General features: G+C 51.2%; 5 protein-coding genes, 1 long non-coding RNA gene and 2 other non-coding genes across 15 annotated transcripts in view; 3 read left to right on the forward strand and 5 right to left on the reverse strand.

Moving 5' to 3' along the window:
- LOC133366376 (2-acylglycerol O-acyltransferase 3-like) overlaps window positions 1-17,973 on the forward strand; it is a 20,345-nt gene extending 2,372 nt beyond the window's left edge. Inside the window, exons 2-7 of one of the 2 annotated variants that reach the window (XM_061589406.1) lie at window positions 89-196; window positions 13,277-13,347; window positions 14,675-14,879; window positions 15,998-16,169; window positions 16,747-16,949; window positions 17,587-17,973. In XM_061589406.1, the coding sequence (XP_061445390.1) occupies window positions 89-196; window positions 13,277-13,347; window positions 14,675-14,879; window positions 15,998-16,169; window positions 16,747-16,949; window positions 17,587-17,741 (914 nt within the window). In that variant the 3' untranslated portion in view covers window positions 17,742-17,973. The remainder of the gene's footprint in view (window positions 1-88; window positions 197-13,276; window positions 13,348-14,674; window positions 14,880-15,997; window positions 16,170-16,746; window positions 16,950-17,586) is intronic. The other variant, XM_061589407.1, reaches the window with a different exon arrangement.
- Window positions 17,974-21,654: 3,681 nt separating this feature from the next.
- On the reverse strand, window positions 21,655-21,728 carry TRNAT-AGU (transfer RNA threonine (anticodon AGU)). The gene has a single exon. It is a non-coding gene; the product is annotated as a tRNA-Thr (tRNA).
- Window positions 21,729-33,652: 11,924 nt separating this feature from the next.
- TRNAW-CCA (transfer RNA tryptophan (anticodon CCA)) lies at window positions 33,653-33,724 on the reverse strand. Its single transcript has one exon. It is a non-coding gene; the product is annotated as a tRNA-Trp (tRNA).
- A 1,233-nt stretch (window positions 33,725-34,957) lies between these two features.
- NAT16 (N-acetyltransferase 16 (putative)) lies at window positions 34,958-56,271 on the forward strand. 4 transcript variants are annotated; one of them, XM_061590197.1, is made up of 5 exons: window positions 34,958-35,092; window positions 43,709-43,839; window positions 47,158-47,368; window positions 50,611-50,835; window positions 54,391-56,271. In XM_061590197.1, exons 3-5 carry the CDS (start codon window positions 47,180-47,182, stop codon window positions 54,946-54,948), a joined length of 972 nt encoding a protein of 323 aa, XP_061446181.1. In that variant the 5' UTR covers window positions 34,958-35,092; window positions 43,709-43,839; window positions 47,158-47,179; the 3' UTR covers window positions 54,949-56,271. The 4 variants fall into 4 exon arrangements, with proteins under 4 accessions (XP_061446181.1, XP_061446180.1, XP_061446179.1 ...); XM_061590196.1 differs by having other exon boundaries at window positions 43,709-43,828; XM_061590195.1 differs by lacking the exon at window positions 43,709-43,839.
- Window positions 56,272-84,256: 27,985 nt separating this feature from the next.
- On the forward strand, window positions 84,257-89,924 carry VGF (VGF nerve growth factor inducible). Its single transcript, XM_061588836.1, has 2 exons — window positions 84,257-84,316; window positions 87,510-89,924. The coding sequence occupies exons 1-2, from the start codon at window positions 84,281-84,283 to the stop codon at window positions 89,115-89,117; spliced, it is 1,644 nt and encodes a 547-aa protein (XP_061444820.1). The 5' UTR covers window positions 84,257-84,280; the 3' UTR covers window positions 89,118-89,924.
- A 425-nt stretch (window positions 89,925-90,349) lies between these two features.
- On the reverse strand, window positions 90,350-92,614 carry LOC133366106 (uncharacterized). The gene is made up of 2 exons (XR_009758353.1): window positions 92,058-92,614; window positions 90,350-91,113 (listed from the first exon to the last, which is right to left on the reverse strand). It is a non-coding gene; the product is annotated as an uncharacterized LOC133366106 (long non-coding RNA).
- A 2,251-nt stretch (window positions 92,615-94,865) lies between these two features.
- Window positions 94,866-105,920, reverse strand: AP1S1 (adaptor related protein complex 1 subunit sigma 1). 4 transcript variants are annotated; one of them, XM_061589488.1, is made up of 5 exons: window positions 105,806-105,920; window positions 100,390-100,568; window positions 97,481-97,589; window positions 96,487-96,630; window positions 94,866-95,677 (listed from the first exon to the last, which is right to left on the reverse strand). In XM_061589488.1, the coding sequence occupies exons 2-5, from the start codon at window positions 100,566-100,568 to the stop codon at window positions 95,630-95,632; spliced, it is 480 nt and encodes a 159-aa protein (XP_061445472.1). In that variant the 5' UTR covers window positions 105,806-105,920; the 3' UTR covers window positions 94,866-95,629. The 4 variants fall into 4 exon arrangements, with proteins under 4 accessions (XP_061445472.1, XP_061445470.1, XP_061445471.1 ...); XM_061589486.1 differs by lacking the exon at window positions 105,806-105,920 and adding an exon at window positions 102,519-102,724; XM_061589487.1 differs by lacking the exon at window positions 105,806-105,920 and adding an exon at window positions 102,519-102,719 and having other exon boundaries at window positions 96,493-96,630.
- Window positions 105,921-113,670: 7,750 nt separating this feature from the next.
- Window positions 113,671-123,749, reverse strand: SERPINE1 (serpin family E member 1). Its single transcript, XM_061589225.1, has 9 exons — window positions 123,394-123,749; window positions 122,716-123,008; window positions 120,784-121,017; window positions 119,420-119,614; window positions 118,977-119,175; window positions 118,651-118,751; window positions 117,981-118,067; window positions 116,440-116,523; window positions 113,671-115,912 (listed from the first exon to the last, which is right to left on the reverse strand). The coding sequence occupies exons 1-9, from the start codon at window positions 123,621-123,623 to the stop codon at window positions 115,875-115,877; spliced, it is 1,461 nt and encodes a 486-aa protein (XP_061445209.1). The 5' UTR covers window positions 123,624-123,749; the 3' UTR covers window positions 113,671-115,874.
- Between the last annotated feature and the right edge of the window lie 16,006 nt (window positions 123,750-139,755).

Below are 139,755 nucleotides of genomic sequence, written 5' to 3' on the forward strand. Positions count from 1 at the left end.
TTGCCTCAACTGCCAAGGGATGGTTCGCGTGGGTATGCTCTTACAAGGAGATCTGCCCCTCACCCTGCCTCTGGTCTATCCTTCCCAGGTATCTTCTTCACAACTCTCCTAATCTATCTGCTCTTCACCTCCTATTGGTCTATCACAGTCCTTTATTTTGCCTGGTGGATCTCCGACTGGGATACCCCACAGAGAGGTGAGTTGGATCCCCCCCAACCCTATCCAGAGGCCAATAGGAAGCTTCTTTATGTGAAGAAGGTGCTAAGTCCCACCTAGACCCACATTTTTGTGGCTGCTGGCTGACTATCTCCCTGCCTTATCTGGAGGCAGGGTACAATCATCCAAAACCTGTTGTTGTAACTAATGAGAGGAGGTGCCCAAGCAATACTCATTATTTTTGCTACTATTAATTTGTCTTCATACCCCACCTTCCAGTCAGATCAGCTCACAAAGCAGCTTGCAGTAAAATGCAGAAAAAGACACAGTTACAGAAGGGGAGGGGGAAAGGTAAATGGGGCAGATTAATCAACAAATGCAAACCCTGAGCCTGTTAGGTACAAATTCATACATTATACTGTATAGAGAAACGTCACCTGTGGTGGGCAAACAACCAGCCAAGGCCGCTGCCCAAACGGAGATGCCCGCCCCTGGCAACCACGCAACCAAATCTGTCAACTAGAGGAAGCCTTAAAGAGCTGACACTCTCGAGCCGGTTCCCTTTCCTTTCTTGTGATGCTGCAGTGCAGCTTGTTCAGGGGTCTCCTCTACAAAATGCAAAGAAAAGGAGTTGGCATACAATTATTTCACTCCTACTCCAAAAAAGTCAGAGAACGTTATTTTTTTTATGTATTATTTGATTTATATCCTGCCCTTCCAGCAGGAGCCCAGGACGGCAAACAAAAGCACTAAAAACACTTTAAAACATCACAAAACAGACTTTAAAATGCATTAAAACAAAATACCTTTAAAAACATTTTTAAAAAATCTTGAACACGTCTTAAAAAAAAGTTAAAAAAATACGGTTTTTTAAAAAAGGTTTAAAAACATATTAAAAAGCAGTTCCAACACAGACACAGACTGGGATAGGTCTTAACTTAAAAGGCTTGTTGAAAGAAGAAGGTCTTCAATAGGCACCCAAAAGATAACAGAGATGGCCCCTGTCTAATATTTAAGGGGAGGGAATTCCACAGGGTAGGTGCCGCCACACTAAAGGTCCGTTTCCTATGTTGTACAGAACAGACCTCCTGATAAGATGGTATCTGCAGGAGGCCCTCACCTGCAGAGCGCAGTGATTGACTGGGGATATAAGGGATAAGACAGTCTTTCAGGTGTCCTGGTCCCAAGCTGTATAGGGCTTTGTACACCAAAACTAGAACCTTGAACTTGGCCAGGTAGCTAGTGGGCAGCCAGTGCAATTCTTTCAGCAGTGGAGTGGCGTGTTGGCGATACCCTGCCCCAGTGAGCAGTCTCACTGCCGCATTTTGCACCAGCTGCACCTTCCAGACCAACCTCAAGGGCAGCCCCACATAGAGTGCATTACAGTAATCGAGCCTAGAGGTTACCAGTGTGTGGACAACCATGGTCAGGCTATCCCGGTCCAGAAATGACCGCAGCTGTCTTACCAGACGAAACTAGTCAAAGGCACTCCTAGCCACTGAAGCCACCTGGGCCTCTAGCGACAAAGATGGATCCAGGAGCACCCCCAGACTACGGACCTGCTCTTTCAGAGGGAGTATGACAACATCCAAAGCAGGCAACTGACCAATCATCCGAACTCGGGAACCACCAACCCACAGTGTCTCCATCTTACTAGGATTCAGAGTCATTTATTGGCCCTCATCCAGCCCACCACAGAATCCAGGCAGCGGTCCAGGGCTTGCACAGCCTCTCCCAATTCAGATGTTACAAAGAAATAGAGCTGGGTATCGTCAGCATACTGCTCACACCTCACCCCAAATCTCCTGATGACTGCTTCCAAGGGCTTCATAGATGTTAAACAAAGGGACAAGATGGTACCCTGTGGCACACCACAGCACAAATGCCAGGGGGTTAGGGTTATTCTCTGAAAACGACCTTGGAGATAGGATTGGAACCATTGTAAAACAGTGCCTCCAATACCCATCTCATCAAGTTGGCCCACAATGATACCATGGTCAATGGTTTCAAAAGCCGCTGAGAGATCAAGTAAGGATAACAGGGTCACACTCCCCCTGTCCTTCTCCCGATAAAGGTCATCCATCTGGGTGACCAAGGCCGACTCAGTCCCATAATCAGGCCTGAACCCAGATTGGAACAGGTCAAGATAAACTGTTTCATCCAAGAGTACCTGCAATTGCTGCGGCACAACCCTCTCAATCACCTTCCCTAAGAAGGGGGTATTTGTGACTGGTCGGTAATTGTCGCAGGCCAATGGGGCCAGGGTGGGCTTTTTCAGGAGCGGTTGGATCACCGCTTCTTTCAGGATGGCTGGAACCATTCCCTCCCGCAATGATGTGTTGACCACACCCTGGATCCACTTGATCAAATCCACCTGGCAAGCTGTAATAAGCCAAGAAGGGCAAGGGTCGAGAGGACATGTTGCTGGCCGCATCATCACAAGCACTTTGTTTATGTCATCAGGCTGCATCAACTGAAACCACTCCCAACAAGTTGCAGCAGTTAGCCTGGACACCTCATTGGGGACTGCAGTAGATGTGGATGGGGCATCAAGACTGCTATGGAGGCGAGCAACTTTACCCTCAAAGTGCCTTGCAAACAATTCACAGTGGGCCTCCGAAGGGTCTAAAACTCAATTTCCTAGAGTTGATGTCAACAGACCTGACAATACGGAAAAGCTCCACTGGATGGCTACTTGAGGATGTGATGGAGGCAGAGAAGTGGCCAAGTTTGCTGACGATACCAAATTGTTCAGGGTTGTTAAAACAAGATGGGATTGCAAAGAGCTCCAAAAAGACCTCTCCAAACTGAGTGAATGGGCGGGAAAATGGCAAATGCAATTCAATATAAACAAGTGTAAAATTATGCATATTGGAGCAAAAACTCTTAATTTCACATATACTTTCATGCGGTCTGAACTGGCGGTGACCGACCAGGAGAGAGACCTCAGGGTTGTAGTGGACAGCATGATGAAAATGTCGACCCAGTGTGCGGCAGCTGTGAAAAAGGCAAATTCCATGCTAGGGATAATTAGGAAAGGTATTGAAGATAAAACAGCCGATATCATAATGCCGTTGTATAAATCTATGGTGCGGCCGCATTTGGAATACTGTGTACAGTTCTGGTCGCCTCATCTCAAAAAGGATATAGTGTTGGAAAAGGTTCAGAAGAGGGCAACCAGAATGATCAAGGGGATGGAGCAACTCACTTACAAGGAAAGGTTGCAGCATTTGGGGCTTTTTCGTTTAGAGAAAAGGCGGGTCAGAGGAGACATGATAGAAGTGTATAAAATTATGCATGGCATTGAGAAAGTGGATAGAGAAAAGTTCTTCTTCCTCTCTCATAATACTAGAACTCGTGGACATTCAAAGAAGCTGAATGTTGGAAGATTCAGGACAGACAAAAGGAAGTACTTCTTTACTCAGCGCATAGTTAAACTGTGGAATTTGCTCCCACAAGACGCAGTAATGGCCACCAGCTTGAATGGCTTTAAAAGAAGATTAGACAAATTCATGGAGGACAGGGCTATCAATGGCTACTAGCCGTGATGGCTGTGCTGTGCCACCCTAGTCAGAGGCAGCATGCTTCTGAAAACCAGTTGCCGGAAGCCTCAGGAGGGGAGAGTGTTCTTGCACTCGGGTCCTGCTTGCGGGCTTCCCCCAGGCACCTGGTTGGCCACTGTGAGAACAGGATGCTGGACTAGATGGGCCACTGGCGTGATCCAGCAGGCTGTTCTTACGTTCTTTGCTGCCCTCACCGCCACACAGTAGGCACAGTTATGATGTTTTACTTGTGCTCGATCAACTTCACAGCACGTCTTTTGCCACTTGCGCTCTAGCCATCGTCCAGGCTGTTTCATCGTCCTTAGCTCACTGGTGTACCAAGGTGCAAACCGGGCTCCACAATGCCGGAGAGGGCGCTCGGGCAACCGTATCAAGAGCCCAGCGTGCCTCACTGTTCCACAGCAGTGACAAGGGCTTCAACAGGGTCACCTGCTCTATCTACTGGAAACTCCCCCAGGGCATTAAGGAATCCGGTGGATTCCATTAGTCTCCGGGGGCAGACCATCTTAATCTCTCCACCACCCCTGCAGGGAAGGATTGGAGACATAAGTCTAAACTTCACCAGGAAATGGTCTGACCATGACAGTGGGGTGACATCTGTCGGAATTTCTCTATTGAGATGCGTAGAAGAGTTGTGTAGTGCTGCCGAACGGAGAGTATTGAGCGAGCTTAGCGTGTGTGTGTTTGAATCTTTGCTAAGATTCTACTTTCCCTGCAAATTAGTCAGACAGAGACTTTAAGCTTTAAAATAAGAAACAACTACTTTATTCTGGAAGTACATGCTTGATAGGAAAGAGTTCTATATCTAGCTAACTAGCTATGCTGGAACAATGAGCACTGGTCCCAGTACTCGCCCTTATCCTGGTTGAGAGGAGAGACAAAGAGAAGATGTCTGCTCGCATCTCCAGAGAAAGAAAGAACACAGAGAGAGGCAGGAAGGAATTTGGGATCAAACATCCTGTTGCTTATCAGTCTAGCAGGAAGGGAAGAGTTGGCAGGATCAAAGGGATAGGTATAGCCTCAACCAGCAAGAGGTCTAGCTCCCTAGCTACCCTTATTAACCCCACGCAGCCTCAACCCACCAAGTTGGAGTTGAACCTCATACATTCCAACACCCCTTCTCAACGAGAACTTGGTTCATTCTACAAGGTGCATCTTGCCTTGTAGTTTCTGGTGTTGGACTTTGCCCAATGGTTTGGTCAAAGCATCAGCTGTCATCTCTTCTGTTGGACAGTAGGTCATCTCTAGAAGTCCTTTCTCCCTTATGTCCTTCAGGTGGTGGAACTTCACATCAATGTGCTTCATCCGAGAACTTTGCCCTTCTGATTCCGCGAGTCTTATGCAGGCTTGATTGTCCTCAAGTATTCTGATAGGCTCTGGTTCAGATACGCCCAAGTCTCCCAGAAGCTTGCGTAGCCACAGCATTTCCTTGCATGCCTCATCAGCTGATACGTACTCAGCCTCAGTAGATGAGTGTGCTACAGTCTTGCTTTCGACTTGTCCAACAGATAAGTGACTGCCCACTGGTTGACTTACGATCTTTGGTGTCTCCAGCCCAGTCAGCATCAGCATATCCTAGAAGTTTAGGATCTCGAGTAGCTGATAGATTTAGTTTCAAGTTTGCAGTGCCTTTCAGATATCTTGCCACTCTCTTGACTGCTTCCCAGTCTTGTTTGGCAAGCTGGTTTTTCTGCAGAGGTATCCCACTGCTACCGCCGCGTCTGGTCTGGTTATTGTGCTGATGTACAGGAGTTTCCCTATAGCTTGTCTGTACCTTTCGTTGTCTTCCCGGGGTTGATTCTTCTGGTCTGGTTTCAAGTATCCTACTTCCATTGGTGTAAGTGCTAGATGTGCATCCTTCAGTCCTAGACTCTTTCTGTTTTGGGATTTAGGATTCTGTATCCCTTTTGCTTTGAAGAATATCCAACAAAGATTCCTTCCTTTGTAGCGTTGTCCAATTTGGTTCTCTTCTGGTGTGGAATGTGACCATACACTTTTGATCCAAACACCTTTATATGAGCCAAACTGGGTATGCGCCCATACCATAATTCGAATGGAGTCTTGTTGCCATTCACTTTTGTTGGCAAACGATTTTGTAGATAGGTGGCAGTATACACTGCCTCTCCCCAATGCTTCTGTGGGAGATTGGCATCTTCCAGCATGGATCTCACCATCTCAATTAGGGTTCTGAATTTTCTCTCCGAGACTCCGTTCTGCTCTGGGTTGTGGGGTACAGTGGTTTGATGCTCAATCCCATTTTCAAGCAGAAACTGCTGGGCAGCATGTCACATGTACTCCCCTCCATTATCAGAAGGTAGAATCTGTGGTTTTCTCTGAAAATTAGTGGTCACCATTGCCACATATTCTTTGAGTTTCTGAAGCATTTGCCCCTTCTCCTTCAACATATATATCACAGTGAATCTTGAATAATCATCAATAAAACTCAAAATATATTTGTTTCCACCAGTTGAAGTGATTGGCATTTCACAAATGTCGCTATGAATCAACTGTAGGGGGCGGTTAGTCTTCAGTTCACTCTGCTTAGTAGAAAAACTGGGTCTCGTCCCTTTAGCTTTAACACAGCAAGTACATCTCCCCTTTTCTTGGCAGGGTTCAACTTTCATGCCTCTTACTAAATTATTCTTTTGAAGGGTATTTGCAATGTCTCTATGCCCTAATCTCCGATGCCATAAATGTAAACAAGGCTTGTTACAGCATTCTTTCACAACATGAGCTTGTGGACCTTCCTGATCCACTTCATACATGCCTTTTCTCTTGGTAGCTGTGCATAAAATTTCACCATCTCAAGAAATTATGCAGGAATCTTGTTCAAATAGCACTTTACATCCATTTTTGTAGCTTCACTAACAGAAATTAAGTTGTTTGAGATTCCTGGGGTCCAGAGCGTATTCCTGAGATAAATTTCCTCAGTGCTGCTTGGAGTCTGGCAAAACAGCTAAGCATCTCCTGCCCCTTTTATGGGCACCTCCCTCGAATCCGCCACTGTGACGGATCCTCCACGTGGGGTTAATTCCTCAAACAAATGTTTTTCATTTATTAAATGAGCACTTGCTCCACTGTCAGTATAGAATTTATTTTCATTGTAACATTTTTCAACATGAGTTACTTGAAAGCCCTTTGCACTTTTCTGTCCCTTTACATTCTTTATTACTTCCAAGCTTCCCTTTCTTGTCACATTGGTCTTTGAGGTGTTTTTCTGAATTGCATAGATAGCATCACTTGGCTTTCACACCTTGGGATTCCCTTTGTTCCCAAAATCTGCATCTGACTGGCTTTCCAGCAGCTTCCTTGGTAGCTTCTTTCGCTTAGGAAAGAGGAGAGCTGTCCCTTTTCCATAGCTGCTTTCTGAGAGGACTGCTCTCTCACTTCTGAAATAATCTCGTTTAGAGTTTTGTTTTGTTGTTGCATTATAAGTACAAAAGTCTCCATATATTTTGGAAGAGAGTCCAGAAATAAAGCTATCTGAACTGGTTCATGTAACTCTGTTCCTCCTTCTTCTATCCCTTGGACTAACACCATGAATTTAGTAAGATGTTCCTCAAAATAATCATCCCTCATTTGCAAATTAATAAGGGTACGTAGCATTGCAATTAAATGTCCCTGCCTTTGGGGATTATGATGGGATTCAAGAGTTTTCCACATCTCTCTGGCATTTTTAGAATTCATAATCAGAGGAATCTGATTATTACTCACAGATTTAGTGATGAGGTCTTGTACCGTTTCGTCCTTCTCAGTCCAAATTCTTTGTTCCTCCCGAGAAGCACCTTCTCCTGGTTCCGATCCTGTAATTACTTCTAACAGCTTCTGTTGCTTTAGATGTTTCTTCATGCGAAATTCCCAGAGTTCCACTCTCCGGCCTTGAGTTTCTCCAGACCTAGCCGCTCCGTCACGCTGGCCATCCTGAAGTAAAAGCCTCAACTCTTCACTGACTAAAAACTCTGAAGGTTTCTAATTTAGCTTCCTTGATTCAAACACAATAGCTCCTTTAACTGCTCAAATCTCCATTTGCACGGCTGGGCCCCGCAACCTGTTGGAATTTCTCTCTATTGAGATGCGTAGCAAAGTTGTGTAGCGCTGCTGAACGGAGAGTATTGAGCGAGCTTAGTGTGTGTGTATGAATCTTTGCTAAGATTCTACCTTCCCTGCTTTAAAATAAGAAACAACTACTTTATTCTGGAAGCACATGCTTGATAGGAAAGAGTCCTATATCTAGCTAACTGGCTATGCTGGAGCAGCGAGCACTGGTCCCAGTACTCGCCCTCATCCTGGTTGAGAGGAGAGACAAAGAGAAGATGTCTGCTCCCCTCTCCAGAGAAAGAGAACACAGAGAGAGAGGCGGGAAGGAACTGGGATCAACATGCCTTTGCTTATCAGCCTAGCAGGAAGGGGACAGATGGCAGAGGATCAAAGGGATAGGTACAGCCTCAACCAGCAAGAGGTCTAGCTCTCTAGCTACCCTTATTGACCCCATGCAGCCTCAACCCACAAAGTTGGAGTTGAACCTCATACATTCCAACAACATCTACCCCCCCATCTCCAGACCACCCCTTCCTCCATCTGAAGCAAAAATCAAGTCGAGGTGTACCCTGCCCTATGTGTCGGGCCGGTGACAGCTTGAGACAGCCCCATGGTCATCATGGAGGCAATGAAGTCCCAAGCCGGAACACTAGAGACAGCCTCAGCATGGACATTGAAGTCACCCAGCACTATTGTTCTGGGCTCCTCCAACACCACAGCCAAGATGGCCTCCACCAGCTCAGTCAGAGAAGCTGTTGGGCAGCAGGGTGGACGGTACACCAGCAGCAACCCTAGTTTCCTGTCTCCTTGACCCGACACCAGGTGCAGGCCCTCACAGCCAGCTCCAAGACAAAGTGGTTTCCTGGTGGCAGATATGGAAGTTCTGTAGACCACAGCAACTCCTCCTCCCCCCTCCCAATCCCTGCAGCCTGTGCTGGTGTTGCACTGAGTATCCAGGTGGGCAAAGCTGGGTCAGATCAACTCCTTGGGGGAAAGTGACCATGTAATGCTGGAATTCATGATTCTGGGGAAAGCCAAAGAAGAATATAGTCAAACATGTTCCTTGGATTTCAGGAAAGCCGATTTTAGCAAGCTCAGGGAAATGATGGGTAGGATCCCGTGGCTAGATAGACTAAAGAAAAAAGCAGCCCAAGAAGCGTGGGAGTTCATGAAGAAGGTATTACAAAAAGCGCAATCGCAAACAATTCCAAAGAGGAAGAAAAACAGAAGACATCGGAAAAAGCCAATGTGGCTACATGGAAGACTGGTGGAGGAGGTAAAAGTAAAAAAGAGCATGTATAAAGAATGGAAGGAAGGACGCATCACCAAGGAAGAGTACCGACGAGCAGCTCGGGCTTGCAGGAATAGCGTAAGGAAAGCTAAAACCCAGAATGAGCTGAGGCTGGCGAGGGAAGCGAGGAACAACAAAAAGGGGTTTTTCAGATATGTTCGAAGCAAGAGAAAGACCAAGGAAATGGTGGGACTGCTGCTCAATGAGAAGGGCAAAATGTTGACAGATAACAAGAAAAAGGCAGAACTGCTCACCGCCTATGTGGCCTCCGTTTTCTCCCAAAAAGGGAACAGTGTGCAACCTTGCATCGGTAGCAATCTCAGGAAGGGGTCGGGATTGCAGTTCGAGATTGATAAGGCAATAGTCAGGAAATACCTAGTTAACCTAAATGAGTTCAAATCTCCAGGGCCTGATGAACTGCATCCCAGAGTATTGAAGGAACTTGCGGATGTACTCTCGGAACCTCTTGCCATCATCTTTGAGAAATCCTGGAGAACGGGAGAGGTGCCGGAGGATTGGAGATGGGCAAACGTCGTCCCGCTCTTTAAAAAGGGTAAAAAAGAAGATCTGGGGAATTACAGGCCGGTCAGTCTGACTTCAGTACCGGGAAAGATATTAGAACGGATAATAAAAGAGTCCATTGGCAACTATCTAGATGACAATGCTGTGATTAGTAGGAGCCATCATGGGTTTGTCAAGAAAAAATCCTGTCAAACTAATCTCATCTCTTTTTTTGATCGGGTCACTAGCTTAGTAGATGGTGGAAATGCTGTAGATGTCATCTATCTAGATTTCAGCAAAGCGTTTGACAAAGTCCCCCACGACCTTTTGATTAGCAAACTGGTCAAATGTGGACTACATGGAAATACTGTCAGGTATACTGTCAGGACACTAAATTGTTCAGGGTTGTTAAAACAAAAAGGGATTGCGAAGAGCTCCAAAAAGACCTCTCCAAACTGAGTGAATGGGCAGAAAAATGGCAAATGCAATTCAATATAAACAAGTGTAAAATTATGCATATTGGAGCAAAAAATCTTAATTTCACATAAACACTCATGGGGTCTGAACTGGCGGCGACCGACCAGGAGAGAGACCTCGGGGTTGTAGTGGACAGCACGATGAAAATGTCGACCCAGTGTGCGGCAGCTGTGAAAAAGGCAAATTCCATGCTAGGGATAATTAGGAAAGGTATTGAAAATAAAACAGCCGATATCATAATGCCGTTGTATAAATCTATGGTGCGGCCGCATTTGGAATACTGTGTACAGTTCTGGTCGCCTCATCTCAAAAAGGATATGATAGAGTTGGAAAAGGTTCAGAAGAGGGCAACCAGAATGATCAAGGGGATGGAGCGACTCCCTTACGAGGAAAGGTTGCAGCATTTGGGGCTTTTTCGTTTAGAGAAAAGGCGGGTCAGAGGAGACATGATAGAAGTGTATAAAATTATGCATGGCATTGAGAAAGTGGATAGAGAAAAGTTCTTCTCCCTCTCTCATAATACTAGAACTCGTGGACATTCAAAGAAGCTGAATGTTGGAAGATTCAGGACAGACAAAAGGAAGTACTTCTTTACTCAGCGCATAGTTAAACTATGGCATTTGCTCCCACAAGATGCAGTAATGGCCACCAGCTTGGATGGCTTTAAAAGAAGATTAGACAAATTCATGGAGGACAGGGCTATCAATGGCTACTAGCCATGATGGCTGTGCTCTGCCACCCTAGTCAGAGGCAGCATGCTTCTGAAAACCAGTTGCCGGAAGCCTCAGGAGGGGAGAGTGTTCTTGCACTCGGGTCCTGCTTGCGGGCTTCCCCCAGGCACCTGGTTGGCCACTGTGAGAACAGGATGCTGGACTAGATGGGCCACTGGCCTGATCCAGCAGGCTCTTCTTATGTTCTTATGTGGATTCACAACTGGTTGGGAAACCGTACTCAAAGAGTGGTCGTCGGTGGCTCTGCTTCGGACTGGAAGGAGGTTTCAAGTGGAGTGCCACAAGGTTCTGTCCTGGGGCCGATACTCTTCAACATTTTTATCAATGACTTAGATGATGGGGTGGAGGGAAGCCTTATGAAGTCTGCGGATGATACGAAACTGGGAGGAATAGCTAACACAATGGAAGACAGGAATAAAATCCAAAGGGACCTGGATAGACTAGAAAATTGGGCTGAAATTAATAAAATGAAATTCAATAAAGACAAATGCAGGATTCTGCATTTAGGCCACAAAAACAAAATGCACAGGTACAGGATGGGAAATACCCGGCTTAGCAGTAGTGCGTGTGAGAAGGACCTTGGAATTGTAGTGGATCGCAGTTGAACATGACCCAGCAGTGTGATGCTGCGGCAAAAAAGGCAAACGTGGTTTTGGGCTGCATAAACAGAGCTATAGTTTCCAAGTCGAGGGAAGTAATAGTCCCACTATATTCTGCATTAGTCAGGCCTCATCTGGAATACTGCGTTCAGTTCTGGGCACCTCATTTTAAGAAAGATATAGACAACTTAGAGCGGGTTCAGAAGAGGGTGACAAGGATGATAGCCGGTATGGAGAACAAGTCTTATGAGGAAAGGTTGAAGGAACTTGGCATGTTCAGTCTGGTGAAGAGAAGGCTGAGGGGCGACATGATTACACTCTTTAAGTACCTGAAGGGCTGTCACATAGAGGAGGGTACAGATTTGTTCACTGCTGCCCCAGAGGGTAGGACTAGGTCTAATGGTTTTAAGTTGCAGGAGCGTAGATTCAGATTGGACATTAGAAGGAACTTCTTGACAGTAAGGGCAGTTTGGCAATGGAACCGACTACCTAGGGAGGTGGTGGGATCCCCTTCGCTGGATGTCTTCAAGCAGAGGCTGGACAGCTATCTGCGGGAGATGCTCTAGCTGTGAATTTCCTGCTGTGAGCAGGGGGTTGGACTCGATGGCCTACAAGGCCCCTTCCAACTCTAAGATTCTGTGATTCTCCAAGCTCACCCACCCAGGTCTCGGTAATGCACACCAAATCAGCACCTTCACCCACGATCAAATCATGGATGAGTGTGGTCTTAATGTGTACCGATCTGGTGTTAAACAACAACACACACAGGGCAGTGGGGACAGCAGATGAGCAACGAGGAACCCATCCATGAGAGGAGTGGGAGGGAGGAAGAAGGCATAGACAACCTCGTCCTCCTGTCCTGTGGTAGTTCACCACCTCCCCATGGCTATACCTCCCATATATCCATGATCACTGAAATTGGGGTGGCATCACCCATGTCCCTCCTTACTAAGACTCCTCCTAAACACCTGATAAGGACCCAACAAGAGCCCACCAACAAAACCTACCTGAACCAGTTATCCCAGTAGGCCTCTGCAAGAATTAGGAACAGACAGACCCACTCAATATCTTTCAGACAGGTCCCATCTACTCCCCCTCCTGTCTCACACCCAGGGAGTGCCAGCCTTCTGCCAGTTACACTCTCACTCTGAAGGCATCTGGTGACCTTCTCCTATCATTCAGTTCACTGCACAGGCTCTCACCCTGCGCAGGAGCTACACGTGAGCCATACGCCCTCCCCACTGCCAATCTCTAGATTGGATAGAAAAGAAAAGAAAAAAAGAAATAGAGGAGGTTAGCACCCTCACCCTCAGGACTCCCTAAGGGACTTCCCAAGAGGAAACTCCCTTTGGTGTTGCCCCTTCGGTGGCGACCCCGCTGGCACGAGTCCCGCTGCCCAATGGCAGCAGGGCTTTTATGCCTCCTGACCCAGCCAGGAGCTGATGCAAGAGGCTGTAAAATTAACTGCAGCCCCCCTCTGGAGCAAGGGTCAGGCAGGGGGTCCCAGTCCTTGTAGCACTTACCAGGGACTTCAGCAGTCTCAAGAGTCAGCAGCCCAGAGGAGCAAGCAGCAAGCACCCAGATGCTCAGTTACTCACTCCCAGGGCAGGTCTTCTTCAGTCCCCCTAGTGCTGCAGCTGTTCATTAAAATACAAAAGTATGCTTGTAATTTACATCTGAATTGGTGTCCACTAGAAAGTGTGCATAAACGTAGCTGAGGTAAACTCCTCAAATCCCAGACGTTAAAAATTACTCTATATAACTGCTCCTAAAAACATTTTTAAAAACAGTGCAAGGGGTCTGTGTAGAAAGGAAAGGTTTTGCAGTGCGCCCCCAGCCTATGGCAGGCCCAGACTTCCCTAGGAGAGACAAGGATATCCCGCCCTCCCCTGACCATCTCCCCTGTTCTTTGCTTTGCAGGTGGGCGCCGTAGCGACTGGATGAGGCGCTGGAAGGTCTGGGAGCTCCACAGGGATTATTTCCCCATCAAGGTAAGAAGAGGGACTTGCAGGGGTAAGGGAGGGTCTGGGTCTGCCTGCCTGCTCTAGACGAATGGAAACGTTCACCTGCAGAGACTGATTCATGGAAGAGGATAAGGCCGTCCGTGGCTGCTAGCCATGACAGCTGTGTGCTGCCTGCAAGATCAGAGGGAGTATTATTATTATTATTATTATTATTATTATTATTATTATTATTAGATATATATCCCGCCCTTCCTCCCAGCAGGAGCCCAGGGCGGCAAACAAAAGCACTAAAAATATTAAAACATCATAAAAACAAACTTTAAAACACATTAAAACAAAACATCTTCAAAACCATTACTTGAAAAAAGCTATCAAAACATCTAAGATTAAAAAGTTTTTTAAAAAGGTTTTAAGAACATATTAAAAAGCAATTCCAACTCAGATGCAGCCTGGGATAGGTCTCAACTTAAAAGGCTTGTTGAAAGAGGGAGTCTGCCTCTGAACCTCAGTTGCAGGGAATCACAAGTGGGGAGGGCGCTGCTGCTCTTGCACTGAGGACTGGCTGCTTGCGGGGTTCCCTTTGGGGCAGCTGGGTGGCCACTGGGAGAACAGGATATGCTGGACCGGATGGGCCCCCTCGGGCCTGATCCAGCAAGGTTTTTCTTCTCAGGCACTTACAGGGCTGCAACACTGGAGAGGCCAGCAGGGCAGAGAATGGAAGGGAACATGAGACCTTTGGTGGAAGGCCTGAGGAGGCCTTGGCGGGCCTCTCTGTGGCCACTTCCCCCAGGCAGCCCAGACTGGGGGAGGGGGGCTCCAGAGACAGGGAAAAGGCTGAGGGGGGATGCTGTCCTGCAGGCGGGCCCAATGCAGCACCTCCCCTGGCAGGAGGAAGAACAGCTGAAGGGTTTGCGCCCATCCTTTTAGCGTAGAAGGAAGGGTGCACGACAACGAGGGGGCCATCGTGCATGTCCAGAATGTCAGAAAGAGCCCAGCAGCAGCAGCAGCAGTCCAGCCTCCTGTTCCCATGTTGGCCAACTGGGCCATGCCCCAATGGGAAGCCCACAAGCAGCTGCCTCCTGTCATCATTGGGGTCCTCCAAGGCAACTGAGCTGCAGGAGGCGCAAGGCAGGCTGCTGTTGCTCTGTGCATAATGAGATTAACTGCTGGGGGGGGGCAGAGGCGGGCCTTGGCCTCCACATCCAGCTTGTGAATGTCCTGACTAGAGGACCTGTTGTCTGCTATGGGAAGGATGCAGGTTGCCGGCCTGGATGGGCCTCCTTCATCTGGGCCAGCCAGCCAGGCGCTTCTGAGGCTGTCCCGGATGAGGCCCTTCCTATTCTCTGGTTTGCAGCTGGTGAAGACGGCCGAGCTGCCCCCGACGCGGAACTATGTCCTGGGCTCCCACCCCCATGGCATCATCTGTGCAGGGGCCTTCTCCGCCTTCTGCACGGAGGCCACGGGCTTCTCCCACACCTTCCCTGGCCTCAAGTCCAGCCTCACTCTCCTCGCTGGACTCTTCCACCTCCCTGTGTACCGGGAGTACATGATGAGCTCAGGTAAGGCATGCACCTGTGCAGGTGGGGGGGGAGCCATCCCGACCCCCACCCCACGATGAAAGAGGCATCAGGGGCAGCTGAAGGGCCCTTGGTCATCTTCTCAGATCCAGGGCCATTAACAACTGGGGGAAGGGGCTCTGAGCATGCGCAGGGTGCCTTTGGCCTGATCCAGCAGGCTCTTCTTATGGTCAGAGTGTGTTCCCCTGTTGCGCTGTGTGTGTGTTTGTGTTGCTTAATTTCATTTAAAGCAGCACCACAGCAGCAGAGTAACAGCAGATGTTGAAATGCGAGTGTGCCAGCGTGTGCTTGCGTTTGCCTAAGAAAGCAGGCCTTTACCCTGCATCAGCATCACTGAGACTTAGTAAAATGAGAAAAGCTACTTTATTTATAGAAATACATAGTAGATAGAAAAGGCAAACCTAGTTCTAACTAACTAGCTAAGTTGGAGGCGTAACGCCCAGGTGTGGGAGTCAGCCCCATGGCTAGGAGAGACAGCAGAGACAAAGGGATGTCTCCTCTCTCCCGGACAGCCAGAGGACAAAGGAGTGGAAAGGGCAGAAGGAGGAGGGGCAGGTAAGCTTCCCTAAAGGCGTCACAGTCTAGCGACAGAGCACCACAGGTAAAGGTAATCAAGCCTATCCATCTGCAGGATCCTAGCCCTATCTTCCCTCTGGAGCACAAACAAAAGAACGAAACAGGAGTTGCTCTGGCCCCACTTCCAACACCCCTCACCATTGAGTAGCCACCTTCCAGGCCTCTGGGGGAGTTTAACCTTTTTTTAGAAGTTAGTTGAAGGGACCAATTGTGATTGTGTGGGGGGGTCTGTCCATAGAACAAAGGGAGTCTCCTGCAGTGGGTGATGAGAGCGTGCAAGAGGAGGTGTCAGAAAGGGAGCGTGCTTTTTACCTTCCAACAAAGGATAAACTACATTAGGGCACGTGGGCAGCTGGGGAGATCTGACCAGTTCAGAAGTGTGTGTTTGTGTGTGTGTGTGTGTGTGTGCGCGCGCGCATGCGTGCCCTAGAACAAGAGCCTGGGAGGGCAACAGGCAGCCTCCATCCAGGCAGCAGAAGTGACTGGAGGGGCCCACCGTCTGACTTTGCTTTATCCTATGGCAGGGATGGTTCCAGTGAACAAAAGATCCCTGAATTTCCTTCTCCGTGGGGGTCCTGGCCACGCAGTGGTCATTGTGGTGGGCGGTGCAACTGAGTCGCTGGACGGTGCCCCCGGGGAGCAGCGGGTCCGTCTGCATGGGAGACGGGGCTTCGTGCGCCTGGCATTGCAACATGGGTGGGTAGGAGGGCACTGCTGGGCAGGGACACTGCAGCAGGAGGAGGGGGTGGGGTGGAGGAGTTCCTGAGGCCTGATCTGGGCATGCAGAAGAATCAGGCAGTAATTAAAGGATAGAGTTTTGAGGGGTGTTGGGAGGGGTGGAAATCACAATTTTGAATGCTCCTTTGCACAATAAGAAATAACACTGCCAGGCCTCATGCCGTGTGCTTGTGAATGCCATTGCTGGGCATCACAAGGAGGGAGAGAGCCCCGTTGGGGTACCTGGCTGGCCATATGAGAACAGGCTGCTGGACTAGATGTGCCCCGTGGCCTGATCCAGCAGCCTCTTCTTGTGTTCTTAGGGCCAGTTGTTCCCCTGTGATGCTAGTTGTCTAGCTGTAGGGAGATGCCCCCCCCTGGCACTTTTTTTACATTTAAAAGTTCTGCTCCTCGCCTGTAGTGCAGGATTCTACCACCTCACTCACTCTTTAGGTAGACCCCCTGCCCGCCAGAGCAGTGGTGGTGGTGGGTGGAAGCTGGTGCCAGTTGGGTGTCTGGAGTTCCCCAATCCGACCTTCCCTCTTTCTCCCTCCAGGGCTGACCTGGTGCCTGTTTACTCCTTTGGTGAGAACGACATTTACCAGCAGGTGCAGTTCCCGGAGGGCAGCTGTGGACGGCGCCTCCAGCTCCATTTCAAGCAGCTGATGGGGTTTGCTCCCTGCCTCTTTGGGGGGCGAGACCTCTTCTGCAGCTGCTTCTGGGGGATCCTGCCCCTGGCAGCCCCTATCACTGTGGTGGGTAAGGACCAGTCCCCCCCTTCAAAGCAACATCCAGGCCGGCTGTGGTGTTTCTGGGGTAAAGCAGGAGATGCCCAAGTGGGTTACTGGTTCCCAGTTCCTTATTTTCAAAACGTTCGAAGCACAGCGCAGTTAGAAAAGTGGGCTTTTTTCCAGAACTGAAGGTTTGTACTCTCCTGCAAACAAGGGAACAAATAGCCCACCTTCAGCATCAGCAGAGCAACAAGTTGAGCCTGAGGGCAGATAGGCTGGCCCTTCACAAAAATCAAGAGGCCCTTGCCTGCTCAGCCTCTGGGCTTCCTTTCTGCCACCCGCCTGGCCCAGAGGCCTGCTCCCTGCATCAGCTAAGCCACCCCTCCTTGACCATTGCCTGCACCATTGCCTCCCTTGGTGCATCTCACCCCGGAGGGAGGCACGTGGGCCTTCATCCCCCCCTGCTTTTAGATGGAAGGGGAGCACAGGGTGGGGGTGATGGAGAGTTCCCCTAGCCCCTCCTGCCTTTCCTGTGGCCCACTGCAAGCGGGGATCTTGGGGAACGCAAAAGGAGGTGTGCAGAGAAGCCCCCTCCCTTCTTTTCCCCATTTCCCCCACCCCATTGTGCCGTCTCCCCTTTCTTTCTTTTCCTGTCCCTCCTGCAGTGGGGAAGCCAATCCCGGTCCCGCAGCGCCCCTGCCCCACGGAGGAGGAGGTGGACCACTTCCATGCGCTCTACGTCAAGGCTCTCCGGCAGCTGTTTGACACCCACAAAGGCAGCTGCGGACTCCCCCCCTCGCAGCAGCTCATCATCAGCTAGAGATGCCCACACGCACATACCCCGCCTGGAAAACCGGGCCCTGTGGGACGGCAGCCCCTCCCTCCCCCTCTCTCCTGCCCACCACGGATGAGGGGGGGTGCCTGTGGTGCTTTCCAGCTTTGGACCCCACGGCAGTGGATGTGTGGAGGGAGGGGGACCTGTTGGGGCTGTTCACCTTCCACACCTTTTCCAATAAAAGAAATGACGTCTCCTTGTCTGAAGCATGGAAAAAGCTGGCCGGGTCTGATTTTGGGTCCTTGGCGGGCCACCCCCACAGTGCTCACCTGCAGCCAAGCCGGGAGAACCAAATCCTGAGAGGGTGGGTGGGAGACCACATATGGACAAAAGAAGAGGCTGCCGGATCAGGCCGAAGAGGGCCCTCTAGTCCAGCATCCTGTTCTCAGAGCAGCCGGCCAGACTCCGCTCAGGGCTACAGGTGCGTCAGACCTCAGGGGCAAAGAAGAGACAGGGCTGTTGGGGGCAGGATGGCAGTGGCAGGGAGCACAAGTGGGAAGAGCGCTGCTGTTGTGCTCAGGGCCTGCTTGGGGGCCTCCCCGTTGGGGCATTTTATAGGTCCCAACTCTACTACTGTATTTTATGAGTCTATGAACAGGTTGGCTAGAAGGTCCCCCCTGCCCTTTGGCCACCCCCCTCCTGCTGCCGCCACTGGCAAATATCAAGGGGCACTCAGGCGTGGCACACCCATTCTGCAGCCTGTTGCAATGGGCCCAGCTCTGCTCAGGCCTCCAGCTCTGCCTCCTGCCCAGCCCTGAAAGAGCCTGCCTTGTTAGGTGGGGCAGCCACATTTCTAGGTGGGGCATTTGCAGGGAGAGAATATGAGGGCTGGGGCAGGGTAAGGGAAATGCAATGACCTCCTCCCCCTCCTCCATGCAAAGAGTGCTCACTTACATGAATGAAGTTTTATCTGTCGAACTGTCTCACCCTTTTTTGAGAGATCCCCAGGAATACTAGACTCAAAAGCTTGACTTTGCCCTTCCACCTGTGGCCTGTCCCCATGTTCTGATTCTTCATGAACTGAACTACTTTGGTAAAGACAGTGAGCTCCTGAACTTGTCTTTGATGTTGCATTATGTATCTCATTTTAAGATTCCGCCTGAAAAATAAACTTGTCCATACTACAAGTTTAAGGAAGGGCGGAGAGAGAGAGAAAATAAATACTTTAGGATGTGTTTGTTAACTCCTTGAGAATCCCTCCTTCTAGTCTTGTTCCTGACTTTGAGATTTTTCTTCCTGTTGGACAATCAAGGGAATACTTTTAACTGGCTGCTATATAAATGACTATCAGATCCTCCATGGTGCAGAGTGGTAAGCAGCGGTAATGCAGCCGAAGCTTTGCTCACGGCCGGAGTTCAATTCCAACGGAAGGAGGAAGTAGAATCTCTGGTAAAAGGGGTCGAGGTCCACTCAGCCTTCCATCCATCCGTGGTCATGAGTACCTGGCATATGCTGGGGGGTAAAGAAAGACCGGGGAAGGAACTAGCAATCCCACCCCATATATACGGTCTGCCTAGTAAACGTCGCAAGATGTCACCCTAACAGTCAGAAACGACTCACACTATAAGTGCAAGGACACCTTCACCTTCATATAAATGATTAACTTAAGCAATTGGAAACTAATTGTGGAAAGCAATTGGTGTTTTTTATACTGTTTGCTGGATTGATTTTTCTGCCAAGTAAACCTGGAAAAGCTTCGTACTGAGCTGCACATATTGGGAAAACCAGAAATTAGGCCTGAGTTACAGCCTAGGTGGCCAGCCAGCTGTAATGTACACGGCAATATTTCTATTCCTGTAGGGCTGTTTTCATACTTTGCCATCAAGTACTGAAAAAAAACTAGCCACTATGATTGTGAGCAGTGTGTGCTTGAAAAGAGTAAAGGGTTAATTAGGGTAGCAATTTTTCAGATACCTTTAGCAATAAGCACCCAATCCTCCTCTACTCATTATAACAGCAGAATAAACGAACTCTTACTGCAGGCAGGCAAACATTTATTTATTGCATAACAAAAAATGTAAATTACTGCCTTCAAATCAATTCCAACTTATTGCAACCCTATGAATAGGGTTTTCATGTGGCTGAGAGGCAGTGACTGGCCCAAGGTCACCCAGTGAGCTTCATGGCTATGTGGAGATGCAAACTCTGGTCTCTCAGTTCATAGTCCAGCACCTTAACCACTACACCATAATGGCTCTCATATACTTTAAACAAACATACATTTATTACTGGCTGGGTAGAGAACACAACTGAAAATGAAAAGCAGCAAAGGGAAGTCCAGGGTGTGGACTCTTACTCTAGCCCATAATACAAAGCTCTAATATTTAACTCTTCAAGGGTCATGTTATACTGTTTTGTTCAGGATAACTTAAGTAATCATAGGGTGATTGAGATCATGAAAAATCCACCCTCAGGGAAAGATTTGAGTGAGCAGACTTTTGGGGGCTCTTCTGAATGAGATGTGTGTTGTGCACTTGCCTTGCCTTATTCAGTGAATTTGCCAGAGGGTCCTGTTCTTAAATTCCTCCAGTTCCTAAAACAAGCTGTCATTCATTAAATGGAGGTTGTCATCGGCTGTCATGTCACACACACAGAAAAAATATATAATTGGGGTGAAGGACATATCCCGTGGAACATGCTTTTTGTGGAGGTTTTGTGGCTTATTGCATCAATCCTGTCATGGGTGGCTGGTTAGTTTGGTAGGCCTGGCCTGCCCAGACGTTGCTGTTCTGATTGGTGTTAAAGTGTTAATAAAATATATCAGAAGGGTTTTGGTTCTTAAATATTGTTCTCAAGTGTCGCCAAGACATTCCAGTGTTTTGGCATCCATTTCTTTGGAAAAGCGCCCCTTCCCTTCCGGCTTTTACACCATCTGGGCAGGGCCAGGTAGTTTGAAGGTTTGTGGAGGGGTTGCCTTAGGCTGAGGACAGGCCCTGGGCATGAGTGTGCTGGGGGGGCAAGGCAAGGGATGCCAGACTGCCAGGGGCTTCAGGCTAAGATGTGCGGCTGCAGTTCTGGATTCTCCTTGCTCTGTGAGCTATTCAACAGTAGTTATGCCCACTCTGTACGTGACCCGAGGCCAGTAATGCAGTGGCAAATGCAGGTGTGCAGGGCCCCTTCATGACAGCTACGGCCACACCCCTCCCCCCTTTCTTTTGCTGCTTGGCTGAGAATGGCATCCTTGTTCATGCCTTCTCTCACAAAAAACAGATTTCCCTAGGAGCCAATCAGCACGGCTGACTCACCTCCTTTCACTCTGATTGGCTCCAGTCAGCAGGAAAGAACAAGGAAGCATGTCAGAAGACTCTTCTCAGCAGCTAATAGACTCCCCTTTCATGCTGATTGACTCATAGGATGCTGGAGACATAGGGACCCTGCTCCCAAAAAGGAAGGGGTCTAAGACACCACCACCACCCCGCGACGCTGGACGATCCCCCTGCCCAAGGCCATTCTGCTCCCATGTTGAAACCTGGCAATCGGTTCAGTTCTGTGCCTGAACCCAGGCCCAGATTACGCCCCCCCCCGCCTGTAACACACACACACACGAGTGGGAAGTACGGTGCGCATGAACGGGGACAAGTGCGCTGGGAGATCGTGGGGGTGCGAGGGGAGGCAGCTGCATCGTGTCTGTTTAAACAGAGCTCGCCACACGCGCACGCAGAATCCTCAAGCCCACCGCCGCGTTCTCTGTTCTGGGAGAGGCGCACAGCTCCTTGGCCGTGCCCAGCGCCCTCGCGGGAGCCCGGTCCCCTGCTGCGGTCGCGGCACTCTTGCTCCCCGGAGCCCTGCGCGGCCGCCCTTTCGCCACTCAAAACGAGACCAGGGACAGGCAAGGGGCGGCGATCAAAACAGAGGCCCTGGCTGCTTCGGGTGGAAAAGTGGGGCCTTGCCCCGCCCGAGGCACCGCTGGGATTCGAACCCAGGATCTCCTGTTTACTAGACAGGCGCTTTAACCAACTAAGCCACGGCGCCGCGCGTTGCCTTTGTGTTCGGCGGCCAGAGCTGTTCCTTGCAAGGCTGCGGGAGCGCCAGGCAAAACCTGGCATGGATCAGGGCTGAAGGAAGGGAGGGCGGGAGCCCAACCCCGGACTGCAATTTTGCACAAATACCAGTTCTGGTGGGGTGGGAGGAGAGAGAAAGAGAGAAGGGTCCATTCCAGGGTACCAAGAACAAAAGAAAAGCGGAAGGGTGAGAGGGAAGATGAGCGCCATCAATACGCCCCCCCTTCCAAAGCACGTAATCAAGGCATTTTTAAAGTAATAGTCCCAGCTTTTGGACATCTGGAGGACGCAGTCAGACTGGATTCTAAACACAGATGTTGGGCGGAAGGGAGAAAACCTTTGCAGAAAGGAAAGGCGTTGCTGTTTTTCTACAAAATATAAAAATTAAATAACATATTTTTTCTTTTCAGTCCTGTCTAATCCAGAACAATTCTTCTGTGATTTTACAGTTCTGGCAGTTGCTGATTCAACGTTTTCCGTTTTTGTTGTGTGCAATGCAATTTTTAAAAATACCTTCAATCCCCATACCAAATCAGCTGTGTTTTTACCAAATTTTTCTAAATTCTGAGATTAGAGCACATTTAATATTGTATTTTAGATCTTGTAACCTGCCCTAGGACGTCTTGGTGAAAGGCAAGTAATAAATATAAAGAAGAAGGTAAGTAGAGCTGCTGGATCAGGCCAAGGCGGCCCATCTAGCCCAGCCGCTTGTTCTCACAGCGGCCAACCGGATGCCCCAAAGGGAAGCCCACAAGCAGGACCGGAGCGCAAGAGCAATTCTGCCCTCCTGCCGTTTCCGGCCACTGGTATTCAGAAGCATCCCGTCTCCGACAGTGAAAGGGCAGCATGATCATCCTGGCTAGTTACCGTTGATGGCCTTTTCCTCCATGAATTTGTCTAATTCTCTTTGGTCACTGTGATGTTCCTATATTAATGTATATATGGTAAGTGTTGTTGTTTTAGAAGATACATGGTAAGTGGAGTGAAAGAGGGGGAGTGACTGGGCAGTAGAATGCGAGATGATTGGCTGAGTGTTTAAAATGGCTGAATGTATAAAAGGAAGAGTGAGAGTGGAATCTGGGGGAGAAGAGAAAGAGTGGATTGCTTGGTGGGGTTTGAGAGAGTTGTTTGCCAGGAGAGAGTGAAGAAGGAGGGAGGTGGAGTTCGGATTAGTATTGAGTAAAACCATATGCTTATGTGCCTTAAGAAGAAATCTTGTTAGCTTTGTTATCTGTAATAAATACTTAATTTGGTTTACCAAAGGCCTGATCCTTGGCTGGGGTTTCACAGACCAGAAGGGAGGGTAAGGTAATGACCAAGGCTGAAGGGGAACTGTAACAAATGGTGGCAGCGGTGAAGAGAATAACAATACCAGTATTCAGAGTCTCTGGGAATACTAGTATTGGGACGTTACTGGTGGTTGCCTAGCAGGGGGATCTGTTGAGATCTGTGCTAGAGCGGGGAGGTAAACCAGAAGAGAGTGCGGTCCGGACTGGTGGAGTCCCTGGTGGTGCCTAGAGACAGGCAGTAACCACGCGCAGGTAGGAACCTGACAGGGAGAGCCAGGGAAGGACGCCTCACATGTGGTGTCAGTAGCGGTGGGATACGAACAACAGAGAATCCAGATACAGTGGTGTGGCAAACAGAAATAACAAAACAAGATTACTTGTGAGAGTGACTGGCAAAGAGTGTGTGGCAAAGAGTGAGTGAACTCAAACACCATGGCTGAATACATAAAAATGAAAAGAGAGGAGCTGGTGGAGAAGTGCATAACATTCAATTTACCTCACGAGGGTAAAGGGGTAGATGAATTGAGGGTAGCACTTATAGGATTTGCAACTGCCCAGCAAAAACAACCTGTCAGAGAAGAGACCCCAGAAGGATATTTAAGCAATCCCGCTTATATAGAGTACTTGAGAGAGAAGTTAAGATGGGAGGCTGATGAGAAAGAAAAGCAGCGGGTCTTTGAGGCTGAGGAAAAAGATAAACAGCGGGAGTTGGAAGCTGAGAGATTGAGGATGGAAGGTGCAGAGAAGGAAAAACAGAGGGAGTTGGAAATTGAGAGAATGAGATTGGGGTTTGAGGAGAGGGAGAAGCAACGAGCATTGGATGCTGAATTAGAAGTAGAAAAGTTAAAATTTGATAGAGAGAAATTTCACTCTGAGAAGACAAGGAAAGAGAGAGATGGAGCAAAAATAAAAATTACTCCAAAGGACTTTGCTGTCTATGAGCCTGGTCAAGATCCTCAAATTTACCTCAGTACCTTTGAAAAAGCAGCTCAGTTGTGGGGGCTACCTGAAGATAAATACATGCAGTATTTATCAAACCTGATTAAAGGGGAATTGGCTGAGGTATACCAATATTTCCCCTCAGACAAGCCCGTCACTTATGCTGAATTCAAAGAAGCAGTGTTTAAAAGATTCAGACTGGGGCCTGATTATTTTAGAAAGCTTTTCAGAAATTGCCAGATACAGACAGGGAGGTCTTTTGTGGAACTGGGAGCAAAGTTGATGGATATATTTGGAAAGTGGATGAGTAGTGCCAAAGCTCAGTCAGTGGAAGAGGTGAAAAGCCTCATGATACTGGATCAATTATACCATCAGTTACCACCAGAAATAAGGCTCCTGGTCAAAGACCGTTCCCCTACATCGGTGCAGGAGGCCGCAGAGATGGCGGATCACTTCGCCTCCAATAGAACTGGCTGGGTGGGGAAAACATCAAGAGAGTTTAAACCCAGATCATATAGTGCTGGCAGAAGGGATGTGGTACCACAGCGAGTGAGTCCTCCATTAAAATCTGAAGGGCACAGGACACCCCAGAGTGGATCTGTGTACCCTAAAAGTGAGGAGAAATTATGCTACAAATGTGGTAGACCAGGGCACCTACGTTTTCAATGTGAGGTTGCCAACCCCATTAGTAATCCTGCTCAGACAAGGGCAGTGAAAACAGAGCCCAAGGCTTTAGAAACAGCAAAAAAGGTTCAGTTTTGCCAGATAAACTGGACAGAAGTAACAGACCTTGATTCAGGTCTGAGAGAGGAAGTGAGAGTACAAGGGGCAAATTATTGGGCATTGCTTGATACTGGTGCCGCTCAGACATTACTGAGGCCAGATTTAGGGGTCAACCAGAAAGTTTGCCTGTGGCCCTGGTGGAAATGACTTGGAGAGGCCGAGAGGGCCGATATAAAGTAGGCATTAATGCCCAGCAACAAGAACCAGTAATACTGGGAAGGGATGTAATGGGCGCCCAAGGAAAGATCTATGTAGTGACCAGACAGCAAATTGGCAGAGAAAAAGAAGCCATATTAAGGGGGGCTGAAACAAACAGGGTGGAATCTGTTAACCAGCCTCAGGTCACCATAGCAACCACTAGCAGGCCTGCTGAAGGAGACAAAATGTATCAAGTGGTCTCTGGGGAAGAAGCAGAGCAATTCAGGGAAGAGCTGCATCAAGATATAAGTCTGAAGCAGATAAAGGAACAAGCTCTGACCCAACAGATTCCTTTCACTGACAAACTGAGGGATCAAGTTGTGTGTGAGAATGGGATTTTATATAGACTGTGGATGCCTGCTGAGAGAAAGGATGAATGTGAACCAGTGAAGCAATTGATAGTACCTAGCAAATGTTGCGTGTGCGTGTATAGATCATACAAGGATGGAATCCAAGAGTCGCATAGAACAGGAATAAGCCAGGCCAGGCAAGTTTCTTGTAAGAGTCTTTACTAGGCAAAGACATTAGACACAGTTCTCTTCACAGACGACTTTTCCCCCACACTGAGTTTTTCCAAGCATCCCACCTTATCAGGCTTCCCAGCCAGCCACTGACCTTGGCAAACTGGCGCTCTGTTCTCACAGCTTAACCCTTCTGCTTCAGGTTTCACTCTCTTTGCTAAAAACCCTGTCTGTGAGTCTCACAGCATGCTTCACTGACCAACAGCCCCCACCTGAGACTCACAGATTACAAAACTTCATTGTTCATCATTACATTTCTACAATATTAACTTTTCACTACAATACATATCAGTACATGGTTTGTTTTCTTACAGTTTCTATTTACATTTTTCAGTTCAATTCTTGTTTCTTTATTTCTTTATTCACACAAGTTTTACAGAGTCATGTTTGTTCACTTTTATTTGATAATACATTTATATTTCATTCCTCAACACAAAACTTCCACATGAGATCCATTGTTTCTTTATCTATTGGTCCTTCTTTTTCCCATTCTACTGGATGTTCATCTGTCTCATTATTCTGTTGTGTAACATTAAATGTGAATCTCTGAGGTGGTTGACCTTTCGTTTTTCTTTCTGATCTCCTAACATTATCTATTTCCATTTCTTCCTCACTTTCAATTTTACTTGGACCTGCACCTGTGTCTGCACTTGTACTTGGCATTTCTGTATCTTGCATTGCCATGTCTTCACCTCTCAGTCTTTTTACAGTACGTTTGCCACCGTGTATTAGATCAGTCAATGCAGTTCTTAATGGAATTTGCTGCCCAAAAGGAACATCTGCTGCTTCCTGCTTGCTTGCACTATCTAGGATAACTGTTTGACTGTCTCTCCAAGGTTTATCTATCACCTTTATGCTTCTGCTTAACACTAATTGTTGTTTCTCAGGCAACCAAACTCTATAGTATGAATTCTGAAATCCCAAAATGCGTCCTGCCTGAGCTCTTGAGCCTAATTTACCATGCCTTTTCTGTTTTGCAATATGTACCCAGCATTTTGCCCCAAAACGTTCTATGTGTTTCACCCTGGGCTTTCTTCCAGTCAGTTTCTCATAGGGAGACATGCCTATTGTTCTGTGCATAAGGCGGTTCTGAATAGAAACAGTGTACAGAATACATTTACCCCAATAAGTGTTATTCATATCTGCATCTGCTACCATGGCTCTCATTGAATCCTGCAATGACCGGTTCCTCCTCTCTGCAGTTCCGTTGGAGGATGGGCTGAAGGGAGCAGTGAGACTCTGTATTATTCCCTTCTTTTCCAAATATGTTTTAAATGAATTACTGGTAAATTCCCCACCTTGATCTGATTTGATATTTTTGATAACAACCCCATATTGTGTCTCTGTCCTCAGTATAAATGCCTTTAATTTCTCTTCTGCTTCACTTTTCTTTTTCAATAAGAATACATGTGTAAATCTGGAGAAGTCATCCACAATCACTAAATAAAACCTTGCTCCACCTTTTGAGCACTGGAAAGGTCCAGCCAAATCCACATGTATGAGCTGATAGGGTTCAGTGGTCGTGCTTTCACAGCTCTTATTTACCGGAGTCACAGTCATTTTTGTTTTATAGCATACCTCATACTCATCCACATGCTCACAATGTGTTAATTTCAAATCTTGACTATGCTTTGGGGTGTTTTGTACCTTTTCGAAATGTGCGTGTGCTAATTTTCTGTGCCATTCATGGAAACAATTATCATGTTTATTTTTATTAACTCCTATCCAGGCACACGTGGGTTTATCAAGATTGCACTCAACCATAAACATTTGGTTCTGTAATTTCCCTTGCATGCATATTTCACCATTCTTTCTCACAAAACATCTATCCCCTTCAAATGTAATTTTACAACCTATTTGAGCCAATTTTCTTACTGATAGAATGTTATATTTTAAACCAGAAACTGATAACACATCTGTTAATATAGTTCCCAAATTACTCAACCTGAGCGTGCCTTTTGCAATCGCGTCCTGAGACGATCCGTCAGCCAGATAAAGCTTCTCCTGCGCCGGCATTGAAGTGTAAAATAAACTAGAGTCTGTGATTAGGCAATTAGACGCTCCGCTGAGAAGCCACTTAGAGTTAATGAGTTTATTGTCCTCCTTAGTAACAAAGTTCACACTTGTTCTCTGACTTCCAAAGTCCCTGTCATTCCTCTTCTTTAAACAATGTCTCTGTATATGTCCACGGGACCCACAAAAGTAACATATTTTATTCTCTTGCCTGCTTCTTTGATTTTGTTGTTGTTGTACAGCCACAGTCTCTTTTAACTCTGTTTTCTTATTCTCTTGTCTTCTATTCCACTCTTGTTGAAGTTTCTGTTCTACAAAGTCCAAATTCAGGTTTCCGTCTGGTAAGCTTTCCAGGCTAGAGACCATGACGTCCCATTTTTGATCAAATGAAGATAACAGTATATAGACCATCTGAATGTCACTATGATGCACTCCTAAGAACATAAGAACATAAGAAGAGCCTGCTGGATCAGGCCAGTGGCCCATCTAGTCCAGCATCCTGTTCTCACAGTGGCCAACCAGGTGCCTGGGGGAAGCCCGCAAGCAGGACCCGAGTGCAAGAACACTCTCCCCTCCCCTCCTCTATCTTGCAGCTCAGCATTTAATCTACAAAATTCAGCCAGATGCTCTGTCATAGTCACTTCATCTGTAAAACGCATCTGATAAAGTTTCCGTGCTAAACACAGCCTGCTCCCCGCAGTTTGCTGCACATGAGCGGCTCTTAGCTTCTCCCACATCTGATTAGCTGTCGGCTCATTACTCACCAGCAACAGTTGTGAATCAGACAGCCCCAGAGTAATAAAAGCCTTCGCTTTCTCGTCTTTCTTCAACCACGCTGCTGAAGGAGCTGCCGGAGGGGGGTTTTCTACGACATCATTCATATCTTCTTTAATCAGAACTGCTCTCATTCTCCATTTCCAGCTGGAGTAGTTCACAGCATTCAGCCTCTCCATCGGCATCCCGGATAACAGGTTTCCAGCCATGTTGCCCACTCTTACTTGCCTCTTTCTTGCACTTTGGTTCTCTCTGCACCAACGTCACGTCAACACCTCTCGAACCCGTTAACTTGTATGATAAGCTGGGCCCATAACCCCTGTTGCGTGTGCGTGTATAGATCATACAAGGATGGAATCCAAGAGTCGCATAGAACAGGAATAAGCCAGGCCAGGCAAGTTTCTTGTAAGAGTCTTTACTAGGCAAAGACATTAGACACAGTTCTCTTCACAGACGACTTTTCCCCCACACTGAGTTTTTCCAGGCATCCCACCTTATCAGGCTTCCCAGCCAGCCACTGACCTTGGCAAACTGGCGCTCTGTTCTCACAGCTTAACCCTTCTGCTTCAGGTTTCACTCTCTTTGCTAAAAACCCTGTCTGTGAGTCTCACAGCATGCTTCACTGACCAACAGCAAATACAGAACCAGATTGCTAGAGGTAGCCCACGATGTCCCATGTGCAGGACATCTGGGAATAAAAAAGACCAAGAGGAGATTGGCTGCACATTATTATTGGCCAAGTATCTCCAAGGATGTAAAACAACATTGTCTATCTTGTGGAATATGCCAAAAGGTGGGAAAGAGTGGAGTAAAGACCAAGGCACCCTTAAAGCCCCTTCCTATAATTGGACAACCCTTTTATAGAGTGGGAATAGATTTGGTGGGCCCTTTTTCCAAACCCACAAGGCATGGCAAGAAATATCTAGTGGTGGTGGTGGATTTTGCCACCAGGTACCCAGACGCAGAAACACTGAGATCTGGAGAAGCCCCTGTAGTGGCAGAGGCTTTATTAAAAATCTTTATGAGGCTGGGTTTCCCTCATGAAGTGCTGACAGATCAAGGCAATGTATTCATGGGAGAAGTGATGCAATGTATGTGGAAATGTTGTGGTCTAAAACATCTAAAGACCACTACTTACCATCCCGCCACTAATGGGCTAACTGAGAGATTCAATGGAGTTTTGATGGGCATGATCAGAAGCTATGTTCAAGATCACCCACAAGACTGGGATGAACGTTTGGGATGCTTCTTATTTGCATACCGAGAAGTCCCTCAGGAGTCAACAGGCTTCTCACCCTTTGAACTAATGTTTACTAGAAAAGTGAGGGGACCTTTGGAACTGCTAAAAAATTCATGGGAAGGAACTCTGGGAGAGTACAAAACTTCTGTAGTAGATTTTGTATTGGAATTCCGCAATAAATTAACATCAATGATGGAAGTAGTGAAAGAGAATTTGAGTCATGCACAGGAGAAGCAAAGTTACTGGTATGACAGAACAGCCAGAGAACGTGTGTATGATGTGGGAGATATGGTTATGGCGTTCATACCCAGGAAACATGACAAATTACAGGCTAACTGGGAAGGACCATATACCATCAGAGAAAGGCTTGACACAGTGACATATGTAATCACCACAGACCAATTAAACAAAAGCAAAGTGGTTCATGTAAATATGTTGAAGCCTTACCATACCAGGGATGCACAGGTGTTGCAAGTTACCTTATTCCCTGAGGGAAGTGGGCCTGAACTTCCAGATTTGGTACAGGAAAGCAAAGACAAAGGAGGGGTAGATCAAGTGGAATGGTCAGATGAGGTGAAGGAGGAAGTAAAAGAGGAGATTCTGAGAGTTTTGAAAACCTATAGGAATCTCTTTAGCAACAAACCTGGCCGAACCAGTATATTTATGCATTCCATTGATACTGGAGATCATGCCCCAATCAGATCTGTTCCGTACTGTGTGAATGGGAAAGTTTTGAATGAGATCAAAAAGGAGGTGGAAGATATGCTGGAATTAGGAGCGATCAGGGAATCCATCAGTCCCTGGGCCTCAAGTATTGTCCTGGTTCCGAAAAAAGATGGAATGACAAGGTTTTGCATTGATTATCGGCTAATCAATAAAATTACTGTCCCAGATGCGTATCCTATGCCTAGGGTAGACGCAATGTTAGAGTTATTGGGGGCAGCAACCATTATCTCTACACTAGATCTCTGTAAAGGATTTTGGCAAATGGAACTAGACGAGCAATCCAGAGCCAAAACTGCCTTCAGTACACCAGATGGGTTATATGAGTTTGTGACCTTACCCATGGGACTAAGGAACTCACCAAGTTCATTTCAGAGGCTAATCAATACTGTGTTGCGAGGCATGTCAGATTTTGCAGTGGCCTATATCGATGACGTGGCCATTTTTAGCAAGTCGGTGCCTGAGCATGTCCAACACCTGACAACAGTATTGGAGGCCTTAAGAAAAGCAGGCCTCACAATAAAAGCTAAGAAATGCCAGTTTGGACTAAAGGAAGTAATCTATTTAGGACATAAGGTGGGGAGTGGGAAAATCACCCCCTTATGGAGCAAGGTGGAGGCAATACAAGCGTCGCCGATCCCCTTAACCAAAAAACAAGTAAGGGCATTTCTGGGTGTGGCTGGATTTTATAGGAAGTTTGTGAGAAATTTTGGGGAAATAGCAACCCCCTTGCATGAATTAACAAAGAGGAAGTGTTCTGAGCGTGTGGTATGGACGGATGAATGTCAGAAGGCTTTTGATCTACTGAAGCAAGCCTTGTGCCAAGGACCCATATTAATAGCACCAGACTATGAGAAACCATTCATCATGGCTACAGATGCGTCGGACCTGGCGCTGGGAGTCGTCTTGCTACAGGAGAGAGAAGGCACCAGACATCCAGTGGCGTACCTGAGTCGCAAGCTGACGCCGAGGGAGAAAAACTATTCGTCGGTCCAGAAGGAGTGCCTAGCGGTCGTGTGGGGACTGAACAAGTTGCGCCCATACGTGTGGGGACGAAGATTCACAGTGACTACGGATCATCGGGCCTTGTTATGGTTGCAGACTATGAAAAACCATAACACTATGCTGCAGAGGTGGTCCTGGGCCCTACAGCACTATCAAGTGGACTTCCAGTTCATAAAAGGCAAGAACAATGTACTGGCCGATGGACTTTCCAGGCAAGTGGCTGGGACTGCAGTGACGTGACCAGACAGAGGAACAAAGAAAGACATTTTCCCCATAGAAACTTTTATTTGTTAACGCGACGTATAAATCCTGGAACAGGAATAATACTCTGCTGTTGTTTAAGGGGGGGGAAATGTGATGTTCCTATATTAATGTATATATAGTAAGTGTTGTTGTTTTAGAAGATACATGGTAAGTGGAGTGAAAGAGGGGGAGTGACTGGGCAGTAGAATGCGAGATGATTGGCTGAGTGTTTAAAATGGCTGAATGTATAAAAGGAAGAGTGAGAGTGGAATCTGGGGGGAGAAGAGAAAGAGTGGATTGCTTGGTGGGGTTTGAGAGAGTTGTTTGCCAGGAGAGAGTGAAGAAGGAGGGAGGTGGAGTTCGGATTAGTATTGAGTAAAACCATATGCTTATGTGCCTTAAGAAGAAATCTTGTTAATCTTGTTAGCTTTGTTATCTGTAATAAATACTTAATTTGGTTTACCAAAGGCCTGATCCTTGGCTGGGGTTTCACAGACCAGAAGGGAGGGTAAGGTAATGACCAAGGCTGAAGGGGAACTGTAACAAATGGTGGCAGCGGTGAAGAGAATAACAATACCAGTATTCAGAGTCTCTGGGAATACTAGTATTGGGACGTTACTGGTGGTTGCCTAGCAGGGGGATCTGTTGAGATCTGTGCTAGAGCGGGGAGAGAAATCATAAGAGAGAGCGGTCCGGACTGGTGGAGTCCCTGGTGGTGCCTAGAGACAGGCAGTAACCACAAGCAGGTAGGAACCTGACAGGGAGAGCCAGGGAAGGACGCATCACAGTCACCATCACTGACTCTTGTGGGAGCGAATTCCACAGCTTAACCATGCGCTGCATGAAGGACTTCCTTTTGCCTTTCCTGAATCTGCCAGCTTTGAGCTTCATTGAATGTGCTCCTGCTATTGAGAGGCAGAAAAACGTTTTTCTATCCACTTTCTTCATGCTGTGCATAATTTTATACACCTCTATCATGTCACCTCTTATTTGTGACCTTTTCTCTAAATCAAAAATGCCCAAATGCTGCAACCTTTCCTCATACGGGAGAGTTATAAATTTGTAATATGTTTACTGGAGAATGGGCAAGCTAGTAAGAATTTTGCCAGTAAGAATTTAACTGTGCAAATGCATATGCGAGGCTGTATTAACTGTCTCTCTTTTTTTAGATTGAACCACTTTTGCCTGACCCCACATGTCAGGGCTTGAACATAGCAGAGAAGCTTCTACGCAGGCCATATGGATGAAAAAATGGACACCCAATAGCAATTCCTTTAAAAATGCCCTGCACATAGTTTTAGATCAAGAAGCTTAGTGCGGTCGATTATTAATATGCCGTCTTGTTTCTAGGGGGTCTCTGCCCAGAGGAGCATACAGTCGAAATAGGAAAGGGGGAGGAGAGCAAAGGGAAAGACAGGGCCCACAGGAAGCGACCCCCCCCCCGCGCCCTTTCTTTTGTCAGGGAGGGAGGGAGGGAGACCAGTCACGGGACCTGAGGGAGGAACTGCCCAAAGGGTTAATTGACATGCCCCCCCTGCCCAATCACGCGCGCACACACACACACACACGCTTCTTCCACTCCGTTGGTTTATTTTAATGACCTGCGAAGCAGTTCTGGGCGATCCTGCGGGGGGGGGGCAGCAGCAGCAGCCCCTCGTCCCTTAGTCGGGCCCCACGTGATGACTTAATAGGGCGTTTGTTGTCATGGTTGGATGGAGGGGTGGACGGGGGAGGAATGTGCTTCCTGCTACCCCCCCCCCCGCCTGCCAAGAAGTCCCAGCGCGGCGCTTCCCCGGGACCGTTAAGGGGGCACTCACAGCGGGGGGGGGGTCCGCCGCCAGCACCCAACGAGCGGGGCCCCCAGCCAGTGGCGGGGAGGGAGGCACATCACCCCGCCCCCTTGGCCGGCCAGGACGTCCAGCCCCAAAGGAAGGAGGAAAGGGGCCGCTTCTGGCCACGGGCGGCGCGCGCTTCTTCTGTTGCGCCTGCCGAGTCGCATTGCAAATTGCCAAAGGCGAGAGTGCCTCTGGTCAGGTGCAGAGTGCTTCTTTCTCAGATTTCCCAGCACAAATCTTTCGACGCTTTAGGAGCAGTTGCGCGCTCGCTGAAAATTATAGCCCATCTCTGCCCCCCCCTGCAAAAGTCACCTTCGGATGAATGGTTATTTTGACCTCGACGTGATTCGAACACGCAGCCTTCTGATCTGGAGTCAGACGCGCTACCGTTGCGCCACGAGGCCAGGCGTACGATAGCAACCGGCCGACCCACCAAATCCCTCCTCCGCAGACTCCTGGGGCTGGGGCGGGCTCCTCGCTTCGCCGCCCGCGCCCTGTAAGAAAGGGAGGGGGGAGACGGCAGCCCTCCCACCCCTGTCCTGCCTCAGCTCCGCATCGGGCTTGCCCCGGGGCCTTTCATGATTTCCGGGACGGGGAGACCCGGAGTGGCGCTGCGGGCTTCACTTTGTCACGGGGTGGGCAGCTGGGAAGGGTCGTCGCCCACAAAGAAAGTCCCAGGAAGAGGCAGGAGATGAAGGGGGGACGGCCAGGGTCTCTGCAAGCGGCGCTCTCGGGGGGACCAAAAGGCCATGGTGCTGTGAGCGGCCCCGGAGGCCCTCGCAGGGCTGGGGAGGGCCACGTCGTGGTCGTCCCCGCTGCCCCACCGGGGTTGCCGGGACAGCCGCAGAGGTCGCCACCTCTGGCTCTGTGGACCACCAGCCCCCCGTGGGCGTACGTCCCCCTCCACGTCAAGCGAAAGGACGGCCCGAAAAGCGGCCGGCCCGAGAGGAGCCCCGAGAGGGTCCAGCGGTTGGCGCTGCGACGCCGCCGGGGCGGAGGCCGGCCTCTCTCCTGAGGCAGGGAGTTCCCCGGTCCAGGCGCCCTCCACGCCAGAGGCGCTTCCTCGCTACTCTCCTTCATACGCCGTACCCCTGTTCAGCCGAAGGCTGCGGCCCACCCGCGTATTGCAAGACAGAAAAGGGGGCGGGGAGCTTTTCTCGAGGGGGAGGCAGCTACCGGGGGTCGCGAGCCACCGCCGAACGTCGCCAGAAGCTAGCTCGGCAGTGACGGGGGGGGGGGGTCAGGCGGAGGGAGCCGTGAAAGGCAGCCCCCAGGTCCTTCACGAGGGCCTCCTGGCAAAGGGCTCCGGCCCCGGCCACCTTCCGCGGGGTGCGCGCTTGCAAGCCCTGCGCCGTGACCGGGCCAGGCAGGAGCGGCGTACGTCTTTTGCCCCGGGGCCACCTCCCCTAACCCCACGTCGGGGGGGCTCGGGGCTTCCAGCGCAGCGTGCGCTCCGCGGGGGTCGCATCTCCCGCCCTTGTCCCCAAGTGGCCTCTCCTCCCTCCACATCGCGAACGTGGGAAGCGGCGGAGGCAGCGACCCCCCCCCCGGGACGGCCCCCCTTGCGGCGAGGTGAGGGTGTGGCTTGCCCAGAAGTGGGCGGGGCTTATCCCCATCTTTATAGGGGGAGGCGGAGGAGGTCTCGGCGCGCAGCCGGGGGAGAAAAGGGGACTAGAAGGGAGAGACGGACCCAGCCACCCTGCCGAGGCTGCTTCCCAGCGTCCGCTCGGCTGCCCTCGGCTCTTCCTCCCTTTCTTCTTGGCGTGCTGCAGGTACTGGGGGGCCTCTCGCCTCCATCGGCCCAGAATGCTCCCCCCATGCATCCCACGCGGCGGCGGGGGCTTTTTTGTGGGGCACTCATTGTATTTAGCTTGAATGTAAAGGAGGGGGCTCTGGGGGGATTTGCGGGGGGGTTGGAGAGCGTCCCTTGGACGGAACGGGGGGGACGTCTGGGGATAATAGATGGGAGGGGGCAGGGGAGCCGCCGGCTCTTGGGGGCACTTTCGTGAGAGGGTTTCCCTTCATTACCACCCCCTCAGCCTTGCAGGACCCTCCCAGTCTTGTCTTGCTCCCGACCGCGGGAAGGGGGGATCACCCGTCGGTGGAAATGAGCTGGGAGGGCGCTCAGCCGCCCCCACCATCACCCCTAAAAGGGGGAGGGCGATGCCACTAAAACTAGTCTCTCTTTCCCCCCCGTTCCTTGCTTAGCTGGGAAGACCCCCTTCCACCCCCTCTCCCTCCTCGTGCCATTATTCCCACCCCCATTTTGCGGGGAGGAGGCATTTCGAGCCCCTCACTCCTCCCTTATATTCTGACTGAAGCCCTCCCGAGAGGTGTCTATGGTTTTGCCTGCGGAGGGGGCAGGATTTTCCTGTAAGGAGGAATAGTGGTCGCTCTGCCCATGGATGCTGAGCTGGGGGGGTGTCACAGTTGCATCCCAGCTGCGGGCCGGCTTCTTATGCCATCATTATCTCTCTTTCTCTCTCCCCCCGCATCTCCACGGGAGGGGTTGGTGTTGCGTTTCCTTCTCTTCAACCTTCTATTTATAGGGCTGGGCACGTGACTTGGGGAAGGGGGGGCTCATCGGCACAGATGGAGCCCTCGGGAGGGGGCGGAGAGGGAGGGGAGATGGAGGCGGAGGCGGGTCTCATTGCCACCCCCACCCTGATTTTCCCAGTTGGAACTGGGGGGGGCAGAATCTCTCCCAATTGCTTCAAAGCCCCATGTTTCTCCCCGCTCCCCCCCCCCGCACCATCTGCTTTATATGGAACTGGTTCAGTGTAGGGGAGGGGGGAGGAGGAGGCTGGGCTGGTGAGGTGATGGATTTAATCCGCCGTCGTGTCCCCCCCACCCCCGTTAATTTCCATTCTCTTCAGTTGCAGCAGTTCCTGATTAATTCCCAGGGGGAATAGATAGGGATTGATTGTGAGACATCAGTGGTGGGTGGGAGGTGAGGGATATTGGGGGGGGTTGGAGGCAGAGGTCATGCCAAGGGTATCAAGGGAGAGCTCCCCCCAAGTCAAGCACAGATGCCTCTCTCCTGTAGCAGGTGAATCTACCTTAGGAAGCCGGCCTGGTGGGAGTTTCGGGCAGTGGAGGGTACCAGAAGGCCAAGAACCCAGTGGGGTGGGTGGGAGTGTCATCCAATGAAGCTGCAAGTTGTGGAGATTCAGGAAAGACAAAAACAGTAGCGTAGTGGCAATTCAGAAGTGCAGGGCCCCCTTCATGATAGTCACAGGCATGCCCCTTTTTTGCTGTGGGGCTGAGAATGAGATCCTTGTTGATGTCTTCTCGCAGAACAACAGATGTCCCTAGGAGCCAATAACCATGAATGGGGAGAGTGTTAGCTACTGAAAAGAGTCTTCTCTGTGGCTCACTCACCTCCTTTCTCTCTGATTGGTTCCAATCAGCAGGAAAGGACAAGGAGATATCTTAGAATACTCTTCTCCATGGCTCACACACTTCCCTTTCATGCTGATTAGGTCATAGGATGCTGGAGACACAGGGACCCTGCTCCCAAAAAAGTAAGGAGTCTAACCCCCCCAAGTCCCTGGACAAAAGAAAAGATTTCTTCACTTGGCACAAAGTTAAACTACGAGGTTTGCTGTCACAAGAAGCAGTGCTGGCCACCAGCTTGGATGCATTTAAAAGAGCAGCCCACAGAGGAGGTGGAGGAGGAGTGACTATTAGCCACTATGGCTATGTTCTATATCCGCTGTTGGAGGCAGTGAATGTCCCTGAATGCCCCTTATGGGGAATCGCAAGTGTGGAGAGCGCTGCTGCTGTTGTGCTCAGGTCCTGCTTGTGGGCTTCCCAAATGAGGAGCCTGGCCAGCCGCTACAATAGCCCCCTTTGGCCTGAGCCAGTTGCTGCTGAAGGGCTCTTCTGATTATTAATGATTAAAAGTGGATTTATTACCCGCATTTTGAGAACAATGTTCCACAAAGTGGCTCCCAACATACAAGAAGAATCAACGTCCGAGTGTTGTGATCCACAAGGATGCCCATCCCTGAGGGGGTGCTGGCTAAGGCCAGGCCAGGAGTGGGCCCAGGACCACAGCTAGTGCTTCTGCAGCTGAGGCCAAACGTCCCTGTCTGATGCCTCCACAAGATCCTGGCACAGCTGGCTGCATCTGCAGCAGCAGGGCTTGGGCACCGTGGACTGGCGGCACCACCAGGGAGTGTCTCCCTCCTCGGGGTCTCTGGATTTCCACAGGCAAGGTGGCTGCGGACTGAGCATCAGAGTCTGTCTCCTCAGGGGAGGGGAGGGAGGCAGCAGGTTCTGCCCCCCCAGCCCCCCCCGACAGCCTAAGGAGGGGATCTACCTAGTTTGTGGCACACCACTTGCCTAAAGACTTGCCTCTGGGGAGTCCAGGCCCAGGTCCCCTGGACAGCACGATATAAAACTGAATCACAGCACTAAAGGCCTAACAACCAGCACGGAAGTACACTACGACATGTAACATTAAAACTCCATAACAGCTGCTCCTAGTTTGTAGCCCTTGTTATATCAAGCAGCAAAGGCCTTCGGGAAGAAGTAGGTCTTCAGGACCTGTTTCAAGGCCACAAGGAATAGGACCTGCTTCATCTCCACTAAAACCATTATTTATTTGTATGTGGCTTGATTTATCAATTTATATAATTGTCAGGCTATCATTAAGAAGGCCCTGTTATGAGATTTGCCTGCCAGCCAAATATCCATCAGTGGTGGTAATGTGCATTAAACAGGCTTGTGCTGCACATCTCCTGGGGTGGGCAGGCTGGCATGGGTGCAAGTGGTCCTTTAGGTAACCCAGTCCTAAACTATTCAGGATTTTACAGGTCACCACCGGCATCTTGAATTGAGCTCAGAAATGCACTGGGAACCAGCGCAACTGGTACAATATCGGTGTAATATGTGTTGACTGCCTGGCACCAACCAATAATGCGGTGGCTGGAGTTTGCACCGTTTGGAATGTCTAGACCACCCCCAAAGGGAGTCCTTTGCATGGGTGAGGTGAGATCCGACCCACACACAGCCCTGAAGCTCACTGGGTGACCTTGGGCCAGTCACTGCCTCTCAGCCTCAGAGGGAGGCAATGGTGAACCCCCTCTGAATACTGCTTACCATTAAAACCCTATTCATAAGGTCGCCATAAGTTGGGATCGACTTGAAGGCAGTCCATTTCCATTTTTGCATGCACTTTGCCCAGTCATGCTGTGTGGGGGGGGGGGAAGAGAGAGCTCTTGTGACTTGAAGGGGGGGCGAACATGTGCCAAGTGCTGCTTAGTCATAGAGAGGGGTGGGTATATAAGGCAGAAAGATGAGTCCATTTTTGGGGGGGGTGGAATGGCCATTATCACAGTGATTGGGAATAAGATATTCTCTGTGGCGGGCCCTAAGTTGTGGAACTCCCTCCCCACACAGGTGTGTCTGGCAACCTCACCATACAGTTTTAGGTGAATGGTGAAGATGCACCTCTTTACCCTGGCCTTCAACACCTGAGAGTATGTTTTTAGGACTCACCCTATTTTGGGATTTTAGGGTTTTTAAAAATGTTTTAATGCTGTATTTTAAAAGTGTTGTATCCCACCCTGGGACCTTTGGGTGCAGGGTGGGTAATTAATGATGATGATGATGCAATTAGAGGGAGAGAGAGGACAGGCAGGAACATGTCTGGTCTCCTTGGTGTTCCCGACCCTCAGAATCCTGTCAGTTGTTCATGGTCTTGTTCCGTTTTTGCTATTTAGGCCTCTCCCCTCCAGGACTCAAACCCACATGATTTTTTGGGGGGGGGACATTTCCCCAGGGCAGAAGGAGGGGACTTTGTCTGGGTGGGGGCTGGAGGAGCCCTTTCAGCGCTGGCTGACCAGTTCCCCCCCCCCGCCTCCCCCAAAGTTTATGTGCAGATAAAGGACAGAGAAGGGCACCTTATGGGGACCCCAACTGTGGGTCCATCCACCCCAGGGTTGGCTACTCAAAGTGCAAGCAGCTCTCCTGGGTCTTCTCTAGCAGATTCCCCTGCAACCCACAATCCTTTTTTCTTTTTGAGATTGAAGCCAGGGCCTTTCTCCTTCGGGCAGAGCAGGCGCACCACCCCAGAGCTGTCGTGGTGCCTCCCTCTGCAGCACAGTGAGTCCCTCTCCACTCTGGATGCCGTGCCCAAGCGAACAGAGGAAGCTGCCTTAGGCTGAGTCAGAACCTTGGTGCATCTGGCTCAAGAGGATCTACACTGGCTGGCAGCAACAGCTGGCTGGGGATTCAGGCAGGCGTCCTTCCCAGCTCTTCCTGGAGATGCTGCCATTGGGGATTGAACCCGGGGCCTTCTGCAGGCCTAGCGATGCTCCACTGCTGAGCTGCAGCCGTTCCCCAAGCAGCAGCATCAATGGCCGCGGCTGGCAAAAGGGGCAGAGTTAAGGTGATGGGGCTGGTTTCCCATCAGGCCACTTCTGTTCCCAGGGGATGGGTGAATGTGTGGGTGCAGTTGCCCAATGACTAAGGAGAAATGTGCCACTGTGTGCATCTAAGGACCTGTCAAGATGGCCCTCATGACTCTTGCCCGCCTGGGATTTCTGCTTATTTGCAGAAGGAAGATTAACCTCACCGCTTGGCAGGGCGACGACACCAGGGCAAGTTACACACTCCTCTGTGGGCCTCTGCACTGTCTCAGGGGCAGTGTGTGTGATAGAGACTCTCAGGGAGGGGATCTCCCATGGTGGGTCCCTGACCCAGTCTCTCTCTCCCGCCCCCTTGCAGGCTGTACATTGAGGACAGCAGCCAAGGGAATGGGAACGCCAGAAAAGTAAGGAACTCAGCAAAGACAGGATTGGGTCAGGCCCCTTTCAAAACGGGATGTGTGTGAACAGATTGGGTTGGGCTGAACCACTTGAAAGACAGTTTTCCAGTGGGCACACTCAAAGATGGTTCTCTGAGACATTCAGTGGCCACAATTGAGCTGAAGGGCTGCCCGTCCCACTGCATTCTTGGCTCACAAGGACAGTGGAGCATTTGGGGGGGTGCGTGTATATGTGCATGTGTGTATAGGGCTTCTCTGCTCTGCCCCTCTTCTCCAGAGCCACCCTGACAGAGCTGCTGCTGTTTTGCTGCTCTGGTCAAATGAAACTGTTGCTTTCTCCGACTCTGCCACTCACAGCCACCTGGGAGCATCGCAATAGCACATCAAGCTATGATGAGAAGTTGACTGGAATATTTCTTGCTCATTTCCCTTTCTATTGCCAGTCGTGTCTTGCTCTGCTCTTTATAATGTCGCCTCTGGGCAGCTGGTGCAGATCAGGAGACTCAGTCACTCCTCCCGTCATGCCCCTCGGGACATGTGGGGAGAGAGCCATCAATCCCCCTATGAGCTCAGCTGCCTCTGTGCGTCTCCCTCAAAAGCTCTGGTGGCAGCGGCGGCAACAGCTCTTCTTTCCTCTGAGACACCTGCAGGACTGAGGCAGGCATCCTTGCGATTTTGGCACCTGAAAGGTCCCGAGTGCACCTCAATGATTGTGCCAGCCCTTCCCTCGTTGTAACAGCTATCTTAGTGAAAGCATGACAGGAGAGGGTTAAAAACCTCCAAGTTATATTTATATCCCACTTTTTCAACCAGGTTTAAAGCATCTTCCAGAGAAACAAATACAGTGACAGAGTGCATTATGAAGCTAGGAAGAAAGGAGGCAAAAAGTGCTTCCAAATGTCAGTTGCTGTGCATCACAAGTGGGGACAGCTCTGCTGTTGCGCAAAGGTCCTGCTTGAGGGCTTCTCCTGATGGGCATCTGACTGGCTGCTGGGAGAAACAGGACGTGCTGGACCAGATGATGCCCCCCTTGGCCTGAGCCAGCTGCCCCCGGGGTCTTCTTTTGTGTGTAAGGGTCTTGGGGCAGGGGAGCTGTTGGAGCCCCTTTGGACAGTATGTAAAACTAGCACCCTCGCCCCCATAGCCTCAGAAGGGACCCCGGCACCCCTTTCCTTTGGGTTTGCCATTCCACCACAGAGAGATTACTTTGCAAAGAGAAAGGGGCTTGTGGCTATGGAGAAGCCACTTCCCTTTGACCTGCAGGGTTCAGCTCCTAAGCTCAGAACTGTGGAGAAGGCCCTCTGCAAGGAGCAGAAATCTTTCTGCCTTGGCTAGTGTTTCATCGTGTGTCCCAAGGCTGGACACTGAAAGTAAGAGGGGGGCGGGGAGAGGTATTGAGACCTGCCTCACATGAAACCCCTCCTTCAACAGTGGTAGATGCCTACTGTACCCGGCCCCCTTCCACCTGTGCACAGGTGGTCTTCAGTGTTCCCGGCTGGTGTTAGGTTCCACACCTCTTTTGCCTCGAAGAGGCCTCGAGTTCCATGTCATGGAATATTCATGACCAGTTGCCAAGGGAGCCGTGGGCCAACATCTCAGATGCAGGCCCCTACCTAGGTCAAGGGTGTTTGGAGATGAAATGCAAACAAGGACTGGACTTATGTTTCCAAAGTCCCTTGTAGTCATCATTGTCTCTCCCAACAATGGCCCCAAGGAACTGGCCACTGTTTTATTTGCTGATATCACAGTTCCTTCTTTCGCTACATAAGGACACATACACACACCCTGCCAGCCCCAGTCCTTAAGACTTGTAGTGGTTAAGGTGTGGGACTACAACCTGGGAGACCAGGGTTTGAATCCCCACACAGCCGTGAAGCTCACTGGGTGACCTTGGGCCAGTCTCTGCCTCTTAGCGTCAGAGTAAGGCAATGGTAAACCACCTCTGAATACCGCTTACCATGAAAACACCATTCATAGGGTCGCTATAAGTCGGGATCAACTTGAAGGAATTCGTACATAAGTCAACCTCCCTGGTAGACTGGGGATGCTGTGGACATAATATATCTCAACTTCAGCAAAGCTTTTGACAAAGTGCCCCATGATATTCTGATTAACAAGCTAGCTAGATGAGGGTTGGATAGAACAACTATCAGGTGGATCCACAGTTGGCTACAGAATCATACTTAAAGAGTACTTATCAGTGTTTCCTTCTCAAACTGGGGGGAAGTAAAGAGTGGGGTACCGCAGGGCTCAATCCTGGGCCCAGTGCTCTCCAACATTTCGATTAATGACTTGGATGAGGAGGTGCAGGGAATGCTTATCAAACCTCCAGATGATACAAAATTGGGAGGGATAGCTAATACCTTGGAATACAGAAACAAACTTCAAAGTTATCTTGATAGGCTGGAGCACTGGGCTGAAAACAACAGAATGAAATTTAACAGGGATGAGTGCAAAGTTCTACACCTAGGAAAAAGAAGCCAAATGCAGAGTTATAAGATGGGGGATACTTGGCTCAGCAATACTACATGCAAGAAGGACCTTGGATTGCTGTTGATCACAAGCTGAATATGAGCCAACAGTAGCAGATGTGGCTGCAAAAAAGGCAAATGCTGTTTTAGACTGCAATAACAGAAGTATAGTTTCCAAATTGCAGGAAGTATTGGTTCCCCTCTATTCAGCACTGGTTAGGCCTCATCTTGAATACTGCATCCAGTTTTGGTCTCCGCACTTCAAGAAGGATGCAGACAAACTGGAACAGGTTCAGAGGAGGGCAACAAGGATGATCAGGGGACTGGAAACCAAGCCCTATGAGGAGAGACTGAAAGAACTGGGCGTGTTTAGCCTGGAGAAGAGAAGACTGAGGGGAGATAGGATAGCACTCTTCAAGCACATGAAAGGTTGTCACATAGAGGAGGGCTGGGATCTCTTCTTGATCGTCCCAGAGTGCAGGACACAGAATAATGGGCTCAAGTTGCAGGAAACCAGATTTCGAATGAACATCAGGAAAAACTTCCTAACTGTTAGAGCCATATGACAATGGAACCAATTAGCTAGAGAGTTAGTGGGCTCTCCGACACTGGAGGCCTTCAAGAGGCAGCTGGACAGCCATCTGTTGGGAATACTTTGATTTGGATTCCTGCATTGAGCAGGGGGTTAGACTTGATGGCCTTATAGGCCCCTTCCAACTCTATGATTCTAAGACTCCAAGTGGGTTACAATTTGCAATAACACAAATGAGCGTTGGAAAAGCAATAATTAATTGATCACTTTGGTCTACTAAAGTGCCCTCCCCAGCTTGGGTGATGCTCTGAGTGCCTCTCTGCAGGTTGCTAAAGGAACACAGATAATGGTGTCACCCCTGAGGGTGTGAGGTGAGTCCCATAGCAGAGTAGGAAAGGGCTTTGTGTGTCAGTGAGAGAGAGATGGGTTGGTCTTTGCAGAAGGGCTTGCAGGGGAAAGTAAATCTCTGAACCTTTTGTAAAATGCATTTCCTTTTTGTTTTAAAGTAATCTGAAAAAGAATCTGTTTGCTTTCCTCGCCTCCTCCCCTTCCCTCTCCCTAGGTGGACTAAATTAAAATCCCCCTAATTGTCCTGATTTTGTCTCCAAAGTGTTTGTGGCTGGACCCCCTGGGTGAGGCAAGAGGCTGCCAGAGCCCCACAGGCGCACCAGGACCACCACACCACCAGCGACTGCTATCCTGGGAGCGGCTCAGTCCAGTCACACAACCCGTAAAGCAGAGGTTTTTCTTAAAAAAGAAATCTGATGTTGAATTTCTCATAAATGGCTGTAACTGCAGGAATTGTAGATTTCAGGCACAATAGCTGGCTCTGGAGGAGTGAGGGTGGGATGGGGCAGAGGCTTTGGAAGAGCAGTCGGAGCACGTGCAGGATGGAGGGGGCAGGCAGGTGTGGGTTTGGATTTGGGGGAGGGCCAGGTAACAACACTAGGAGAACATCAATGGTTTGGGGGGCACCATCTGTGAGAGTCAGGATTGTAACTTGCTGTGCCTTGCAATATACTCTTATTTGGGGGTTACTCCCTGGTTGTATATTTTACCTCCCAAGAACATTAAAATATTTGGGGTGCGAGCTGCACCACTTTGCTTCTTTTCCCATACTCATCAGTCCCTACTGGAAAAGTGGAAGCCTGTGGACACCCTGCTTCTAAATGCATGACATGAAATGGACCCTCTACATTTCACAGGGATTCAGACCCGCTCAGTTCCTTCACCTTTGGGGTGCCATAGTAAAATGGGTGCTTGGGAGAGACTTTGTGTGGGTATGCAGGAGAGACGATGGTTTGCAAGCTCAAATACTGGGATGCAGCCCCTGGCCTGGAATACATGCAGGCAGGTGGGGGGGGGAGCTCATTTAGGTGCTTCTCTGGATCTCTAAACATGTTCTGGAGCAGCAGGGATGTCGCTGGAGGGCTTAGTCTGTTGGCATTCAGTTTCTTACAAGTTCTTGACAAATGCAAATGGGGCAACTGTTAAGTGGGAAGGAAGTACCTGTGCTGCCATGGGCAACTCCAGAATAAGAGCGCTGTGGATTGTGGCCAATGTGTAGTGGACAGGAAGCTTGCAAGAGGCACCTCAGCCACAGGGACCCTGAAGTGTCATTTTCAAACAATAACATCGTTGCCCACTGAGCCACTTTCTCCCTCTTTCTATACCAGGAGAGTTGCAGAAAAATAAGTCCTGCAAAAAAGAAAAATTAGACTTAATACTGCCTCCCCCAAATTGTCTGGGAGTCCAGGCAAGCTAGTGCTTGCTCTTTCCTGGGGGGAAAAAGGCTCCCCACGAGATTTCTGGCACTGTCGCTGCTGCTTTTGGCTGTTAAATTTTCAGCTTGTTGCGAATGTGAGGAGTCCATCAGGAAGCACCTATCACAGCTACCCCCAAAGCAACCTCCTGCAAGCTTCAGAAGCCAACAGACTTGGAGAAGGCTGCTTCTCCTTCCAGCATCCCCTCTAGACAGTTTAAAAACTCACTTTTCCTTCTGCAGAATAATATAGAACCATTGACAATGTGATGTTCCTTCCCTGTCATCAGGGTTAGGGTTAGGGTTCTTGCTTCAGCCGGAGCTGCCCACTTAATCAACTTGAAGAGCTCTGACATCCGCTCACACACACCCAGGCTCCCCTCCCCTTATGCTCTTGCAGGGCAAGCAAGAGCAAAGGCTACATTCACACTGGCTGGGTCAGGGAAGCAGGAAACACAAGCTGTTACAGGCAGGGAGCCTTTCACAGCTGTATCTGGAGATGCCATTGGGGACTGAACCTGTTACCTTCTCCATGCGAGGCAAATGCTCAGGCACTGAGCCACAGCCCCATCCACAATGGGACTCCCAGAGGGGCCCAGATTCAGTGCACCCAGGGAGAGAGAGGGGGCTCCTTTGCCATTCTTGTTTAATGGAATGAACACTGAACTGGCAATCTAGTCTTTCCCATGGGAATCCCAGTATTATGCCAGTACAATGTGGGTGCCATTGCAGAGTTAATATTTGCATTTTTACCCCAACAGATTATGGAGCTTATGGGGAAAATGAGAGTAATATCAAGGGGCATATTTGCATGGCCAGGTTTAATTCTGGTTATCATTGTTGTTGTTGTTGTAGTTTAATTGTTCAGCACAGAGTTGGAAAACAGGTAACTCCCAACCCCCTCGAGCTTCGTATTCCTCACTGAAGTTCAGGCCTATGCAGTTTGACATTTTCTTGAGCAGCCAGTCATCCTAATGTTTGTTCTGTACTGTAAAGCAACTTATCCTGGTTAGTTCACCTTTTAAAATGCATTTTTGCTTTTGCTTTTTAATGCACCCAGAAACATTTGTTTTCCAGCAAACATGATTTTGATCAAGTAGCAACAGCGATGGTTTTGTATTGACACACAATTCTGCCTTTACAGGCAATAATGAACAAAGTCTGCCCATAATAAGTTTTCTGCTTGTTTGTATATTTATGTATCCTCAAACTCTTGGCGTTCTGCCCAAAATAACATCTAAGGCAGATATGGGGGAGAAAAGGCATATTTAAAAACAAAGATATACAGCAGAGAGAGAAACAAGAACCTGGTTGGGGGGGAGGTCATAGCAGACCAAGCAACCCTCCTCCTCACCCCAGAAAGCCCCCTGCATGAAAATGTTTTCACGGGGAGGGGTGAGTGGGAGTCACATGCCCTTGGGGGGAGCCTGGGAGAAGATTGCCAAGCAAGGCCCACCTGCCTGATCTCCGTGAGGGGCTGAAGACCAAAGAGGGCAGAGAGGCTTATATATGCAGCCCCATCCACCCAAGTAGCAACAGCCCATAAAGGCTGTGGAGTGGCTGGCAACCAGACAGGAAGCCTCTTTGCCTCACCCCAGAGCCAGTTGCCCCACTCCTCACTCAGACCTAGGAACACAGCATACTAGCACAGTGCTGTCTCCACTGGCAGGCAGCAATGGCTCTCCATGGTTGCAGGCAGGAGTCTCTCCTCCCAGCCGTCCTGGAGATGCCGTGGGGGAATTGCACCTGGGACCATCCCGCATGCAAAGCAGGTGTTCTCCCCACTGAGCTACGGCCCACCCCACCCCATCAGACTGAGAGAGCTGCATTGCGACAGGTGGGTGCCTGTTGGTTCTGCCTCTTCATTAGGCAGAGTGAGTGGGTGCTGGGAGGGGTGAGGGGGGAAGGCCCCCCAGCCATGCCTCCTCAGCTCTCCTGGGCGTTTCCCTCCGTTTGAGGGCAGAGCTAAGTGTGCCGCACGCAGCCTGCCCTGCGCCCCGTGAGTGGGCCTGGCTGCCTTCTGGTGTGGCGGTGGATTGCACCCCATGGCCAGTCATTCAGCTGCCAGGCTCTTGGCTTCTGTATTTGGAATTGGGGGTCGGGGGGGTTGGCCGCCATCGGGTCCTTCACCTCAGCCACCAGCATGCCTTTGGCCATTCCTGTCCCGCCCCGTTGGCCCTTTGTGTCTGTCTAACTGGCTTGTTTGCAGAGGCCTCAGGAACTTGGGGACCCCCCACAGCGGCTCCAATCCTGTCGCCCCCCCCGGGTGGTTTTCATGGAAGTTTATCTCCCTGCAGCCACTCTGTACCCCGTGTAGCCATGAAGTTGGAAAGTCCCAGCGCCGACTCACAGCTGGAGTTCACAGTCGCCACGGAGAAGGAGTTTGAGGAAATCCTGGCCATGTCCAAGGGCATCTATGGGGGTCTCGACTATCTCCCCAGCCGCTACCATTCCTGGATCCGTGAGCCCAACCGCACCGTCGTGCTGGCCAAGAAGAATGGAGCTGTGGTGAGCATGGCGTGGGGATCCTTGCTCTGCCGAGGGCTCGGCTAAGAATTGGGCGCAGGGCACTGGGAGAAGCTCTGCCACTCCGGGGGTGAAGGGCGCGTCTCAGTGGATACTGCTATGGAGCTGGAGAGGAGAGTTGCCGCTCTGTGCGCCTTTACTTGGGGGCTAGGGTCAGTGAGGAAAGTGGGGCCCGGCTTCAGAGCGGAGATGCACAGGGCAAGGCTGCGTGGTGGAATGGACAGGAAGCCGTTTCATCTTCAGGAAACCCACCAAATGGGGGGGCGTCCAGGCCAGGTTGGACCAGGTGTGTGTGTGTGGTCAGACTCTCAAGCTAAGAGCTGCCCAGGCTGAGCCACAACAGGGACGACGCCTTTTGTTTCAAAGAGTCCAGCATGAAACAGATGTAGCTGGCTCTTCTCCATTCAGAATCCAGCAGATCCCAGGGATCCTGCCCCTGCTGCATCTCCCACCTCACAGCCACACTTGGAGGTGCACAGAAACCGCTGTGTTCAGCACCTGGATCTTGGTCCAAACAGAAATTAATTAGGGTGGGGGAAGGCAGTCCTCAGGCTTGCATCAATGTACCCCTCCTCCCAGTTTATGTTTAATCATCATCTCCAATTACTTCTGTCAGTTTTTATGGGGAGGAAACAGGTGTACAAGAGCTCCGCAGTCGGCAAGCTTAATATTTATTGCCTTAAGATGCCCTTGGCTGGGTGTCAAATTTACTCTGTTGTTCCTTCAAAAATGAATTTTCAAATAAACCCCTTGCAATTCTGCTGAATTTTGAATGTGTACTTTTGAGTGTTTTGGCTGCTGCTGCAGCTGCTGTGATGGCCACCAGCAGCCCTTTGGAAGGATTGGCTCATGCCAGGGAGGGGTGGTCCCTTGGTGGCTGTTAGGAGCACCAGCCAGGAGAGGCACCCACCTGCATGGAGGGAAGGGCAGGATGCCTGTCCTGCTGTGCTTGTGAACTGCACAACCAGGGATGTTGAGAGGTGGCCGGTGTTCATTTGGCTCTCCATCGACCCTGGGGTTTGAAAGGAGCTCCAGCGTTCTTGTCCGAGCACAGGGTGAGTCCCGCCGGCTCCACCCAGGCTCCCTTACACAGCCCGAGCTGTGGGGAGTCCCAAGCAGGCAGTGAGGGAGGAGTGCGACAGGGCGGGGGCTGCGGTAGAGCCAAAAGCAGGCCCGGTGACGCGTGCGATCAGGAGGGCCCTGGCGGCTCCATGGCAGAGCATCTGGCTGGCGTGCAGAAGGCCCCCGGTGGAGCCCCCAGCAGCATCTCCAGATGAAGCTGAGAGGCTTGGACAGCCCCCGCCAGTCGTTCCAGGCAGTGCTGAGCTAGATGGACCCCAGCAGTGTGACTGGTAGGAGGCAGCTTTGCTTGCTCTAAGTGGGCAGAGATTCCTGTCTCTGGGGGAGGCAAACTGCTTGCCGTGGCCACAATCCAAGTGGATCTTCTGAGGGAAGGAAAGCACTTGCTGCTCCCACTGCTAGATGGTGCTGCGATGAGGCAGGCTTTGCCTCTTGCTCCATAGTAGTATCCTGTGCGGCTTGAGACCTCCTTGCACCCCCTTCTGTGCCTCTGGGGGCAGAGAAGAGGGGGTCTTTTGGTGCCCCCCTTGAGTCCTCTCTTTATATTTCATTCTTCACCTACATCTGATAAAGGGTGTGGGGTGGGGGAACTGGGGGGGCCAGGAGCTTCTGGGTCAGTCTGTCTCACCCTCGGGTGCAACGCCTGGCACTGGAACTGGATGTGTGTGTTTTTCGCCTCAAGGCTGCCTCGCCCCTCCTTGTCCCAGGGGGTTCCAGGAGATCTGTGTGTAAGGAAAGAAAAGCAAAAGGCTAAAGCTCCACAACTGAGGCCTGACAGGCGCCTTCTAACGCTGTGGTTCTGTGTCATTTTCAATCAGCTGCCAGGCGATTGCTCCAAATTAATGGAATGGCTTAAGCAGGACCCCCAAATCCTCCTGGACCCACACATGTCAAAATCCACCAGTGGGGGGACAATTGGAAGACAATGTGGGGATTTTGAGGCCTCATCACCACAGTGAAAAGCAGGGGAAACTTCCCACTGTTAACTAAGGAGGTGTTTCCTGCCATCACCCTTACTACGGGGAGCTGCTACTCCACGTGATCCTACAGCGTGTCCACATCCACTGATCGTCTCATCTGAGAGCTAGCCCAGGGTGGGCTTCTCCACCTCGTCTCGGCATGAGCAGCTACTGGGGGTGGCCAAGAGGTAGAGAATTGGGCTGTTGTCACAGTGGCTCAGCCCATAACTTCTCTTTGCAGTCTTTCCCTCTGTGTGTGCTCTCAGTTTTCCATTCTGGGGGGTCTTGAGGAGGCCAGATCCCCCTAAGGCAAGGGTTGGCAATAAAGTCCCCGCTTGCCAGGATCATCTGTGGATGGAAAGTGGTTGGTAGGCACTCCGTTACCCCCTGGCACTGAGGAGAGGCCCAGGGCTGCAGATTCCTGCCCAGCTGCTACTCCTCCCCAACCTCCAGTTCTGGTGCCTCAGCGTTGCACTCTTTCTCTCTCTCTTTCTCTCTCTCTTTCTCTCATTCTCCCCCCCCCCCGCCTCTTGATAATTTCATGGGATTCTATGTTTCCAGCTTCACTCTGGGCTCGCTTTTTCTCCCTCCGTCTCTCTCTCTCTCTCTCTCTCTCTCTCTCTTTTGTAAAGAAAGCAATGGATAAAAACCAAATGATTTTCGTTGGATTTTATTCACGTAGGTGTATGGGGGATCAGGCCCCCGTCAAGGAAGGTGACGGGGCTCCCTCGGAGGACCGGGACGGGGCTGCTGCAGCGCGGATCCTAAATCCTTACAGTTCGGCCTCAGGACACAAGTTACCAAAATAAATGTCTCCCTCTTTGTGTTTCTCTGCTCTTGAGACCCCCGTAGCATAAAGGGCCCCACCCATAATGGTACTAGTATGATGCTTACTCTGTGATCTTGCTGTATCCCTCCCTTTTGTTCTCTTTTTTTGTAATTGCTTAATAACGTGCCCAGACTTGATGCTTGAACTGCGTTTTCACTCCTTCCTCTTTGCCTCCCTCCTCACTCACCCACCCTCACCCACCCTCCCTCGCCTACTTTGTTTAATTAACACCACAATTTTTTCCAATTACAGATTTGTTCAAGATTGTAGGTGATGCGATCCAGCACACTAAGAGTTAAACTCTCTGCTCTCTTCCCCCCGCCCCTCCTCCTCCCTCCCCCCCAATCTACAACCAGATCGGGCTCCAATCTGTCTACATCATTGATGCTGGAGAGACGGCCCTGGTGGAGGGCCTGCGCGTGGCCCCCTGGGAGCGTGGCAAGGGCGTGGCTGGCGTCTTGCAGCGCTTCTGCTCGGAGATGGTGAAGGAGAAGCACCCAGATGTCAAGGTGTCGCGTCTGACCCGGGACGACAAGCTGGGGCCCAAGGACTTTAAGAAGTACCGCGTCATTGCTAAGCAGGTGAGGGCACCATGGAGGCCCCTGCCCCCTCCCCTCTCCCTCCCTCTAGGATAGTCGGTGTGTCCTGGGTACCTAGCCAGTGTGGAGTGGGGTCGTGGTGGAACAACTCTGTGTAAGCACAAAGTCACTAGGGATCACTTAAGTGGAGTGAGGGATGGTGCTTTTTGTACAGCCTCAGAGGCACTCTACACTTCCATGTCCCAGGACTGATCCTGTCATGTCAAACAGGCTGCCAGCTTTTCTCTCTTCCGATGCGTGTGTCAGGCTTAGACCCAAGATTCAGTGCCCAGAGCTGTGGAGTGAGGACGGGATGCTTTCTTTCTCCCAGGGAGAGGTGAGCTGCCCAGCTGGCCTTGAAGATGATTCCCTGCTGCTTACTGTAACTCTGGGTCCTCACAAGACCCCGGAAAAAGAATCTGATTCCATAGGAGGTGCTTTTCACACCAAGAGAGCATATTCAGGTTTTTAGAATAGATTAAGGGATGCTCCCCCCCCCACATTTGCAGAAATGGCGGAGGTTCTGTCAATGGATTTCCATCAAAACTGACCTGAGGCCCCTCATAAATCCCATAACTCTGCACAGAGGCCTGTCTGGCACCTTTACTATACAGCTTCCATCTATACTGAAGCCGCAGCACAACTGAGTGTGCAAGAAACTTTACCAGACTTTTACTGCTGTAATCATTGAGGCTTCAGACTCTGGTAAAATAAGAAAAGCTTCGTTTATTGAAAGAAATACGCTGTAGCCAAGTTCTGACTAGCTAGCTAGGTTGGAGGTGCAAAGGCCAGGCCCGGTCATTGCCCTCATGCTGCAGGTGAGAGAGACAAAAGTAAAGAGGTCTCCTCGTTGCCAGAGATGGGGAAGACACGAGAAGCAGAGTGTGGAAGGAGTGGTCAGCTTCCCTGAGAGTCTCACTTGACAGAAGGAGGATTAGCTGGTGAGCAAAGGACGGGAGCAGCTGGGCCTCCCGGGGACCTCATATCTAGCTCCCCTCTGACGTGCAAATACCCGGTTTGAAGTGCTTTCCCCACAATTCCAACAAGACGCCCCTCTTCACCCCAGCCGTTGACACTTGGGAGAGAGACTTTTAGGACCCTCTCTAACTGTGAATATAATTTCTTTTAAACTGTTTTCCGTGCTGTATTTTAATATTGTTGTGACCCCACCCTGGGCCTGTCTGGTGAAAGGCAAGTAATAACCTTAACAACTGCTACTACAGACAAAATTGCGTCCCCAGCCCATTCAACACCTTTCCAAAGCCCCTCTCTGGGGGCGGGAAGAGTTCCAGGGCTCTTCATGCAAGGAGACCCTTCCCCTTTGGGTGCACAGGAAGGGAACGTGTGTGTGAGTGTGCTGTTGCCTCCCTCACCTGGCTGCCCCTCCTCCACAGACACGCATAGGAGCTGCTTTTCTTGGTCAGGTGAGATCCTGGCAGAAGCTCCCCCCTCCCCCCCCCCAGATGCCAGCAGCAATAGGCGAGCACGGGAGCAGGCAGGGTGGGTGAGTCTGGAGGCTTCCCTGGGGCTGATTTGGATGATGAGGAGAGGTAGGAGTGAATGAAAGGCTCTTGGGGGGCACCTACCCCAACATTCTGCCCCTGTCAGTGCGCAGCAAGGGCCAACAGGGCAGGGCCTCGACTTTTGCTCAGCCTTGCACTGGCTGCCTTGTGATGTATGTGATGATGTGCTTTTTAGTAAGGGTGGGGCCTCTGGGCTTAATTGCTTGAAACCAGCGCCCTCCAAAGGGGAGGGAGGCCTCTGGGTCCAGTTTCAAAACTGGAGGATACTCGGTGATGAAGGGAAAGTCACCCTGCATGCACCCAGAGGAAGCCTTGCTGTCACTTCACAGCTGCTGACCCTGGCACTCAAGAAGTGGCTCTATGTGCATCCCTCCATGCCAGACTAGGCTAGACACCCCGCCCCCCAAATCTCTTGCCTGCAGGCATTTTATCCTAGGAAGCTCTCAGCTTAGCCAAGTTTCAGCGAGGGCATTTCTGACTCTGGACTTAATGGGTGCCTTACCCTCTTTAAATGGTAACAAGTATTACTTCACCTACAGACCCTCCTGTCAGTCTACTATCTGGGGAGGGGGCTGATTGTCTGCACCAAAATCCTGCCGTAACAGCACCAGTGTGCAGCAGCAGCAGTTGGGAACCAGGTGGTACAGTCCTGAGATAGCCACTTTGGACTGCTGTGGGTGGGGACAGGGGCAACTATGAATGTTTCCTGGTGTATGAGCAAAAACAAACCCTTCCTGCCAGTAAAAAGAGATGCGTCAGGGAGGAAGGGTCTTCCGTACACCTTCCCCTGCTTTGCACATTTTCTTCTTGGTGGGAGTTGTGTGCATGTGTTTTCCACGGAGGAACATTCGAACTGGGTCCCTCTCCGGCTGCAGGGCCTAGCTCAGTGCCTGAACGCTGGAGAGTTGGAGAAGGGGAAGCCAAATGATCAAAGGGATGCAGCAGTTCCCCTACGAGGAAACGTTACAACCTTTGGGGCTTTTTAGTTTATAGAGTTTGTATACAATTATGCATGACATGAAGAAAGTAAACTCTCATAACACTCCTGGACATCCAATGAAACTGCGTGTTGGAAGATTCAGAGCAGACATGAGAAAGGACAGCTTCACACAGCCGTGCATACGCAAACTATGGAATTTGCTCCCGTGAGAAGCAGTGACAGTCACCAATGTAGATAGCAAATGTAGGCAAATTCATGGAGGGAAAAGCTATTGATGGCTAACCACGATGGCTGCGCTCAGCCTCCACTGTCGGAGGCGGGATGCTTCTGAATACCGGTGGCCGGAAACGGCAGGAGGGGAGCATAGCCCTTGCGCTCCGGTCCTGCTTGTGGGCTTCCCTTTGGGGCATCCGGTTGGCCGCTGTGAGAACAAGCGGCTGGGCTAGATGGGTCGCCTTGGCCTGATCCAGCAGCTCTTCTTACCTTCTTCTTCTGCTTCTTCTCCTTTATATTTATTTCCTGCCTTTCACCAAGAGGTCCTAGGGCAGGTTATAAGACTTAAAATGCAATATTAAATGTGCACTAATCTCAGGATTTGGAGAAGTAATCTCAGAACAAATCTCTGCTCTTCTGGAGTCTGCCTGTGTCAGCCAGGCTAGTCCAGGCTCCTCTGTGGGGCAGGGAAGGGGCACGGATACTTGGACCCCCCGTGCTACAGCTTGTGCCTCTTGGCATGAAGTCCCCCTCTGCCCCTCCCCCAGCTCTGTTGGAAGCACCCTTGGTAGCAAACAGAGCATTCCCACCACCCACCCTGCTGTCAGGCATGTTCATGGGTGACTTTGCACAATGTGGTTCCTCTTCATTCGTGTGTGTGTGAGAGAGAGAGAGACGTGCTGTTGCAGACAAACGAGTGGGACCAGCACCCAGGAACTCTCACACACTTCCAATCTTGCTACTCTGCCTCCTCCATGAGGGGTCGAGAACACAGGAAACCCAAGTGGTCCCTGCTGCTGCTGCTGCGGCCCCTGCATGTGCCTGCAGTCCCTCCCTGGTGGCCTCCCCTGTGACCTCTCCTCTCCCCTTCCTCCATCTCAGGGGATCCTTCTCGTGCGCTTCAGTGCCCAGGAGTTGCTGTCACGGCTGGATGCCACCGTGCTTGTGCTGGCAGAGGGTGGCTTCTGCCCGGAGCCCTCAGAGCTGCTCTTGAAGAGTGAAGTGCCAGAGGTGATCCTGAAGGAGACCTTCCGGCATGAGGTTCTGCCCAACCAGACCATCATCCAGGACTGGCAACCCTTCAAGGCCACCGAGAGCAACCTTGGCCTGCTGATGAAGAAAGACCTCTGCTGGGTGGTTGATAAGAAATCCTGCCCCACGGTGGCTACCCTCAGCACCCACCCTTTCGCCATCCCGCTGGGCGAAGGCTGGTTCTACCTCAACATTGATGTCTTTGGCCGCAACCTGGCACACGTCAAGAGCCAGCTCATTCACCACCTTCGCCTCCAGGTGCCCGCTGCGCCCCAGGGCAATGTCATGTGTCAGCTGTTCCTGGATCCAGACTTGTGGCTAGAGATGGCCACATTCTGCCAGTCGGCACTGGGGCTGGAGCTGGCAAAGGACTACACTGAACAGTACCTGCTGGAGGCTGACATCTGAGGGGTGGGAGAAGGGGGCTGGGCAGAAGTGGGAGGGGCAGTGGCCCCATTCCTCCCTCCCCATCGGCTCTGAGACCCCCTCCCCTGCAGCACAGCACTTTCTGAACCTTTTTAACATTTTATCCTGGAAATACTTGGTTCCCTTGAACACCCTCCCCCTCCTTGAGTTAGCACCCATCTCCCCTCCACCCCGCATAGAGGATAACTAGAGAGAGAAATACCCCTCCCTCCCCCCCAGTCACTGCCTTGGTGGCCCTTCATGGGCAGCAGCCGACAATTGGGGAGCTGAGTCTGGGGAGCTGGTTGGGGTGATGGCAGAGAAAGGGGCTGGGGCTGGAGAAGGCTCTCCAAGAGCAGTGGCTTGTCCTTGGTATGGGTCGCTGAGAGTCTGGAGGCAGAGTCTTCCTCCACTGAGCAGCTGGTCTACAACGGACAGCCGGGGGGGGGCGTTAGAGGAGGCTTCCTGCATGGATGTGTACACAGTAATGGACCAAACTATCTAGATTTTGCCATCTGAATGCATTTGGGTAAATCAAGCAACATTGGCCTAGATTTGCTAATTGTTCTTTTCATCAGTTATTCTGCTTCTGACAAGCTGCAAGGGTTGGACAAGGAGCTATTCTCCTCATGCCACCCCTGCCTGACTGCTGAGACTTTACCTGCACCTGGTGACGTCTTTGCAAGCTCAACTCCAGGTCCACGAGGACTGGAAGGCTGGCCTTGATTAAAATGAAAACCAGAGTTCTCTGGGTGCTGAGCTTGTGCACCTGATGGTTAATGTCTTTGTGGTGCAGCAGAGAGCTTTGGGGGGAAAGTTTTAGGTCTGGATAGGCAGGGAACCACTGGCATAGCCACCCCATAACTCTGTCAGGGCGTCTCCCACGCAACCCAAAACTTTTGTGACACTTGTGGTGAATGCATAGCAATAGCACCTTTGCTCTTCAGCCCCCTCCCCTCCTTCACTCTCTGTCAGGAGCTTAGCAACAGCTGGCACGGTGACGGAGCCCCCTTTGCAACGGTTGACATGGCAGCAGTTGAGGGAGCCTAGCAACCAGACTGACGCAGGGGGCTGCACGGGGAGTGGCTGACGTGGTGATGAAGCCCAGGGATGTGATGGTCTAGCACCAAGGTCGCTGCGACCTCCAGCACAGACAGAAGGGGCAATGTGGGTTCTGGCAAATCCTCCACTAACCCCCCTCCCAGATCTAGACCCAAACTCTCCCCACCCCTATTTCCTCTAGAGCCGCTTTGAGACTGACTAATGTGCAATATTAGCATCTTGTAAATGGAGATATATTTATAAATATATGGTGTGCAAAATACATTTGGGCTTCCTTACTATGTATGTATTGAACTGGCTTCTGGATCCCTTTGGAGTCAGATCCTACAGATGATTCCCTAATGTTACATTACATTACAAAACACGGACTGACACCCATCCCTCCAGCACTCCACAGCTGCCTTTGCTGTGGTTTGTGGACAGGGGAGACTCAGAGAGACAGAGGGTGATATACCGCAGCAGCACCAGCTGTTCAGCCTTGTGAATGCACCAGATATGGAGACTCTCCTGAAACCTTATCACATATTGGGGGCGGGGGATCTGTGACACACACACACACAAAACGCCTTCCCTTCGCTGCTCCGCCCCCCCCCATCTCTTCACTGTTAGAAACAGTAAGCAGGCTGTTTAGAAGGGGGGTCCCCTCCCCGCCACTTTCACACACAGACATTTGTGGTCATTACCTATTTATTGATATACTGTATTTTGCACAAATATATCTGCTCAAAGAGGTTCACATAAAAAAATGTTCTGAATACTGTGGTACAGTAATGATACATACTAATTATAATATCCTTACAATGTAACACTAAAAAAGAAAGCACCTGGTTAAATTAACAATTAATTTAACACACATACACACTCTTGTGGGAAGAGCCCTTTCTGCTCCTGGCAACGTGTGACTCTCCTCTTTCCATCCTTGGGATGCAGAATTTCCTTACCCCACCCCCTGCAATAAAAGCCCGGCCTGCATGCTCAGACTTGAAAGGGTGGTGCTGGTGTGTGTGAGAGAGAGAGGGGAGCAATTCATCCCCGGGATAACTGCTTCAATGGTTTTTAACGTGTATTCTCATAGTTTTTCCAGGAGTCTCACAGAGGGTTGTGGCTACTAGATCTCAAGACTGTGGGAAAAGTTGCAAAGTATTAAGTTCTTCAAAATTCTTGCCTTCATACAGATATCTCAAAAAATAATTTTTAAAAATTGCGGGGGAGGAGGAGAGTCAATATTTCAAATGCAACTTTGAAAGTTCATTCAGAGTCCCAGTGCTTCCACAATTGTGCTTGCCTCCAGCATTTCCGGGAGACCATCACCTTCTTGAAGGGAAAAGACTGGAACTGTGTTCTGTTACATTCCGAGATGTAACCCAGATTTCATTCCATCTGTGTAACATGAAAGTTTACATCCCCTTGTGGCTTAGCCCAGAAATCTGTCTTTAAATCTCAGAACTCAAAAACTGCCTGGGGAGGAGGAACTCAGTGGCGGAGCATTTGATCTTCGTGCAGAAGAAGGCAACAGGTTCAATCTCTGTTAAAAATATTATAAGTTGCCAGGCAGCAGATGGAAAAGAGCCTCTGCCAGTGACTCTGGGCAGCCAGTCAGAGGGCAGTCCTGGGCTCGGTGGCCCAGTGGGCTGAGCTGGCAGAATGTGCTCCCTCGGTCCCCAGGCTCGGTCCCAGTCAATATGAGAGTTGGGGGAACGCATGCGCAAGTGGCAGAAAACCTTCCAGCCTTTGCTCTCAGGCCCAGCCAGTGGGGCTTCCACACGCGGCTCCTGCGAGAAGTGCAGCCCCACCTCCTTCCCAACCTGAGGCTGAGGGGAGTTGGTCCAACAATATCTGGAAAACATTAAGGGGGAGCTGTTCTATAGCAATGGAAGAGCCACACACACAGCAGTACACTTTCTCTGCTGAAGTAAAGCCCTGGGCACAGCTGGATCAGGCTAGTAGCCCATCAGGCCTGGCCATGGGTTCTCCCAGTAGCCAACCAGTTGCTCCGATGAGAATCAGCAGGACCTAAGCCCAGTGGTGCACCCCCCACCAGCAACAGCATTCAGAAGCAGGCTGCCCCTGGCAGCGCAGGCAGAACCTCGCGATTGTGTCAAGTACCCCCCCCCGAGGCCCAGCTGGAATGGAGGCTGCTCGCTGGGGTCTTTCTAGGTCAGGATTCTCTACACTGACTGGCAGCAGCTCCAGGGTTTCAGACAGGAAGTCTGGTCCCAGTCCTGTGTGGAGATGCCACTGGAGATTGAACCTGGGACCTTCCGCATGCAAAGCAGGTGCCCTTCCTACGCTCATGCCAGTAGGGAGGGTGCTCGGAGTGCCAACTGCACAGAGAGAGCAAGAGTGCAAAGGGACAGGGCAGGCAAGGGATGACAAGTGAGGCGAACAGAGGCATCTCTGCACAAGTGCTCCCCTTTGGAAGAAACTCCATCCTCCATGGAAGAAGTGGGTGCTGTGCCGGTGGGGGGATTCTTTGTTGTCTCTAAAACTGGCTTTCCTTTTATTGGCGGTTAAATGTATGACGGCTGGAGAGCAAGTGGCGAAAGAAGTGCTGTGAGGCTGATTGGACATGAGTAAAACATCGTAACTGTGCCTGCTGTGTGGCGGTGAGGGTGGCAAAGAAGGCCCGCTTGTCTGCCACCATCACATCCTCAAGTAGCTGTCCAGGGGATCATTCCCATATTGTCAGGGGTCTGTTGACATCAACTCCAGGAAATTGCATTTTAGGCCCTTTGGAGCCCCACTCCAGGATAGCCTGACCATTGTCCATGCATTGGTAACCTCCAGGCTGGATTACTGTAATGCACTCGTATGTGGAGATGCCCTTGAGGTTAGTCTGGAAGCGGCAGCTGGTGCAAAATGTGACAGTGTGATTGATCTCTGGCGCAGCGTATCGCCAACATTTCACCCTGCTGCTGAATGAATTGCACTGGCTTCCTATTACCTACCAGGCTAAGTTCAAGGTTCTAGTCTTGGTGTACAAAGCCCTATACAGCTTGGGACCAGGATACCTGAAAGACCGTCTTATCCCTTATAGACCCAGTCGACCACTGCGCTCTGCAGGTGAGGGCCTCCTGTAGATACCATCTTATCAGGAGGTCCATGCCTCACAACATAGGAAACGGACCTTTAGGGTGGTGGCACAGACACTTTGGAATTCCCTTCCCTTAAATATTAGACAAGGTGACTTCTGAAGACCTTCCTCTTTCAACAAGGCTTTTAAGTAGAGACCTTACCCCACTCTGCATCTATTTGGACTTGCTTTTTAAGATGTTTTTAAAGCTTTTTTTTTTAAAAAAAGATGTTTTAAATACATTTTCTTTTAATATGGTTTTAAATATGTTTTGTTTTAATACGCTTTTTAATACTTTTTAAAAATATATTTTAAAGTCTGTTTTTAAGATGTTTTAAAGTGTTTTTAGTGTTTTGTTTGCCGCCCTGGGCTCCTTCTGGGAGGAAGGGCAGGATGTTGTTGTTGTTATGTGCCTTCAATCAATTACGACTTATGGCGACCCTATGAATCAGTGACCTCCAATAGCATCTATTATAAACACCCTGTTCAGAGCTTGTAAGTTCAGGTCTGTGGCTTCCTTTATGGAATCAATCCATCTCTTGTTTGGCCTTCCTCTTTTTCTACTCCCTTCTGGTTTTCCCAGCATTATGGTCTTTTCTAGTGAAATGTCTTCTCATGATGTGTCCAAAGTAGGATAACCTCAGTTTCATCATTTTAGCTTGTAGTGACAGTTCTGATTTAATTTGTTCTAACATCAAATTATTGGTCTTTTTCGCAGTCCATGGTATGCACAAAGCTCTCCTCCAACACCACGTTTCAAATGAATTGATTTTTCTTTTTCTGCTTTTTTCACTGTCCAATTTTCACATCCATACATGGAGATCAGAAATACTATGGTCTGAATGATCCTGATTTTAGTGTTCAGTGATACATCTTTGCATTTGAGGACCTTTTCTACTTCTCTCATAACTGCCCTCCCCAGTCCTAGCCTTCTTCTGATTTCTTGACTATTGTCTCCACTTTGGTTAATGATTGTGCCAAGGTATTGATAATCCTTGACAAATTCAATGTCCTCGTTGTCAACTCTAAAGTTACATAAATCTTCTGTTGCCATTACTGTACTTTAGTCTTCTTGATGTTCAGTTGTAGTCCTGCTTTTGTGCTTTCCTCTTGAACTTTCATCACCATTCGTTTCAAATCATTACTGGTTTCTGCTAGTAGTATGATATCTGCATATCTTAAATTATTGATATTTCTCCCTCCAATTTTCACACCTCCTTCATCTTGGTCCAATCCTGCTTTCCGTATGATATGTTCTGCGTATAGGTTAATCAAATAGGGTGATAAAATACACCTGTCTCACACCCTTTCCGATTGGGAAACAATAGTTTTCTCCATATTCTGTCCTTACAGTAGCCTCTTGTGCAGAGTATAGGTTGCGCATCAGGACAATCAGATGCTGTGGCACCCCCATTTCTTTTAAAGCATTCCATAGTTTTTCATGATCTACACAGTCAAAGGCTTTGCTGTAATCTATAAAGCACAGGGTGATTTTCTTCTGAAATTCCTTGGTCTGTTCCATTATCCGACATATGTTTGCGATATGATCTCTGGTACCTCTTCCCTTTCTAAATCCATCCAGTGATGTCTATGAGTACAGTCATCTTTGCAGTTGCTAAAAAAATGTGTTTGCAAGAAACAAATTATTGGCTTCACAGAATTCAATAAGTAAAGGGCAGGATAGAAATTTAAAATAACAATAATCTGTATTAATTATTAAATTATTATTATTATTATTATTATTAAGGGCAGGATATAAATTTAAATAGTATTAATAATCATCATCATCATGTTTAAGATGTGCCTGATCACTCTCTCCTGGATTTGGTGGTATAATAATAATAATAATAATAATAATAAAACCCAGAGGAGGGCCAGGATCTCTTCTCGATGGTCCCAGAGTGCAGGACATAGAGTAATGGGCTCAAATTGCAGGTAGCCAGATTTTGGCTGAACATCAGGAGAAACTTCCTAACTAGAGCAGTGTGACAATGGAACCAATGACCTAGGGAGATGGTGGGCTCTCCAACACTGGAGGCATTCAAGAGGCAGCTGGACAGCCCCCTGTCAGGGATGCTTCATCTTGGATTCCTGCACTGAGCAGGGGGTTGGACTGGATGGCCTCACAGGGCCCTTCCACCTCTACTATTCTATGATTCTTAGTTTCCCAATATTCTTCATCAGGTAGAATGTTTCTGTTGTGCCTGATGAATCTTTCTGTGAGTCTAGCAACCCTGCACACCTAAGCAGATGCATAGAACCAGCTGAAACTCTATCTTGTTAAGGCCAATGTGGGCCTCTCCCACCTGCTGAAATAGCAATCTGTCAGTGAGGAGAGAGGTGTGGGTGGGGGATTAATAAGTGAAAGGAGCAGCAGCAGGGTTCCCCTTTCAGACAGCAGCGGAACATTAATCTTGGGACATGCACAATGCAGGCTGATGGGAGAGGACTGGGCAGACAGAGCCAGGAAATATTTGAAAAGCTCTGGCTGAAAGTGGCTCAAGCGCTCCCTTCACTCTGCCCTCCAGACTATTTTTCCCCTGCTGGCACTGATATTGCAAGCTCCTTGTGGAAGGGAACTGTCATGTTCTGGACTATCATTACCCTGCAAGTGCTCCTGCATTAACAGACACCACAGAAATGTCATAAGAAAGGCTTGCCGGGCTCTGAAACATTTCAGAAAGCACAAGAATGAATGATGCTCCAGCCCAAAGGGCCAAGAGATGGTTTCAAAGGCAGCAGCCCCACCAGTGTCGGCTGTGTCTCCCACCCACCACCACAGCAAGACCCCTTGGAAAACAAACCCAAAATCCATGGCATGAAGGGGGAAAAAACAGGCGTGCAGCTTCCAGAAACTGCCCGCTAGATGTCACTTCAGCACCTGAATAGTCTCTGCTGTGGCTGTCTTCCATATCCCTCCCTGCCTTGCTGCAGCCTGTTGTTATTTTATCAATGAATTTGGAAAGCCTTTGGGATGGGGGGCTGTCAGAGGAGAACTGGGTTGGTGGAGCAGAAGGGAGCCGCTCACCCCAGTTCTGCTAGAAATCCCCCAGACCTCTGTGCACGCACACATACTTTTCCAAATAGGAACGATTTCATAGAAAGAATTCTTCTCCTAAAGAGAGATTCCATAGCAAGTCCTTAGTGGAATTAATTTATTTATAGCCTGTTTTTCGGCAAACAAAAGCAGAGTACAATAGAATAATTAAACGTCAATAAAAATATAAACAAACAGCAGTACACACAATATCATCAGAAATCAGATAAACACTAAATACTGTTATGCTGTGTGTGTGTTATATACCTTCAAGTCGATTATGACTTATGGCGACCCTATGAATCAGCGACCTCCAAGAGCATCTGTCATGAACCACCCTGTTCAGATCTTGTAAGTTCAGGTCTGTGGCTTCCTTTATGGAATCAATCCATCTCTTGTTTGGCCTTCCTCTTTTTCTACTTCCTTCTGTTTTTCCCAGCATTGTTGTCTTTTCTAGTGAATCATGTCTTCTCATTATATGTCCAAATTTTGATTTCATTCTCCATCTCAAGATGGTTAGGTGGCTGATAGCACATCCCCAGTACTAAACTACTCTCAGAGCCTGGTATCTCCACCCAGTGAGTCTATGGGGGACTTTATGTCCTCTACAACATATAGAGCAACACCATCTTCAGTGTGCCCTTTGCTGTCCTCCCTGTAGAGTATATATCCAGAGATAACCACATCCCCCATTCCACCAGGTTTATGTTATGCCCACTATATCTACGCTCTCATCTGAGATCACGCACTCCATCTTGGCTGAGAGGCTTCTGGCATGAACATATGAACAGTAACCTATGGAGTCTCTCTCCAAGGGCCTTTCGCATGCCCATTGTACCTGAAGGAGCTTTGGCCTTTTGAATGGCTGTGCCTGGCTCTACCCTGCCCCATCAGAAACATTTTCACCTCTCCTGCCCCTATTGATTTCCCCCCATGGATTGGTTTAAAAGCTGCTCAGCTGTTTAGATCACTCTACAGCTTGTGTACTATGAACCAGGGTGTTCCAGCACTATGTTTCTCCTCTAACCTGTGCTTACCTTCCTTCAAGTGTAAACTGATATTCTTAAGGTTGCTGACCTTATTTCCCTGGGCAACCAGAGAATTGGGAGAAGAAGGACTAATGCTTCCATCCATGATTGACTGACAGGGGTCTGGTGGCAGCTTCCAGTTCCCAGGAAAAGAGCCTGAAGGCTGTGGGTCCCTGTGCAGCCCATGGATTGAGAGACTGATAAGCAGAATAGTGGCAGTGCCACCTAAAGGTTGGGGTGGTGGGAGGTGCTTCCCCCCACATAGGGTGGCTGCGTTGAGGGCTTGGTGACAACATCCATCAAATTTCCTCCTGTGACACAAGTCCCATATCTTTTTTGGGAGAAAACTATTTTAGCAGGATTTCCCAGAAGGAATGGTGGAAATATCAGCCATCCAGACCAGGCTGATGCTGTGATAGTAAATTCCAAGACATCTTGATCCCAAGTGATCTTGAGAGGCTGGAGCATTGGGCTGAAAACAACAGAATGAAATTTAACAGGGATGAGGGCAAAGTTCTACACCTAGGAAAAAGAAACCAAATGCACAGTTATAAGATGGGGGATACTTGGCTCAGCCATACAACATGCAAGAAGGATCTTGGAATTGTTGTTGATCACAAGCTGAATATGAGCGAACATTGTGATGTTGCTGCAAAAAAGGCAAATGCTATATTAGGCTGTATTAACAGAAGTATAGTTTCCAAATGATGTGAAGTATTGGTTTCCCTCTATTCAGCACTGGTTAGGCTTCATCTTGAGTACTGCATCCAGTTCTGCACACTGCACTTCAAGAAGGATGCAGACAAACTGGAACAGGTTCAGAGGAGGGCAACGAGGATGATCAGGGGACTGGAAACAAAGCCCTATGAGGAGAGACAGAAAAAACTGGGCCTGTTTAGCCTGGAGAATAGAAGACTGAGGGGAGATAGGATAGCACTCTTCAAGTGCTTGAAAGGCTGTCGCACAGAGGAGGGCCAGGATCTCTTCTCGATCATCACAGAGTGCAGGACAAGGAATAATGGGCTCCAGTTGCAGGAAGCCAAATTTCGAATGAACCTCAGGAAAAACTTCCTGTTAGAGTGGTATGACAATGGAACCAATGACCTAGGGAGATGGTGGGCTCTCCAACACTGGAGGCCTTCAAGAGGCAGCTGGACAGCCACCGGTCGGGTATGCTTTGATTTGGATTCCTGCATTGAGCAGGGGGTTGGACTGGGTGGTCTTATAGGCCCCTTCCAATTCTATGATTCTATGACAGTTTGAGCTGCTGGCACCAAGGGCAGAGGAGGAGAGGGGAGACTCTTTCCCAGCTTCCCTCAGTTGCTACATTGAGAGGCTCAGCTCTGTCTGGAAACCCCTACCCACCCACTCCCCAGATGTGTGCTGGCGGGCTGGAGTTCCCAGGGAGAAAGAAGAGTTTTCTGCTTCAGCTAGTTTTGAAACATAGCTTCCCACTTGGGAGGGTGGAGTCCTGGCACCCTCCCCCTCTCCCCAAGACCTTGAAGACTTCAAACAAAAATGGATCTGACAGGCACTGCTCTCCAGAGGGAGCCAAAATTAGGCCATTTACAGTGATGGGGGGAATGCTGCTCTCTGCCTTGTGGCTCAACCTGTGCCAATAACATGAGTCCTTGCTCTGATGTGGTGCATGCCTCCCCAATCTCTGAGCGGTGAGATTTCCAGGGGTCCCTGCACTCATCCAGGGTTGGTTTCCTTTAGGTCAGTGGAGACTGTGGTGTCTTTATGAAATATGGTTTATTTATTTACACACATTCCAACCAGAGCTTAGAATGGAGGGGTTCAAGGCATCAGCAGTCCAATATCCAGCTTTTCCATCAGGGTTACAGGAGGCATCCTAAAGCCATGGTGCAGAGAGCCTGTCTCTCTGCCTGCCTCCAGGCCCCGGTCATTCTCTAGACACACTCTAAAACACACTCAAAGCTTAACAAAAGAAACTCATCTGGCCAGCAGAGCCAGCCCCTCCCCCAAGGCACAGGATTCCAAATCAGAGGCTGGAAGGGGACCCACAGGAATCGTCCATTCCAACCCCCAAACTCACAACAGATGTGAGGGATTCTTCAGAGCAACCAAGAAAACAGCGTTGGCCCCTGCAGTGATGGAATATTTGACTTACAGTATTCACGCACACACACAGAGAGAAAGCAATGGAAGGGTGTGACTGGCATCATAGAATCACAGTTTGGGGGTCTTGTGCCCCCCCAGTACAACCTCCTACTCAAGCTGACATTTGCCACCTGTTTGGCAGGGGGAATATCCAAGCTCAGGGGTGAATGCAGGTGATGCTGCTGTCACTGCCTTGTCATCATGACCTACAAGGGTCAGTCATGGGGGGGGGAGTGAGTAGGAGGGTTCTTGCCCCTGTCCTCACCAAAGACACCACTGAGCAGCCAGGTGCCTTCTATGGGACTGTGCCATGATTTAATCCATGTGTGGTCTGCTAGCTGCTGGGAGCTGTTGGGATGGATGAGGCTGTTGGGCTCCGTTTAAGGAGAAGGAGGGGATATACAATTAGTAAATAATAACAACAACAATAATAAAGGAGCCCCCAACCCCAGGAAAAGGCCAGGAAAGAATTGGGGGCCTGCCCCCTCTCTCTTTGGGGGGCAGGCAGAGGGCAGGGGTGGGGAAGACAGAAAGAGAGAGAGAGAAGCCGCTGGACTCCTAGAGTGGCAGGGGGGCTTGTAGGGCATGCTTTCCAACCCCCCACTCGATGCAGGGAACCCAGAGCCAGCGAGTGCCCAAGAGATGGCTGCCTCACAGCTGTGTGCCATTCTCCAGTGGGCCAAGGGGAGTCCAAGTCGTTGGCTTTGTTGCTGAAGGGTCAAGAAGTTTCTCCTCATGTTCAAGTGAAACTGTCTCTCCAGTAACTGACGTCCATGTGATCTAGCCCTGCCCTCTGGTGTGGAGCCCCAAAACGTTGCTCTGAGCCTGTCAGGTACTACTACAAGAGAACTATCATATCCCCCTCTCCACACAAATCTGCTCCAGGCTAAGTATTTCCAGTTCCTTCACCCACCCCTTGCCTTCCATATCCCTCACCATCTTTACCACCCTTCTCTGGAGCCATTCCCAGTTTGTCTTTATCTTTCTGAAGACAAGAAAGAGAACTGGTTCCATGGCTGAACTGGTCTCACCTAGGGCCCTTCAGGGCCTTTGTTCAACCAAACTCCACAGCTGAAGCACGTTAAATCGAGCTCTACCTTCTGGGGTCACAGCGGAGAGCAAGGCTCTGACCTCCTCCACAGAGTCATGTGCTTGTCAGGCTCCCCTGATGCCCTCAGGGAGGATTTCCAGGCAGAGGTCCAGGGCCTCTTCCAGAAGAAGGGACCCCAAGCACAGCAGGGCTGGCGCATCACATGTCAGGGAGAGTGAAGGAATGCCCATGCCCATAGGAAGGGGCATGTCCTGGAAGTGCTGGAAGGCAATTCAGCTTGGCTGGTTGGCAGTGCATGGAGATAAAGTAGAGGGGGAGGCTCTCCATGCTTCCTATCTGACCTAACCTGTGGCTGACCTTCCTTCCAGATATTCTTGTTGGAATATGTGGTTCAACTCCAACTTGTGGGTTGAGGTTGCATGGGGTTAAAAAGGGTAGCTAGAGAGGAGACCTCCTGATTGCTAGGCTAATACCTATCCTTTGATCTCCTGCTGTCTCTCCCTACCTGCTAGACTGATATGCAGAGGATGTTGACCCCATCTTCCCATCTCCTTCCTCCTCCTTTCTCTTGAGAGGGAGAGCAGACATCTTCCCTTTGTCTCTCCCTCTCCTCCCAGCATGAGGGCAAACACTAGGCTCAGTGTTTGCATCTCCAACTTAGCTAGTTAGCTAGATGTAGAACTCTTTCCTATCAAGTATGTACTTCCAGAATAAAGTAGTTATTTCTTATTTTAAAGCTTAAAGTCTCTGACTAATTTGCAGGAAAGGTGTAATCTTTAGAGCAAAGATTCAAATGCAAAAGGCTCACTCAGTCTCTCCGTTCCCAATTTCACCACTCTGTGACAATTCTTAGGGTTGCTGACCACTTCTTCCTCCAGAGGGGAGACATCTTTACCCCCCCTCTCTCTCTCCAGCAGCAAGAATGCAAAGAGCAAGCCTGGCTCTTTGCATCTCCAACTGAGCTAGAAGGAGGAACCCTTTCCTATCAGGCATACATTTCCTGTAATAAACCAAGCTTGCTTATTTTCCCAAGAGTAGATTCTCAGTGTGATTATATCCACTTCATAAGGTGCTGTCTGCTGCTCTGCTAACAGTATTTGGGGGGGGGAGCTCTCATATAGCCATCCAGTCTTTTCTCTAGGACTCCTTGAGTGACCCACCAGCTGGCGCCAGTCCCACCTTGGGTGACTCCACCATGACCTATGCTGGCTGCCTCTGTCCTGTGATTCCTACTCAATGTGTCCCTTTTATAATAAACAACCAAATGTTGGCAGAGGCATTCTAGGCTTTCGGGGATCTCTCCGCCAAGGAAGCAAATGCAGCTCTGAAGTGATGAGCTGCAGATGTTATTTGTCCCGTAGTAATGGTGTCACTTTGAATGAGGCAGAGGATGAGGGCAGGGGCCTGAGGCGAGGACAGGGGGGGCGTCTGCACACAACTCTGTGGGACGTGTGGCAAGCGCAACTCCTGTTTGGGTTCTTTTGTTTGCATTCTAGAAGGAAGACAGAGTGAGGTCCTCCAGCTGGCCAGGCTTGCCTACCTTTACCCTACCTAACTTCCTTCCCTTGTAAACTGATATGCTCAGGGAAGCTGACCTGCCCCTCCTTCCTTTGTCTTCCTCCAAGGAGAGAGGAGATATCTCTGTCTTTGATCTCTCTCCTGAACCATGATGGCAATACTCAAATCTGGGCATTGCTCCTCCAACTTAGTTAGCTTGTTAGAACTAGGTATGCCTTTCCTATCTACTATGTATTTCTATATTTTACTGTCTCAGTGCTTTAAATGAGGGGTAAAAGCCTGCTTTAGGTACATACCCACACTGGCACACGCAGATCAGACCTCCGAGTTACTCTCCATATGGACAACAAAACCAAGGCATGAGCAATGAGACATTGCTCCCTCCCATATCACCCCCAGGAAGGGTCAGAGCACTTTACTTTGAAGATATGCTGGGGCTGGGAGTTAAAACAGGTGTGGGGGCATGTTAAAAAGTCCTTGCTGACTGTGTCTGAGATGGCGTCATAAAGGGCAGTGAGATTAATTGCCAATCAGAGGTACAGGAGGCGCTCAGCATGGAAGCCCTGAGGGAGGCAGCTAGCAAGGAGAGCGGGGGGGGGGGGAGGAGTTGCCCATTGCCGGCTTCTGCAGATGGGGAAATGGTTGGCCATAGGAGGGGAGCCTGCTGGGCTCGGGGAGGCTTTCCCAGAGAAGAATCAGAACTCAGAACACCTGGACCCAGTCGGGGTCATCCCATAAAGTTCAGTGATGGACAGAGAAAAGAAAATCCTTCTCCCAGCAGCATGAGCACAAGCAGCAACAGAGAGGAGGGGAGGAGGCAGGGAGGGAGGCAGGGCTGACTTATGCATTAGGCACAGTAGGCACAGTGCCTAGGGCCCACAATACTTTTAGGGGCCCATGAAAATGTTTTAATTTCTTTTAAAATCAGAAGAAGAAAAATGAACTTTTACGGTTGAAGAAAATCTTTTAATTTTTTTCTCACATCAGAAAAAAGGAATTTTTTAGGGCCCATGAAAATCTATTAAATTTTGCCTACAACAGAAAAAAATAAAATGTTGAAGTATTTAAAGTTATATCAAAAATAATTTTTAATATTGATATTATTATGGAGGAAGGGGCCCACGAAGGCAAAAGTGCCTAGGGCCCACGAAAGTCATAATGCAGCCCTGGAGGGAGGGTTACCCCGGCTGAAGAAGCAGATATGGGGAAACGGGGAGGGGTAACACAGGAGGTTTGGAGGGAGAGAGCGAAAGAGAGCATGGGCATCTGTTACTTCTACACTCCCAAGCACTCACTGGATAAAGGAAGAGCATTGGAGTGTGTGAGTAGGAAGTTCAGGTGTGGTGAGGTGCAGTTGTGGGAAGGAAAGATGGTTGGAGGGTGATAAGTACTTGGATGTGTTGTGTGATGAAGTTCTGGAAAGCCTCCCTGCAAAAAGGGGAAGGGAATCCTGCAGCTCACAAGAACATAAGGAGAGCCCTTTAGCTGGATCAGGCCAAGGAAGGCCCACCTAGTCCAGCATATCCTGTTCTCACAGTGGCCCACCAGATGCCTCTTCTGAGAAGACCCCAAGCACGGCAGGAGTGCAAGGGCACTCTTTCTTCCTGCAGCTTCCAGCAGATGGTATTCAGAAACATACTGCCTTCAACTGTAGAGGGAGAGCATAGTAACCACTGACAGCTTGAGCAAAGGAACCTATCTCCCACAAAGAAGGGGCCGTCTTAGATGGATGCAGTGGCTCTTCTGGAATCAGTGAGGGGCTGGCTGAAGTTCTCACCACTGGTGAACTTGGCACAAGTAGATGCAACCAATGCCAAAGGAGAGGCATTGGCATGTGTGTTGCATTCTTTGGATGAGAGGGTGTGAAGATGCAAGTCAGACATCAGGACAAATGTCATAATAATGTAAGAAGAGGCCACACACACCCGCCCCCGGACTGCAGCAGCAGTTGGGTAAGCCCAAGGCAGAGCCATTTAGTCCAGTATCCTGTGAGAGGCCCGCAAGCAGGCCAGGGAGGCCACAGCAATTCTTCCCACAGCAAGCCCCCAGCAACCAGCATTTGAAGGTGTCCCTGGTCCATTGCCAAGAGAGCAAGCTGTGCCAGGAATCCCGTCTTGGAAGGTTTTCACAGCAAAGCCAGAAAAGTGCCTCTCAAAGAATGTTTCAGGGGTGGGTGTTCTCCACCTCAGACAATGGGGCTGATGATCTGCCTGGTCCTGTCAAGCTCTGTTGCTGAGGAGGTTTGTGCAGGTGCGAGTGAAGTGGACAGATAAAAGTTTTCTCCCTGTCTCAACACACTAGAACTGGTGGACATCCCAAGAAGCTTAATGTTGGGAAATCCAGACAAAAGGGAGGCCCTCACTCCCAACGGCGCCAGCCATGGCCACCAACTTGGGCAGCTCTAAAGGGGGATTGGTACAATTCATGCAGGAGGAAAAGGCTACCCTGGATGACTAATCCTGGTGACCTCCAAGTTCTGCCTCTGCTGCTGGGGGCATTGTGCCTCTGGACACCAGTTGCTGGGAAGCGCTGGAGGGAGCCTGCTCTTGCACTTGGGTCCTGCTGGGGGCTTCCCCTGGCTGGCCACGGTGAGAAGAGGCTGGGCTGGGGGGCCCCTTGGGCCTGATCCAGCTGCCGCTGCCGCTGCCGCTGCAAGAGCCTTCTGGTTTTCTTGTGGATGGAAGCATGGATAGGTTGTTGCTGTATCTCAGCACAAACAAAGCACATGTTACATGTGTGGCGGGGGGTATTGAATCTTAGATCCAAGCACATTGGGGTGCCCCTGCCACACTGCAGCTTCCCCAGGAGGTATCTGGTCGTAGCCCCAGGACTTCTTCTCAATGTCCAGCACAGCACTGAAAGGCAGAGGGGGCAAAACCAGTGGAAGGTGGTGCCACTCCCCATGGGGCCCAAGGACATCCTGGCCCTCTGCCCATGCCCTCTGCCAGCCCCACCAGATGCCAGCATGAGCCCCCCAGCACCATCTGCCGCCACCTCCGAGATCGCTGATGGGAAGGGCATCCATTAAGGGCGGCTGACTGGCCGTCAGACGCGGGTTTGCTGGCAGCAAGTCGAGATGACTCTTAACATGACTCCCCCCCCCCCCCAGCTGGGGTTTGAGCCTTGGAGATCTAGGAAGGAATCTCCCCTCTGCCGCAGACTCCTTGTGGGCTAGGGCCAACTCTCTCATTCTCAGCCACCCCTCCCTCCATCTGGGAAGTGGGAGCAGCCCTGAGCTGCCTTCCAGGGTTGTTGTGAAGCTAGCAAGGGAGCCAGTGGGAAGCCAGAAGCAATGGGTTATCACGGGCTGAGTCTCTTGAGTTCAGTGCGGGAGCCTCCGAACCCCCCTCCCTCAGTGATCCACTTGCCGATGCTTCCTTTGCCAGCCCCTGCCCCTCTTAGGTGGCCTCCTATATGGGACGTCCCGGGGGGCTTTCAAAGCTCTCCCCTCCTCCCCGTCGCCCTATATTTAGCTGCGCCGATCTCGGAAGCGCTCTCGGAGCGGCGTGACTCATTCTCTGCAGCCGCTTCCTGCGTCACGGGAGCGGGAAAGGGAGGAGGAGGGTGCCGGGGGGGGGGTCTGGGCTGGTCGGGGGGGGGCGGCCTTCAGGTGCCCCACCACGACCAGGGCGCGGGAGTGCGTCTCTGGCCCATATGAGGGGAGGGGAGGGGAGGGCGGAAGGGCTCCAAAGTCGGCTCTGCATTCCACTCCGGGGCGCACGCCCCGGCCCCCTTTTCTGCAAGCCAGCCCACTGGCCCGCGCTGCAGCCTTTAGCGTGAAAGGGAAGGGGTGTGCACTGCTGCTTGTCGCCCCCAGGCATACACACGAGGAAGGGGTGTGGCGACCCCCCTCAACCGTTCCGGCATGCGCAGAATGCTTCCCCTCGCCACTCCTGAGGGCAGCCTGAGCCCCCTTTATTTAATTCATTCATTCAATTATTTTATTAAATTTATATCCCGCCCTTCCTCCCAGTAGGAGCCCAGGGCTGTCACTGGCCTACTCACCACGGGCCTTCGGCTAAGAACCAGGACCCGGGCCTCTGCGCCCCCCCTCCCCCAACGATTGGCCCTCACCCCTTCCCTCGCCACAGTACCGAGGCAGGGGGGCAAGCAGGGACGAGTGTGTCATTTTTGAAATTTCATCTTTCACCCTTGTTGGAGGGGTTGCTCCTCATCCTACTGAAATGACGCCCTCGGCACCTCTCCTTACAAATTAACTGCTTTCTCCCCACTCACCCCCCCCCCGCATTCCAAGGTGGCAGCGTAAGACCGAGGCGACACCGGAAAATCAGCTCAGCCTTTCGCAAGTCTTCATTAACTGTGACTCATCCGTCCGTCTTCGCCTCCCCCTCCCCCCACCCTACCCCACCCGAGATACCTACAGTGAGTCTGTTTGCCTATGGACGGGGAGGAGGAGGCCAGTATTCTGCTGCGGGGATTGGAGCTGCTGCAGTGTGTGTCCCCCGCCCGGCCATGGCCTTCATTCCTCCTGCTCCCCCCGCCTCAAGACGAAAGCAGAAGTGGCAGGCCGCTGATAACAGGTTGAAATGCAGCTAATTCGCCCTTTGTGATTCATCGCTTCCTCAAGCCCTAAACTAAGAGCGAAGCGCAACAGGGAGGGAGGGAGGGAGGGAGGCGGGTTCCCCCCACATCACTTCCAAACTTTCTCCTCTCGCCCCATCCCCTATACATCCCGCCATCACCCCGCCCCCACCCGCAAACACACTTTGTTTCATTTACACCTCCATCCATCAGGCTCTGGAATAGGAGGAGCCATGATAAGAGTGCCTCTGAGCAGCTGCAGAGTACTTTTCCGTCACCACGGAATAACTACAGCCCAGCCTCCCCCCCGCTTGTCTGTATGAGCAGTGGCTTCCAAAGGTTAGGGGGCGATGTTCCAAGATATATATGAGCTCCAGCACCTCTCTAAGGCATCGAGGGAATCCGTCAGTGCCTGCCGGCCTAATTCTGCAGAGGGGGAAGGGATACAAGAGTCGTCGAAGCAAACAAAGCTCCTCGCCCAGGAACCCTCCCCCTCCGCGGTCACCTTCCTGAACGGGGGCGGCCGAGAGGAGCTGTCCCACGTGCTGAGAGGAGCCTCCGCCGCTCTCTGGAAGAGGCGGCGGGCGGCTCAGCGCTTGCAAGGCGGGCCAGCAAGGTTGCTAGGTAGGGAGGAAACAGGCCCCGATTTCTCCACAAATGCAGCCCCCAAACCGTGAGGTCGAGGGCCGCCGAAAGCCACGTCCGCTTGGCAGGGTCTAGACGCCCCGCCGGCCACAAGGCGTTGCTGAGGAAGGGAGGGAGGGAGGGGAAGGGAGAGGGGTGCGTCAAGGCCGCCGAAAGCCCGGGGGCAGGTCGGGCGGAACGACCGGAGCAGCGTCCGCGCGGCAAGAGGCACCAGCAGACGGCCCCAAGGGCCTAGGATGGCGAGGCTAGGTCGGGAGAGGCCGGAGGTCCTGGCGCCAGCCAGAGGTGCCTTTCCGCTCCCTCCCGAGGAACCCCTTCTGCACCGTTTCCGCAATGATCGGGACCCTGTCCGCGGCCCCAGGAGCCACGCGGAGGCGCCCCTCGTTTGCAGGCCCGCGGCACTAGCTCGGCTGTTGGGCAGGACCCCAAAGGTATTGGGAGAACCGGCTCTTTCTCCCAGCCCCAAATCCTGGCAGATTTCTAACCGGGGGTCGCGCGGGTGGTCGGCCACTTCTGCGCCGGCCTCCCTAAGAGTTGGAGCGCCCGACCCGATAAGCGGAGGAGGGTCAGTCTCCGGGGAACAGGAGCAGGACTGAGTCGAGACGTCCTAGGGAGGGAGGAACTGGCGGCCAGCGGGGGGCTAAGGGGCCTCTGGGAGGGCAGGTGGGGCTTCTGCAGCACTCCCGGGAGCGAAGGGCCGGAGGAGAGGCCCCCACTTGCTTCTCCCCGAGGGGCGGCGTCTGGGGGAGCACAGAAATGGCAGGGCTGCCAGGGGGCTGCTGCGTGACAGCGCCTGGCACGTCTTTCTCTGTTGGCACGTGCTGAGCCACCGCCACCCACTCGCCCACCGGGACACACACACACACACACACCGCTTGCGCTACCCTCCCCCCCAGTCTCGAGCTATTTCCAGCTCCGTTTCTATCACGTGCTCCACCAGCTGGGCGGGGGGAGAGCAGCAGATGGAAGGAGCCAAGCAAGAATGACACACACACACACACACACACACGTGTGTGTGTTTTGGGGGTCTTTTTGCCTCTCACTTTGACAAGGGTATTGGACAGGAGGGAGGCCGCTTCGCCTATTTGTTTCCAGGAATGGTGCTCATCGCAGCTGGCACGTCTCCTGAAATTTCTGCAGGGAACTTGAGGCAGAAGAGACCACAGGGAACTACTGAACTTACTTCTCCCGTCCACATCAGAGGTTCATCCACCCGAGCACTAGGCATGATGCGGGGGCGGGGGGCGGGAGAGCCACCCTCCCTGCCCACCAACATGGAGCCAACATGGAGGCTCTGTTGAGCTGGGATGACTAAGAGCCGCTGACAGAGCCCTCCTCCTCCTCCGTGGATTTGTCCTTTTTAAAGGACTCTTGCCACTGGTCGATCTCCCTGGCGGGGGCAGCGAGTTAAAGACTGACCCGCACGAAGCCGCACCTCCTTTGCCTCACCGCGCAGCCAAAGCCAGCCGATGCCAGAGGGGGACTGGCCTGTGTGGTCTGGGGGCTGCATTTCCCCACAACATTCCTGCTTTCATAAAAACCTCCCTCACCCCTGGGGAAAGCCGCCTCCTCGGGAGGAAGGAACTTCTCTGGAGTTAAAATGTTCTCTCTCCCCCACCCCCAACATGAAGGGCCCATAGGAAGGAAGCTCACCGATTCCCATCTCTCTCTCTCTCTCTCTCTCTCTGTCTCTCTCTCTCTCACACACACACACACTTATTCACATGCATGCCATTGCCACCCCTGCCAGAGAACCCAGGAGTCCTGACTCCTCTTTCCTGCCCCTCCCTATCTCTCCTGAACTGGCTTGCTGGCCAAGGGCAACCCCACCCCACCCTACCCCACCCCAGGCCAGATGGCTCAGGAGGGCAACACAAACAAGGCAGCACCTGGCTCTGCAAGAATGGGGCTCCCGCAGTGACAGGGGGCTGCACTCTCTGTCAGCCTGTTTCCCCTCTCTCTTTTCTCAGTTGGCAGCAGGCACCCTTCCTGTCATGTGCACCCATGCACGCACACACACACGAGTTCTGCCTGCTGCTCTTCTTACAAATCTGCCTGACCGTGGTTGGGAGGGATCACCATCTCCCTCCTGCCCCTCCCCTCACAGAGCTATAAACCATGCCTAATTAACCAGAAAGGATGTCTCATCATCATCATCATCATCTCCTCCTCAATGGCTTGGCTGCTGCCCGCCTGTGAGTCACAGGCTCAGCCTCCCACCCTGTGGAGACAGAGAGCTTGGCTCTAGGATCTTGCAACCCAGTCAGACACTGCAGCAGTGGCACCCCCAACTGGCCATGTTGGCACCCCTTCTTTTCAGGCACACACCCAACAAACAGGCTGCAGGGGAACCTCCAGACTGCCTTTAAAGCAAAAGCATTAAAAGCCACACACTAAAGACAGACTTAGGCTGGGCAGAATAGAATTGAATTCTTCTAGCGCAGAAGCACCTTCAGGCTCATAGAATCACAGAATAGCAGAGTTGGAAGGGGCCCATAAGGTAGGAATCCAACTTACAAGCATACCTGACAGGTGCCTGACCAGCTGCCTCTTGAAGGCCTCCAGTGTTGGAGAGGCCACCACCTCCCGAGGTCATTGGTCTCATTGTTCTACTGCTCTGATAGTCAGGAAGTTTTTCCTGATGTTCAGCCAAAATCAGCCTTCTTGTAACTTGAGCCTGTTATTCCGTGTCCTGTATTCTGGGGCAGTTGAGAAGAGATCCTGGCCCTCCTCTGTGTGACAACCTTTCAAGTACTTGAAGAGTGCTATCATATCTCCCCTCAGTCTTCCCTTCTCAAGGCTAAACACACCCAGCTCCAGTCCCCTCATTATCCTTGTTGCCCTCCAGTTTGTCTGCATCCTTCTTTAAGTGTGATGTCCAGAACTGGACACAGTACTCAAGATTAAGCCCAACCTGTTCCAAATAGAGGGGAACTAATAGTTTACACTGTTTGGAAACTATAACTCTGTTAATGCAGCCTAAAATAGTATTTGCCTTTTTTGCAGCCACATCACACTGTTCGCTCGTATTCAGCTTGTGATCAACAACAATTCCAAGATCCTTCTTGCATGTAGTATTGCTGAACCAAATATCTCCCATCTTATAACTGTGCATTTGGTTTCTTTTTCCTAAGTGTAGTACTTTGCATTTTTCCCTGTTAAATTTCATTCTGTTGTTTTCAGCCCTGTGCTCCAGCCTATCAAGATCCCTTTGAATTTTGTTTCTGTCTTCCAGGGTATTAGCTATCTCTCCAAATTTTGTATCATCTGCAAATTTCATAAGCATTCCATGCACCTCCTCATCCAAGTCATTAATGAAAATGTTGAAGAGTACTGGGCCCAGGACCGAGCTCTGTGGTACCCTACTTGTTACCTCCTTCCAGTTTCCCAGGGATTGATGTCAGGCTGACAGTCTGTGGTTTCCAGGTTCCTCCTTTTTGCCCTTTTTGAAGATTGGGACATTAGCCCTTCTCCAGTCATCTGGAACTTCACCCATCCTCCACGATTTCAGAAAGATAATAGACAGTGGTTCCAAGAGTTCTTCAGCCAGTTTCTTCAATACTCTAGGATGCAATTCATTGGGCCCTGGAGATATGAACTCGTTCAAAGTGATTGGGTATTCCTTGACCATTTGTCTATCAATCTCAAGCTGCAATCCTGCCCCTTCAACTTGTACTTCCAGTTTCCCAGGAGGGTCATAGACTCTGTTTTGGGAGAAGACTGAGCCAAAGTAGGAATTGAGCACTTCTGCCTTTTCTTTGTCATCTGTTATCATTTTGCCATCCTCATTGAGTAGCTGAACCACCATTTCTTTTCTCTGTCTTTTACTGTGGATGTACCTGAAGAAAGCTTTTTTGTTGATTTTGGCATCTCTTGCTAACTTCACCTCATTCACAGCTTTAGCCTTCCTGACGCCATCTCTGCAATTCTGTGCTACCTGTCTTTACTCTTCCTTTGTGGCCTGGCCTTCTTTCCACTTCCTGTAGGTGTCCTTTTTTTGTTTTCAGGTCATCTCTAAGCTTTCTGTGAAGCCACACTGGCTTCTACGGCTTCACCCTTTTTTCCTTGATGGAATTGTTTGCCATTTTGCCCTTAGAATTTTCTCTTTTATAAACTCCCATGCATCTTGGACTCCTTTTCTCATTAGGGTTGCTTGCCACGGAGCCTTACTTACCATTGTTCCAAATTTATTAAAATCGTCTTTCCTGAAGTCCAGGGTCCACGTATGGCTACTCTCAGCTTTTCTTTCCTTTAAAATCAAGAGCTCAAGGATTGCATCATCACTTTCCCCCAAAGTGGGAGAAACCAACCAAGACCTGTTTGTCATGATGGTCACAGGGAACCTGCATCCAAAGCCCACTTTCAACACACACGCCTCTTATGCTATAATCTTAAAGAAAATTTTTATAAAATGATGTACCGTTGGTACATGACTCCAGAAAAGTTGTCAAAAATGTATAGTAATGTTTCTAATGTTTGTTGGAAATGTAAACAACAAGAAGGATCATTTTATCATATGTGGTGGTTATGTAAAAAGGCAAAATCATTTTGGGCACAGATAGGTAGGAAGATGCAAAAAATTCTAAAGATAAATATTCAGTCAAAACCAGAATTTTTTTTATTGGGTTTTATGGATAAACAAATAGAAAAGAAATATGGAAGAATAATATTATATATGATTACGGCAGCAAGATTATTATATGCACAAAAGTGGAAAATGGAATCAACACCAACAATGGAAGAATGGTTATTGAAATTAATGGACTTAGTAGAAATGGATAAATTGACATGTTTACTTAGAGAAAAATCGACAGATACATTTCTTAAGGAATGGAAACCTCTCTTAGACTTTTTGTTGAAAGATCAAAATAAAATGATGATACTGGGATTTGACGATTAATTAAGACAGCCTATGGAGAAAAGGGACTCTGTATGTATACATTAAGGGACAGGTTTGATGTATATTATATACTTATAGCTGATCTGCGACAAATCGGAAGTCAACTATTTTATTTTCATTTTTTGTTGATGTATTGTTATGTCTTTTTGACTTTGTTTTGTTTGTTTTTGGAAAAATTTGAATAAAAATTATTAAAAAAAAAAAAAAACACGCCTCTTAGTCTAGCACCTCACTGACTAGAAAGTGCTGCCAGCCAAGTGCGGACAACGCTGAGCTAGCTGAACCAGTGGCCTGACCTGGTGTAATACGGCTCTCTCCATTTCCCTTCCAAATCCATCAATGTGGATGGCTTTACAAGCGGATTAGACACATTCATGGAGGAATAGGCTATCAGTGGCTACTAGCCAGGATGGCTGTTCTCTGCCTCCATAGAAAGAGGCAGCGTGCTTCCAAATGCCACTTTCTGGAAATGGCAGGAGGGGAGAGTCCTCTTGCGCTCCAGTCCTGCTGCTTGTGGACTTCCCATAATGGGCATCCGGTTGGCCACTGTGAGAACAGGATATGCTGGACTAGACAGGCCCTTTTTGGCCTGATCCCGCCAGCTCTGCTTACCTTCTTATGTTCCTGTGGTGGAAAAGAGTCCTCTGTGCCTGAGATACTGGAGAGCTGCTGCCAGTCAGAGCAGACTCCAGATGCAGAGTCTGCCCTGGTATAAGGCAGCTCCATTAGCTGCACCAGCTGCACCTTCCGGAGCTTCCTGACATCCACTGCCATCCCACATGTCAACAAACCACCCCCACCTCACCTCTGATGACAATGCAGAGTCTACACGTGGCAAGTCGCAGTGGGGTAAGGTGTCCGACTCCAGAGCAGCCCTACTCAGTCAGCTGGGGATGGATGAAGTGCATCCTGCTCTGGGTTCTGCAGCTGACCCACACATCTTTCTTCCTTGGGCCTTGCGGGGAGGAAGGGCGGGATATAAATAAAATGAATAAATAAAATACATCAAGTGAAGCTGTTAAGACTGAACCAATATCCTCTGTGGGTTAGGGAAAGGGGGCCCTCAACAGCTAGATCAGAAGTAAATGGGACCACCCACAAATCACCAGGCAAAATAGTGCCCCAAGATTGGGTCAGTAGGTCTTGCACTTGCACACCAGACTCAGCGCTGCAACCTCTTTTGGATCAGCAGTCTCCCCCCCCGCCCCCCCGCCCCCCCCATTATGGTGCACAGCACCAGAGACTACCCCGTCACTACATAAGGCTCAGAACCTCTCCTGTTACAAATTAGGGCAGGGGGTTCTGTGCTGGGTCCAGCAAATGGATCCCTCCTTGTGGAGTCTGCCTTTCATCTCTGCTCCAGAAACGTAGACTGCCTGCAGGCCTCTGTCTCATTGCTTTTGATTCCTCAGGGAGAGCTTTTTAATGCCAGAAATAATCTTCACAGGCATTTGTTATTCTCGATGGGTGAAAAATCACAGCTTATTTGTTGACAAAGAAGTGCTGGGCTCTGGTGAGGCAATCTGTCTTCCCCACCCCACCCCATCCTGAACATCCACCCACTTTGGTGCTCTGCAGGGCACAACAGAGCACAGCAAAGGTTCAGAGGGGCAGGCAGGCAGAGACACAACCCCATCAGGAAAAGAGCGCCATGTGTGTCTGGGCGGCTTCAGGGCTGGAAAGTGGATTAGTGTTTGACAAGTGCCCAAGGTTGGGTTGATGGCCAGTGGAAGGATGTGAGGATGAGGAATGGGAGGCGGGCAGGGGCCTCAGAGGAACATATAGTCTGCCTTACACCAAGAGGGCCCATCTCTGGGCTCTCCAGGGGTCCAGACAAGGAGTCTTTCACAGGCCCCCTGGAGAGGCCGCCAGAGACTGAGCGTGCAATCCGGGGCGGAAGGGGCCTCCCTGGAGCTACGGCACTTTCCTTCTGTTTCGAGCCTGGAGTGAGTTTGGGGCCCCCAGAGGGAGGAGGCAGAAGCTCTGGCTGCTCTGGGGAGGTCACTGAGTCCTCGCAGCCAATGGAGCTGGGCTGCATATTGTCTCCCCTGACTGGCAGGGACCCTCTGGGGTTCAGGCAGGAGTCACTTGCTCAGCCCAGCCCAGCCTGGCAATGCCATTGGGGGTGGAACCTGATGCCTCCTGGAGACAAGACAGGTGCTCTGCCCCTGCTATGGTGATGGGCCTGGGAGGGGCTGTTTCCTGAAACAAAGGGAGAGAAAGGGGGAGGGCAGGAGGGCAGGATGGGTGGGTAGAGACAGGGAGGGCTTTCAGGGCAGCTGGGTGGGCAGAGTCTCCCTGTGCAGAAGGAGGAAGGAGAGCAAGGAACAGGCTTGCTTAGGAGAGGCAAATGCTTCTGAGGGTGAGGCAGCCTCACCTCACGTGGTGTGACAAGAAGGGGGGGGCAGGAACTTGCATCCAGCTGGTGCAGCAAGGCTTTCCAATGTGCTGGCCCTAGCAAGTGGGGGGCAGGGAAGGGGGCACTATTGGGGTTCCACTCGAGGCCACAACATGTATTGGGTGATGCTGGAGAGGTTAAAGGATGGCGAGGAGGTGGACACAGATGCATGTGCTGCAGGTGAACTGAGGAGGAGGAGGAGGCTACGCAGGGGGGGCAAGGAGAAGTGTCCCGAGGAGTGATCAAGGCCGGGGAGAGGCAGGCCCACCAGAGCCAAGGACTTGAAGGGCAACATTCTTCTCTCAGCACTCCTTGGAGATTTCCACACCCAGTGTCAAAGTCACCACTAACCCCCTGGATTGTAAGAAGTCATTGCAAGACCAGTGGCTCATGGCATGCTACAATTCAAGGCTTTCAGAGGAGAATGAAGAGGCAGCAGATCACAACGTCACAGCCCCAAGAGGGAAGCAACAGCCAGCAGCAGCCACCCACTTCCTGGCTCTCAGGGGCCTTCTCCTTGAGCCAGAGGGGCTAATTGGGAACAGTGGTTTGGCCACACTCAGCAGACGGTCCAGCTGGCATCCTTTTCTGGGCCCATTTTTATGTGGAGGGAGGGAAATGCCCCCCTCTGGAATCAGCCACCTGAAGCAAAGGCTTCTTGCTGCTCTTCGCCAAGACTGGCCCAAGTGCAGCTCCAGAAAAGGCAGGGCCATATTTGACCCAAGTGCAGCAGGGAAGGAAGACTAACCCACTTGGGCGCCCTAGGAATGTCCATGAGGGGGGGCTACATTCACCCTCTTACCTCCACACCCCTCTGCCAGACCTCCCAGGTGTCTGGGCACGGGGTCCTCACAAAGTCCACGAGGGTGGTCAGTGTCTGGAGTCTTCCTTCAGAGACCCACCAACCCACCTGGCACAGCCTACAAGCTAGTAAACGGCTGCTGTGTGTTTGTCTGGGTTTCCATTCCAGGGTGGTGGTCTTTGGGGGGACGAGAGGGGAGGAGTAGGACACATAGATAATTACTAAGGAGCAGGAGGAAAGCTGAAGCTTACGGAGGAGTGAGGAGACCTGGCAGAAGCAAAGGAAGCAGAGGACGTAAATGGCTGCCACTCCTTTCCGCCCCCCCTCCTCTCACTCCCATCTGTCCATCCACCCACTGGATCTGGCCAAGCATGAAATTGAATCCTGCAGCCTCTGCCAAGGAGGGCTGCCCTCCTGCTCTGTGGGCCTAGCCCCCCATTCCATTTCTCAAGCCATGCCCCCCCAGTCTGGGCCACTTTCTCTCCAATCCTGCGACTTAAGGGAGAAGGGGAGACCCCAGACTCCAGCCCTGGTTTACACCAAGCAGGGATCCAGCCCTTTTGATTCATTCACACAATCAGAGGCTCCTGCTGCAAGAGTGACTCACTCACCAGGCATCAATCTAAGCTCTGACAGCCCGGAAATCCGGCATTAGCCCCGGGAGGGAGCGACTAATTTACTGGTAGAAAGGATGGAAAATGGCAGAGGAGGGGGTGACGGGGGGGGCATGCAAATGGCTGTGTGTACTCTGTGTACTCAAACAGAAGATGGGGGGTAAGGGACAAATGGGCAGGCTGTTCACATCATCCCCACCCTCGGATCCCAGAGCAGGATCCCACATTGCCCTCTGCATGAGCTCAAATCTCCTAGCCCTCACTGTCCACTCACTTGCCCTTCTCATCTCTCACAAGCCCAAGTCCTCCACTGTTCTCTGTGGTCTTTCCGGCCCTTTCTTCCTGGCTCAAACCTTCTTGTTGGAGAATTAGCAGCTATGCCTTGTGTTAGCAGAGGGTCTCCATTGGCCAGGGGGGCAGGGAGGGAGGGAGAGGACCCCAGCCTGCGGAGTTGAGTGTCAAAGTGGGAATGAACTTTTGCGTCTGAAAAAGTGGGTGGTGAACGTGCAGTTTGCAGGCATTGCAAAGTCCAAAAAACAAGGACCTACATTCCTAACCTTATGGATATTACCCTCACATATACACCAAGGAGGTCTGAAATGGCAGAGCCTGACCAGGAATGAGACCTTGGGCATATAGTGGATAGCCTGATGCATAGTTAACCTCCACAAGAGGCAGTCATGGCCACCAGCTTGGATAGCTTTAAAAGAGGATTACACATATTCATGGTGGACAAGGCTATCAGCGGCTACCAACCATGATGGCTATGATCTGCCTCCACAGTCAGATTTTATTATCATTGTTTTCAGATTTTTAATGTCTAATGTATTTGTATGTCTATTTTGTACGTTGCCCAGAGTGGCTGGATATCCAGCCAGATGGGAGACTAAATAAATTCAATAAATAAATAAATAAATAGTCAAAGGTGGTATGCTTCCAAATACTTGAAACTGCAGGATGGGAAGAGTGCTTTTTGCACTCAGGTGCTGCTTGCAAGCTTCCCATGAGCAATGGGTTGGCCACACTGTTCACTGTGAGAACAGGATATACTGGACTCAATGGGCCCCCTTTCGCCTGATCCAGCAGGAAATTCTTATCTTCTTATGTCAACCCAATGGAATTCACTCCCACAAGAAGCAGATGGCCACCAGCCTGGATGGCTTCAAAAGATGAGATAAATTCTAGGGCAGTGTTCCTCAACTTTGGATCCCCAGATGTTGCTGGACTACAACTCCCTTGAACCCTTGACCAGTAGCTAAGCTAGCTAGGGATTATGGGAGTTGCAGGCCAAGAACATCTGGGGACCCAAGGTTGAAGAACAGCATTCTAGAAGACTGTCTGGAGATTAGGGATACCAGGTGAGTGCGTAGGTGGGTGGGATTGCCCTCATGTCCTGGTCAGCCACCGTGGAAATCAGGGTGTTGGACCTTGGTCTGATCCAGCAGGGCTCTTCTCGCAGGATGGCAACACAAGTTTCTGTTGCATTGCTGCATGTGTGTGCGCGTACATGTGGAATGTCTGGTTTCATAAATCCAGCAGTGCCACTGATAACAACCACATCTCTCCAAGGGAGCAGCCATTCAGCAGGAACTGGTTTCACACCTACATTTCAGCAGAAAGAAAGATCTGCTTGAAAACATCCTCCTTAATGTTGAAAGTTCAGCACTGAAGTTTACCAATTATTTTATCTGTGTTTGGTATCCAGAGTCTTTTATAACTTTTTCTGGTTCCAATATTTGATGTTACTTGACAATTAGCATACAAATGATGTCCCAGTTTGGATGGTTTATTGTAGCTGAAATCTGCCCAAACCCAAGAGAATCTAGAGCTTTGCCCAGAAATCTAAAAGGACTCTGAAATAATCGTCCATGTATTTGTGAGTGTTAATTTCAGCTCTAAATCAGATGAACAGAGAATTCCTGCAGCTTGTTGGGGAATGGGGGTGCCTGGAATAGGACAAAGAGACCCCCCTGAACCCCCTTGGTTGTGTGAACACAGAAAGATGAAATGTGGCTTCAGGGACAGAGCCACCTTCCTACAGCAGAGGTCAGCTGCAACGGGGGGTAGCCACCCTCCCTTTGATGCCTACCCCAGCACTGAGCAGCCCAGGGTTCCACCAAATCCTGAAACTGCAGCACCAGGAGTATGGGCCAAAACGGATCCCCTCATTGCAGCAAAATACAAATGATGATGCTTGGGGGGGGGGAGCGAGAAGCAGCTTTGCAGGATCCCAAGAAGCAGAGGAAGTGGGGTGTGCCCCAGAGCATCACCCCCATGCTGAGCTGCCTCTCCCTCGCCCATGGTGTGGGCTCTTTGACTAATGCAGCCACAGCAGAAGACACAGCAGCGCGCCCTCCCCAATTCAGAAGGGGCGTGAAGGACGCAGAGGACTGCGGAGAGTATGAGGGTGACTCATTGCCCCTCCCCTCCCCCCAGGACCCATGGCACTCCCCACACACACATATAAAGGGTGTGTGCGTGGGGGTGGGGAGATAGAATGGCGCTTCTTATTCTGGGAACCAAGAAGATCCCCGTCTAGGGATGGAGGGCAGGATTGAACAGGGTGGCAGCGGCGAGGTATGCGTGTCTGTGGAGGGCACTCTGTGCATGAATGGGAGACACTGCTGCGAGAGGGGACGGGAAGGAGAGAGGGAGGGGAGAATGGAGCCCCAGGGTCGTCGGGAGACAGAGCCATGGCGGAGGTGGAAAGGAAAGTCCACGCGCGGGCATCGCCGCCGCTGTCGCCACACCACCACCTGCTTTGCATTCAGGAGAAAAGCGCTCCCGACAGGCGCCTGCCGCAGAGACAAAGGGTACTCGGGCCGGCGCAGAGAAGGAGCCGCGCGCCGAGGTCCGCGTGCGTGCGCGCGCTTGCAGAAAGACGGCGAGGACTCAAGGCGGAGCACACGCCTGAAAGCGCGCTCCTCGCTGGGCTCCTTGCGCGCCCGCGCGCCCACAACCCACAGGTAGAGCCCTCCCCCGCGCACCGGTCCTAACAAAGAGGGTGGGATGAAGAGCGAGCGAGCAATTCTCCGCCTCTCTAACTGGAACCCGGAAAGGCCCCCAAAGCCAAGGATCCACGCCAGCCACAGGCGACGGGGAAGCCTCGTAAAGGCCCCTGGAGCCGAGGCTTCCTCGGTGTCTCCTCAGGCTCCGTCTCCCTTCTCCCATCCATTCAGAACCCCTTTCTCCTTCTCCTTTTTCAGCCATTCATTCATTCATTCATTCACCCACTCCACTCCGTTCCATTCATTCCTTCATTCATCCATTCACTCACTCACAGGGCTTTCTCACATTCCGCGCAGGCGCGGGGCTCCCCTCCAATCGTGCTCGAATTTTATGAATGAACACTGACGTCAATGGAGCCCCCCACGTGGCCCTGGCTGGTGGTACAAAAGCAGCAGCCCAACCCAGCCGCTGTCCAAGGTGCTGAACGCCAGCGAGCCGAGCCGTGCCAGCCGAGCGAGCGGCGCCGGACAGGCAGCGGCAGACGGGAGACCGACTAGGGGTGGGTGGGCGCCGGCGAGCCCCCTGGCCGGCGCAGTTGCCACGGAGCCGGTAACACGTCCCCCTCCCTGTAAAATCACGCGCAGGCACAGAGGGGTGGGGCACCCCTCCCCGCGAACGGAGCGGAGGAAGGCAGCGGGGGCGTCTTGAGGAAGGTGGGGCGCTGCTCGGGCGGGGGAGGGGGAGCCGGCTGTTGCGAGGCGACGGCGGAGAGCCGGAGCGATGTCTGGCTGGCAGGAGGGCGTCCGCGCTTCGCCGGGCGGCCGAGATGGGGGGTGCAGGGCGGTCCCCTGTAGCGGTTCCCGGAGAGGGACGGGCGTCTTCCGCCAGCAAGAGAGCGGAGGAAGAGGGAACCCCGTCCGCGGGAGGAGGAGAGCGGGACGATCTCGGCCGCTTCGGGAAATGGCCGGTAGATGGACGCGGGGGGAGAGCTCCCGTCACCTGGGTGGTGTGAAACGCGCGTGGGCAGCCCCGAATACTCGCTTCTGGCAAAGAATCCGGAGGGCCAAGAAAGACGGAGCGGCCCCGCTAGAGAAGGAAACGCACGGCGGTCCCTCAAGAAGAACGGGGTGGAATTAGGTGTCGCCTCGCAGGGCTCTCCCGAACAAGGCGAATGTTTTTCGTGGGGGGGAGGGAGACTGTGAGCGTGTTTGATACTGCTTTTTTTAAAAAGAGAAATTTGGGGTGTTGGGAAGGGTCTCTTAAGATTGTGATGGAGCCAAATTATGTAGAGGGGCTGAAAATGGGCCCCTTTCGGGGGCCAGCGAAGGTCTTAGCCGGAAGAGGGCGAGGCCGCGGCGTCGAGGCTGCCAGTCACTGTCTCCCCTGCATGTGTGGGTGGTGGGTGTGGGGACTGCAGAGGGGGGGGGGAGCGCGCAGGTTTTCCGCCCTTGTTCTGATGGAGGAAGGTGGCACTCGGCCACCAGGAACCAGTCTGGCCAGTGAGTCACAGCCGTGACTTAACTGGGAAAGCAAAGGTGGGCTGTGAGAGAGGCGGGGGCGTCTTTGTTCTAAAATAACTCTATGTGTGTGGTGGGAGGGAGGGGAGAGAAAGATCTCACTGTCACTAGAAAGGAAGCCTCTGGGGTGAAAGAGAACCGCAGCTGATGAAATGAGGATGAGGGTGTGTTTGTGCCCCATTAGGGACGCTCAATGATGAAAACCCCAGATGTGGCTATAAAAGGACCCCACCAACCCCTCTTCCACCACGGGATTCAGACAGCAGAACCTTCCTGCCCCCCACAATATGGGGAATCATCTTGGGCTGGTGGAATAATGACAGTAATAAAACTATTGATTTAAAATTCATTCCAAACAAACAGCAGCCCCTCCCCCCACTGAAAATACCCAGCTGAGAATGCAAGAATCTAACAGGGTATCAGATGATTGTCCTGCCAAGGGAAGGGGGGTGCAGGGGGGGAGTTTGCCAGGAGCTCTCCCTCCCTCCGCTGTTGGGGTTGGGATGAGTGGGGCAGGTGAGCAGGAGTGGACTATTCTCCACACGTTTTGGCAACCCCACAGAGTTGAAAAACTGCACAGGGAGGGAGCATGGAGTTTTCCCCTACCAGTCCCTGCGAGTACGTATGCGCATGAAAGACAATTTGTCAGAAGCAGCTGTGTACGTACAGCCTGCTGGCAGGCAGACAACCCTACGACGAGAGTATGATCCAGGAATTCGGCTGTAATGCACGGAATTGTCAGTGAGCCCATTTTGAATGCACAGTACAGAATGTGCCACTTCACAACTGTGCAGGCAGCTGGCAGGAATCACTCCGGCAAACAGCACATCACAGCTGGGTGGTGGGGTGGGAAGGGGCAAGGCAAGTGTGTCGCAATGAAAATGAGTTGTGAAGAGTCCCAGGCCCCATTTTAGCGAGGGCTGGGCCCCTGCAAATGTCACGTTCTAAGAAGGGGCACATAATGAAAGAGAACTCACACCAGTTTCCATCATCTCCGGGGGGGGGGGATTTAGAAGTTGCCCGGCTTGTGGGTCCAGGTACCTTTCCCCAGGGTTAGGGGGATTGTGGGGGAGATTTTGGCTCTTCCGTGTGTGTGTGTGTGTGTGTGTGTGTGTGTGTGAGAGAGAGAGAGAGAGAGAGAGAGAGAGAGAGTATGAGAGAGAGAGAGAGAGAGAGAGAGAGAGAGAGAGAGAGAGAGAGAGAGAGAGAGATGTATATGTGTGTGTGTGTATATATGAGAGAGAATGTGGAGGGCTCATTCTTCAGCAAGCTCTGATCAGGCATTCCTTTTTGTCCCTGCACAGCCCCTCCATCCTCGAGGCAGGATGCTTCGGCCCCAATCCCTGCACAGAGCAGCCTGTCTCCTCTCTCTTTGCCTCCTGGTGCAGTGCCACCTCCCTGCTGCTGATGCTGTCCCCCTTTCCCTTGAGGAGGAGGAGGCCCACCCAGGCAACACTTTCCTCAAGGCTGAAAACATGCCAGCCAGCAGCATCCGGGTTCACTCCCTCCCAGGGACCAGCCCAGGTGCAGAAGACCAGAATGACAGCCATGAAGGTGACCTCTTCCAAGACGTGGACCCCAAGGCCTTGGCTGCCATCCTCCTGCAAGCACTTCAGATCCAGCCCAGCAAACCCAGCGAGCGGCACCTTAACCCCGAGCCCAGCGCCAATGAGGAGCAGGTCCCTAGTGAGACCATGAGTTCTGACGTGCAGCAGCCAGAGAAGGAGGAGGGCTGGAAAGCCAGCAAAGATGGAGGCCAACCAGAGGAGGAGGAGGAAGAAAAAGAGGCAAAAGCTGAAGAAAGAAATTTTGGCCAGCAGGAGTTGGAGACGCTCAAGTCCATGCTGGAGGAACTGCAACAGTACAGCTCCACCACCAAGAGGGAGGTGTCCTCCCAGGGCTACCAAGCAGCTGGCCCCGAAAGCCCCCGGAATGATGTGCTGAAGGAGCTGGAAGAGTATGAGCAGCTGAAGGTCAACACTAAGCGCAAGGCTCCCCCGAGTGAGCCCTGGGCAGGGGCCAGGAAACTGAGGCAGCAGCAGCACCTGGAGCACCAGCTCCTGCAGAGGCGCTACGAGGAGCTGGCTGAGAGCCGCAAGCAGGCAGAGGAGGCTCGCAGGGCCGCGGCGGAGGAGGAGCGCCTTGCAGATATGGCCTCAGACCTGCTGCTGCAGTACCTGCTGAAGGATGGGGAGGAGGGGGAGGAGGAACAGCAAGGCGCCAATGCCCAGGAGCGGTCCGAGGAGGAAGAGGGCGCGAAAGGCAGCTCCCTCCTCTTTGAGGATGAGGAGGGCAACGTGGCCGAAGACAAGCGGTCCAATGAGGCCCCGGAGGAGGAGGAGGAGGGCGGCGAGGACGACATAGACCCCAACACAATCGACCGGCTGATCGAACTCTCCAGCAAACTTCACCTGCCGGCTGATGATGTCATAGACATCATTAACAATGTTGAGAAGAAGAAGGAGGAGGTGCCAGAGCCCAGCACCACCACCACCAAGGGCAAGTTGTCAGTGGCAGCACCGTGGAACAAGCCCCCAAAGAGCCCTTCCTATGGCCCCTATTACCAAGACACATGGCCGGCCCCCAACCCATACTACCCTCCAGCCTACAAGCCCTACCACCACCTCCCCAAGCAGAATGAGGCAGCCTGGAATGAAGTCTTGAAAGGAGATGAATATCCCGCACCCAAATGGTACCGAGCCAGGCCTAGTGGCCGCAGCACCACCACCAACAAGATCTCCAATTACATCAAGCCCTGGACTTTCCAGCCTCCAGCCCACCACCGCTACCACCCTCTTCCCGGTCCCATTGTGCCAAGAGACGAATATTATGACGACAGCGAAGCCCACGATGAGGAACTGGAGAACTACATTGAGAGTGTGCTGATGAAGCATCCCAAAGTTTTCCAGTAAAAGCGACAGAAGCTGTCTCCCTTCCCACTCCTGTCCCCACCCAAAGAAACTTGGTCATTCACAGTGTATCTGACATAAATTCAGGTTCTTGCATGAGTCAGGAGAACAAAGTCTCCCCACCTAGAGAGAGGTCCCCACGGAGGACATCGGGTTGCAATCTTTTTTTCTCAACCCGTTACCTGGATGACAAACCTTCCCCCACTCCCCATCAACACGCATCTCATAGATGGCTGCCCTCCTGGTTGTAGAAGAAAAGCTGCGACACACACCATGGGTGTGGAGCATTAAGAGGAACATCTTTTTCTCTGCAATGAGTCAAAATGAACCGTTTCGTACCCACACAGCACCCGCTACCCACTGGCACCAGTTGTTTGAACAAACAGGTATCAACAGGCCTTAGTCACAATGGAGCCATGCAAGGCCACAAATACTCAGCCTGACCTCTTCCCAGGGGCAATCTCAAAACAAGCATTCCAGGTGCAGCACTGCAAACTCTTAGAGGCGTTCAATTAAAACCACCATCACCACCACCTGGATCCGTTCTGTCCCCCTTCTGCAACCCTCAAGAAATCACAGTGTTATAGCACACTTAGAGAGGAGTCTCAGCAAAAATGGAGTGGGGAAGGGTGAATGTGGAAGTGGGCCACACACCCCAAGTTGTGTGTGATAATGAAGGCCACTGGCTGGTGTTGAATGTGAAACCCCAAAACTCCTAACTCACCTGCCCTTTCTCACCCCAACTCAGAATCACTTGCCTTTTCCCCTTTGTGAAGTCAGCATTGTTAGTTTAAATCACAAGACCCTCCAGAGGATCTTATCCTGCAACATGCATGGAGCAGCCGCAGGTGGTTAATTCTAACAAAGCCTAGACTGTGAGGGCTACAAAATCTCTGCACAGTTGCTGGAGACAGAAATAACATTTGTACATTATCTGTACCTTGAAGGCCAAAGAGAAGAACAGCAGAAGCTGCCTCAGGGTCAGATGCTCCTTTAAACAACACCCCTTCGATGGGGTCCAAACAGGACAGGGCCTTCAGCAGCTGCCCGTATCTTAGCAAACGTGAAGAGAACGTCACAGGGTAAAAGAATGAACCCAGAAGCCATGCAGAAGTGCTGCTCCTCCGCTTCCTGGCTCCAACTCCATCCAAAACAAAGGCTGGTGGAAATTCAGGACTGTCTAGGGACCCACAAGGGGGAATCCTTTACTTTTAAATAACGCAAGGAGGCAAGGATACAAATTAATCCAGTTTACTTTGTGAGAAGTTTACAAATCCTCCAGTCCAGACCAAATTTCCCTCTGCTGAATAGGCAAAGGAATCTGAAGAACAGGGCAGGAGGCAAAACAACATTTTAAGCAGATATTTAAAACTTCCCTTTTTTAAAAAAGGGGTAGGAAATGAACCACTGCAAAACACAGGAGCATTCTCTCCAGCCCCTGGTGGTAGATTTCAGCTCTGGTTTAAGCAGCCGGGTCTTGTTGAGTCTTAGGCCATCTTAAATCCAAAAGAGGCCCTGCCCAAGGCAAGCCTTTCATCACAAAAGTCACACTTCTCCCTCAAGCTGACTCTCCTCCAGAGAGTGTCTCTCACCTTGGAGAACTTGGCTGGTGGCTCCCCACTAGGGACAGAACCAAGGCAGCAGAAAGAGAAAGATTCTTTACCAAACTGCCTTACACCTTTATCTTCACTCCGAGTCATTCAGTCCAGCCATTAGCACCCATGTTTGGGGTACCTTGAGCTCCTCGCTAGCATCCCACACCCAGAAACAAGTGGCCCTCCAAGGGGCAGGGTGGGGAGGTGGGGGTTGAGCATGCCGCGTGACACCTACTTGTGTAAGTTCATAACCATCCAAAGCTGCATCTAAGGGGTCCACCAAGGTGGACGCTGGAAGGCAAGACCAGGGGGTGGAGAAGGAAGCAGTTTGCACGTGTTCAGAAAACCTTCCGCTGGCATCAGTCCTAGAGTGTGCGAATTTCTTCGCTTTGTGGCGTCCAGTCCTGTAAAAAAAAAAAAGTTGTTTTGATGTCCTGATCCATTTTGTTGTACTTGAAATAAAACACATTTGGCCTGTTGTAAATAGCATGTGGAATTCCTAGTTTTGCTATAAAATAAAAGCAACTATTTTATTATGAGTTATTCTCATTATTTACAGATCTGGTGGGTGAGAACAGCCTCCATCTTCTCCAAACCCCACAAGATCTGGGGGCTCCGAATTCAAAAACCTATGAGGTTTGGGGGGGGTGCATGAGGAGGGGTTTTTTTGTGGTGGCGGCACTAAGGATATGGAATGCCTCATCCTCCAAGGTGCCTCTTCATCATATCAATTTCAACATCAGGTTAAGATGCACCTTTTTGCAAAAGCACTTAGTGGGGTGGGGGGATGAAATCAGAATGTCCCTCCCCCCCCAGCCACGGTTGCTCCTGACATGGTTTAATTGATGATCTAGTAGGGTTTATGTATTACAATGTTTTCTTGTACTGAGCTTTGTATGCAATCAAACCACATGGCAAAAGGCCATATTGAAATGCCAATCTATAAATAAATACATACATAAATCAATATCTTCCCTCCTCCGCACCCGCAGCAGAGGCATTAGCAGAGCGCTGTCAGTTGTGGGGAGGGAGCAGGGTTCAGCAAGTTCTGGCTCCAGAATCTGACTCCAGTGTCTGGAGCCCTGGAACATGTGAACTCACAAAAGTGGCCTCTGAGCATGCGCAGATTGACAACTCAGCCAACCCCCACACATGAGGAAGAACAACAAAATGAGCCTTGTGCCTCCCTGAAGACCAACAAAGTCGTTAGAGCAGTTTTCCTGGACGGCATCAGATGCATAAACTGTGGTCCTGAGTTACACAAGTTTTTTTTTGGGGGGGGGGTGAACAGCGAGGTCAAAGGGAAATGAAATGCAGCGTTTCCAGCCAGCCATGTGCAGATACACACCTTCAAGCCCAGGTGACGCTTCGTGCGTCCGAGGAAGCCGAATGGACTCCACACAAGCTTGTGCCAAAATCAACGTGTCGGTCTTTGGGGGCCCAGAAAGACCCTCCTCACGTCGTGGTTTGCGCTGCCGGAGACTCGTGAGCTGCAGCCCCTCCGGAAACCCTCTGGGGGCTGGGTTAAACCTCAGGGCTCCTCGGAGGTCGCAGCGATGCCGCCTTCCGAGGCGCTCTGCACCGAGTTGAGCGCAACCAGGAGGCGCCCTCGCAACTTGCTGGCCTGCTGAATTTGACCCTCCGGCGGCACCGCGATTTCCGCGGCTCCCGAAGCCGGCCCGAGTGAAGCCCTGCTCGTCCCCAGCGAGCAGGCCGCCGTCCCTCGGGGGCTCCACGAGGGCTGCAAAGACCCAGGAGAAGCCCCACCCCGGCCAAGCACCGTCTCTCAACTAAGGAGCGGCAGGAAACTTTCCGAGCGGCAGCTCCGCTTGCATCCGGCCGGCCCCGGCGGGGCTCGGCCGTGGCCAAGACAAAGGCGCATTCCGGCCAGGGCCTCTCCCCTCGCGCCCGGGCCCGCCCCACGCCCCGCCCCACCCTCCGGCCTGGAGCACCTCGAGGAAGAGGAACCCCCTCCCCCTTCTCAGTTATTTTGGGATTGCAGGCGGCAGCTACACGGAGGGTGGGAAAGAACGGAGGTGCCAGTGACTCCCCGCGGCCAGCCCCTCTTCTGCGGGCGAGGAGCAAGGGCTTCAGAAGGCCCGCGGCTAGATCTGGCGCAAGGGGGCTGAGCGCATCGGCACCCCTCCGCGCAGCCGGTCTTCAGGACCACCGTCCTCCTCCGCCCCCTCCCGCGGCAGCTGCCTTGAGGAAGGTCAGGGTCCTTTGCCGTCCTTAGGGCAGGCGCGCCTGACCCGACAGCCCCCGCCCCGCTCGTTTCTTTGGTCCGGACTGGCTGGGTGCGCGGCGGGTTAGAGGCCAAGGAGGTGAGATGGAGGCGGGAGGACCCCCCCAGACACACACGGCCTAGCAGAGGTAGCGAGGGGAGCACAGCAGGTCACTGGGGAGAAGGAAAGGGCCCTTCAGACTGTTCCTTGCGGGCTGCATCCAGGTTCAATGGGCTCCTAAGCCCCCGCCGAAGTCTGCGGTGCGTGCGCCATTAGCCCTCCCCTTCCAGCCCAGAAGGGGGCCTGCAGGTTCCCCGTGGAGGAAATAAAGCCGGATGGAGCCAAGGAGAGCGCGCGCACCCCACTCCCGACCAGGAGACAGAGGTTCAAATCCCCGCTCGGCGACTTTGGCACCAGCCAACCTCACAGGGTTGTCGCAACAGGTGAGGAGAGCCACTGTACGTTCATTGGAAGAAAGGCAGGACCCAAACATAGTTCAGACCGGAAGGGCCTCTCTCTCTCTCTCTGCACAGGAGCTGCCTGCTTCCCAGTAGCTGAAAGCCCTACCCCACCCCCCAAAATCCCTAAGCACTGCAGAGGGGCAGGAATCCAAGAACAGCCACCTGTAATAGGCATAGAGGCGGGGGGTGCATCCTCTCTTCATCTTCTAGCCACAGCCAGACTTATTTGCTACAAGCAACAGCTTTAGCCACAAAAGTAAAACTTCAGCAAGTGGAAGACTAGGCCAGACCTCCTTTGCTGGTCCTGGAGATGCAAGACCTACCAAATGCTTGTGGCTTATTTTAATCCATTTCAGTATGAAAACTAAGCACTCCTCACTGCTATTACATTTTTTTTCTCTTCTGTACCATTTTGGGTGCATGATGCAAAGGTCTAGAAAGAGCAGTGATGGGCCAGGGAAGACTTTCTCCACCAAAGTGGGTGTGATGCTCCTCCTCTGGGGGGGCTCCTCCTTCCCCCCTCCCCTGCAGCCAAAGAGCCCAGCACTACAAGGCCTTTTGCTCCAGCTGAATCAACCTCCCTCTGTCCCTCCCTGCGGCCGTAAGAGGTGGCCAAGCCAGGCTGTGCAAGGTACACTGAACAGGACGGCCTCTCTCCATTACTCAGACTGTCAAGTGTGGTAGAGGTTAGAGGGCTGGGCATGGGCACAGGGGCACCTGGGGAGCCCTTGGCTATGAGTGGGTGAGGAGGGATGGCTGTTACCTCCTTCTCCTTTGCAAAGTACAGAGCTGGAGGAGGAGGCTGGGAAAGCACCCTGCTTGGTCACTTTCTCGGTCAGCTCCAAGTGGCTTGTAAGGCTCAGGTTAATTCCCTTGGGAAAGTTTAGGATGTGTGTGCGTTCACTTTGCCTTTCTGGCTCCAGGGTGAGGCTGAACCCATGGCACTCACTCAAAAATCCAAAACAAATGTTGGCAACCTCTGGACTTCAAATCCCGCAAATGTTGAGGCCTGGACTCAAAATCCCCATCTAGGCATGAAGCCCACTGAGTAACATTTGAGCCTTTTTCTCTGCCTAGCCTAACCTGCAGGGTTGGGTCACTGCAAAGATATAACGGAAGAACCATGTATATCACCTTGAACGCCCTGCAGGAAAAGTGGAATATAAAATGTAAGACGCAAACAGATGAAGGCAATACCAGCTGAGCAGGCCAACATCGCCCTCCAAGACACAACTCTTTACAGAGGAACAGGGATAGCCCTGCCCCCAAAAGTAGCAGCCACAACCATGACCCTAAGCTGCAAGTATCGCCCCACTTGAGCTGTTTGGATGTTCCTTCAGTGCAATGGCAGATTGCCACCCAAACGATGTCCTCCAAGGAGGCATCTCTGCTCTGCTCTCCATCTGAGCCACAGCTATGAACAACGTTGCCTGTGAAGGCCTGCAGCCAAGAACCACAGATAGGCCAGAGTCTTCCACACCCACTTTATTCCAAAACGGGAGGAGAGAGGGAGGGAGGAGAGAGGGAGGGAGGGGAGACACACGCACGCACACACACTCTTCTTGGTCTGGAAAGACCATGCCTTATAGGAAGATGGGGGGGGGGAAACGTACACACAGCCTATGCACACACACACCAAAGACCAGACGGCAGCTGGCTGGCCACACGGCTGATGAATGTAGGACGCTCCTCCGAGTTTCTGGGCTCCTTCCCACCCCTCCCTCCATGTGGCGCTGGCCTCTTGACACAAAACGAGGGAGAGAGAGAGAGAGAGAGAGAGGCAAAGCTGGTGCTGCTGCCACCTCATCTGGGACCCGTCACATGCTGCCCGGGTGAGTCACAGGTTTGGGGGCGGCAGGAAGTGCCACGTTGCTGGTGTGAACAGATTGGGGGTGGGGAGAGGAGGGGGCACAGAAAACTAAACAGATGAAGGTGGACAGCAGAGAAAACACAATCCCCCCCAGCAGACAAACACATTTGCCCAGCAGATGGGGGCAAAAGGCTCCCCCTTCTCCCCCCACGCTTTGCGAGAGTGAACCCTCCCCACGGAGTTGGTTGTTCAGTATTTACAGGCCCACCGTGTCCAGGTCCCGCCACAAAGAGGGTCCCTTCAGTTGGGCAGGCTGTGGCTGCCGCCACCTCTTCCGCACAGGCAGCAGCAGAGGGACACAGGGGGTGCAAGTGGCAGTGGGGCAAGGGGCGTTGGCCTGAGACGATCCTGTGGCAGCACTCAGCTACGCCAACCCCATCTCCTCCAGCACGCTTCGGGGTGACTCATCCTCCTGCAGCAGGGAGATACAAGAGGATTCAGAGAGAGGTAGCAGCCGCCAGCCTGCCCGCCCGCTCCCCACTGCAGAATGGAGCTCAGCTCAGCTGCCCCCCAACACTTGCATCCACAGAGATGAACCCAAACAAGCCCAGCTGGTCCAACTTAATAAGGTCCTGAGGAGGCTCCCCGCCCTGAAGTCTAGATCTCTGCAGAAGCTGACTGTGAGAGAAAGGCAGTCTGCACATGCTCAGAAGCGCTCTTGAACCTCCCTTGGCTCTGGAGACCAACAACAAGGGCTGCCACCATTTTAACTTTCTGCCTGCCTGGAAGATCCGAGGGAAGGACTTGGGCTTCCTGATGGCCCAGACAAGCATCAGTCCCATTGTGCAGATCCCCAGAGGAGGTTTTTGGGGGGCGCCACGGGGGGCAGAGGCAACCACATGGCTGCTGCTGCTCTCCTCTCCACCCCAAGAGGGTTTTCACAGAAGCAGTGCTGCTGCTGGCTCACAGAAGGCTGATTCGCCCACGCCCGCAGCAGGCAGAGAAACCGTCCTGACTGGTGACTCATCGGATGCAGCACAGCCAAGCAGCCTCCACGGGGGCTCCTTCAGCAGCCCCCCAAACCAAGCAACATGCCACTGCAGCAGCAGGCACAAACAAGGCGGGGGCACTATTAAAGGGAGGGGAGAGTAGGACCCCCCAGCAGAACGTCACCCCCACCACCCCCAGGCAGAGGGAGGGAGGGATGGAGGGAGGGCCCCCCCATCCATGCCGCCCTGCACCCGTCCTCAGGGCATGCAAGACCCCCATGCAGGGCCCCACCTCTACCTCCTGCAAGAGATCCGCCTGCTCAATGGCCTTCAAGACACTCTTCTTGGAGGTGTCCTGCACCTCACCCCCCATCAGAAACTCATCCAGGATGAAATAGGCCTTCTCAAAATTGAAGATGATATCCAGCTCACATACCTGTTCGAGTGGGGGGAGGAGTGGGGGGGCAGAAAGAGGGAAGGGAGAGAGACTGAGAACAAAGCAGGGCCCAGAGCTCTCGCCTGGGACTCCAACCCCCCCCCCCGCCCCAGGGACCAAGAGCCACGCCCCCATCTCCTGACTCAGATCCTCCTCCAACCTGGCTGCCTTTCCTGTGCCTGGAGGGGGTGGGAGGGAAGCAGCCTCCTGGCAGGAGCAGCCGTAGGCTGCGGTGGCTGCCAAGACCTCGTTACATCCAATTAGCAGCCACACTTAGCTGGATTTCATTACAGAATATGGACAGGGTTAACGGTGGGGGGGGGTGTTTGCCTGTGTGCTAAGAGCCGGCTTAATAGATGGAAGCAGGCAGAAGCAGGGAAGGGAGGGAGGGGCGGAGGGATTAGCTCTGGGCTTTTCCCTACCCACCCACCCCACCACAGCAGCAGGTGGAGGGGTGCCTGTCTGGGCAGGAGGATGCTTGGACTCTGCAACAGAGCCACCGATGCCACAAGCAGAACTAAAATTCTGCTCCTGATGTTCGCTGGATAGAGGGGTGGGGCACCAAAACTGCAGGCGCTGGAATCCCCGTTCTGCGCTCTGTGCACGTTCTGGTGCCAAGGGCCACGTGGCCCGCCTGCCTTAACCCCAAGGGGCTTGGGCTCTACGTGCCGGCGTCCAGGGGTCCCTGGCCTGGGGCCATACTGACACTGGAAGCAGAAGAACGAGGACATGGCCCACGCACCAGCCCGCCCACCCAGAGCGCTGGCCAGAGTTCTTTACACTGAGATATAAGAGGGGGAAGAAGGTGCCGTCCTGCCCCCACCCCCACTGGCCTTTCCCAGCCACTCACACTCCCAAAGTATTTGTCCAGCAGCTCCACGTATCGATGGATGAGCTCCAAGGTGATGAGTTCATTGTCTTCCCCCTCAATGGCACAGCAGAAGTACAAGCTGGCATACCTGGGCGAGGGAAGGAGAGTGGTCAGACCTCCCCTCTGCGGCCTTGCCCGCATAACACCCTCCTCCTCCCTCCCACCCACTGTGAATTAGTGGGGGCCCAGCAGGAGGCCACCAGCCACGCCAAAGCCAGACAGAGCGGGGGATGGGGCACGGATGGGCCCACGGCACTGCTCTGAGAGGAGGCAGGGCCAGTATTAGCCGCACATGTCCAGCAGAGCTCTTCACAGGCCCACGATGGCACAGACACCACGGTGAGCTCAGAGAGCCCCCTGTGGACCATCTTTGTCTTTGCATGCACTGGGGGGGGAGGGAGGGAGAGCGTGTGACCGCAAGAGCTGTCTGCCATTTGGGGCTCTACCTGGGGGCAGCCAGGGACAAAGCAAGCGCTTCTCTGCACAATCCCTCTGGATTTGCACCCCAGCCTCCACGTCACAATGAGGATGGCTTCCTATATCTCTTGATGCTGTTCCAAACACTTCACAACCACATCAACTCAGCAACCTTCAAAACTGCTCTGCAAGGCAGTTTGGTCTTAAGGATCCTGCACTGCAAGGCAGGTGGGCCAAGGCTTCGGGGGGGGGGCTCACCCGAAGCCAAGTGCTCAAGTTCACAGAAGAGACAACATTTGAACTGGGAACGTTCGGGGGGCAGATGCTGAACCAGAGGAGCCTGCGGCATAAGCCAGTGGCCCACCTGGCCCAGCAGCCGGTTCTCACGTGCAAGCAGGACCCGAGCACAAGAGCGGCACTCCCCCCCCCCCGCGGTGTCCAGCAACTGCTCTTTGGAAGCTCACGGCATCAGACTATGGAGGCAAAGCACAGCCATCTCAGTTGGTAGCCACTGATAGTAGCCCTTCCACACCATGAATTTGTCTAATCTTCTTTGAAAGCCATCCAAGTTGGTGGCCATGACTGCCTCTTGAGGGAGCGAATTCCATAGTTTAACTCTGCGCTGTCTGTGTGAAGAACTTCCCTTTCTCTGTCCTGAATTTTCCAGCATTCAGCTTCATTGGATGTCACGAGTTCTAGTGTTGAAATGGAAATGGACTGCCTTCAAGTCGATCCTGACTTATGGTGACGCTACGAATAGGGTGTTCATGGTAAGCGGAATTCCGAGGGGGTTTCCCATTGCCTCCCTCTCAGGCTGAGAGGCAGTGACTGGCCCAAGGCCACCCAGGGAGCTTCATGGCTGTGTGGGGATTCAAAGCCTGCTCTCCCAGGTCGTAGTCCAGCACTCTAACCACTACACCACGCTGGCTCTCAGTTCTAGTGTTATGAGGGAGAAAAAACTTTATCCAGTCTCTCCACGCCATGCATAATTTTACACTTCTGTCACATCACCTCTGACTTGCCCTTCCTCTAAACAACCCCAAACGCTGCAGCCTTTCCTCCTAGGGGAGACACGCCATCCCTTGATCATTCTGGTTGCCCTTTTCTGAACCTTTTCCAATGCTACAATAGCCATTTTGAGGTGAGGTGACCAGAGAAATAACTGCACACAATATTCCAAATGCAGCTGCACCACAGATTTGTATAATAGCAGTTTTATTTTCAATACTTTTCCTCACGATCCCAGACTGGAATCTGCCTTTTTCCACTTGCATTTGAGTTCTCCGAGAACTCTCAGGTGGATTGCCATCCGGGCCTGGCATTTTGTTAGTTTTTACTTTGTCCCTTAAGCCTAGAACTTCATCTCTCCACACCACTGCCTGCCTCAGTTTCTCAGGCGCCCTTCCTGCAAAAGCAACTTCAGGCCCAGGGGTCAGCCTCAAATCGCCCTCCATTATGCTTCCCTATTCTTCTCTTAAGGAAGCAAAGTAGCACCTCTTGGGGGGAGGGGGAACCCTTTTCAGTCCAAGGGCTGCATTCCCTTCTGGGCAACCTTCTGAGGGCCACATGCCAGTGGGGATGGGACGATTATTAAAACGTTTACCTTTGCATACAGTCTGCCGGCCGCTATGCCCACCCCTCCCCCCAGGCAAGCAGGAGTTGAAGGGCGCACGCCAGCCAGGCAGCCTCTGGGATGTGAGGCAGGGCCCTTGAGAAGTGTGGCCGAGGGGGAGGGCCAGACAGAGCGGGCCAGAGGGCCGCATTTCACCTCTGAGCCTGAGGTTCCCCACTCCTGTTTCAGAGAAAGTAGTTTGAGGGCTGGAGCTGCCCCTATGCCTTGAAGCCCTAGGAGGTTCCTGCTTATTCTCCTTATCAGGGAGGGAGGGACGCAGAGGGACCTACTCAGATCTGCAGGGGGGGGCAAAGTGCTCAACCTGTCACTTCAGGGAAAAGAAGCCTCCCCAATTCTGATTGGGGGGGGGAAGTATGAAAAAAACACCAGAGGGGCTGGTGGTGAGGCATCCTGGAGCCTCTCTTAAGCCAAGGTAGTTCCTTCAACAGCCTCAGCAATGCCCCCCCCCAATTCACAGGCCTAAGGAAACGAGAGTGGGGGAGGGGCACAAGGGTGTGGGTGCAAGCAGAGGGGGCTGTGTCCTGAGCAGCAACAGGAGGCGGCCCTCTTGGCAGTGATGCCCCACCACTGACAATGCCTTTTAGGCCCCAGGCAAAGGCTCCTCCGTTTCCCTGGCCTTCTGAATGGTCACTGGGCTGTCCTTCATGCTGTCTCCATCTCATGCCTGTTCTCATTCTGATGATGCTGGGACAAAATGGAACGGAGGCCCAGTCTGTGAGAATCCCACCTGGCTAAACCCGTCACTGGGAGGAAAGCAGCAGAGGAGGCTGGGGAGGAGGAGGGGCTGTGGGAGGAACGGGTGAGTGTGAGTGGGTGGGAACAGGGCAGGGGGGGTCACCTTTTGTAGACCACCTTGAGGTCTCGCCACTCCAGGAAGCTGCACATTTTGGGCTTCCGGGCCAGCACCACCTGCATGAGGTCTCGCACCATCTTTTTCTTGTCCTTGTCCGAGGTGGCCAAGTACCATTTCTGGAGGCGCAGTTTGCCCTGGCGGCTGAAGAGGAGCATGAAGCGCATCTGGGGAGGAGATGGAGAGAGGGGGGGGATCATCTAGACGCCCTGTGGTTATGGCAGCAGACACCCCCACCCCCAAAGGAGAAGTCTGTCCTGGAGAGATGGGGAGAACAATGGGGCATACTCACAGCCTGTGGAGGGGCACACCAAGATAAGAGAGACCGGATCCTGCACAGATCAGAATCCCCCCCCCCAAGATAGAATAAACCTGCGAAGTCCAGAGTTCAGCTTCTGCTCCATCCCTTTCCTAAAGAGCCCAGGAGCCTGCCCCCCGTGTGTGCCTGACTCCAAAGACACCCCCTTTTGCCAGAGAGAACAGGGGTCCCCCTCCCTAGCCCCTCAACATGCGATTCAGAAGGACTCTTTCCTCCTTTCCCAATCTCCCTTCTCCCAATCTTCAGCCTGCCTTTCTATGACCAACTGGATTGCGCACCCAATAAACTCAGTCTCCCTCCCCCGTGGAGAAGCCACCTCTTTTTCCTCCTGAAGGAATCCTGGGGCCAGGTGTGTGCGTGTGCATGTGCAGGCATGCAAGAGAGTGTACAACCCTCTCCCAGAGGCAAGAGCGTCACAAATAAGCCTTGACAGGTGAGTCAGCAGGATGGCAACCCTGGTAACAACAAGAAGGCCCTTGCCAGGGGACACCTCCCCCGTCTACCTCTCCACATCTCCACCCACAAGGGGGCTCCAGTCGTGCTGGCTGAGGCTGTAGCCTAAAACATCTGGAGGGCACCAGGTTGGCAAAGGCTGCATGAAGGGACTATACCCAGTTCACACATTCAGTGCCCTGCCTCTTAACCCTAATCCCCCTTCTTACACACACACATGCTCACAAGTATTACAGCACAACAACACACACTGAGAAGGTCTCCCCCGCCCCACAAGTCTGGGATGCTGCCTTTTCACGCGCGCCCCCCAAGCCTTTTGGCCGTGCCAACCAGTTTCGCTAATGGCCTGGAAGAGGAGGACTGCCCAGAAGTCCCTGCAAGGCCGTGCCCGGAGGGGGGCTGAAAGAGAGCCGCCCCCTTCCCTCTGGGCCCAGAGATGAGGTTCCCCACGGGGGAGGCGAATATCCTGCTTCGCCCGAGCCAGGCAGCCAAACCTCTGGGGGAGGCAGCGTGCCGGGGGGAAGCCGGCGCTCGGAGCTGCTGGTGGGGCCGGGACTCCTGCCGGCCCCCGACCCCGACAGGCGGGCCAGCCCTGGATCCCTCCACCCCCCGCCGGCCGGGAAGCTGCCGAGGGTCGAAGCAGCACTGCAAGGAGGTCTCCTCGAGGCAGCGAGAAAAGCCACTCCCGGCCCCGAAAGAGGGAAGGGCCGGGCCAGGCCGAGCAAAACGCCTAGGAGAGTAACGCCCCCCTTGGGAAGAGAGAGCAAGTCAAAGTCGGGCGCGGCGGCGGCGGCGGCGGCGGCGTACCCCCCCCCCGTCTCCTCCCGGGGCTCAAAGGGGATCCTCCAACCCGGGATCCTCAGGGGCAGGGCGAGGGCCTCCGGCCTGCCACGCCCAGGACGGCCCCCTCTGAGCGGCAGCGCCGCAGTCGCCGGGGGGGGGGGTCTTCCGCCTGCAAAGCAGCAAGGCGACTGACGGTGCGGGCCAAGGCAGCTCCCCGAGGAACCCACCCTGACGTCAGCACATGCTCAGAGGCGCCCTTGCTCCCGGGCCGCTGGTGGCAGCGAAGCGGGTTCTAGGGCGCGCGGAGGGGGACCCCCGCTCTCGGGTTCGCATCTCGGGGCCAGAGACCCGGGGGGCGCGTGGGCCTCTCTCCAAAGGTCGCCATCGCCCCCTCCCCGCGGAGGAAGGCGGGAGACGAAGACTCTCCCTCGGGGCGCCCACGGGCGAACCCCCCAGCTTGCACCCAGGACCGGAAGCGGCTGTCGTGCCACGTGGGAGCCCCCCAAATAACCGGATGTGGGGCGAAACGGTGGGGGTCTCCTCCTCCGAGGTAGTCACTCACCATGGTGGGGCGGGTGTATCCCCCTCGTGGCCCCCGCGGCCCGGCTGCGGCCCTCACGCTGTCTGCTCCTGCCCGAACCTGTCCAGGTGCCTCCCGGCTGGGCGCCGCCTCCCAGCCGCGCATGCGCCCTGCGCCCGCTTCCGGGACGGGCTGGGGGGCGGGCGCCCGCTCTCCATGGCAACGGGAGAGGGCGGGGCCTGGTCCTGTCTCCGTGGCGACTGGAGAGTCAGGAGTTGCCGTGGCGACGCAGGAGGCGCCCCGCGTGACGTCATCGGGATGGGGCAAGACAACAAGGGATGAGAGCCCCCTCCCGCCACGCTTGCCCTTACGAGTGCCTGCCTGCCTGCCTGGGGGGGGGGATGCTCCTGAGCATGTTGGGAGCGGAGGGATGCAGCTGAGCCCCCACGACAACTCCCCGGAGGGGGGACATAGACACACATCTGCATGTGTTGATTTGTAAGTCACCGAAGGCAAGCCCGCCAAATACCCCCAGATACGACCCTGCAATTCATTTGCTCCCCCCAGTTCAGTTCCCCTTCCATTCCCGTGGCCCATCCCCCACCAGCACCCCGTGGGGTTGGGGGCTGCCTGGAAGCCTTCCCAGCAGTAGCAGCTTGAGGTGCTAGACCGGTGCATAGAGGGCGTGGCGGGCTGGATGTGGGCCAATATATTGACCCAGACTCCTGCCAAGACAGGTGTTATGGGCCCAAGTTCTCATGTACGGTCGGTGGGAAGACGGACTCTCCTGGACAGGGTTGCAGTCACCTCAAAGGAGCAGGTCCATAACCTGGGCGTACTCCTGGATCCAATGCTGTCACTGGTTGTTCAGGTGGCCTCGGTGGCCACGAGTGCCTTTTTCCAGTTCTGGCTGGTTTGCAAACTTTGTCCCCTTTTGGACAGAGTCGACTTGCCACAGTGCTCCATGCGCTGGTAACTTCCAGACTGGATTATCACAATGCATTCTACACAGGGCTGCCCTTGAAGATGACTCTGAAACGTCAACTGGTCCAAACTGCAGCGGCCAGATTACTGGCTGGGGTTCCATTTAGAACTTATGTAACTCCAACTTTAAACAGCTACATAAGAGCCCGCTGGATCAGGCCAGAGGCCCATCTAGTCTAAAATCCTGTTCTCACACCGGCCAACATGGGAGACCTGCAAGCAAGACATGAGTGCAACAGCAGCACTCTCCCCGCCTGCCATTTCCAGCAACTGCTATTCGCAAGCACACTGCTTTCCACTATGGAGGCAAAGCACAGCCAGCATGGCTGGTAGCCACTTGTGGCCATCACTGCCTCTTGTGGGAGCAAATTCCACAGCTTAACTCTGTGCTGTCCATGTGAAGAAGTCCTTTCTTTTGTCTGCCCTGAATCTTCCAACATTCAGCTTCACTGGATGTTCTAGTGTTATGAGAGGGAGAAAAACTTCTCTATCCACTTTCTCCATGCTATGCATAATGTTATACACTTCCATCATGTCACCTCTGACTCGCCTTTTCTCTACACCAAAAATCCCTAAATGCTACAACCTTTCCTTACAAGGGAGTCACACCATCCCTTTGATCATCTTGGTTGCCCTTTTCTGAACCTTGTCCCACTCTGCATAGGTTGCCGGTTGTTTCTGGGCCCAAGGCAAGGTACTCACATCAGAATGTAAAGACCTGCATTACTCAGGCCCCCAAAAGCTGAAAGACCACCTCCTTCCCTATCAACCCTCTTGGGTCAGCAGAGGAAGCCCTCTTATTTATTTGTTTGTTTATTATTTGATTTATATCCCGCCCTTCCAGCAGGAGCCCAGGGTGGCAAACAAAAGCACTAAAACCACTTTAAAACATCATAAAAACAACTTTAAAATACATGAAAACAAAACATCTTTAAAAACATTTCTTAAAAAGCTTTCAAGACATCTTTTTTTAAAAAAAAGGTTAAGAACATATTGTAAAGGCCGGTTGGGGTACTCCCTCGTGCCTTCCTTTGTCCCAGGAGTCAGTCCCCAACCCAGGGCAATAGATCCTGGCAAATATCCTGCTTTGCCAAGGCTGTGCACGCTCACAACAGCCCTACAAGATAGTCGACTGCCACCACCCTCCTTACTGGTTAGTCACTCTGTGCCGAAGGGGAACCCAGAGCCCAGTCACCCACGCTGGCTTTTACAGGGCAAGAGCCAGAATACACTCCTTGCTCCTAAAAGTCGTAGGTAAAACACTTTAAACTTACACGGTAGTTATGGTCGATGGTAAGGACTGAATTTAGGACTGGTCTTTCTCGTGGAATGAACACACACTGATAATAGAATTAAAGTTTATTAAAGAATAAAAAAAGTAAAAGAATACAAATATAAAGGTAACAAGGTAAACGAGGTGCACAAGGTTTAGCAGCAAAATATTTCCCTAAAGACCACTGTGATGTTCCTGTATGTGAATGTAATGTAAATATGGTAAGTGCAGGTTTATTATAGGAAATATGGTAAGTGGAGTGAGTGAGAAGGGGGAGTAGATGGGCTATAGAATGCTGGATGATTATTGGCTGTGTGTTTGAATGGCTAAAGGTATAAATGAGAGGGTGACAGTTGAGTGGTGTGGGGGTTGGACAGGGTGGTTGTGGACAGGGAGGTTGATGTGGAGAGTAAGAGGTGGCTGTTGAGATATTGGATTGGGAGTTCTGAGGCAAATAGTAGGAATTAGGAACATAAGAGAAACACATGAAACCATATGCTTGTCAATGAAATCGATAAGTAATCTTGTTATTCTTAGTGTTATCAATAAATATTTTCTTGGTTTACTTAAAGCCTGATTCCTCAGCTGGGGGGGGCACAGACCAGGGGGGAGGCAGAGTAACCAAGGCTGAAGAAGAAATAGTATCTATGGTGGCAGTGGTGAAGGAAGAGATATTGTATCAACATCCAGTACCACAGAGCAACCCAGAGCTGTGAGCGTCATAGGCAAGAGGCTTCAAGGGGGTTGGGAATTACCTATACACACAGACACAAGGTATCAAAATAACCAGGAAGAGACTAAGGCACAGTCTAGACTCTAGATGTTATATTGGTACACAGAGTGTTGGGTAGTGTGGCCTAGCAGGGGGATCTTTTGAGATCTGTGCTAGAGCGGAGAGAGGTAAAAATAAACACAACGATCCTGACTGCTGGTAGCCACGAGTGAGAGCGACACAGGTGGTGCCAGGGAAGGACATCACAACCACACCCAAAGGGGCAAGGTACAGCAAAAGACTTGAGAGTTCAGTCACAAACAAAAATAACAAAGTCTATCTAGCCTATGCTATACTTACAGAACTGAAAGACTTGTAGATGGATAGCCTTCTCCCCTCAGAGAGATTCAGGTCAGGATGGTAAGTTGGAACTGCAATTGAGCAGCATCAAGCAGGCATGATAGCTCCCAAAAGTGGAACAAAAACCAAAGATTTCTGCCCCGTACTTATGGCAAAAAACCTCTAGCAACAGCCAGAGGCAATTAACCAATCAAGGATGTTAAAATGAGATTTAAAAACTCCTTTCTCACAGGACACAAGGCACCTCCTCAAAACTCCCTAGGTTTATAGCCTTGATGGAACCAGGCCCCTTTGCTGATAACAAGGTGTTAGCTGGGCCTTGTAATCATCCTCAGCTGCACTGTAAAACTGCCAACTCATTCCCGTGAGCAAAACCAGTTCTTAACCTTTCAGGATCTTAGGCTATCAAAGAGTATCAAAAGGAAAGACCCCACAATTTAGTTGCAGGCAAGCTGGCATGAACATAAGAACATAAGAACATAAGAAGAGCCTGCTGGATCAGGCCAGTGGCCCATCTAGTCCAGCATCCTGTTCTCACAGTGGCCTACCAGGTGCCTGGGGGAAGCCCGCAAGCAGGACCCGAGTGCAAGAACACTCTCCCCTCCTGAGGCTTCTGGCAACTGGTTTTCAGAAGCATGCTGCCTCTGACTAGGGTGGCAGAGCACAGCCATCATGGCTAGTAGCCATTGATAGCCCTGTCCTCCATGAATTGGTCTAATCTTCTTTTAAAGCCATTCAAGCTGGTGGCCATTACTGCATCTTGTGGGAGCAAATTCCATAGTTTAACTATGCGCTGAGTAAAGAAGTACTTCCTTTTGTCTGTCCTGAATCTTCCAACATTCAGCTTCTTTGAATGTCCACGAGTTCTAGTATTATGAGAGAGGGAGAAGAACTTTTCTCTATCCACTTTCTCAATGCCATGCATAATTTTATACACTTCTATCATGTCTCCTCTGACCCGCCTTTTCTCTAAACTAAAAAGCCCCAAATGCTGCAACCTTTCCTCGTAAGGGAGTCGCTCCATCCCCTTGATCATTCTGGTTGCCCTCTTCTGAACCTTTTCCAACTCTATAATATCCTTTCTGAGATGAGGCGACCAGAACTGTACACAGTATTCCAAATGCGGCCGCACCATAGATTTATACAACGGCATTATGATATCGGCTGTTTTATTTTCAATACCTTTCCTAATTATTGCTAGCATGGAATTTGCCTTTTTCACAGCTGCCGCACACTGGGTCGACATTTTCATCGTGCTGTCCACTACAACCCCGAGGTCTCTCTCCTGGTCGGTCACTGCCAGTTCAGACCCCATGAGCGTATATGTGAAATTAAGATTTTTTGCTCCAATATGCATAATTTTACACTTGTTTATATTGAATTGCATTTGCCATTTTTCCGCCCATTCACTCAGTTTGGAGAGATCTTTTTGGAGCTCTTCGCAATCCCTTTTTGTTTTAACAACCCTGAACAATTTAGTGTCGTCAGCAAACTTGGCCACTTCACTGCTCACTCCTAATTCTAGGTCATTAATGAACAAGTTGAAAAGTACAGGTCCCAATACCGATCCTTGAGGGACTCCACTTTCTACAGCCCTCCATTGGGAGAACTGTCCGTTTATTCCTACTCTCTGCTTTCTGCTTCTTAACCAATTCCTTATCCACAAGAGGACCTCTCCTCTTATTCCATGACTGCTAAGCTTCCTCAGAAGCCTTTGGTGAGGTACCTTGTCAAACGCTTTTTGAAAGTCTAAGTACACTATGTTCACTGGATCACCTCTATCTGTATGCTTGTTGACACTCTCAAAGAATTCTAATAGGTTACTGAGACAGGACTTCCCCTTGCAGAAGCCATGCTGGCTCTGCTTCAGCAAGGCTTGTTCTTCTATGTGCTTAGTTAATCTAGCTTTAATAATACTTTCTACCAGTTTTCCAGGGACAGAAGTTAAGCTAACTGGCCTGTAATTTCCGGGATCCCCTCTGGATCCCTTTTTGAAGATTGGCGTTACATTTGCCACTTTCCAGTCCTCAGGCACGGAGGAGGACCCGAGGGACAAGTTACATATTTTAGTTAGCAGATCAGCAATTTCACCTTTGAGTTCTTTGAGAACTCTCGGGTGGATGCCATCCGGGCCCGGTGATTTGTCAGTTTTTATATTGTCCATTAAGCTTAGAACTTCCTCTCTCGTTACCACTATTTGTCTTAGTTCCTCAGAATCCCTTCCTGCAAATGTTAGTTCAGGTTCAGGGATCTGCCCTATATCTTCCACTGTGAAGACAGATGCAAAGAATTCATTTAGCTTCTCTGCAATCTCTATCGTTCTTTAGTACACCTTTGACTCCCTTATCATTCAAGGGTCCAATTGTCTCCCTAGATGGTCTCCTGCTTTGAATGTATTTATAGAATTTTTTGTTGTTGGTTTTTATGTTCTTAGCAATGTGCTCCTCAAATTCTTTTTTAGCATCCCTTATTGTCTTCTTGCATTTCTTTTGCCAGAGTTTGTGTTCTTTTTTATTTTCTTCATTTGGACAAGACTTCCATTTTCTGAAGGAAAACTTTTTGCCTCTAAGAGCTTCCTTGACTTTGCTCGTTAACCATGCTGGCATCTTCTTGGCCCTGGCGGTACCTTTTCTGGTCTGCGGTATGCACTCCAGTTGAGCTTCTAATATAGTGTTTTTAAACAACTTCCAAGCATTTTCGAGTGATGTGACCCTCTGGACTTTGTTTTTCAGCTTTCTTTTTACCAATCCCCTCATTTTTGTGAAGTTTCCTCTTTTGAAGTCAAATGTGACCGTGCTGGATTTTCTTGGCAATTGGCCAGTTACATGTATGTTTAATTTAATAGCACTGTGGTCACTGCTCCCAATCGGTTCAACAACACTTACATCTCGCACCAGGTCCCGGTCCCCACTGAGGATTAAGTCCAGGGTTGCCGTCCCTCTGGTCGGTTCCATGACCAACTGATCCAGGGAATAGTCATTTAGAATATCTAGAAACTTTGCTTCTTTGTCATGACTGCAACACATATGCAGCCAGTCTATGTCTGGGTAGTTGAAGTCACCCATTACTACCACATTTCCTAGTTTGGATGCTTCCTCAATTTCATATCTCATCTCAAGGTCTCCCTGAGCATTTTGATCAGGGGGACGATAGATCGTTCCCAGTATTAAGTCCCTCCTGGGGCACGGTATCACCACCCACAACGATTCTGTGGAGGAGTCTGCCTCTTTTGGGGTTTCGAGCTTGCTGGATTCAATGCCTTCTTTCACGTATAGAGCGACTCCGCCACCAATACGTCCTTCCCTGTCCTTCCGATATAGTTTATATCCAGGAATAACCGTATCCCACTGGTTTTCTCCATTCCACCAGGTCTCGGTTATGCTCACTATATCAATGCTCTTCTCTAAGACCAAGCACTCCAGTTCTCCCATCTTGGTTCGGAGGCTCCTAGCATTAGCGTACAGGCACTTGTAAGCAGTGTCTCTCTTCAAGTGTCTTTGGCACTTGTGGTTAGGCCTGTGGTAATTTTGCTCTTCTGAATTTATATGCTGTGCCCCTGCTCTCACAATGCCTACTTCTAGGCCTACCCCTTTTAAAATTTCATCATTTCTTTGGTTTTTATCCCAGGGGGGAGGTTTATTCCGAACCGGACCTTTCTCAGCTCCTGTCGGGTTTCCCCCCTCAGTCAGTTTAAAAGCTGCTCTGCTACCTTTTTAATTTTAAGTGCCAGCAGTCTGGTTCCATTCTGGTTCAAGTGGAGCCCGTCCCTTTTGTACAGGCCCGGCTTGTCCCAAAATGTTCCCCAGTGCCTAACAAATCCGAACCCTTCCACTCGACACCATCGTCTCATCCACGCATTGAGACTGCGAAGCTGGGCCTGTCTGGCTGGTCCTGCACGTGGAACCGGTAGCATTTCAGAGAAAGCCACCTTGGAGGTCCTGGCTTTCAGCATCCTACCTAGCAACCTAAATTTTGCTTCCAGGACCTCACGGCTGCATTTCCCCATGTCGTTGGTGCCAACGTGCACCACGACCACTGACTCCTTCCCAGCACTGTCTACCAAACTATCTAAACGACGGGCGATATCCGCAACCTTCGCACCAGGCAGGCAAAACACCTTGCGGTCTACACGCCCATCACACACCCCACTGTCTATGTTCCTAATGATCGAATCACCCACTACAAGGATCCCTCCACCCCCTGGAGATATATCCTCGGCACGAGAGGATAGCTGCTCATCCCCCAAGGAATGGGTCCCTTCTAAGGGATCGTTTCCCTCTTCCTCAGCTGGATGCTCTCCTTCCCCGAGACCATCGTTCTCCATGATAGCAGGAGAGCTATCATCCTTGGAGTGGGACACAGCTATAACGTCCCTGAAGGCCTCCTCCACACACCTCTCTGCCTCTCTCAGCTTTTCCAGGTCCGCCACCTTGGCCTCAAGGAAATGAAGTCGTTCCCGGAGAGCCAGGAGCTCATTGCACCGAGAGCACACCCACGACTTCTGTCCAACAGGCAGATAGTCGTACATGCTGCAGGCGGTGCAAAACACTGGAAAGTCCCCACACCCCTGCTGGCTTCTTACCTGCATAGTTTTGTTTAAGGTTTATTACGTCAATGGGTTGGAGACTGCGGTTTAGCTGAGGTCAGGGAACAGACGGGCAGAGTGGGGGGCCCTGGCCTCCTCGCCCTGCTGCCGAACTCGCCTTGATGCTTTGTCAGCTGGGGCCTTGACGCTTCGTCAGCTGGGGCTCCCTCCACATATTGATTTAAAAAATGGTTTAAAAACATATTAAAAAGCAATTCCAACACAGACGCAGACTGGGATAAGGTTTCAAAAGGCTTGTTGAAAGAGGAAGGTCTTCAATAGGCGCCAAAAAGATGACGCCTGTCTAATATTTAAGGGGAGGGAATTCCAATGGGTAGGTGCTACTACACTAAATGTCCGCTTCCTATATTGTACAGAACAGACCTCCTGATAAGACGGTATCTGCAGGAGGCCCTCACCAGCAGAGCACAGTGCTCAACTGGGTATATAAGGGGTAAATCAGTCTTTCAGGTATCCTGGTCCTGAGCTGTATAGGGCTTTGTAGACCAAAACCAGAACCTTGAACTAGGTCTGGTAGCTAATGGACAGCCAGTGCAATTCTTTCAGCAGTGGGGTGACATGTTGGCGATACCCTGCCCCAGTGAGCAGTCTCGCCACCATATTTTGCATGAACAGCAGCTTCCAGACTAACCTCAAGGGCAGCCCCACATACAATGCATTACAGTAATCTAGCCTGGAAGTTACCAGTGCATGAACAACAGTGGTCAGGCTAGCCTGGTCCAGAAACGGCCGGGGCTGTCTTACCAGCTGAAGCTGGTCAAAGGCACTCCTAACCACTGAGGTCACCTGGGCCTCTAGCAACAAAGATGGATCCAGGTGCACCACCAGACTACGGACCTGCTCTTTCAGAGGGAGTACGACCTCATCCAAAGCAAGCAACTGACCAATTATCCAAACTTGGGAACCACCAACCCACAGTGCCTCCATCTTACTAGGATTCAGACTCAGTTTATTGGCCCTCATCCAGCCCACCACCGAGTCCAGGCAGCAGTCCAGGGCTTGCACGGGCTCTCCCAATTCAAATGTTACAGAGAAATAGAGCTGGGTATCGTCAGCATACTGCTGACACCTCGCCCCAAATCTCCTGATGACCGCTTCCAAGGGCTTCATATAGATGTTAAACAGCATGGGGGACAAGATGGTACCCTGCAGCACCCCACAGCACAAATGCCAGGGGGCTGAAAGACAATCACCCAATGCTATTCTCTGAAAACGACCTTGGAGATAGGATTGGAACCATTGTAAAACAGTGCCTCCAATACCCATCTCACCAAGTCGGCCCAGAAGGATACCATGGTCAATGGTATCAAAAGCCGCTGAGAGATCAAGTAAGGATAACAGGGTCACACTCCCCCTGTCCTTCTCCCGATAAAGGTCATCCATCAGGGCGACCAAGGCCGATTCAGTCCCATAACCAGGCCTGAACCCAGACTGGAACAGGTCAAGATAATCTGTTTCATCCAAGAGTACCTGCAATTGCTGCGCCCAACCCTCTCAATCACCTTCCCTAAAAAGGGGTATTTGCAACCAGTCAGTAATTGTCGCAGACCAATGGGGCCAGGGTGGGCTTTTTCAGGAGCAGTCAGATCACCACCTCCTTCAGGGTGGCTGGAACGACTCCCCCCGCAATGATGCTTTGATCATACCTTGGATCCACTTGATCAAAAACCCTTGGCAAGCTTTAATAAACCAAGAAGGGCAAGCGCCGAGAGGACACGTTGCTGGCTGCATCATCGCAAGCACCTTGTCTACGTCATCAGGCTTCATCAACTGAAACCGTTCCCAAGAAATTGCAGCAGATGTTACACTGGACACCTCAGTGGGGATTACAGTAGATGTGGATGGAGCATCAAGACTGCTACAGAGGTGAGCAACTTTACTCGCAAAGTGCCTTGCAAACAATTCACAGTGGGCCTCCAAAGGGTCTAAAACTCAGTTTCCTGGAGTTGATGTCAACAGACCCGACAATACGGAAAAGCTCCACTGGACGGCTACTTGAGGATGCAGTGGAAGCAGAGAAGTGGGCTTTCTTCGCTGCCCTCACTGCCACACAATAGGCAGTTATGTTTTACTCGTGCCCGATCAGCCTCACAGCACGTCTTTCACCACTTGCGCTCCAGCCGTCGTCCAGCCTGTTTAATTGCCCCTAGCTCACTGGTGTACCAAGGTGCAAACCGGGCTCCACAGTGCCAGAGAGGGCACTTGAGGGCAACCGTGTCAAGAGCCTGGCGCACCTTACTGTTCCACAGCATGACAACGGCTTCAACAGGGTCACCTGCTCTATCTACTGGGAACTCCCCCAGGGCATTCAGGAATCCTATTAGTTTCCGGGGGCTGACCATCTTGATCTGTCCACCATCCCTGCAGGGATGAATTGGAGCCATAAGTCTAAACTTCACCAGGAAGTGGTCTGACCATGACAATGAGGTGACATCTACTCCCCCATCTCCAGACCGCCCCTTCCTCCATCCGGAACAAAAGCCAAGTCAAAGGTGTGCCCTGCCCTATACTTTGAGCCGGTGAGAACTTGAGACAGCCCCATGGTCGTCATGGGAGACCATGAAGTCCCAAGCTGGAACACTAGAGGCAGCTGCAGCATGGACACTGAAATCACCCAGCACTATCATTCTAGGCTCCTCCAACACCACAGTCGAGATGGCCTCTGCCAGCTCAGTCAGAGAAGCTATTGGGCAGCAGGGTGGACGGTACACCAGCAGCAACCCTAGTTTCCTGTCTCCTTGACCCAACACCAGGTAATAATAAAGCCAGCTCCAAGACAGAGTGGTTTCCTGGTGACAGAGATGGAAGTTCTGGAGACCACAGTAACTCCTCCCCCCCGTACCTGCAGCCTGTGCTGGTGCTGCACCGAGTATGCAGGTGGGCAAAGCTGGGTCAGATCAACTCCTCCCAGCTCACCCACCCAGGTCTCTTGGTAGTTCCAACATCCTCAGAAGTTGGGGGGGGGTCTGGCCTGGGAAAAGGCGTTTTCTGTGGCAGCACCTACGTAGGGGACCTCCCTCCCCACAAAGTTGGGCCCGGTGCGTTCACTGTACCATTTTCGGCAAATGCTAAACACACACCTCTTAACCCTGGCTTTGACACCTAACGTGTATTTTGGGGACCCACCCTACTTTTGTAATTGCAATTGGTTTTTATGTTGTACTTTACATTGCTGTAACCTGCCCTGGGACATTGCGGGCATGGGGAGAGAGGGAGAGAGCAGGAAGTCAGTTTGCACCAGAAAACTCAACAGCCAGAGTCATTTTAGTGTTTTTATTTCATATCAAAAGTAGAATGCAGAATAAACACCCAATAGAAATATTTATATATACAAATATAAATCAAATTTCTGTACAGCTTCTACAAGGTGAAAAAACAACCTCGTCTCTCAATAGAATTTGATCTCTCTTTATAAATGCTGACTCCCAAGGCAGCACGAGCAGGCAGGTCCTTTTAAGTGCAAGCCGCAGCGTGGCAGTGGGGCAATAAAAGTGGGCAACAGTCTATGGAGCCACCATTCTAGGGGAGAAAACCCAACCTCTCTCTCTCTCTCTCTCTCTCTCTCTCACACACACACACACCCACACACACACACACCCACCCTTGGGAGTCTCTCATGCTGGACTCAACTTTAAGGAATGGACTGATAGGCATGAGGCAGCTAGAAGCTGTGGGCTCCTGAAACTCCTCTTAAGAGTCAATTAGAAATCAAACTGCTAGCACTTTTCATCCTTCTGGCAAAAACAGAAATTGACTTTGCTATAAAAATTGTTCCAGATTGTTCCATTTCAGTGCAGCACCACACAGAATCCCGTCACTGTGCTCTGGGACATTGCCACAGATAGATTTGTCTCACTGCCCTCATAATGGATAAGGAACTAAACACACCCAATTTGGGCTAAGGCCAGGATTTCAGGAGCTTGGTTGCAGGTACCTTGTTTGGGGGCACCAGAACCCTCACAACTCAGCAGAATCTAAGGGGATTACTGAGGCAAGCCAAAGTCGCTCGCTGAAACATCACACTTTGTCTGAAATGCCCTGAGCACATATGCCTGGCTCAGCAGTTCTGATGCCATTTTACAATTAATTGGAATTTGTTCTGGGGAATCAAACATGCCAAAAGCATAGAAATTCAGGCAACATTGGACAGCCGTTAAACGAACTGCTGGGGCTCAGCCCGACAAAATGTTACCACAATCCCTTTTGCAACAGAATCATAGACTCGAGGCATCTGACAGGTTTTACAGCCATCCATCCAGGCCATGGCCTTGCCTCAAAAGTGGCAGGATTTCCAAAAAAGGGGATTCCTTTTACTTGGAGAAGCCACAGGTATAATCCCCCTTGCTCTTGTGCACCTCCTGCCCTCTTCCACTGGGGTGTGGGAAACAGCTGCCATAGGCCTTGTTCCACAGAGATCAGAGGATCTGTAGCATATCCAAGGTCTCTGTTTAAGGGGAACTGGGCCACGGGCCACACTAGGGCCAGATGTATCCGGTCTAAGCCACTTGTGATTTCTTCGTCTCTTTTAAGCATCTGTTTGTTTCTGCATTTTGGCTAACAAACAATTAGCTCCAGCAGCCCCAGAATGGAGCTGGTGCCCTTCTCAAACACAGAAAAAGGAAGCGCATTCACACCTCCCTCCCTCATTACCACCTCAACATATGTCATTCAGTGCAAATAATAAGCAAATATATATATGTATATATATTAAGCCTCTCTGTTTGACTTTACAATATACTTCCATCTTAGCAGTGCAGAAAGAAAACAGACTCAAAGTGCTGATCTGTATCCCACCTGTTCATATCCAATGGGGGGAAAAGAAGCCAGGGGACCCCTATTCACCTTACCTAACCCTCCTTCACTCCCCAAACATGTACATACATGCATTTAAAACAAACAGGGGAGGCCAGTTCCCTGGACTCCTCCAGCGTAAACATGAAATGACATCACTAGCCCTGACTGTGCAGGGTTCCAGTCCAATGTGAGGTAGGAGCGTATCATCCAGGGGTCTCTTGGCATCACCACATCCCCCACCCTCCCCCCCGTTTGCCTCCAAGTGCGGACAAACAAACTTTTGTTTGGGAGTGACACTCTGCAGCATGGCATCTTGGCTGGCAACAGAAGGCTTTTCAGTCACTGCATGCAACTTCTGCTCCAGTTCATGAAAGGCTCTGGTGGAGGTAGAATCATAGTGCTAACATCTTGGTAAAGTCTCATCTCTCTGCAGGGTGGGTCTCCCAGGAAGCAGTGGAGGGATCCAAGGGATTCTCTTCACAGCAAAGCAGCCCCTGAAGCTTCTTCACTGCTTAAGAGGGTGGCAGGCATAGCTGCTCACTCGGCAACAGGGCAAGAGATTATGGCCGGTGTCAGGCCTCTTTGCGGGTGGGGGGAAGAAACGTAGAGGGAGACCAAAGTGAGACCTCCAGCTCCAGAGATTCCAGCAGAGCAAGCCGGCCTGGCTGTTCAGGGTTCCATCACCTGCCCCATGAACAGGATGGTGCCTGCAAAAAAGGGAGGGATGGTGGCAATTAGGAATGATACCAGGATTCTAAATAGATCACACACACACCAGGCTAATTTCATGGAACTGTCCTGGTGTCATGCAACAGAAATGGCACTCTGGAATATAGATGGCTTCTCTCCTTGGGGAAAAAATAAGGCCAGGTCATCCCAGAGCCAGCCACAAGGGGGCAGCTTTGCACCATTTCTAATACAGCTTCATGCCTAGCAGCTCTGAGTATAGAAAAGGAGCAAATTGGCCTTCACTAACCTGAGAAGCCCCACCCATCTCAGATCAAACACGGCTGGATTTCCCTGGGAAAGATGTGGCATGGCAGGATGGAGGAGTCCTGCGTTCCTGCACTTTATTCCTGCCTCTGCAAGCACTGGCACATGCTCCAGTGTCTTTCGGCAGATGGTCAGACATTTGCAGCAGTCTTAGTGGTGACATGAAAGCGGCCTGCAAGTCAGTCGCTCTTGGGTTGAGAACAAGCAAAGGCACCCCAAGCAGGCTTTGAAAGGCTCTTACCAGTTGGGTTGTGCTGCACGAGAAAGAGGAAGGGTCTGTCCATCACAATCTCCAGAGGGGCCATCCGGGAATAGATGATGGCAGCTGGAGAAAGGCAGAGGGGAAAATGGAAGGAGTTTGAGGGCTGCAGGATGGCTGGTGCATTAAAGCGGGGAACTGAAGACAACACAGACAGTCCCAAGACTTAGCTGGCTGTTGGGGCCATCTGAGGAGAGCAGAGGGATCCGGGCTGAGCCACTGACAACTCCCGGTGGTCAGCAAGGCCTGCTCTGTTAGAGGGGCATCTTTGAGATGATCTTGAGCCACCGTTTGTGAAGAACCCCCATCAGTCACCTGCTTCAGATCTCTTCTGAAGACATACCACTTTTCTCCTCAGGCTTCCCCGATTGTTAATCCCAACTCCTGCACTTTTATATTTTGTAATGCTGTATTTAATAATTTTTGTACTTCTCAGTTTTGTTTTTGGTGGTCTATATTGATGATTTTACTGTATATTTGAATTTTATTGGACACTGCTTAGAGGAATGTTAATATTAAGCAGTTCAGAAATGTCCTTAAGGGAAAGTAAGCAAACTATAGGACAAAGCATTAACAGCAGGTTCAAAACTGCACTACTGATTAATAGGTAGGGCTGCAAAGACACAAAGGTCTGGGTCTGTCAAAGGGCACTGATGCTGCCCCACAAAAATGCCAGCTCCTCCCACCCTGAAAGGAAGCAAAACAGAAAGAGATGCCTTTCCCTTCCCCCAGTGCATTTTCAAAAGAAACACCCTAAATCCCCTGTGCCTGATATTCCTCAGAGCAAGCTCTCGATACAAACAGATCTGGTGGCCTTTTAAAGACAGCAAGAACCACTGAAGGAAGAAGAGCTGAGATGAAGTCAAGGCCAGGCACTCCTACAATACTGATATACCCGGAACATGTTTGTCTCTCTGCACCAAGACTACAGTGTGTGTTACTCTAACAACAAGTGTACCATATTTGATGTGATGGGGGGGAGATTGCTTTGAACAGAGGTTCACTTCCACTAGTTAAGCTGAATGCTACCTCAGTAAGGCATCTTCCACAAAAGCTGTGCAGTATGTAATTGCATGTGAAGTCGCATCAAACAATTAAAAATTGGTTGGAAACAGATCAGAAGGATTCAAAAGACATTAATCAGTTGGCAGCCCTTTTATCTTCTCAGCTCAGGGCAGACAGGAGGAATTTATCCTGCATTTATCCTGGGGGAGTCCCAGGGCAGGAGCAGGTGGTGAGCTCTCCCTCTGCAGGAGTTACTGAACAAGGGAGGAGTCCGTTTGCGCTTTAAGTTGGATTCCTGCATTGAGCAGGCAGCTGGACTAGATGGCCTTATAGGCCCCTTCCAACTCTATGATTCTCTGTTGTTTATCTGTTTCGTGGGAGAAGGGGGAGGGGTCTTGGTAACAGCTGGGACTGGTGTGCTAGGAATGGGGGTAGGGTGAGGTGCAGAAGAGCCACACTGGATCTAGAAGGGGGTTCACCCTTCAGCACCACCAGATGGCCCACTCTGAGGTACTCACCTGTGGCAGATGAGGCCTCAGTCCCGCTCTCATTGATGTCAATCTTCACCTTCTGTAAGGCCTGGGCCACAAAAAGGGGCTCTTCGTCTGTAAATGAGGACAAGGTTGTGAGTGTGGAAAGTGGGCTGTGGGAGGGCAGGAGAAGGTAACGTGTGTGGTGTTGGCTCCTTCATCCTTTGCTGAGACATGAAGGAGAGAGAGTCAGAGAGAGACTGCTGGGAAGGAAGAACACAGAGCTGCATTCAGCCAAGTCCTGCTCTGAACAGGCCCACTGAAAGTTGGTCGTGTCTGTTAATGTCAAAGGGCCTGAGCACAGCCACAGAGCGCACCCCAAGCGGAGGATCCCTCCCAAAGCCGCAAGGCAGGCAGGGCACAAATTGCTCTCTGCATCCTCTGCAACACTGAAAGAGAGTTGTTGGGGTGGAGGAACAGCTCTGTCTCATCAGTGGTGGCTTCAGTGGGACACTCCTAAAAACACTGCTGCCCCCCAAGAGCTGTTTGTCTTGCCTGTGAGGTCAGGAATTGGCTGGCCAAGGCACTCAGTACATGCTCATCAGCACCTTCCTCTGCCCTCTGGGGCTGAAGCAGGTTCACACACGTGCTGCGCTCAAGGTACCCCAGGGATGCAGCCTGGGCTGGGGTATTCCCAGTGGTGCCCGAGGGGACTGACCTGAGAGACTGTGGAAGTCGGCCTTGCTGGCATCAAACATGTCCTTCATTCCCAGTGTCTCCAGGGGGCCACGGAGGTCAGCTTCGCTCTCCAAGGAGAACCTGCAGGAGGAGGAGGAGGAGGGAGGCAAGGAGAAGTTAGCAAGAGGGAGCCTCTGTGGCATCTCTCAGAGCCATGAAGCAGGCCAGGCCCAGCACCATGCCAAGGCCTGGAGAGGCATGGGCCCAGAGCAGGGGGCAGAAAGTGCTGGCGTGGCCCCAGGGGCCTCTTGGCTCCCCGTACATCCACCCACCCTCCTAGGCGGGCGGGGCTGTGCAGTCACCTACTTGGGCAGGACGAGGAGCCTCGTCACCTTGGACAAGTTCCCCTTCCAGTCGGCCACCAGCTGGGAGCTGATGATGTTGGTCAGGGCCGAGAGCGGGGTGTCCATCTCGAAGGGGGCAGCAATCAGCATGCTGAGGGTCTCCCCCTGATAGGGCAGCTCAAGGACATCGTAGCCCACTTCTTCAGGGGTGGAGAATTCGCCTGGCAGGGAAAGGGTGGCCGGGGCTTAGTTGCAGAGCTGGGAAGAGGTCACCTGGATGCCATATCTTCCATCCTGAAAGCCTTGACAACCCCAGCTCCAGATAGACAGAGAGTGCTTGAGGTTACCCAGCCACGAGGGAGAGGGATTCTGCACATGTTCAAGGGAACTCATGGGCTCATCACTGACTGGCAGGTGATAGGCGGGGGACTCCCCTCCCACCTCTCAGCAAGGCCCACAGCTCACCATAGTTGAACTTGGCTGTCTGCTCCATCATGGGGACTGAGACGCTGCTCCCATCCAGCTTGTGGAAGAGGCGCTGCCGAGTGGCCGCCTCTGGGAAGGGCAGATTCCAGAGGCCCTTGAAATGGATGGCGTTCACCAGCACCAGCCGGGTCATCTGGCCCAGAGCTCCCTCAGGCAAGAAGTCCCGGATCATACCTGGGGGGCAATGGAGGAATGTTGGGGGTGTGCCTAGAACCGAAGGGTCCTGCCCCACTGCCTCCCCATGCAGTAGCCCGCCAGGTGGAAGCACTTCCCCTTGCAGGGACCCAGGAGTCCGGGCTCCTCCCCACCTTGACGCACATGCTACCCCAACTCCAGCCCCACTAAACCCCGTTCTCTGACCCAGAGAACCCCCCCACCTCGCCTCCCAGCAAGCTCAGCCTTCACTCAGATGGCGATCCCCCCCACCGGTCCAGATTTCCATCCAGGGCTAACTCAGCCACTCAGATCACTGGGGGCAGTGCGGGGGCAGCCCGGCCTCTCCCTGCTGCTCTCATTCAGTGGAAGACTTTCCTCCAACTGGCCTGGCTCTAACCACTACAGCAGAGCTGGGTCCTGGGCTCCAGCAGGCCCACCAACCTGTCAGTCACCCAACATCACCATGATGTCAGGCGAGTCATTTCCCCCTTTGCAGCACAGCTCCAGTTGAAGCAGACTGGGCTGCAGAGGCCGGCCCAGGAGACCAAGTGATCAGCTGATTGGCACACAGCTCAAGCCCTGCTTTCTGCAGGGACGGCAGTGCTACAGATGGAGGAGTTAGCATAGCCGATCCCAGCAGGCTCGCTGTCACCGCCCGTCAGCCATGGCAGGAAGCCTTCCTTGCAAGAACAATCGGGGAATGGAGGAGGTCAGACCCTTGGGATCCGTCTAGCCCAATACTGCCTACACTGACTGACAGCAATGGCTCTCCAGGGTTTCCAAGCAGGGAGTCTCTCTCACCCCTCCTGGAGATGCCACTGGGACTGAACATGGGACCTTCTGCAGGAAAAGAAGCTACTCTACCCACTGAGCCACCAGGGCCCTCCCCCTTCAACGAGGGGCGCACTTTAAGGCTCCCCACTGTTGGTTGGCAGCCCAGTCTTAGCCTGCCCCACAGCTGATATCAGATATGATGGCGGGTGGGCATGGAATTGGAAACGGACTCATGAGCCAAACTGGCCTCCCCCATGATGCACTGCCGGTCTCACCCCACCCCAAGACCCAGGAAACGCAGCTGCCTCCCGACAGCCCCAACTCCTAGGGCGCCCCTCTCTGAGACCCCTCAGCCCTGCCTGCCTCACAAAGACACAGCCACGCCCCGAGGGGATCCTGCGGCCCCTCCTCACCTTCTGTGTGGTCCTGCACCCAGGTGTTGATGATGTGGCGTGCTCGGTCACTCTCCGTGAAGTTCACCTGCTTGACCATCTGGCGGAAGACCCGATGGAACCGCGGCATGAACTCGGGCACCAGCTCCAGGTCCCGCTGCACAAAAAGGGCATCTGCCGTGCCCACCACGTCTTTGTTGCCTGGGTCCATCAGGGCCTTCTGCAGCCAGCGCAGGGCTCTGGGCACACCCCATTCTGCAGGGGGGAATCATGAGACAGGGTCATCCCTCTCTCCAAGAAACACAAAGGCAGGTCCCCCCCTTTCAGCCAGTGCGGGGATAAGACCAAGCCTGTGGGCACACGAGTCACTTTAAAAGCAGCCAGAATTGCTTTTCTGACTACAGGCAGGCCCCGCTTATACAGCAGGTTCCGTTCCAGACCCTCGGCATAAAGCGGAAATCACCATAAAGCAAAACCCCATTGAGTATAATGGGGCACGTTGCACAAAAATGCCGCAAAAGCGGCTTTAAAACGGAGGAATGAAAGCCGTCGCATTAGCGGAAAGCCGGTAAACGAAGCGCCGGTAAGCAGGGTCCTACTCTACATTTTGAAGCAATTCTGCCCCCATCTCTCTTCGGATAGAAACACACTCACTGTTCTGCCGGTTCCAGTGCATCTCCACTTCTCTCTTCTGAAAACGGGGGCACATGACAATGCTAGTTAAACTCCGCCCCTTTTTACTGTAAAACCTGGTGGGAGCAGCTTGAGTGTGCTTTTAAAAAAAAAACAACTTCAAAGAGATTTTGCAACTGATTGGCAGATCAACGCATTCCCCCTCTAGGTGTGGCCAATGGAAACCCTTTGATTTACAAGACTTCCCCACTGCTGACTTCAGGCCTTTCAGGAGCACCCACAGCAAAGCGTTGGGCCAATTGTTGTCTCTGCCTGAGCCTGCAGCAAAGTGTTTCCATTGGCCACACCTGGAAGACAACTGGGTTGATCTACCAATCAGTTGCAAAACCTGCCTTAAGCTGGATTTTTAAAAAATGCACTTGAGCCAATTGAACCAGGGTTTTAGAGTAAAAAGGAGCAGAGTTTGACTGGCGTGGGGTGCCCTCGTTTTCAGAAAAGAGAGGTGGAGACACAGTGGAACCGCACAACAGGGAGTGTCTCTCTACCCCAAATAGTGATCCAGGCCAGGAATATGCCCAGGCCCTCTCCATTCCTGTCACTTTCAAATGCCCTGAGCTTGTTTGCTTTCTAATTGCATTTGTTGCTCATTCCTCAACTTTGATGCACAATCTGCATGCATGGTTTGTCTCTACCATATGTGCAGCTGTGAAAAGAAGTCCCCGCTTTAAAAAACAAAACAGGGATGCCAACCCAGTGGTGCGCAGGCACATCAGCATCGCCAGCATCACAAGTGAAGATTAAACAGCATTTGTGCTTTTTGTTTCAGCCCTTGACCAGATAGCTGAGGAGATGGCAGCCCAGCCAGGCACCTTCCCACACACCTAGGCCCTTGCCCGAGTCACCCAACCGCAAATTTGGCTCTGCATGGCGCAGGCCCGGAGCTCAGACTAGCCAAAGTCATTTTGCTACTGCCTGAAGACAAGGACGAGCCCTTTCCACGGAGAAAGAGTCAAGGGGTCCCTCGTCTCCTTCAAGCCGTCTGGGGTACCTGGAGGGACCTGGCACGGCTCCACCGCGGCCCCTCAAGAAACTGATAAGCGGCACAAGCATTAGCAGAAGAGCAACCTGGGAAGTGGGTACCGCTCACACCGATCGGCAGCAGCGGCTCCCCAGAGTTTCAGGCGCTGGGCGTCTCTACCTCCCAGCCCTGGCTGTGATGATGCCCGCGGGGCTGCGCGGGGCCAAGCGCGCTGCTCGGGCTGCCAGGGCCTTGGGCGGGCTGCCCTGCTTCCCCACCACGGGCGGAGGGGGCCGTCTTACCGTTGACGCCGAAGGCCATGGCCTCCTTGATCTGGCTGCGCGTCTCCCCGGCGGCCGCCATCTGCAGCATGGCCAGGACCGAAGCGACGCCGTAAGGCGAAAAGGCCACGTTGCGGTCCTTGGAGGCCCGCGCCACCTCGCGGAAGACCTTCACGCCGAAGTCCGTGGAGAGTCGGGACAAGCCGCCGGGCCCGGCAGGGGGCGCCGCAGCCTGGGAGAGGGCCGCTAGCGCCGCGCAGGCCAGAGCCAAGGTGGCCACGCTGGTCGCGCTGGGCACGGGCGGCCGCGGCATCCTGGGAGGGAGAAGCAGAAGAGGAGGAAGCCACGGAGGGAACGGGAGGCAGGGAGGGCCGGTGGGCGGGGAAGGGAAGGGGGGCTCAAGAGGAGTCGGGGGACAGGGAGGGAGAGAGTGCCGGCTTGGGAGGGGCCTGCCCGTCGCGGCTGAGAGGCGCGATCCCACGGAGGGCCCCCCGCCTTCTCCCAAGATTTGCGGCCAGTGAAACCGTAACGACCCCCGCCGCAAGAGAGTCCCAAGGCATGACAGTGCAGGGAAGGAGGCCGCGGGAGGTCCGGCCTGGACACGCGTCCGTGACTCCCGACGTGCGTTGCAGTCCGCAGGCCTCTCAGACACGAAAACCCCGCCATGCGAGGGAGGAGGCGGGCGGACGAGCCCCTTACCTGCTTGCTGGGGTCACTTTTGCTCGCTTATTCGCTCGCTGCTTCGGCTGCGGCTGTGACTGCTGCTCCCGCTGACGGCCGAGCGCTCCTTTTATGCGCGCCGCGCCCGCCGCGGGCCAGGAAGCCGCGATGAAGTCACTGGCCGCGGCTCCTTTTCGCTCCCTCCCGCGGGATGAGCAACAGGCCCTCACAAACAACTCGCGCCCCGGCCCAGCCCCACGTGCACACATCCCCGGAGTGGGTGATGAACGGGAGAGTCTGAATCACGGTCTCCGGCCGCAGCAGCAGCGGAGAGCGGGATGGGGGGGGAGGTTGGAGAGCAAGAGCAGGCGGCCTCTCGCCCCGATCCCTGCCCCTTTGACCAGGAGCGCCGCGCTCGGGAGGGCGGCGGCAGCATCATGCGGGAGACAAGGCCTGCGCCTACGCCACTGGCTGTAATTCTTGGCACTGGTTTTAATACTGAATTTCAAATGGTTGCAACCCATCCTGGGGCCTGCTGGTGAAGAGAATCCGGAAGGGCCCAGGCTCGCCGTCCAGGGTTTCCGAGTCCCAGCCAGCCCCACAAGCACACCGGCAAGCCTGCATTTCGCATAGCGTTCCTATCCTTTGTGTGTCTGCGCACTACGCAGCCCCACCCTGTCGCCTTTGGGGTAGAGCCCCCTTTGCATGCAGGAGGTCCCTGGTTCACCCCGGGGGGGGGGCTGGGGGAGATTCGAGCCTGAATCGCTGGGGAGGCGTTGCTGCCAGAGAGCTTGGACAAGACTGCACCAGAGGGCCCAATGGCCTGACCCCTGTGTCCCTTCAGCCTTGGCACCTCCGGGTGAGGTTGGAGTGACTCCTGGTCCAAAACCCTGGAGAGCCACTGCTGCCAGTCATTGTCGAGAATATCTATTTATTTATTTGCCTATTTGTAATCCACACTTTCCTAAAAATATATCAAGGCGGCTTACAACCTTTCAAAAATAAAATCAGCAACAAAGGAACCATAAAAACCTCATTGAAAACATCACTAAGTACAGATTGGAAAATTAGTTGCAAAGACCTGTCTAAACAATATAGTTTTCAAAAGTTGTCTGAAAAGTTCCTGCCAAACCTCTACGGGCAGGGAGTTCCACAGGGCAGGGCTGCCACCACACTAAGGGCTCAGTCTCTGGTGAAGGCCCTGTGGGGAACCAGCAAAAATGCCCCATGGGGGGATACCGACGTTGGTGGCCCCCAACGGTCTCTGGCTCTTTCCAGGCAGCTTTCTATATTCAGCCTGGAGGGATGTTTCACTCTGGTCGGAGGAACACGTGAGGCAGCTGCTGTTCTAAAGCTAAGCAGGTCCAGGTCTGGCCAAGGCCAGGATGGGGAGGGAGGCAAGATATAAATATATATATGCCAAATAAATACATGCCTGGCTAACGTCATGTGCTGAGTCTAGTGCACTCCTGGGAGGCTGCCTTAGCTGGGGAGGCCTGGGGTCAGCCACATGAGCCTTTGTCAAATAGCTGGAGGGCACCAGGTTGGCAAAGGCTGGTGCACAGTCATGTGGCGCCTGTGCTGTTGATGGGGAACACCCAGCCCCACACTCTCACAGCAGTGGAGGTGGGTGGGTGGGAAGGGGCATCCTGACCTGCTGAGAGGTCCTCTGAATTTCTCCAGACGGCTCTCAAGGGCAGCCACTGCTGAGGTCACTTCATAGTGGCTCTTCGCTCCCACCCCCGCCAGCCCTTTGGTCGCGTGGATGGGATTAAAGACTCAAATCTGCTCCCAAAGGCATCTGGTCCGGCATGCAGGTGATGCACTTCCAGCCACTTGGGGGGTCTCTCATTTGGCTTCCACACATACTCCCCCCGGGGGGGGGTGCCAGCTGTGCTCTGCCAGCAAGCTCAGCTTGGGCAGGAAAGAGGAACAGGGTTATTTCTGGTTTCAGCTGGCTTCCGGGGCAGCCAACTTCTCGTAAACTGGGGGTCCATAAGCTATGGAGAATCATTACTAATAAAACACCACACAAACATCTGCACCCTTTTGTCCTCCTTGCACTTTTGGGGCCTTGACTCAGCTGATTTCTGCCTCCGTTGCAAGGCAACAGGGGCCCATGACGAAGTCAGGAGGGCTGTGCAGTCCTGCTGAGGCAGATTTTCCAGTGACTCCCCAGTGACCCCCACAGGCACACACATGACTCCCAGCTGTTCCTGCATACCCGGGAATCTCCCACAACAACCGCTGCCTTTCCCAGATGCCTCTGGATGGGGCAATCCAAGCTCTCAACAGGAAGGGCAAAAGAGCAGAAAGGAAATTGGGGGGGGTGGGGAACCCTGCTCTGGTGGGGCAAGGAGAGAGTGAGAGTGCTAGGACTCGTGTGTGCATGTGTGCGCGCGTGTGCGCGCAAAAGGAAATACTTTCCAAAAAGCTTTTGACAACATACTTCAAAGACTCCTGAGTAAGCTTAGCAGTCATTGAAGAAGAGGAGGAGGCCTCTTGTGGATCAGGACTGAGTCAGAGAATAGTACATTTGGAAGGGGCCTATAAGGCCAGAGAAGGTGGCTGTGGGTGTTTGTGTGTAACTGGAGTAGCTGAAACATGATGTTGAACCGGTAGGTTGTATTTATTTGCATCCCAAGGAAGAACAATGATATCACTGACAATTTGGGTCTTAGCTGGAATAATTTGAGACTCGGCTGTGAAATTCCAGAGGGTCACCTGGGGTGCGAGCATCCCAGCCCTTTACATTTTCAAAGTGCCTTTTCCTCCCCAGACATTACAGCAAAATTGACCCCTTCCCCGCTCTGACTGCTCTCAGGATGGAACGCACACCTGGCCATGTGCTTGCAAAGGAATCTTTGGCTGCAGAATGTAAATCATTGAGCTGTGCTCTTACCTTCAGGTTTACATCACTGTTGCTTCCAGCTGTGCCAAATGGGGCATAACTCAATAGAGTGTGACTGTGTGAGCGTGTTTGTGTGTAACTGGAGCAGCTGACTGAAAGTTTGGGACATGATATCAAACTGGTAGGTTACATTTATTTGCATCTCAAGGAAGAACAGTGGTATCACTGACCATTTGTGCCTTCTGAAATAATTTGAGATGATAATCTCTATTCCACATTCCTTCTCCTTTTTTCTATAAATATCACGCAGTAATAATTCATTGTTCAAAATATTGTGTATTTGCACAGCGCAGAGGAAGGGGATTGTATAAGTGGTGAAATAAATGGTCTGCATAAAACTATTCCTGAAGTTCCGAGATTTTTGTTGGACGTTTTGTTTTCGTGCTTCCAAATTTGAGGGGAGGATCTTAATATTATAAATGGGTCATTAGCAGTCATTTCTAAATCTTACCAGATTTTCCCTGGAAAGGCTCAACAAGGATTAAATTTGGCCTGATGCCATGTAGGTGCTGCAGAAAACGTGCATGGATGAGGAGCTTCGATCCCACAACAAATGCCCATCTGGAAGCCCCCATGTTTCCAGCATATAAGATTCTGATACGAGCACCCAGAGGAAGGCTGAGATCAGACGCTTGCCTCCCCCTCCCAAAAGAATTGACATAAAGCCTATGGGGGGCAGACACACAACAGCAGGAGGTCATTCATTTATTTATTTATTTTAGGTGTCATTTCTCAGAATCATAGAATAGTAGAGTTGGAAGGGGCCTATAAGGCCATCAAGTCCAACTCCCTGCTCAGTTCAGGAATCCAAATCAAAGCATTCCCAACAGATGGCTGTCCAGCTGTCTCTTGAAGGCCTCCAGTGCCGGAGAGCCCACCACCTCCTTAGGTCATTGGTTCCATTGCCGTATGGCTCTAACAGTTAGGAAGTTTTTCCTGATGTTCAGTCAAAATCTGGCTTCCTGCAACTTGAGCCCATTATTCTGTGTTCTGCACTCTGGGAAGATTGAGAAGAGATCCCGGCCCTCCTCTGTGTGACAACCTTTCATGTACTTATCATATCTCCCCTCAGTCTTGTCTTCTCCAGGCTAAACATACCCAGTTCTTTCAGTCTCTCCTCATAGGGTTTTGTTTCCAGTTCCCTGATCATCCTTGTTGCCCTCCTCTGAACCTGTTCCAGTTTGTCTACATCCTTCTTAAAGTGTGGTATCCAGAACTGGACACGGTACTCACGATGAGGCCTAACCAGTGCTGAATACAGGGGAATGAGTACTCCATGTGAATTGAAACTATACTTATGTTAATGGAGCCTAATATAGCCTTTACCTTTTTTGCAGCCACATCACACTGCTTCCTCGTATTCAGCTTGGGATCAACAGTAATTCTGAGATCCTTCTCGCATGTAGTATTGCTGAGCCAAGCATCCTCCATCTTATAACTGTGCATTTGGTTTCTTTTTCCTAGCTGTAGAACCTTGCACTTACCCGTTACATTTCATTCTGATGTGGAAACAGGAAGCAGAGAGCAGGAATAAACGGACAGTTCTGCCAATAGAGGGCTGTAGAAAGTGGAGTCCCCCAAGGATCGGTATTGGGACCTCCTGTGCTTTATAACCTGTTCATAAATGACCTAGAGTTATGGGTGAGCAGTGAGAGGGCCAAGTTTGCTGATGATGCTAAATTGTTCAGGGTTGTTACAACAAAAAGGGATTGCAAAGAGTTCCAAAAGGACCTCTCCAAACTGAGTGAATGGGTGATAAAATGGCAAATGCAATTCAGTGTAAACAAGGGATGCATGCTGGGATAAAAAAAATCTTATTATTTCACATCTATGGTCATGGGGTCTGAATTGGCAGTGGCTGGCCTTGGGGTCATAGTGGATAGCTCAAATGAAGATGCTGACCCAGTGTGCAGCAGCTGTGGAAAAGGCAATTTCCATGTCAGGGATCATTAGGAAAGGTACCGGAAATAAAACTGCCGTTATCATAATGTTGTTATATAAAGCTATGGTGAGGCTGCATTTGGCTGTTCTGTGTTCAGTTCTGGTTGCCTCACCCCAAAACAGATATTGTAGAGTTGGAAAAGGTTCAGAAAAGGGCAACTGGAATGATGGAGATGGAGCGAGTCTCCTATGAGGAAAGGTTGCAGCATTTGCGTTTCTTTTTAGTTTAGAGAAAAGATGAGTAAGAAGTGACATGACAGAAGTGCATAAAATTATGCACATCATGGATAAAGTGCATAGATAAAAGCTCCCTCTCTCATAACACTAGAACTCCTGGACATCCAAAGAAGCTGCATGTTTGAAGATTCAGGACAGACAAAAGAAAGGACTCCTTCATGCAGCACATAGTTAAACTGAGGATTAGACAAATTCATGGAGGGAAAGGCTATAAAAAGCTACTAGCCATGATGACTGTGCTCTGCTTCCATAGTTGGAGACCGTACGCTTCTGAATGCCAGTTGTTGGAAATTGCAGGAGGGGAGAGTGCTCTTGCATTCAGGACCTGATTGTGGGCTTCCCATAATGGGCATCTGATTGCCCACTGTGAGAACAAGATATGCTAGACTAGATGGGCCACTGGCCTGATCCAGCGGGCTCTTCTTATGTACACACACCCCAAGTCCCGCCATAATGGCTCTTAAGAATGACATTCTGGACATGCCCAGAATGTGAACTACTCCAGTCTTAGTGTGAAGGGGGCTGAGTCTTTGCATCTCACAGGGCCAAAGGAGCCTGAGTTTTAAAGGGGGTTCCAGGCTGAGCTCTAGGTGAGAGGCTGGCCTCCAATTAAGTCTGGAGCATGTCCTTGATGTTATCAAATTTACGTTCATAGTACTATCTAGGTGCAAAGGCACTTTGTGATTTTGGAAACTGTAAAGGCAGTTCCCTGCCCCAAGACCCTTACAGTCTACACTCTCAGCAGATTGTGCTCCACCACTTCCTGTGAAGAGACGTTTTGCGTCCCTTCAGCTGCAAATGAATTGACGCAGGCTGTTCTCTGTTTTGCATCCCATCTACTAAACGCTGAGAGCAAGGGAGAGAAGGGGGGGGAGGGAGATGTGCCTCGGGTCACAGGCCAGATGTGTTTCCGTAGTTGCAACACTCCTGACACCCAGCAAAAGGGGTCAGAGGCAGAGCGGGCGAGAGCCCTTGTGATGCGTCCTTCCCTGGCTCTCCCTGTCAGGTTCCTACCTGCTCGTGGTTACTGCCTGTCTCTAGGCACCACCAGGGACTCCACCAGTCAGGACCGCACTCTCTTATGGTTTCTCTCCCCGCTCTAGCACAGATCTCAACAGATCCCCCTGCTAGGCAACCACCAGTAACGTCCCAATACTAGTATTCCCAGAGACCCTGAATACTGGTATTGTTATTCTCTTCACCGCTGCCACCATTTGTTACAGTTCCCCTTCAGCCTTGGTCATTACCTTACCCTCCCTTCTGGTCTGTGAAACCCCAGCCAAGGATCAGGCCTTTGGTAAACCAAATTAAGTATTTATTACAGATAACAAAGCTAACAAGATTAACAAGATTTCTTCTTAAGGCACATAAGCATATGGTTTTACTCAATACTAATCCAAACTCCACCTCCCTCCTTCTCCACTCTCTCCTGGCAAACAACTCTCTCAAACCCCACCAAGCAATCCACTCTTTCTCTTCTCCCCCAGATTCCACTCTCACTCTTCCTTTTATACATTCAGCCATTTTAAACACTCAGCCAATCATCTCGCATTCTACTGCCCAGTCACTCCCCCTCTTTCACTCCACTTACCATGTATCTTCTAAAACAACACTTACCATATGTACATTAATATAGGAACATCACATTTCCCCCCCCTTAAACAACAGCAGAGTATTATTCCTGTTCCAGGATTTATACGTCGCGTTAACAAATAAAAGTCTCTATGGGGAAAATGTCTTTCTTTGTTCCTCTGTCTGGTCACGTCACTGCAGTCCCAGCCACTTGCCTGGAAAGTCCATCGGCCAGTACATTGTCCTTGCCTTTGATGAACTGGAAGTCCACTTGATAGTCCTGTAGGGCCCAGGACCACCTCTGCAGCATAGTGTTATGGTTTCTCATAGTCTGCAACCATAACAAGGCCCGATGATCCGTAGTCACTGTGAATCTTCATCCCCACACGTATGGGCGCAACTTGTTCAGTCCCCACACGACCGCTAGGCACTCCTTCTGGACCGACGAATAGTTTTTCTCCCTCGGTGTCAGCTTGCGACTCAGGTACGCCACTGGATGTCTGGTGCCTTCTCTCTCCTGTAGCAAGACGACTCCCAGCGCCAGGTCCGACGCATCTGTAGCCACGATGAATGGTTTCTCATAGTCTCGTGCTATTAATATGGGTCCTTGGCACAAGGCTTGCTTCAGTAGATCAAAAGCCTTCTGACATTCATCCGTCCATACCACACGCTCAGAACACTTCTTCTTTGTTAATTCATGCAAGGGGGTTGCTATTTCCCCAAAATTTCTCACAAACTTCCTATAAAATCCAGCCACACCCAGAAATGCACTTACTTGTTTTTTGGTTAAGGGGATCGGCCACGCTTGTATTGCCTCCACCTTGCTCCATAAGGGGGTGATTTTCCCACTCCCCACCTTATGTCCTAAATAGATTACTTCCTTTAGTCCAAACTGGCATTTCTTCGCTTTTATTGTGAGGCCTGCTTTTCTTAAGGCCTCCAATACTGTTGTCAGGTGTTGGACATGCTCAGGCACCGACTTGCTAAAAATGGCTACGTCATCGATATAGGCCACTGCAAAATCTGACATGCCTCGCAACACAGTATTGATTAGCCTCTGAAATGAACTTGGTGAGTTCCTTAGTCCCATGGGTAAGGTCACAAACTCATATAACCCATCTGGTGTACTGAAGGCAGTTTTGGCTCTGGATTGCTCGTCTAGTTCCATTTGCCAAAATCCTTTACAGAGATCTAGTGTAGAGATAATGGTTGCTGCCCCCAATAACTCTAACATTGCGTCTACCCTAGGCATAGGATACGCATCTGGGACAGTAATTTTATTGATTAGCCGATAATCAATGCAAAACCTTGTCGTTCCATCTTTTTTCGGAACCAGGACAATACTTGAGGCCCAGGGACTGATGGATTCCCTGATCGCTCCTAATTCCAGCATATCTTCCACCTCCTTTTTGATCTCATTCAAAACTTTCCCATTCACACGGTACGGAACAAATCTGATTGGGGCATGATCTCCAGTATCAATGGAATGTATAAATATACTGGTTCGGCCAGGTTTGTTGCTAAAGAGATTCCTATAGGTTTTCAAAACTCTCAGAATCTCTTCTTTTACTTCCTCCTCTACCTCCTCTGACCATTCCACTTGATCTACCCCTCCTTTGTCTTTGCTTTCCTGTACCAAATCTGGAAGTTCAGGCCCACTTCCCTCAGGGAATAAGGTAACTTGCAACACCTTTGCATCCCTGGTATGGTAAGGCTTTAACATATTTACATGAACCACTTTGCTTTTGTTTAATTGGTCTGTGGTGATTACATATGTCACTGTGTCAAGCCTTTCTCTGATGGTATATGGTCCTTCTCAGTTAGCCTGTAATTTGTTATGTTTCCTGGGTATGAACGCCATAACCATATCTCCCACATCATACACACGTTCTCTGGCTGTTCTGTCATACCAGTAACTTTGCTTCTCCTGTGCATGACTCAAATTCTCTTTCACCACTTCCATCATTGATCTTAATTTATTGCGGAAGTCCAATACAAAATCTACTACAGAAGTTTTGTACTCTCCCAGAGTTCCTTCCCATGAATTTTTTAGCAGTTCCAAAGGTCCCCTCACTTTTCTAGTAAACATTAGTTCAAAGGGTGAGAAGCCTGTTGACTCCTGAGGGACTTCTCTGTATGCAAATAAGAAGCATCCCAAACGTTCATCCCAGTCTTGTGGGTGATCTTGAACATAGCTTCTGATCATGCCCTTCAAAACGCCATTGAATCTCTCAGTTAGCCCATTAGTGGCGGGATGGTAAGTAGTGGTCTTTAGATGTTTTAGACCACAACATTTCCACATACATTGCATCACTTCTCCCATGAATACACTGCCTTGATGTGTCAGCACTTCATGAGGGAAACCCAGCCTCATAAAGATTTTTAATAAAGCCTCTGCCACTACAGGGGCTTCTCCAGATCTCAGTGCTTCTGCGTCTGGGTACCTGGTGGCAAAATCCACCACCACCACTAGATATTTCTTGCCATGCCTTGTGGGTTTGGAAAAAGGGCCCACCAAATCTATTCCCACTGGTTCACATTCACCCTTTCTCTCAGCAGGCATCCACAGTCTATATAAAATCCCATTCTCACACACAACTTGATTCCTCAGTTTGTCAGTGAAAGGAATCTGTTCGGTCAGAGCTTGTTCCTTTATCTGCTTCAAACTTATATCTTGATGCAGCTCTTCCCTGAATTGATCTGCTTCTTCCCCAGAGACCACTTGATACAGTTAGTCTGCTTCAGCAGGCCTGCTAGTGGTTGTTATGGTGACCTGAGGCTGGTTAACAGATTCCACCCTGTTTGTTTCAGCCCCCCTTAATATGGCTTCTTTTTCTCTGCCAAGTTGCTGTCTGGTCACTACATAGATCTTTCCTTGGGTGCCCATTACATCCCTTCCCAGTATTACTGGTTCTTGTTGCTGGGCATTAATGCCTACTTTATATCGGCCCTCTCGGCCTCTCCAAGTCATATCCACCAGGGCCACAGGCAAACTTTCTGCTTGACCTCTCACTCCTTGGATAGTCACAGTTTCCTGAGGTAATATTACCTCAGATTTTATTAAATCTGGCCTCAGTAATGTCTGAGCGGCACCAGTATCAAGCAATGCCCAATAATTTGCCCCTTGTACACTCACTTCCTCTCTCATTTTCTAAAGTAGTCAGGTCCCAGTCTGAACCTTTTGTATACTGCCTCTTTAAACTCAGCATAGGTGACGGGCTTGTCTGAGGGGAAATATTGGTATACCTCAGCCAATTCCCCTTTAATCAGATTTGATAAATACTGCATGTATTTATCTTCAGGTAGCCCCCACAACTGAGCTGCTTTTTCAAAGGTGCTGAGGTAAATTTGAGGATCTTGACCAGGCTCATAGACAGCAAAGTCCTTTGGAGTAATTTTTATTTTTGCTCCATCTCTGTCCTTTCTTGTTTCATCAGAATGAAACTTCTCTCTTTCAAATTTTAACTTTTCTACTTGTAATTCGGCATCCACTGCTCGTTGCTTCTCCCTCTCCTCAAACCCCATTCTCATTTTCTCAGCTTCCATCCTCAATCTCTCAGCTTCCAACTCTCGCTGTTTGTCTTTCCCATCAGCTTCCCATCTTAACTTCTCTCTCAAGTACTCTATATAAGCGGGATTGCTTAAATATCCTTCTGGGGTCTCTTCTCTGACAGGTTGTTTTTGTTGGGCAGTAGCAAATCCTATAAGTGCTACCCTCAATTCATCTACCCCTTTACCCTCGTGAGGTAAATTGAATGTTATGCACTTCTCCACCAGCTCCTCTCTTTTCATTTTTATGTATTCAGCCATGGTGTTTGAGTTCACTCACTCTTTGCCACACACTCTTTGCCAGTCACTCTCACAAGTAATCTTGTTTTGTTATTTCTGTTTGCCACACCACTGTTAGGGATTCTCTAGTATTCGTATCTGGATTCTCTGTTGTTCGTATCCCACCGCTACCACCACATGTGATGCGTCCTTCCCTGGCTCCCCCTGTCAGGTTCCTACCTGCTCGTGGTTACTGCCTGTCTCTAGGCACCACCAGGGACTCCACCAGTCCGGACCGCACTCTCTTATGGTTTCTCTCCCCGCTCTAGCACAGATCTCAACAGATCCCCCTGCTAGGCAACCACCAGTAACGTCCCAATACTAGTATTCCCAGAGACTCTGAATACTGGTATTGTTATTCTCTTCACCGCTGCCACCATTTGTTACAGTTCCCCTTCAGCCTTGGTCATTACCTTACCCTCCCTTCTGGTCTGTGAAACCCCAGCCAAGGATCAGGCCTTTGGTAAACCAAATTAAGTATTTATTACAGATAACAAAGCTAACAAGATTAACAAGATTTCTTCTTAAGGCACATAAGCATATGGTTTTACTCAATACTAATCCAAACTCCACCTCCCTCCTTCTCCACTCTCTCCTGGCAAACAACTCTCTCAAACCCCACCAAGCAATCCACTCTTTCTCTTCTCCCCCCCAGATTCCACTCTCACTCTTCCTTTTATACATTCAGCCATTTTAAACACTCAGCCAATCATCTCGCATTCTACTGCCCATTCACTCCCCCTCTTTCACTCCACTTACCATGTATCTTCTAAAACAACAACATTTACCATATATACATTAATATAGGAACATCACAGCCCTCCCCTCCTGCCCTCTGTGTGGGAGGGAGGAAGCCAGGCCCCTGCACTCCCCATCCGTGTGCCGGGGAAAACGTGCATGGAGGGCTGATCCCACCAGGATGCTATTTCTGTCATGGCTTCTCTCCACACCTCTCAGGCCCCAAATATCCCAGCCTTGCCTCCCTGTCCCTCCCTGCTGCCAGGCTGCTCACTCACCCTGCAAGCATCCCAGCCACCGGGCTGTACGTTCCTGTCCCCAGCGATGGGATGTGGTGCACCCACTCGGGGCTCCCCTCAGGCCTCCTCTGGGGCTGCTGCTCCATGTGAGTGTCTGCCTTGAGTCACCCACTCCTCCCTCCCCCCCCACGTGGAGCCCCCATAAAAGGGCTGGCTGGAGAAGATGGCCAGGGGCCAAGTGAGTGATCCACTGGGCAAGAGCATTCCAAGGGGGCCGCTCAGACCAGCAGGACCCCAGGCCACCAAGGCTCTGGCGGGAGGCCAAGAGACCACTCCCACCAAGCAGGAAGGGGTGGGCAGTGGGGGAGGTCTCTGGAACAGCACCCACTCTCCATGGCTGCTTCTTTGGCCCTGCCATGGCTGCTCTTTGCCGCCCGCTCGTATCCCCAGAGGCAGGACAAAAGAGGAGAAGCCAGGCCAAGCCAGGGAGTCCTGCAGAGGGGGCCAGGGCGGCAGGGGCCTTACGCTGCTGACCAGCGGAGGCCTGCCCCCTGGCCCTGGCCCCCTCGCTCCACTTTCCTCAGTGGTTGCAAACCCCACGAGGAACAGCCCTTTTCCCTCAAGGCCTTTGGGTGCTCTCCCTGATTGCTGCCCGTTGTGGCCTCTCAGTCCTTCTTGGGAGCCAAAGAGGGACCTTCCTGCCCAGGCATTCCTGGAGGGCAGAAAAACCAGCAAGACTGCAGCCTCAAAGCCCCTCTCCACCCCAGGGGTGGCGGTGCTGCTGGCACTGCTGCTGGCACTGCTGCTTCCTCCTCCTCCTCCTCCTCAGTTTTAAGGTCAAATCAAGGGCAAGGAAAGGCCCTGTTCTCACCTTCTGCTGGCAAAAAACTTTTTAAAAATGGACTCACTCACAGCCTTTGCACCCTAAACAAACTGCCAAGAAATCTCCAACCCCGGTCCTTATCCTGAAAGGATCCTGATCCTGAAGGGGCGATCCAACAGACAAGCCTGTCATTCCCAAGTGCTCTCCATCTTCCACATGCCTCACACAATCCCAAATAAGGTGATCTGCTGTTCTGCCACCCCACAATATTCAGAATCCGTTCTTCCACCCTTGTACAAGATTAGACAAATTCATGGAGGACAGGGCTATCAATGGCTACTAGCCATGATGGCTGTGCTCTGCCACCCTAGTCAGAGGCAGCATGCTTCTGAAAACCAGTTGCCGGAAGCCTCAGGAGGGGAGAGTGTTCTTGCACTCGGGTCCTGCTTGCGGGCTTCCCCCAGGCACCTGGTAGGCCACTGTGAGAACAGGATGCTGGACTAGATGGGCCACTGGCCTGATCCAGCAGGCTCTTCTTATGTTCTTATGTTCTTATGTTCTTACAAGCCACTCCAAAGAGCACAATGTTCCCTTAAGCCCCGAAACAGTCTGACTTGTGTCTGCCGCCCTTTCAGATGAAGACCTCCAAAATCCTCCAGAACTGGGCAAAAGCAAAGCACCCCTCGACCCAGGAATCTGCCTCCCAGGGCCTTTGCCATTCACCCAACAGCATCCTTTCCGCCCAACTCCTAACTTCTGAAGGGGACAGAGGCAACACAAAGTCTCTGTCCCTCTGCTCTCCTTGCCCCCTGGCCAGCCATCTTGTTCCCAGCAGTGCCCACATGAGCCGGAATCCAACAAAACAAAACCAAGATGCCCAGTAGTTCGTAATTCTGTACTCAGCCCCTAGATCTCATTCACAGATTACTTTTACAACCTCCATGCCGAATGGCCATCTGGCCTGGCAGGGAGTCTGATACACAACCGCCTGCTCAGGTCTCACATCCCGTCCCCATTCCAATGCCAAGAGGATCGCTATCTGTTCAGCAGTCATTTGAGAGTCATTTCAGTTTAATCTTTGGCAGCTCTTTCTCCACTAAACCAGTGGATATATCGAAAGAGCTAGAAGACATCCCGTTATGGCCGATAATCACCATCGATGAGATCGAGAGGTTAGTTCATTCCCTGAAAGCCGGAAAAGCCCCTGGAGAGGATATCCTACCTCTTGATTTCTTGCTTCAGGATTTATCCTGGTGGGCCCCTCTCTTGGCGGCCCTGTTTACTAATATAAATAATACAGGATGCATCCCAAGGGGATGGCACACCAGCATAGTGGTTCCGATTTTTAAAAAAGGGAACCCTACAAATCCAACAAATTATCGCCCGATCAGTCTTTTAGACGTAACTGCGAAGATCTATAGTCGCTTCCTCTTAAATAAATTAAATGAATGGGAGCAAACAAACTCAATCATATATGAGGAACAAGCAGGCTTCAGAACAAAAAGGAATACAATTGATCAGGCCTATATATTGCATCATTTAATAAAAAAAACAAAGAAAAAAATTTGGCCATCTTTGTATATAGCATTTGTTGATTTCTCCGTGGCATTCGATACAGTGGACAGAGGACTTCTCTGGCAAAAGCTCGCCCAATCGAATATTGACCGCAGATTGTATTGGCTGATCAGGGCTTTATATCAATCAAATAACATTCAAGTGCGCCTAGGTACTACTGGCGCCTTATCAACTAAAATTTCAGTATCCAGGGGAGTTAAACAGGGGTGCCTTTTGGCCCCCTTTTTGTTTAACTTCTTTATAAACGACTTAGTAGAGGCTGTGTCTTCACCCTCCTTCTTCCCACCTTCAGTAGGCAATAAAAAGGTCCCCATTCTTTTATACGCAGATGACGTGGCCTTATGTTCCTTGAACAAAATCGGTCTCAGACGTATGCTGCGTAAATTAGAGGAATATTGCTGAGCCCAGAAACTTAAGATCAATCATACCAAATCTAAAATTATGGTCTGCGGCAAATTCTCCAAAGCTAAAAACATTTGGACATTAAATGGGACCCCAATTGATCAGATCGCATCATTTAAATATCTAGGAATCCATCTGTCCAACAGATGCTCCTGGGCTGCGCAAATTAAAGCCACGACATTAGCCGGAACACAAATCTTAGGCCTGACCAGAAGATTCTATTACTCACAGGGAGGTCAACTTATACACCCCATGATTAAAATACTTAAATCTAAAATAATACCAAAGATCCTTTACGGCTCAGAATTGTGGGGCCTTTTAGCCAGTTGCCAATTGGAGCCTACCCAAAATGCGTTTATGAGACTGATATTAGGATTACCACCAGGCACGCCAGCAGCACACTTAAGAGCTGAACTGGGCTTACCATCGATAGCAGCTCGTATTGACTTGGCCATTATACGATACTGGCTGAGAATCCTCAAAATGGAGGACACAGCTCTGGTGAAACAGTGCTGGACGGAACAGATGCACTCTGAGGGTTGGGCTTCGGAATGTCTACAGTTACTCACAAAATATGATCTTTCTCAAGCTAAAGTGCTAGAACTAAATAGAATAGCCCTCCGTAATTACATATTTGAGAATGATGCAGGCCAAGATCGAGCCTATATTATGATGGCCCCCTTTTCTCGTTGGTATCCACACTTTAAGTTAAATCACTATATGTCTAACTACCTTGATACTATAGACAGAGTAAAAATCAGAAGAGCTTTTACGGCTCTTTGATTTCAAGTCATGCCCTCAGCCTTTCTAGAGGGCAGGTATAAAGGTATTCCTCTGGCTCAACGCCAATGTTCATATGGCTGGGTTGCTGTAGATGAGATCGATCATTATTTACTTCATTGTCCTCTTTATGAACAACCCAGACAAAAAATTTTAAAAATATTTTTAGAACCAATAGTATCTTACCCCAATGAGGATAAGGCTAATATACTTTTATCGGATTACTCCAGATCAGTTTCTCTTGCAGTTGCACATTTTGCGGCAGCCGCACAAAAACTGAGGGAGTTTTTTATTCATAGACTAACAGATTCATAGGTTTATTTCTTCTTTTTAATTTGTTTAACGTTTGTTTGATTTTGTACATGTATCTGTATTTGTATTTGTACTTGCAAAAGGCTTATGGCTATGATTGCAATAAAGTTGTTGTTGTAGTCATTTGAGAGCCAATCCAGCAAGCGACCAAGCCCTTTGAACCTGACAGGCTGGAACGCAATAGGCAGCACCCACACGGTCATCCTGTGGATCCCGAGATCTGTCTGTGTAGATTGCACACCATGGGTCCCACCTAGACACAATGGCTGCTGCTGCCCTGCTTTTAGATATTGCCGGCCCAAGCTGACTTTGGGTAGCCCCGCCACAACTCAGATCAGTCTGCGTAAGAACCCACAGCCAGCCAGCCATGAGGCGAGCAAAGAGACAATCAAGGGACACTCAGTCCGGGCATCATATCAGATTTCAGCCAAGCCTGAACCCTAACCCCATGGGGAGCACACCTGCCACGCTTTGCAGCAGCAGCAAATCCCCACCAAACCCCATAGAGATTATACCCAAATTCTAACTGTGAGTTTTGCCTTCTACCCCCAAAGGTAAGATCCAAAAAAGCCTCAGTGCCAGGGCCGTTCCTCAGGGCCCGCATTGGGACTGGCGGGCAGAAGGCAGGGAGCCCAAAGACTCAGTGGGGCACAGCCTATGACAGCCAGAGTCAGAGCCAGCTCATTCTGGTTTGGTCCCCCCCCCACTGCTGAGTTCTTGTAGGGCAATATTGAGACTGAGGAGGAGGAAGGTGAGGGTCAGGGCTGCCCCCTCCTCCCCGGACTGTTTGCAAGCAAGAAGGCAGGTGGGGGGGCTGGCGGGGGGCAGACTGAGGTTGGTGGACGCCCAAATGGACCAGCCTCAAGGCCACAAATGGCAACTTCCCGTTGCTGGTCTTGTGACCCACAAGCGTCTTTCATGGCGGCTCCTTCACAGGTACGCAGGAAGCCGGTCTTGTTCCAGGATAGTCTCTTCATAGACTCTCCATCTCACGGAGGGGCCTTTGTCATCATCTGCAGTGGGGCCTTTGTCTGGAAGTTGCT

This window comes from Rhineura floridana, chromosome 11 (assembly GCF_030035675.1).
Source record: "Rhineura floridana isolate rRhiFlo1 chromosome 11, rRhiFlo1.hap2, whole genome shotgun sequence".
Lineage (NCBI taxonomy): Eukaryota > Metazoa > Chordata > Lepidosauria > Squamata > Rhineuridae > Rhineura > Rhineura floridana.

Bases quoted from the DNA above. Each gene is read 5' to 3' on its own strand.
- NAT16 (XM_061590197.1), top strand. From the start codon at position 47,180: ATGAAGTTGGAAAGTCCCAGCGCCGACTCACAGCTGGAGTTCACAGTC. The intron at 47,369-50,610 runs GTGAGCATGGCG...ATCTACAACCAG, and splicing joins CCAAGAAGAATGGAGCTGTG to ATCGGGCTCCAATCTGTCTA. The intron at 50,836-54,390 runs GTGAGGGCACCA...CCTCCATCTCAG, and splicing joins ACCGCGTCATTGCTAAGCAG to GGGATCCTTCTCGTGCGCTT.
- VGF (XM_061588836.1), top strand. From the start codon at position 84,281: ATGGAGGGCAGGATTGAACAGGGTGGCAGCGGCGAG. The intron at 84,317-87,509 runs GTATGCGTGTCT...GTCCCTGCACAG, and splicing joins AACAGGGTGGCAGCGGCGAG to CCCCTCCATCCTCGAGGCAG.
- AP1S1 (XM_061589486.1), bottom strand. From the start codon at position 102,641: ATGCGCGGCTGGGAGGCGGCGCCCAGCCGGGAGGCACCTGGACAGGTT. The intron at 100,569-102,518 runs GTGAGTGACTAC...TCTCCTCCCCAG, and splicing joins GATACACCCGCCCCACCATG to ATGCGCTTCATGCTCCTCTT. The intron at 97,590-100,389 runs GTGACCCCCCCT...TCCCTCGCCCAG, and splicing joins CTCAAGGTGGTCTACAAAAG to GTATGCCAGCTTGTACTTCT.
- SERPINE1 (XM_061589225.1), bottom strand. From the start codon at position 123,623: ATGTGTGCACGTGGGGCTGGGCCGGGGCGCGAGTTGTTTGTGAGGGCC. The intron at 119,615-120,783 runs GTGAGGAGGGGC...ATTGCCCCCCAG, and splicing joins GGTGCAGGACCACACAGAAG to GTATGATCCGGGACTTCTTG. The intron at 116,524-117,980 runs GTGAGTACCTCA...GCCTTTCTCCAG, and splicing joins TGAGGCCTCATCTGCCACAG to CTGCCATCATCTATTCCCGG.